General features: G+C 42.4%; 1 protein-coding gene across 1 annotated transcript; it reads left to right on the top strand.

The window, feature by feature from the left end:
• The first annotated feature begins 41,931 nt into the window (after positions 1-41,931).
• Positions 41,932-136,190, top strand: LOC127574966 (protein eyes shut homolog). Its single transcript, XM_052024535.1, has 5 exons — positions 41,932-42,009; positions 93,139-93,243; positions 102,036-102,169; positions 125,073-125,236; positions 136,122-136,190. The coding sequence occupies exons 1-5, from the start codon at positions 41,946-41,948 to the stop codon at positions 136,162-136,164; spliced, it is 510 nt and encodes a 169-aa protein (XP_051880495.1). The 5' UTR covers positions 41,932-41,945; the 3' UTR covers positions 136,165-136,190.
• Positions 136,191-144,179: the final 7,989 nt, after the last annotated feature.

The following is a 144,179-nucleotide window of genomic DNA, read 5'->3' as shown; positions in this document are numbered from 1 at the left end:
GATCTGAAAAGTCAGCTTGATTTCTCTTCTCAAAGATGCAGCCTGACCTGCTGAGTATTTCCAGCATTTTCTGTTTTTGTTTCATATATATTATTATTCCATATAATTTGGACTGTTGTAGGAAGCCACAGCAGATGAGGGTAAAAATTGGCCAACCTATGCCATGGTGAAGAGCAGGAGAGTGACCCTTTATACCCAGGGCCCTAACACTAAAAGCATTTATTCAATTCACCCATCACAACACAACTGTTTCCATCATTACACTCATGCACTGTGTCAGGCTGTACAGCCCGATCACAAACTCACTAGCAATCTCTACTTATTATGAATAGCATAGAACATAGAATAGAACAGCACGGAACAGGCCCTTCGGCCCACAATGTCAGTGCTGACCACGATGCCAAATGAAACTAATCCGATCTGCCTGCACGCGATCCATATCCCTTCATTTCCTTCTCGGTCACATGTCTGTCTAAATGCATCTTCAATGCTGCTGTCATGTTGCTTCCATCACCACCGCTGGCAGTGTATCCCAGGCACCCACTACTTCCTGTGTAAAAAAAACTTAACCCGCACATTCCACTTAAACTTTCCCCCCTCACCTTAAACCTATGCCCTCCAGTATGAGACATTTCTACCCTGGGAAAAAGACTCTATCTACCCTATCTCATCACTTGATAAACTTCCATCAGGTCACCTTTCAGCTTGTAGCAATCATACACTTCATTACATGTTCAAGTTTTACTGTCATTTCAACCCTCACACCCCAACCTACAGCTTTCACACACTACCAGATAACCAGCTGTGAAAGCACATCGTGCACATCATTTCTCTCTTTCATGTAGAAAATAGATTCAAACTGGGGAATACCATGCCCAGTAGCTTGGAGGAGATTTCTCTCGCCATTACTGGGGAATCATCACAGATCATTCAGGCTGTGCAGCTGTGCTTAAACCTAATCCACCTTCTCACATCTCATTTGTTTCCTTCTCAAAGAACATCTACTGCTTTGCACAGCGTGAATGGTATAAGCAGGCATTTCTCACTTCTCCTGCCCCTCATCATGACTCTTGTCCTGTCAGATGGCCAAGAAACCTAGAGTAGCAAACAATCTGCTGGGGGAACTCAGCAGGTCAAGCAGCATCTGTGGGGAGGGAAAGGAATTGTCGATGTTTTGGGTCAAAAACTTGCATCAGGACCACGTTGGCCAACAATGCAGTCCTGATGCAGGGTCGGTATATCCTTCCGCCCCGCCCCCCCCACAGATGCTGCCTGACCTGCTGAGTTCCTCCAGCAGATTGTTGCTCCAGATTCCAGCATCTGCACCTCTTGTGTTGGCCAAGAAACCTATCTGCCCCGGCTCAGGTAGTCGAGCCTCACGAGAGTCATTACTCATTCTAACACTTGCAGTTGCTCAGATATTGACACTCTGTGTACTGCAGAGGGTAGATTAAATGAGGGCTGTCTGGTGGTGAGTCACTGGCCATATGGCCTGGTGCCAGAACAGAGGAAAAGGACAGTCTTCCTGGAAGACAAGGTCATTTCAAAGTTCTGCTCCAGAAGTCTCAGAGTAAGATCTACAGAAGAAGGCTAATAGGCTCAAACATACATGGAGTCATAGAGTTCTACAGCATGGAAACAGGGCCTTCAGCCCAACTCGTCCATGCCAACCAGGGTGCCTTCATAAGCTAGTCCCATTTGCCTGCATTTGGCCCATGTCCCTCTGAACCTTTTCTAATGATGTACCTGTCAAAATGTCTTTTAAATGCTGTAAGTGTACCCACCTCTGCCACTTTCCAGCAGTTTGTTCCATAAACCCACCAACCTCCATGCGAAAAATGGTCCCCTTTAAATTTTTACCCTCTCACGTTATACTTATGCCCTTTAAATTTAGACTCCTCTACCCTGGGAAAAAGACTGTGTCCATCTACCTCATCTACACCCCTCATAATTTTATGAACCTCTTTAAGGTTGCCCCTCAGCCTCCTTTGCTCCAGGGAAAAAAGTCCCAGCCTATCCAGTCTCTCCTTATATCTAAAGATCTCCAGTCCAGTCAACATCCTTGTGAATTTGGAGACACAAGAGATTGCAGATGCTGGAATCTGGAGCAACAAACAACATCAAGAATCTTAGGCCATCAGAAGGACTGCCTGAAAGTCTGCAGAAAATGTCAAGGAACCTGGAGGAGTCCGGCTTGTATCTTACACATGGCTCTTTTTAATAGCCAGCACCCATGAATTTACACTAGAACTTTGTTCATTCAAGAAGACGAGGCAATCCTGAAAAGAAGAATTATGTCTCTGCCTTTTCACATTCATGAAAATGTGGTCTCCAAGAACTGGATATTCTTTAAATTTCCCACAAAATTTGTAAGACTCAGGTGTTTTCGGGTTAACGCTATATGAGTTTCTTTGGCTTGGGGAAAGCTGATCTTGGAGTGTTTAAAGCTGTTGCCAGAACTCTGGAAGAAAAGGTCATTCCTTATTGATTGTGCTTTAACACGAAGAGTGAATTTCACAGGCTGAGTACATCATATTGCCTAAAATATAAAGTGTGTTCTGTGCTAATGATTGTAGATGAATTTTTAGTCAACAATACCATGATTGGAAGCAAATAGTGAAAGATACTTTCTTGTAACTTATTACAAATTTGCGTAGTGGTATGGAAGCACACATCATGCTGAAACTGCCAGGGTTCCATGACTCTGTAGGAAATCAGAACCCCTCTAAATTATTCCAGAATCAAATGAAATAATAAACTACTGGATGGAGGACAGTATATCACCTGGTGGGCTTAGATTGCAGACTCTTGATGAATTGCATTGAATTATTCAGAATTTACAGCACCAGAACAGACTATTGGGTCCAGCTGCTCTGTCACTGTGTTGAAGCACTCCATGACCTTCCTCGATGTCACTTCATCCAACATTCTCCAGCTCATTTCTCCTTCATGTTCTTTGTTCTAAAGGCATGGATGCTATCAATTTGAATCCCTCCCCAAGGCAGAAAGTTCCATATTACAGCCACTCTCTGACTAAAGGTTTCTATTGCATTCCTGACTGGATTTATTATTATCTTACATTTCCTGAACAGATTTGGCCTTCCCCACAAGTGAAAATATATTCTCACCATCTTCTGCATCAAACCCCTTCCTAACTTACACAAACCTCTTGAGTTACCAATCAACCTTTTTTTTTCTTTTGAAATGAGCCACCAGTCTCCTGACAATTGCAAATACTCAGTCCAGATATAATAGCTGTAAATCTTTTGTGCACCTTCTCTGGTGAATGATCAGCTCACTGTAATCAGAAGTTAGGCATTGTCTTATTAGTAACAGGTGACTAAATCTCAATTTCATTATCGGCTGCTTTAAAAATTACAGATTGTCACCGGCATCTTTAGTCTGCAGCACCTAATGCAAAATAAATGAAAGAATATTTTTATTGGGTAAGGTTGAGTAAGCCCATTAGTCTGCATCAAATAGCCCGGGGAAAATTGTTGCTCTCACCAATAAAAATGGCAATGAGTTGCTTCAGTAATTGCATTCTATGTTATGTATATGAGTCATTTAGTAACAGTCAAACATCTTTCCACATGGTCTCAAGCATTCACAAACATCTCAGCAGCAGAGGTTACCTTGAGCATTGTGATCTTGGCTGATCTTAAAAAGGAGAGCACTCTCTAACAGGCAGCCTTTTCATGTATCAATAAACTTTGCCACAGTGAGTTAAGGAGCAGCATTCTGACAACTGACATTTACTCGTCCACTGCCATGAAGGAAGGTGGTGTTTTTTGGAGGTAATTCATCCCAGCCCCAGGACAGCACAGCAGGATTTCCTTAGGACAGTGTCCTTGGCCCAACCACATTCAGTTGCTTCCTCAATGTCCTTAAGTGGTATTGGTTTATTATTTTGACTGTTACTAAATGACTCATATACATGGAATGCAATTACTGAAGCAACTCATTGCCATTTTTATTGGTGAAAGCAACAATTTTCCCTGGGCTATTTGATGCAGACTAATGGACTTACTCAACCTTACCCATCGGTGGGAAGGTTCACTGATGATTCCACCATGTTTAATTCATTCATAAGTTCACAGCAATTGAAGCAGTCTCTGCTTGCAAGCAGCAAGATCTAGACAACATTGATGCATGTGGCAAGTAACATTCACACTAAAAAAAGTATCAGACAATGATCATGTCCAACAAGAGAGATTCCTGCCATCAATTTATTGGGGGTCAGCACTGACCTGAATCTCAACTGGACCAGCCCCTCCAGCCCCACCCAAAGGTGATGAAATGTTGATGTTTCTGGTACAAAAGAGCAGGTAACTTTTTAAAGATGTATGAGTACTCACAGAACCCGTGAAAAATGTGAACTTATCCACTAAATTCACAAACTCCCATGCACTCCACAAGAGGACACTAGATTTCATTAGTGTAGGATTGCGGCAGGTATTTTTGGGTCCACATGGTTTAGTCCTTTTCATCATAGACTGGATCCTGTCCCTATTGGTGTAACAGGCAATCTGCTGGAGGAACTCAGTGGGTCGAGCAACATCTGTGGGAGGAAAGGAATTGTCGCTGTTTTGGGTTGAAACCCTGCATCCAGTCCTGATGCAGGATTTCAACCCAAAATGTGGACAATTCCTTTCCTCCTACAGATGCTGTTTGATGCACTGAGTTCCTCCAGTAGACTGCTTGCTGCCCCAGATTCCAGCATCTGCAGTCTCTTGTGCCTTTTTCTGCTGGTGTATCATATCAGAATCAGAATCAGGTTTATTATCACTGACATATGTCATGAAATTTATTGTTTTGTGACAGCAGTATAGTGCAAGACATAAAGACATAAAAATTATTATAAGTTACAAAAATAAATAAATGGTACAAAAAAGGAATAATGAGGTAGTATTCATGGGTTCATGGACTGTTCAGAAATCTGATGGTGGAGGGGAAAAAGCTGTTTCTGAAATGTTGAGTGTGGGTCTTCAGGCTCATGTACTTCCTCCCTGATGGTAGTAATGTGAAGAGGACATGTCCCAGATGGTGAGGGTCCTTAATGATGGATGCCGCCTTCTTGAGGCACTGCCTCTTGAAGATGTCCTCGATGACGGGGAGGGTTGTGCCTGTGATGTTTGCCCCATCTGCTACCTTGCTTTTTGTAGTCTAGGTGGAAACCATTTTTCTTTAAAGTTCTTAAAACTTATGTCAACAAGTTATTTTAGAAATTTATAACTGAAGCAGACCATTCAGGCAAAGACATCTATATTGGTATTGCACTTATATGAGTGTCCTTCCACCTTGCTTCATCCCACACTGTCAGCATAACCTTCAATTCCTTTTCTCACTCGTGTACTTAACTAAGCTCTCCTCAATATACCACTCATCCTTCTGTGAGAGAATATATACTAAACTAAAGATATTTCTTATTCCATGTATTAGTTTATAATTTATTTTTATGCTTGCAGTTTGGTCTTCCCCACAAGTATAAGCAGATGCTCCTTGAAGGAGATGCCTCAATGCTCTGAGAAACCCAATCAATCTGGCTCATCAGCTTTGACCCAGAATTTGTTGGCAGTGACAAGCACTGCCAACTCCATCACCACCCCAACATGCCCCTCGCTCTCTCTTAATCTTCCCATTAAATTCCTCCTTATCTTAAATTCCTCAATGAAGTTAACCCCAACCTGCCTGCACAGTGGAGCACCTTCCAGATTTAATTGCAACACATAGCAAGGCCAGAATGAGCCTTGCCTTTGTTGGTGCTTTGAAAGAAGGTGAAGCCAGTACCTCCAATCTCAAACCTCAACTGGCTGTCAAAACTATTACAATAAAGGGTGTTTCTGAATGTCACTGTTGTTCAGAAATACTTAAAAAAAACTTGTCACACTGTTAAAAGTAGAAGTCATTAAACTTTTTTTTTAGAAAAAGACTATCTAAACAGAAAAACAAATATTCCTCAATCAACTCAATTCAAAAATAATGTGTGTCATGTGTGCCATGTAACCTTGTTACAACCTCCCTTGTAACTCTTTGTCTCCACTGAAGTGAATGCAGTCACTGAACCTGCTCCAGGTCTCACTTGGCAGAGTTTGGTAGCCAGATTCACCAGTGTATCTGCTGGGGAATTGCAAGAAAGTGATGCTCGGAGTGCATGAGGAACCTGCCATGATGCACAGTCAGGATGTTGTTGCAAAGCACCTCTTAGGAAATTTGGAACATTAGCATTCACACATGCTTATACAGACTCCCAGTCTTCCTGGCAGACGCATGGGAAAATGGAGCAGTTCTACCGGGAAATGAGAACATTTCTTAGGGTTCAGTGGTTGCAAGGCAATTGGAATTCTGAGATCACAATAAGGCATCGTATGCAAGTTCTTTGTTTCCATGCGACCACTGTAACCTTTCATTACGGTCCAAGATGGCTGGCTCATTTTCTTACCAGCTGATCCACCTGAAACTGTATTTTCTCCATATTCTCTCCGTAGAACTACTACTTTAAGGGGGAAAAATATTAATCTAATTTCAAACAGGAGGTTTGTTAGTTTTGAAGGCCCTTCCCCTTTTTACTTCATGTTTCTTCCTCTTATTTTGAAGACATGGATCATTCTTAACAATTAATGAATTGAAGAATTGAATTTTTGCTGATTGCTTTGAGTTGCATCTGGTGTAACTTTCAATCCATGATGGATGGACAAGCAAAAGATTGAGGCCATGAAGCCACCTGCTGGCCCACCAAGACTATAAATCTATCACAAGATTATTAAGGTTCAGTGTAGGCTCAGAAGCTCAAGAATAGTTCGGGTTATGGAGAAAGAACAAAAGGACCCAAAACCTAAAAATGGACATGCTACCTTAAAAGATAGAGGCTGTTGGAAATACCCAGCAGGTCAGGAAAATTAGGGGATAGAGAAACAGAGTCCATGTTTCAGGTTGATGAACTTTCATCAAAGCTAAGTGATTCTCTCTTCCCACTTGCTGTCTGACCTGCTGAGCGTTGTTTTATTTCAGATTTACAGCATCTGCAGTTTTTTCTTTACTTTTCAAGTAGAATTGCCACTGTTCTGCAATTTTCTATTAAAATAAATTATTAAATAATGCTATGATTAGCATATCCTGCTTATTTTTTTTCCCTATTTGACCAATATGACATGTACAACAGAAAGGTTATTTTACCTTTTCATAGATGATATCAGACATTTTCTTTTTTAGTGTGCCAGCTCGAAAACATGATAACTATAAATTTTAAGCAAAGTCTCTGATTTGGTTTGATATTATGCTTTCTGTTACCATTACGGGGTAGAATGGAATTTGTGTTTTATCCTAATATGTTTAATCAATATAAATATCACACATATGTAACAAAATTTTAAGATAAGATAAGATATCTTTATTAGTCACATGTACATCGAAACACACAGTGAAATACATCTTTTGTGTAGAGCGTTCTGGAGGCAGCCCGCAAGCGTCACCACGCTTCCAGTGCCAACATAGCATGCCCACAACTTCCTAACCCATACGTCTTTAGCATGTGGGAGGAAACCAGAGCACCCGGAGGAAACCCACGCAGACATGGGGAGAATGTACAAACTCCTTACAGACAGCGGCTGGAATTGAAACCGGGTCGCTGGCGCTGTAATAACGTTACACTAACCACTACACTACCGTGCCTGCCTTTGAAATTTTCCTTTGAAAACAACTGTTTTTTGTTTTTTTTCCCAAATGACCAAATTCTTATACAGATCACCTTTCCATTTCCAGTTAATATGAAATGAATTGCCTCACTGAAAAATATGAGTTTTCTTTTACCTTCCATTTCTTAATACCTACTAGAGCGACAAGCAGGTGTTATCTCCTGTAAAGCTTTTAAACCAGTGGATGTTTTATTTAAAAAAAATTTAGCAGACAAAAAAATCTCTAAAATGGAAGGTCTCGAGGTTGTGTTCCACACATTAGTTCCTTGGATGTCTTAACCCTGTGAAACACAATTTTGGAAAGGTCAACTGATCAACATTTCCTGTCTCTCATGTTTACGTACTTAGTATTCAGGTGGCAGAGGTTCATCATAAATTTCAGTGAAGGTCAGGCTCTGGAAGAAAATTCAAGCTATCTTTCAATTTCAAATCAACAGCAAGTTAAAACATAATATAAGGCACAGACAGAGTTTTTTCATTCATATTTTGGGATCTGGAAATCACTGGTAAGTCCAGCAGTCATAGCCTATCCTGAAATGCCCTTGAGAAGGTGGTGGTGAACTGCCTCCCCGTTGCAGAAGGTGCTCCCACAATACTGTTGGGGTCAGAGTTCCTGGATTTAGATGCATTGATGAAGATGGACTGGGATGTATTTCAAAGTCAGGATGTTGTGCAACTTGAGGGAAGTCGACTGGCGGTGGTGTACCCATGCATCTGCTGCCCTTGCACTTCCTGCTGAAGGAGGCTGTGGGATGGGGAGGAGCTGTTAAGAGTAGCCTGGGCAGGTAACTGCATTGTTTCTTGGGGATGGCATGTACAGCAACCACTGTGCACTGGTAATGGAGGAATTAATGTTTAGGGCAGTAGGTAGGATGCCAATAGAGCACATTGCTCTGTCCCGGATGATGTTAAGCACCTTAAGAATTGCAGACATATGGTGTTTGAAATATTCATTCCCATTTCATGTAGTGGGGTTTTTTTTTGGCTCTATGTACAGGAAAATATATTTTCCCCAAAATGGAATGTAGATGCAATAGTTTCTCAGGTGAATTACACCATTCCAGAAATTTAACGGAGTAAACCAGTCAAATTGTGCTTGTGCAGATCAGCCTTTTCCTGCATTGGACACGGATATAATGCCATAATTCCCTATACAAAGATCTTCAGCAGCACTGGCAGGGAAACTTAGTCTGTGTGTGGAGTGAATTGGGGAAGGGCCATGAGCTTGGGTGGAGGGCGGAGCTCGCTGCTAGTGTGGAGAATGCGGTTCTAAAGAGGGCAGGGAAAGCAAATTACTTGAAAGGGGACCTATCCAAGTTAGATTCCCTGACCTCGTCTGGGACTTATGCAGGGGTATCCCTCTAGGTGATGCAGAAACGAATATCACAGGTGTGTTAGATCCCTGTTTCTGCATCAACAAGCTGCAGATTGCAATACATGGACGGAGTACACGTGTTGGATGCCACTGCACATGTCTGCGATAGTGTCTCCATGAGGTATCAGGCCTCCCAATATATATTGTTTAATTGTGGATCTGTTCACATTCATCAGATTCCCACTTCCTCCTCCTTGCTCACTGTCTTCCTTTTCCTCTAAAGAAAGAAAGACTTGCATTTATCTGGTGCACAAAGTTAGGCTACCTCAAAGATCTTTACAGTCAACGGAATACTTCTGTTCCATCATTTTTGCACAGCAGGATCCCACAAAGTGCAATAGGATTATAACCTAAATTTTTGTGATGATGATTGAGAAATTAATTCTGATAATTTCACTGGGCAGAACGCCTCCACTCTTTTTAGAACATTGTCATGCAATGTTTATATCAACCAGAATGGGTGTCAGGAACATTAACAATTTATTCAAAGGTAAAACTTACAAAATATGGTGCTAATGCTTAGTAATGTGTTAGGAGTTTCATTCTGGTCTTCGCAGTGAAACTTAAAGTCGAACGTTCTGTCTCAGAGGCTACACAGTGAGTACGATATACCTGAATTATGTTGTTTGAATTAACACATAGGTTTGGCACAGTCAGCTTCATCCGGCCTTCTTGTTTCTGCAGTTTGAATGTTGACAGGCTTGGGGCTGTCACAGCTGAGACTAGTCTGACTTCACCCTAACAGGATTTCTGCAATAGGAGTTTATCTGATCCCAATCAATAATAGAAATGACAATAGATTTTTCTTCTTTCTGGTCCAGGAGGTGTTACCCACATGTGATTAGACCACCAAGCAAGGACCTTCCTAATTCAACTCGCTCAAGAAACCATTGGTATAATCCTTTTTGTGTCTTGGCTGTAAAATACACAGGGCAAATTTCCAGTTCCAAAACTGGGAAATTAGTACATGATTGGACACACCCAGGAGCAAACTTGGGTCCAAGTGAGGTGAACATGAAATACATTGTATTCAAATTTCCTAACCTTTTGTGATTGGTCACCATTTCTTATGCTCTAACATTTTTTTGTTTATGGCAATGTCTTCACTTCCATGCTAACCATAAGATGTTCTGTAAGAACACATTTAGCCCAGAATTCCAGATGTAGTCAGAAGCAATAAATGTTCTGGTATTTGTGAATTTTTTAAAACATTGTTTTCACTCATCTGTACTGAGACCTGCTCTGCATATGCTGCTTCTTTGAATTTTAACACATCACAATGAGCTACACTAAAAATTGAAGACCATAAATAATTGCAAGTTCTTTAACATGCTTTGGCTGTGGCACGCAAATGTTGGTTAACTAGCTTGATGGTTACCCTTTTTTCAGGCCCTCTTTGTTTTCACTGATTACTGCTGGTTCATGTTCAAACATGTGATGATGAGATTGAGAATGTTAGTGCAGAGTGCAATTTAAATGGAGTGCAATTTGAAACAGTTTGACAGAATTGGGAGCAGCACACATAGATGCTGCCTGACCTACTGAGTTCTTCCAGCTTTGTGTGTTGCTTCACATTCCAACATCTGCCGTCTCTTGTGTCTCTTGACAGAGTGGAGAACCTGGTACAAAATGGGAAGGGGGTGTTTTCTGCCTCTAATACTTGTGGTGGTTTGTATCAGCTCCCACAAATTATTATTTCAATTTTTTCTAGTGTACAGTGAAAAATTTGTGTGTCCTTTTATTTAAAAAAAAGTTTTACAGAAAGCTGAAAGGTCGATATTAGTAATACAAATTCACAGGGGCATGCACAGGAAAGAACAAGTGCTGACATGGCCACTCCCAATAACCATCTAAATAAAGGATAGTGGCTTCACAGCATTAAGGACATGCATGCATGTCCTTCTGAAAGACTGCAGATTGGAAATCTTACACCTTCACCTGTAGATTAACTTTTAATGGATGTATTATCCAGTTAAAAAAAACAACTAAATATCATGTGAATAGAAACTTCAATTATTTGAACTTATAAAACAAGATTTGATCAGATGGCAGGGGATGAGGAGCTCAGCTCTCATTTATCAAAGATAGATATCAGACAAATTGTCCCAAATCATCCTCCCTTAACTCGCACTGACAACAATGGTATCACCTGGACCAACTTTGGTCACCACAGATATTCCCTTTGGTTCATCTATCCCACCCCCTCTCTGTGACTTAAAGCACACTTGTTTTGTAACTTTTCCAATTCTGATGAAAGGTCATCAATCTTAAACATTAACTCTCCCTCTCCATAGATGCTACCTGATCTGCTGAGTGTCGCTAATATTCCTTTCTTTATTTCAGGTTTCTGGCGTCAACTGGGACAGTTGTCCTGGTGGACTGAATAACTCAAGAGATGTGGGAACAGTCAAGTGAGGAGAAATTTAGAAAATTAAAGAGAACTGACAAACTGATAGCAGAGTACAGCAAAATGGGTATTAATAAGTATTGTGTGAAAGGAAGGAAAAAATGAGTCAGTGTGGAGAAATGGGCAGTAGTCAAAATCAAGAGATCTTCATCTAACTGCTCAAAGCATTTGGAACAGTATAGATAAATTAGTTGCATATATAGAGATGAATGGGTTTGATGTAATTGAGAATGTATTTGGCTCAAAAGATGCAGAAGTAGATCAGTTTGGTGGATATAAGGAACAGATAATATTTGTGAGTGACTGATATTGGATGCTTAACAGTAGCTAGTCTGTTGAACAGACTGTCAATTAAAAAATCATGGGAGCTTGTAGCAACGTTAATGCAATAAATATGGGATACTTTAATCTTCATATAGGTTGGGAAAACCAAGTTGGCAAAGGTAGCCTTAAGGATGAGTTCACAGATTACATTCTATTCAGTTTCTTTGAACAATATTTTATGGACTCAAATAAAAACAGGCTCTATTAGATTTTGTTGTTTGCAATGAAGCAGGGATAATTAGGAATCTCTTCATAAATAATACTCTGAGGAAGAGTTATCATAATATCACAGAACCTCATGTTCAGTTTGAGAGTGACAAACAAGTTCAATACCAGAATTTAAACAAAGGCAATTTTCTGGGCATGAAATGAGAGTTGGCTAAAGAAGAATGGGAAATTAGATTAAGTGACATGGCTGTACATAAACAGTGGCAGACATTTCAATAAATATTTAATTATTTACGTTGAGAAGTATAGACTCCAGAGGGAAACTTATCCATCCAAGGATCAGTGAAATTGTTACTGATAGCGTCAAATTTAAAGAGAAGACTTACATTATTGTAAAGGGTTGAAGTAGCCCTGAGTATTGGCAACATTTTAGAAACCAGTAAAGGAATAACTAAAAAAAATGAAAAAGAGAAAAGAAATGTGAAAGCAGATGTAAGAATTTTTTCAAGTACGTTGAGTGTACCAAGGAGAAAGACACGGGATAGTGAAAACAGGGAGGTGGATACTGATATTCCAGAACATGTTGATATCAAGAAGGAGGAAGCATTGGGTCTTTTGAAGAACATTAAAGCAAATAATTCCCCAGGACCATATGGGATTTACCCCCGGTTATTGAGAGAAGCGAGAGAGGAGATTGCTGGGGCCTTGACAGAGATCTTTGTATCCTCTTTAGCCACTGGTGAGGTCCCAGAGGACTGGGGAATAGCCAACATTGTTCCTTTGTTTAGGAAGGTCAACAGGAACAAACCAGGGGAGTGAGCCTTACATAAGTGGTAGGGAAATTATTGGAGAAGATTTACTCACATCTGAAAAAGCATGGATATATTAGTCATGGCTTTGTGAGGGGGAGGTCATTACTTACAAACTTGATTGATTTTTTTGAGGAGGTGTGTAGATGATTGATGAGGGTATGTTGCCTACATGGTAAAGCATTCAACAAGGTCCCTCACTGTAGGCTGATCCAGAAGATTAAGGCACATGGGATCAACAAAAAACTTGGTAGATTGGATTCACAATTAGCTTGTTCTTAGAAGATAGACGGTAGTGATGGAGGGGTGTTTTTCTGACTGGGGGGGGGTCTGTGATCAGTGGTGTTCTGCAGGGATCAGTGCTGTGACCTCTGTTGTTTGTGATATATATGGGACAAAAATATTGTTGGGCTGATTTGACAACATGGAAATTGCTAAGTTGTGGATAGTGAGGCAGATTGTCAAAGGATACAGCAGGATATAGATCAGTTGGAAATATGGGTGGAGAAATGGCAGAAGGAGTTTAATCTGGGCAAGTGTGAGGTGCTGCACTTTGGGAGATCAAATGTAAAAGGAAAGTATATATAAAATGACAGGACACTTAGAAACATTGATGTACGGAGGGATGTTGGGGTGGAAGTCTGCAAAGCCCTGAAATTGGTAATACAAATAGAGAGAGCGTGCACACGGCATGCTTGCCTTCATCAGTCAGGGCACTGAGTATAAATTTTGGGAAGTCATGTTGAAACTGTATAAAACTTTGGTTAGGCCACATTTGGAGTGTTGTGTGAAGTTCTTGTTGCCACATTACAAGAGGTATGTGGAGGCTTTGGAGAGAGTGCAAAAGAGGTTCACCGGGATGTTGCCTGGATTAGAGAGATTTAGCTATAAGGAGAGGGTGGACAAACTTATATTGCTTGCTTTCAAGCACAGGAGGCTGAGGTGTGACCTGATAGAAGGATATAAAATTACAAGAGGTCTCTTGCCCAGGGTGGAAATGACAAACACTAGAGGGCATAGCTTTAAGGTGAGGTGGGGAAGTATGAAGAAGGCAAGTTTGCTGTACTGTTCTGTGAGTGTAGCAAAGATAACCATTGATCTATGGTAATAATGGTGAATAAGGAACTTGCAGCAACACTAAACAAATATTTTTTTTATCTTCACAACAGAAATCAGAATCAGAATGAATATCACTGACATATGACATGAAATTTGTTGCCTTGCAGCAGCAGCACAGTACAGAAATAAACATCTATAAATTACAAAAATAAGTAAATAGTGCAAAAAAAAGGAATAACGAAGTAGTTTTCGAGGATTCATGGATTGTTCAGAAATCTGATGGCAGAGAGGAAGAAGCTGTTCCTGAATCATTGACTTTGGGTCTTCAAGCTTCTGTACCTCCTCCCTGATGGTAGTAAGGAGAAGAGGGCATGTCCTGGATGGTGAGGGTCCTTAATGATGGTTGCCACCTTCCTGAGACACCGTATCATGGAGATAGCCTCGATGCCGGGGAGGGTTGTGCCCGTGATGGAGCTGGCTGAGTCTATCGCCCTCTGCAGCCTCTTGCGACCCTGTGCATTGGAGCCTCCATACCAGGCGGTGATGCAACCACTCAGAATGCTCTCCGCTGTACTACTATAGAAATTTGTAAGAGTCTTTGGTGACATACCATATCTCCTCAAACTCCTAACGAAGTAGAGCTGCTGCCATGCCTTCTTCGTGATTGCATCAATGTCACTGAAAGCAAAACAAAAATTGTATGTAATCAAGAGACAAAAGATAGTGAGGAACTTAAAAGAATTTAAATAATTGTGCAAGAAAGTCATGATAAATCTTTCAAAAACACTGGTTCAGCCACAACTGGAGTATTGTGTCCAGTTCTGGGGTGACACACTTCAGGAAAGAAGGGAAAACTTTTGAGAAGGTGCAGAAAATATTTACCAAAATGACTCTAAGGGTGAAGTGCTTTCAGGTATGTGTATAGACTGGAGAAGATGGCCTATTCTCTTTAGAACAGAGGAGTTTTCAGGAAGATCTGACAGAGGCATTTAAGTTCTGAAGGGTATAGACAAAGTAGCTCAAGAGAAATTGTCCCCAGTGGTGGAAAAAAGGGTGAAAAGAATGAAGGGATTTGCAAACAAAGAAGTGATGAGTTTTTTTTTAAACACTGTGAATTGTTAAGGTTAGGTCTGCTTGCCAGGGGTAGTAATGGAGGCCAATTCAATTGCAATATTCAAAAGAGAGCTGGGATAAACATCTGAAAGGAAAGGATTTGCAGGGCTCTGTGATGAGGGCAGAGAAGTGGGACTGGCACTGTCTAGATTTTTGCTACTTAGAGCCACTGCACACTAGACAGGCTGAATGACTTCTTTCCCCGCAGTAACCATTTTGCAATTCTGTGAACTAATGGGACTAAGGAATGCTAAATCCTTTGGACCTGATGGTTTACATCATAGGGTTGTTGAAGAGGTATCCTGAGAGATAATGATGCAGTGGTTGTGACTTTCCAAATTCCCTAGATAGTGGAAATGCCCCAGTGGTTTGGTAAACAGCAGATTTATTGTCACTATTCAAGATAGAATAGAGAGGGAAACTCTAGTTAGCTCAACATCTGTTGTCATGAAAATGTTGGAATCCAATATTAATGACAAAGCACTCAGGAACACATGCTTTAGCAGAGTCAACATGGTTTATGAAAGGAAAATCAATTTCAGCAAACTTATTAGAGCTCTTTGAGGATTTGGCTAGCAGGATGTAGCTTGTGGATGTAGTGAATTTGGATTTCCAAAAGACATTGAATAGGATCTTGCATGTAAGATTAAGAGATTTTCAGAAGAGTAAATGCTTCAGTGACATTCTCAAAGTGTACCTGGGAAAAATGTGACATCCTCAGTGACTCATTGAAATTCCTAGTCTGTGACTATTTAAACTCGAGAAGAAACTTTCAGGGCAGATGCAGTTGGAAGCACATGGAGACCATTTGCAGACCACTGAGTGGGTGCAAAACATCTAAAATAACCCAAGTCATCTGAACCTCCAAGCACTACCAGTCTTACCTATACCAGGGTCTGTAGATCCCACATCAGTCTCTTCAGCTCCCATGCTCTTCGGAACCCCATAACGGGACTGGAAGCAAAACTGCTTGTCTCTGAGGGACTGTCTGAGAACAAGGGAACGACTGAGGGAGCAGTCCAGTGTTGAAGGTGCTGTCATCCAGAACAAATATTAAACTGCTTTCCTTTTCACCGGATGTAAAAAAGTCCCACACTACTGTTTCAATGAAGGATGGGAGAGCTCTCCATTATGTAATTGAAGGACACTTACCCTTCTACTATTACCAATTGTACCCTCCCCAGCACGCCTTCCAAAGTACAAACTTCATGACTCCCAATTGTTCAATACATTATGCTCTTTGAAAGAGCTATCTAATTAGTCCCTCTCCCTTGCTCTTTCACCACTGGCCTGTAATTTTCTCCTCCTCAAGTATATAATTAATTGAATGTACTTCCTTTCAGGCAGTGCATTACTGATCATAACAACTCTCAATGAATTATATAGACCTTTATTAAATGTGAGTTATGACAAATCTTTGATCTCTATGAGCATCAACAGGAAGGTGGATATTTAATTAGAGCTTGCTTTTGGTCTTCTCAGTTTCACATGACACCGTAAAAGACTGATTTGTGGGGACGAACCCGGTTCCTGTAAAAGGGGAAATGTCCTGGCAGAAGAGATTAAGATTATTGGGCCTGTATTCTCCTGGAGTTCTGAAAAAAAAATGAGAATAGTCTCTGGGAGAATCTTGTCCCTTATGGGGAGACTAGAAATGAAATTCATAACCACAGAATGTGGATGTTGGCCTTCTAGATATAAGACGAAATTTTCTTCATTCACAGGGTTTTAACTCTTCAAAAATTCTCTACCTCAGAGGGCTATAGATGCTTGATTGCAACATAGAGATCGCTGGTTATTGAGGAAATCAGAGTATGGGGATAGTGGTGGATCTGGAGCTGAATGATCAGTGAGTGATGGACAATGCTCAAAGTTCCACATGTTCTAGTCTCACTTCTATTCCTTTTGTTCTTATGTAGCCCTAAAGCATCACCACAAGGCACCTGAAAATGTTGACTAAATTCTTCATGATCAAAGTTGCAGTTGCTTATGATAATCAGTGAAAGCATTATTTGCTCATGTAAGAGGAGAGGTAACATACCATTGATATGTTAATTCTTGCAATAAGTGTGTTTATTGTATTTATCTATTTCTTTGGACCTGAATGCAGAACAACTCTTCTCCCTTCCTTTTGTATTGTCAGGTGAAACTGATTTGTTAAAAATGTCAGAAACATCATACAGACTGCCTTCTGGAAATTGTTCTTAAGGAAATGATAGCTGATATTACATTGACAACAGTACCTCAAATCTAACAATGACTAAGCTTTCATTTTCTGCTCCTAAACTAGCTGTGATGCTGTCTTTTAAAGGCCCCCATTGTGAGGAGGTGATGAGGAACTGTGATTCACTGCCATGTCTCAACGGAGGAGTGTGTCGGAACACAATGCCAGGATATATCTGCAATTGCCCAGCTGGTTTCATTGGACACAACTGTGAGATCAATATGGATGAGTGCTCTTCTGAACCTTGCCTGCATGGAGGTGCATGCCTTGATGGAATAGATGTAAGTGTGGTTCATTTTGCAATGGAAAAAGAAAAAAAAAACAATTTAAATATTTATGTTAATCCAGGGTCTCCTGAGCCTTTGCCACTGTCATGGTTCCTCTCCTCTCCTCCAACCACCTTCATTTTCAGCTCATCCAAGGCCTTCTGCCTTTGATTTAAATTTGCAATGTCTTACTCTGCCATCATTTCCTGTCCTCACAGAATCATAATGCAAGCAGCACGGCAGGAGGCCAATTCATTCATCCCCTCCTCCCCCGCACCTGCCTATCACTATCTCTTAACTGCACCTACCTATCACCACCTTGTGCCCACCCTGCCTCCCCTCTTTTGTCCACCTATCACTGCTCTGCTCTTCCCTCCTATATATTGGGCTTCCCCTTTTCCTATCTTCAGTCCTGAAGAACGGCCCTGACCCAAAACGTTGATCGCCTGCTTTTCTCCACGGATGCTGCCTGGCCTGCTGAGTTCCTCCAGCATCATCGTGTTTTTCATCTAGATTCCAGCATCTGCAGTCCTTTGTTTCTCATTCATCATACCTGTGTGAAATAGCCATTCAGACAGTCCAACTCCTACACTGTTTCTCCTTAGCTCTGCAAGTATTTCCCCTTTTGTTCCTGGTAACTGAGATTGATTCCTGACCCACAGCACATTCAAGAATTTGCTGCATTTGCAGAGAGACATTTTACATGGTCTGCAAAAGCTTCTGAATCATTGCTCTTGCAATGTTGCCTTCTATTCACAAGCACAAAAACATCACCTCTCACACAGCAATTCTTAGTAATTAACCGGGGAAAGAAAAATCAATTTTGCGTCTGGTTGACATTCTAAAGTGCTCCTAGTAGTATGCTGCACCAAACCTTGGGATATAAAATGTTCATTGAATACATATCCGCAGGCTCATTTTATTCGGTAGTTTGATTAGATCCATCGAGCTTTCACCATTAGATAATCTTTAAGGATCACTCATCTAGTGTGGTGATATAATCTCATGTTAACCTCAGGTTTAAAGCACAGTGGAATTGTGCAAGTTAAACATTCAGGTGGCTATTACTGAAATATTTTATTTTCTCTTCTGCATGTTCTTTATTCCTTTCCAGAATTTTACATGTATCTGCACTGCTCAGTATGCTGGAGACCTGTGCGAGAATGTGGTTGGACCATGTGATTCTTGTTTGAACAATGGGTGCTGCGTCTACACAGAGACAGGTTATTACTGCAGGTACTCAGCATTTGTGCATTTGCAGTGGAACTTTCCAACTGTAACATCAATATTAAAGAATTGTGCTTGAGAGAGAAGCTAAGAAATGATGAACCTGTTATTCTGATGTTTGTTATGAAGTTCATTATTGGAATCTACAATTTAGGGTAGAATGACTGGGCATCCAATGTTGAGCAGATTAGACTGAACAAGACTGGGTTTGTAAATAAAACCAGCTGAGTGTTCTGAGACAATAACTAAAGAAGAAAACATGAGCATGCCTATGGATGCAATTGATATGATTTTTCAAAATGCATTTAATAAAGTTCCACCTGTGAGATAAATAGTTAAAATTAAAGCTCATTAAATTGAACACAAATCATTAATTTAGTTTGGGGAATTTTTGGAGAGTAGGCAAAATTGATAGGCACTCAAATGAAAAGTAACTGAGTAGTCATGTCCCATAAGAACCTTGTGCGAGTGCCTGTCTATGTTTATTGATGATAGATAACATAATAGAGAGCCATAGATCCAGTTTTCCATCTGATGGTGTAGTAAGCAATGTGGAGGGAAGCACAAAATTTCAAAGAGGCTTTGATAAATTAAATGAGTGGACAAACCCATGGTCGATCGATTCAACTTAGGTTAAGCATGAAGTCATTTGTTTAGAACCAAAAAAACACACGTTTTAAATGATGAAAAGCTCAACATTTGTGGACAGTCTTAATATGCTGATCACTAAAATGTATCACTATAATTGACAAGATATCATTGATATGATAGGCCCCGGTTAGGATGATATAACTGTGTGGCAAAAGCTGAATTCCTGATAAACAGATATGATTTCAACTATCTCTTATGGGTGCTAGTCTGTTATTGAAACCAATTAGGTGCCCAACTAGAGCAAGAAAATGAACATGCTTTACTGCCAGTCAAAAAATGGATAATGATGGATCAGCCAATTATCTTTACCCATTCTTTATGGTAAAGGACTGTATAATATAGACTCTCATAATCTAATTCACCTTGTCCAGAGAACCAGCGGATATTGTTGAAGTGGAATAAATTCAAAACTAAACTGCAGAAATAATATTTCAGTGAGTAATTGATCAATCTATATGAAAGATCCCTTGGGAGATAGAGATAGCAGTTAGTATTGATTCACTCCAAATGTAAATTCATCAATTTTGTCTTGTAATGAAGTCTTTATGATACAGTGTATTAGGATGTGAGATGTGACATAAAGTAATGTTCTGCTGGGAAATGCAGTATACTTTGATCGTATAGTTCACAAAGCTCCCCTTGCATTGGCTTTTCCTTGTTTTACCTTTGAGTTTGTTGTAGGCTACTTGATAGGCATTAATTGGCATGTTTGGTCAACAGCTAAATTACTTTATCATGCAACTGGATGGGGGCAGGTGAACTAAATGGAGCTTACTCTTTTTGAATCCAATAGTTCCTTTGTCACTCATGGAAAATAGGCAACAAAGTTCATGTCACTTATTTTACACCCACCAATAAAAGTTAAGATTATCCCAAGAAAATCTATCTTCATCACGTCCTTTTTTCCCTCATCTACTTTCAAAATGTTCATTTAAGTAAAAAAGGCCCTGGCCATCCATAAACATATTGCGGCTGATTTTGAAAGAGAGGAAGGAGGCTATTTCCCGTCTCCTGGACAATATTTTATCCTTAAACCAATGTCAAAAAACTGATTAATTGGTTATTATTACCTTTCAGTTGGTGGGAGATTGTTGTGTCCAAATTAATTGCTCTGTTTCCTACATTACCACAGCAACAACACTTTGGAATTACTTTATTGAGTACAAATCATTGTACCTTGTGCAAAGCTGTTTTCTACTTCCAGATGAACTAGAATACAAATATGACCCCAGCCTCTCTTCTACCGCAGACATCTCTTTAAGTTGCCCTTCTCTCTCACCTCCACCATCCCTCCAACAGCAATTGCAAGTTTTGACTAAGAATGAGACCAAATGGTCAGCTGTATCTGTAGATTTTTCTACCTTCCTAGCTTGACAAACTTACCTTCTAAAGCTCCCCCATTCTCTTCCTAAAATCTACTGCTTTCTCGTTTCTTTCTTGTTTCCCACATGTCCTTTCCAACTCATGATGTTTATGAGACCTGCCTCCCGTTCCCCTGCACCTATTCCAACAAGTTCATCCCCAATTTCCTTTCCCGGCCTCATGTTGGTTAATGTTGGAAGTGATTCTCTTTTGTCAGGCAGGGTCCTCATCATCAATCTTACCCTCAGGGTTAACCAGCTGTTTCCACTCCATCCTCACAAATTGCCATCATGTCACTGTTTTCTCTTCAATGTCCTTAAACATGAAGCCCACCAAGTATATGTTCTTCTTTCCCAGTACTCCCAATTTGAAAACTTCCAGTCAGATTTCCCCCATTGTCATGTCTTTGAATTTCCTCTTATCAAAGTACTGACATCCTCTGTGATTTTGATAAAGGTTATCTATTTTTGCTCAGCCTTCTCAACCTGTCTGCAGTCTTTGACACAGTTGATCATAACACCCTGCTTCAACTCCTCTCTACTCTTATCTGCAGGACAACTGCACTCAGCAATCTTATCTGTCCAGAGGATCACTGGTAATGGCAGCTCTTCTGGTTGTGCTGTTTCATCTAGTCCATCACAAGGATCTATTCCTGGCTGCATTTTATTTTCCATCTAAAGGCTATCCCTTAACAGTCATCTGAGAACATAGCAACAATTTCCATTTGCACGTCAATGACTTCTAGCTGTATCTCACTACCATCACTTGACTTTTTCACACTCTTCCAACTGGCTGATGGTTGTTCTAACCTTTGGAATTGAAAGAAGAGAAATATCCGGTGACTAAATATTGGTATTGGTTTACTATTGTCACTTGTACCGAGGTACAGTGAAAAACTTGTCTTGCATACTGTTTGTACAGATCAATTCATTACACAGTCCATTGAGGTAGTACAGGGTAAAAACAATAACAGAATACAGAGTACAGTATCACAGCTACAGTAAAGTACATTGTAGGTAGACAACAAGGTGCAAGGTCATAACAAGGTAGATTGTGAGTCAAGAGTCCATCTCATCATACAAGGGAACCGTTCAATAGTCTTCACAGTGGGATAGAAGCTGTCTTTGAGCCTGGTGGTATATGCCATCAGGCTGCTTTATCTTCTGCCTGATGGGAGAGGGGAGAAGAGAGAATGACCCAGGTGGGTGAGGTCTTTGATAATGCTGGCTACTTTACCAAGGCAGTGAGAGGTATAGACAGAGTCCATGGAGGGGAGGCTGGTTTCCGTGATGCGCTGGACTATGTCCACAACTCTCTGCAGTTTCTTGCAGTCCCGGGCAGAGCAGTTGCTATGCCAAGCCGTGATGCATCCAGATAGGATGTTTTCTATGGTGCATCGATGAAAGTTGGTGAGTGTCAAAGGGGACATACCAAGTTTCTTTAGCCTCCTGAGGAAGTAGAGGTGCTGGTGAGCTTTCTTGGCTGTGGCATCTATGTGGTTGGACCAGGACAGGCTGTTGGTGATGTGCACTCCAAGGAACTTGTAGGTCTCAACCCTCTCGACCTCTGCACCATTGATATAGACAGGTGTATGTACACTTCCCCCCTTTTTGAAGTCAATGACCAGCTCTTTTGTTTTGCTGATATTGAGGGGAAGGTTATCATGATACCATGTCACTAAGCTCTCTATCTCCTTCCTGTACTTCAATTCATCATTATTTGAGATATGGCCTACTACTGCTACTAAATATTTAGAATACTGAAGCAATGCTTCTCAGTCCCTGTAACAAACTCATTCCCTAGTCATTAACGCTATCCTTCACCTTGCGAGTCTTCTGAATATACGAGTTGATATCTTACATGATGCAGGTGTAAACTTTGGAATACATATATACACCCTCAATAAGGTCACCAACTTCCACAGTGGAACTCAGTTCTGCCCCTACATCAACTCATTTGCTGCTGAAACCCTCGTCTATGCCATCCCTTCCTCTGGATTTGACTACTGCACTGCTGTCTGGTCAGCTTCTCTCATTCTACAGGCTGTAAACTAGAGGTCATCCAAGAAGTCTTATGGCTGTTCTTAGATTTTGACATCAGCATTTAGTCAAAGAGAATCGAAAAAAAAATTCTGTAAAGGAAGCTGGTTGTCATTTGAAGTTCTGTTATGAGGTGATCTGAAACAACAACCACTAGTACAACTGATTTACTCAGTGCCTTTGACATAACACAGTGTTCCAATGTGCTGCACAAGGATATTATGAAACACAATTTGCCATTTAATTGCATGAGAAGAAATAAACAAATGATTGGAAGCTCAGTCATAGAGGTTTTTAAGAAACTGCTTGAAAGAGGGAGAAAGAGGTGGAAAGGTGGAACATTGCAGAGTGCAAATTCTGGAGCTTAGTGCCTTGGCAACGGTCTCCAATGGAGTGATTACTTATGTGGGTGATCTCAAGCACAAAATTGGTGGTGCATGGAGAGGTCTAGGGATTGAGGAGATTCTGGACAGAAGGGGGAGAGAGACCATGGAGCGATTTGAGTGGAAATTTTAAATTTAAAGCTTTGCCGTACAGAAAGCCTATCACTGGTCAGTACATATGGAGACTTTGGGTAAACTGGACTTGGTGCAAATTTGGACACAGGCATCAGAGTATTGGACCCTTTGCTCACTTTGATTCAATAATCATTAATAATCATTAATAGCCAAACCTACTCAAAATCTCTAAATCTCTGCTTCAAGATTTTCACAATGCACTCTGTACTAACTCAATGTAACTGCAATGTGTAATGAATTGACCTGTACGATCGGTATGTAAGACAAGTTTTTCACCGTACCTCGGTACAAGTGACAATAATAAACCAATACCAATACCAATTGACCTAGTCTTGGTACAGACACCTCATGAATGTGCCTGCTATATTCAGTAGCTAATCTCCATTTCCTTAATACAGAATAAGGTACTTTGGTTTGACCAAAGCAGCTGCATGGGTCAGTTTGACAATAACCATTTGTGAAATGCAGCTAATAGCAACTGTCTGCAGTAATGTGAACCTGACACTTGAGGAAGATGAGGAAAGGTAATTTACTCTGTGCACCAGGTGTAGCAAATCAGTGAACGTGCTCCAAAAGCAGCAGATGGAGAAGTTTCTGCTAGCAATGAAATAAGTGAACAGATTGATAATATTTCAGGTCGAAGAGCCTTCGTCAGAACTGGCGAAAGCTCTCCTGCTCACCTTTAAAATGATGCTGTGGGTTGTTCTCGCCATCCACCTCTAGAATCGGTCTGGATTGTTGTGCTGAAAGCACTGCTTTGAGCCTGAAACCCACAACTTATGGATTCAAAGGAGTTCAAAATGAACTGTTTCTGGATCAATTTGCTGATAAAAGCATTCCCAACTTCAAGGTAGCTGACAAAGTCCCAAACTTCCTCAGGCTGAACCTGAAACTAATCTGTTTTAATTTATTGACTATATTCACAATGCTCAACAGTAAAAGCCCCAACAATCACCTCACGGAGTTCTGAGAGAGGGTCCCTGACTCGAAATGTTAAATGGTTTCTCTTTCCACAGATGCTGCTTGACTGGTTGAGTTCTTCCAGCATTTCTGTTTTTTTTTAGATTCCAGTTTTATTTATTTTCCAAGATGAAGTCAGGCGGTAGAGCTGGAGAGATGTGAAACATTGATGAGTCTAATGACACTGCAAGCAATCAGTCATGAGGACAGAGAGAAAGCCTTGCAGGGAAGTTGCTGTCTGACACTGTTGGACATTTCTGAAAGCTGCTAGTTTGGCACGTATCACTGGGGAACAGAGGAAATGGTTGGCAGCTATGTGGTCAGGCTGAAGACATTGGTAAAATGATGCAATTTCCAGACCTTTTTACATCAGCCATTGAGGGATCAGTTAGTGTGTGGACTGGCAGATGAGAAAGTTCAGGAGAAACTACTTAATGTGGTGAACCTGACATTCAAGGGAGTGTATAGAATGGACACCTGCAGAGAAATTGCAGAATTCCCATTCGTGAGCCCAAATGGACCCACAGTGTCAGTGATGGCAGTGTGGTCTTCTTCTTCATGACCAAATGACATGGAAACCACATGGAAAATAACAGGTCACATGGGCACAGAAGGTAGGAAGCCTTGCCATGAATGTTCTGACAGCCACCTGGTTCTCCGACAATCCATTCAAGGTAGCCTGATGCTGCAGTTGTCACAGGGTAAGGTATATTGCATGGGGGTATAAGTCCCAATAAAGATGGTGGTTACAATAGCACTCAGAGCAAGGGGTAAGTTTGTGGAACAGTCCAGCTGGGGTTTCATACATACAGTAGACTCAGCCAATGAAACGTTGGAAATAAAAGGTTAATAGCATGTGTTGCATGCCTCAGGGAAGTAATATCATATTGTTGATTAAGGAAGTACCTGTAAATTTGTGCATTGATACTGCAGAAAGTTGGTCTGGAATAGGCCAAGATGTGAGTCTGAAATAATTCCACCATTTTCCATTGAGGTGGAGCAAACTGGTGTGGGCACACATACAGGAGGGACCCTCTGAGTTATTGAGAAAGTGAAATGTCGCATCTCTGTTCTTTTGAAAGGATCACAGGACGACAGTAATAACACTTCAAAAACAACTTCTCGAATGTGAAGAATTCTGGGATGCTTCGAGATTGTGAAAGACATTACATAAGATGCAACCTTTTTAAAATTTGTGATTAATTAAAAGTTTTGTGATGGATTAAAGAAATTTAGCATCTGTTCATGTTTGCATGAAGTGCATGTGTGGTGGAATAGATGTACCATAGGAAGAACAGCCAGGACTGATAATCTTCTGGCCCTTGCCTCCTCCCTCTATGTCTGGTGTACTAATAATTTGGTCTCTTCACAGATGCTTGCCAGGATTTAATGGAAGAAACTGTGAGGAGCTGATTGACAGCTGCAAATTCTTTAACATCAGCTGCTTTCATTCAGGACAGTGTTTGAACTTAATTGATGGATTTGCCGTAAGTGATTCTAAATCATTTGATAACATGTTAGTAAATCATTTGGCAAAGAATGTACAAGAAAACTGTTTGTCCAAATATGTTGTTATGTCTGAAATCTTTTGTGCATGATTTTTATTATTTTTCTGGGAGTGAATTAAATATCAAGATTAGGTTGATCTCACATTATTGAAAAAGAATTGTTAAAAGTGGATTTCCTCACTGCTTCAGTTGCTAAATACTCCAAGGAGGTTTCAGATGTCAAACCAGACTTATACACCCAGATCTCATAACTATCATTTGGTCAGTGCTGGAAGCCTGCCGTTGTGAAACAATTTGTAACTCCTCGGTTAAATGTTACACGTGAACTTATGAACCAGCTCAACCTTGCAGAGTCATCCCTTTCACGTCACTGGAGTGTACAATAGCCCAGCATGGTGGGCAAAAGTAGCAGCACCTTCCAAACACCTGCCTGCCCGTCCAGTCAGACGCTTCTGACCCATCTGTGGAAGAGTCTGTGGTTCTCACAGTGGTCTCATTAATCACCACAGAACACAAGAAATTGAAGTGGAAACAAGTCATTCTCAATCCTGAGGGACTGATGAAGAAGAAGAAGTAGAAGAAGGCTTGAACATTGAAAGGACTGGTAGTGTTTGTGGCATAGTAACCCAGCAGGTAACAAAACAGGGCTGGAGAGAATTGGAATGTAGTTTGGGGGAGAATGTGTACAGAATCCTGGAATGTCCAGTTTGTTGGAACACCAAGCAATTTGGGTTGCAAAGCATTGCGTTGGTGTGAATGATGGTAATTTCCCACGCAGTGAATCTGTAGCTTTCTCCAAGTGTTTCACACAGTAATTTCAAAATCAATGAAAATGATTATGGACCACTTCCTACATACAGTTAAACAATGCAATTTATAAAATTATGGCAACTTTAATATTGTACAATGTTCCAAGGCAATTCACAAGAGGGTCTTAAAACTAAATCTGGACTCCAAGCTACGTAAGGAGACCAAAAATTTGATTAGAGTTATGCTTTAAGGAGTTCTTCTTGAAGGTGAGCGGTAATGAGGTTCAGGTGAGCATCTTCAGAGCCCAGGGAATTTTCTCCACAACCACAAATAGCTGAGGAATTAAAATCAGGGCTGATTAAGTGGTTAGAATTGGAGGGGCACAAACATTTCAGAAGATTGTAGAGACAGAAGAGATGTGCACTTTCTTTGACAGTAGTGTCCTCTCCTTTTGCAATTAGGATTTTGGATGATTTATAGGGTCTCATTGGCAAGTCAGCAGAATAGTTAGTGCAGGTGTGGAAGATGAATTTAAATTCAGATTTCTGCTTTTCTGTTTTTTTCATACTACTACCTTCCAAAAATCCAATGAATCAATAGTAAATTTAACTGTTCATTTGTATGTGACAATGATTCATGTTTTTAAATCCATTTCATTGTTGGAATTTGAGCTATTTTTACAGATCTGACATTGCACCTGGTAGTTTGATGACATTCAACTGAAACTATGTAGTTTCACTGAGAAAATAACATCTCTGAGAAAATATTCTGAAGGCATCCCATATGAATGATAATAATTTGGTTCCTGGTATATACTTAAACTTCACTTCAGTGGAGACTAAAGAACATAAGGCATAGAAGCAGAAGTAGGCCATTTAACTTCTTGTGCCTGCCCTGGCATTCATTGACATCATGGCTGACTTTTTTTAACCTCAGCCCCATTTTCTTTCCCTCACCCCATATCCCTCAATTCCCTTAATATATAAAAATCTATTGGTCTCTAACTTGTGTATAATCAGTGGAAGAGGCTCTACAGCCTTCCAGAGTAAGAATTCCAAAGATTCACTTCCATCTGTTGAAGAAATTTCTTCTCATTTCTGTCCTGAATGGCCAACCCCTTATTTTGAGACAGTGACCCATTGTTCTAGACATCCCAGCGAAATTTCGATTTCTGTCAAGCCAACGTGGTCAGAATTTTGTGCGTTATAAATTAGATCACTTCTTATTCTTTTCAACTCAAAAGACGAGAGGCCTAATCTGCTTTATCAATCCATATATGACAAACTTGCCATCCCAAGAATGAATGTCATGAACCTTCACCATATTCTCTCCATCACAGCTCAATCCTCCCTTAGGTAGGGAGATGAGACCTGTACATGATATTCCAGATGCGATCTTATCAGGGCTCTCTGTAATTGGAGCAATACCCTTGTACTTAAACCTGTTGGAATGAAGACCAAAATGTTGCTTGCCTTCCTAGTTGTTTGTTGAAACTGCACATTAATTTGCAGTAAGGACACCCAGGTCTTGCTGAATACCAACACATCTCACTCTCTTACCATTTAAAAGAATGAGTAAACAATGGAATATTACCCAGACAATTGAACACACAAAGCTGACATATTGTGGCCACAATATCAGAATGTTCAATAAAATTGAATGAAAAATTGCAGTCTGGTCAGAAACTCATGGATCCTCCAGGATTGTACCACATAAGTGAGCCTGACATTTTAGTATATTACATAAGAAAGAAGTCATTGTCAGGGGATTGCTCTGTGTTCCAAGAGAAGAGATGGTCTATTCTTTGATTGATATATTAACATCACCTATTCTCCAGCTATAGTAGTATTTAATTGTCTTGTAATGCATTTTAAATGATTGTCTGATGCATGCTCTTGTAACTGTCAGTACATTCCATTAACCCTATGGGTGAAACCATTTGCCCACCATCCAACTCATTTTAACCTGTGCTTGAAGGTGTTTGAGACCTCCACCGGAGCAGACAGCTTTTTCAATTTCTTTAATTTTACAAACTGCAATCAAAGCATCCAATATTTTTTTTCTTTCTGAAAAAAGTAAGTCCATCTTTGTTCTGTGTTCCTGTTGCTCCATGGCCTAATCTATCAGGAAACCATAACAGGATGTCATGGATTCATTCCCATAACTTTCCATTCATTGATATTCATACATGCCATTGCCACTGTGCCATCCAACCAATTTAGCCAATAATGCTGGAACATCTATCCATATCATGAAGAATTCAATGTGATCAAAATAAAATAATGCCAAATAAAAAAAGAAAATGCTGCAGGTGTGATGAACGATCTCCATCTGGAACAGTACAGCACAGGCCCTTTGGCCCACCATATCTGTACTAATCATGATGCCAATCTAATTAATCCCATCTGCCTGCACAAGGTCTATTCCCTGTCTGTTCATGTGTCTGTCCAAACACCTCTTAAACGTTGCTATAATATCTGCTTCTACCACCTCCCTTGGCAGCGTGTTCCAGACAGTTATCATTCTCTGTGTAAAAAAAAATTGCCTCACAAATCTCCTTTATTCATTAGTTTCTATTTTAGGAGCTCCACTCCCTTTTGCACTTACCAAATTAAGTAAACATATGATTAACCCAATTGTTAAACATACAATACAAATATGGTTTCAATTTCGTGAATGTTTTGGATTGAATAAATTTAACTTGTCAAGTCCCATTCGATCTAATTTTTTCTTCATCCATCCAGAGTTGACTCAGCTTTTTCCATATGGAAAAGGAAGGGAATCGTGTGTTTTCGTGATTTATTCATTGATAACTGTTTTTCATCTTTTGAACAACTGTCTAACAAATACAATTTGTCTAGATCACACTTTTTTGATATTTGCAGATTAGAAATTTTTTAAAAGCTACTATACCCTCTTTTCCGACACCTTACAAAACTGAAATTACGGAAAAAATTTTAGGTCTTAATCCTTATCAGAAGAGCTCGATAGCAATTATCTATGATTTAATTATGAGAATACGTATAGAATCACTGGACAAAATTAAGAATGAATGGGAAAATGAACTACAGACATCTTTACCTACAGAGACATGGAAGAAAATTCTTCATTTAGTTAATATGTCTTCAATGTGTGCCAGACACTCTTTGATACAGTTTAAGGTAGTCCACAGGACCCATATGTCAAAAGATATCACCATATAAATCCTGTACGTGACAGATGTAAATTGAATGTGGCTTCTTTGACACATATGTTTTGGTCCTGTCCTCTTTTGGAAAAGTATTGGAAAGACATTTTTAACATTATCTCAACTGTATTGAATATTGATTTACAACCTCACCCTATCACTGCAACTTTTGGATTACCAAGGATAGACTCTGGCCATTTATCTGCTTCTGCTTACCGTATGATTGCCTTTGTTACAAATCTCCTTTAAATCCCTCCCCCTTCCCCCCTCCACCTTAAAGCTATGCCCTCTATTATTTGACAATTCTACCTTGGGAATAAGTCTCTTGACTGTCTAACCTATCTATGCCGCTCATAATTTTATATACTTCTATCAGGTCACCCCCTCCGTTTTCGGCGCTCCAGAGAAAACAATCCTAGTTTGTCCAATCTTTCCTTATATCCAATACTTTTCAGTTCAGGCAACATCCTGATGAACCTCTTCTGCGCCCTTTCCAAAGCCTCCACATCCTTCCTTTAATGCGGCAACCAGAACTGCACACAATACTCCAAATGTGCCCCAACTAAAGTTTTATACAGCTGCAACATGACTTACCAACTTTTATACTCAATGCCCCAAACAATGAAAGCAAGCGTGCCGTACTCCTTCTTTACCATCCTATCTACTTGTGTTGCCACTTTCAGGGAGATATGGATATATGCCCCAATGTCCTTCTGTACATCAATGCTCCGAATGGTCTTCCCATTTACTATATGCTTTCCTCTTGCATTTGACCTCCAAAAATGCAACATCTCACACTTGTGCAGATTAAATTCCATCAGTCATTTCTCCACCAATGTTTCCAACTGATCTATACCCTGCTGTATCATTTGACAACCTTCCTCACTATCCACAGCTCAACCAATTTTCGTGTTGTCTAATCAGCCCACCTACATTTTGTCCCAAACGTTTATATCTTTTACATATCCCTAACAACAGAGGTCCCAGCACTGATCCCTGCAGAACACCACTGGTCACAGATCCCGAGTCAGAGAAACACCCCTCCACCACTACCACCTGTCTTCTATGAACGAGCCAATTTTGCATCCAACTTACCATCACACATGACTTAATCTTCTGGACCAGCCTACTATGAGGAACCTTGTCAAATGCTTTACTAAAGTCTATGTAGACAACATCCACTGCCCTATCCACGTCAATCATCTTCGACACTTCCTCAAAATACTCAATCAAATTTGTGGGATAGGACCTCCCCCGTACAAAGTTTCTGAACCTTGCTATCCTTATCTTCCATGCTCACAGGAACATACTAGCCTTTCAACAACTCCCACATCTCAGATATGGATTTATCCCCATACAGCCACTTCCAATCTATTCCCTCCAGTTTGTGCCTAATTGTATCACAATTAGCCCTCCCCCAATTCACCCAAGGACCAGTCTTACTCATATCCATATCTATTTTAAAACTTACAGAATTATGATCGCTCTTTCCAAAATGCTCCCCCACTGAAACTTTGATCACCAGACATATTTCACAGTTCAAGATCTAGTACAGCCTTTTTCCCAGTTGGATGATCTACATATTGTTCGAAGAAACCTTCCTGGATGCATCTGAACGATTTTGCCCTAAGTTCCTGAAACATTATCTTTGTTTCTCTCTTAAGATATCTTAATTAGTCACATGTACATCAAAGCACACAGTGAAATGCATCTTTTGCGTAGCGTGTTCTGTGAGCAGCCCGCAAGTGTCGCCACGCTTCTGGCGCCAACATGGCATGCCCACAACTTCCTAACCCATACGTCTTTGGAATGTGGGAGGAAACTGGAGCACCGGGAGGAAACCCATGTAGACACACGGAGAACATACAAACACCTTACAGATAGCAGTGAAATTGATCTCAGGTCACTGGTGCTGTAATAGCGTTACACTAACTACTACACTACCGTGCCTTCATAGATGCTGCCTGACCTGATGAATATTTCAGTCGTTTTTCTGTTATGTAAACCCAGAATTACTTGCCTCTTCTGTAACAGATCGACATTAAGCTGACAAAATGAGAATTTCCTCCCACCCCAACTTTGACAGCAACCTTCTTTGACAGCTGCACGTGCACATCCTACTTTAAAATTACACTTGTCCATCCAGGAAATTCACATCAGTATTTCCATAGATTTATCCATTCTAATTCCCATCTCTACTCCTTAACAATCAAGAGTAAATATATGGGGTATCACAATTTAACAGATATTAGAATCTGCACCAACAATTTTCCATCTGATATCCAGACAGTCAAGACTGTGGGCTGGGAGGATTAATACGTAACAATAACAATGCAGACTATCTTAATTCATTTCTGTCATTGTAATTATTTTGGATGTATTAATTTTTACATACTTGGACAAGAAGGGAGATGAATTAATTTGGGTACAAGCTTATTGACAAGTCAGTCCTTGCCTCAGATCTGATTGCAAGCCAGTTCAGAATGGAGGGAAATGTGCAATCTTCTCTGTGGATTGGTCTTGTGATACCTTTTAACTTATATTGGCCACTGAGGCCTATTTCCAAGCTTAAAATTCACCTTCAAAACAATTCAAATCTACAGAGATCTTGTTAAAGGAAATTTTTCTCCTTTATAACATTTTATGATGATGGTGATTGCTTTACATTAGGGATTTTCAGCTGTCAGTATAACTCATACAGCAGGGACTGTACTAATTCACTGCAGGAAACTTAGTTAGTTGAGGTTATATCTTTATACCAGTTGTTGGATGAGCTTATTTCAATAGCTCTGGTATGCTTAGACCAATCCCATTTTTTTCCCTCTGATCAGGGAAGAATTTTTTTCACACTGACCTGAGAGAATGTCCGGGGTGGGTGGGGTCTTTGGTTATGTTGGCTGCTTTGTCGAGACAGTGAGAAGTGTAGACAGAGAGGAAGCTGGCTTCCGTGATGTGCTGAGCTGTGTCCACCATTCTCTGCAGTTTCTTGTGGTCTCAGACAGAGCAGTTGCAATACCAAGCTGTGGTGCATCTGGATAGGATGCTTTCTATGGAGCATCTATAAAAATTGGTGATGGTCAAAGGCAACATGCCAAATTTCTGAAACCCTGATGTAACTAAGACTTACTCAACTGTTCTGAAATGGGGTGGGAAGTTGAACAATCTCTCTTCTCCCACCTTCTATCAGGCAGAAGATACAAAGGTCTGAAAGCACGTACCACCAGGCTCAAGGACAGCTTTTATCCCACTGCTATAAGACTACTGAATGGTCCCCTAGTATGATAACATGGACTTTTGACCTCACAATCTACATCCTTATGGCCTTGCACCTTATTGTCTACCTGCACTGCACTTCCTCTGTAACTGTAACCTTTATTATGCATTCTGTTATTGTTTTCCCTGGTAATAGCTCAGTGCAATGTTGTAATGAAATGATCTGTATGGATGGTATGCAAAACAAAATTTTTCGTTGAACCTCAGTACATATGACAGTAATGAACCAATTTATCAATTTTATATGCTCCAATCTTGATTTCCCCAAGCCCAACATCTTTTGCTCTGTTCCTCTATGACTCCTGACAGCACAATCTCAATATATAACAGAGCAAGTATGGGCCAGCTCTGCTATACAGTAGGATTGTGGCTAAGTTTATTGTACCTCAGCACCACTTTCCTTTCGAAACCCCTTATGCATTGATTCCCTTAAAACAATCTATCAATCTCTATCCTGAATATATTTGATGCCGAAGCCTCCACAGCCCACTTTGTAGAGAATTTTAAAGTTTCACCTTTGTTTGGTTGAAGAAATGTCTTCTGATCTCTGCCCTAAGTGTCCACACCTTATTGTAAGACTGTGATCCCTAGTTCTAGACAGCAAACACGTGGGAAACATCATTCCTGCATCCACTCTGTCAAGGATTTTGTTGGAAGGCCAACACTTCCTCCTTCATTCCATTTGGTGTGCATTCACTGAACAGAAGAACAGGGGAATATGCCTGAGTATTTGTTGGGGAATTATGGGCCAGTTTAATATGCTTGCCATTATCTGTAGATGTGAAGTGGTAACTATGAACTGTAAGATCCTGAATGATTTGCAGCTCTCTGCCATTAGCTTCACACTGCAGGCCATTCACTGGGTTATGAACACCCCACTTCTGGACACCTCCTACATGTGAATGAGTTCCCATAATATTATTAAATTCAAAAGTCTGATGTGCATGCATACATTCGTTCCTACAAACAGCACAACTAATTTCCTCTCTCTCTCCACTTCCAGTAATTGTTCTTTCTTAACAGTCTTATGTGCTTTTGATGCCATTCTTTGCAATGCTGTGGAGGTACAGTTATCATATCAAATAATTTTATATATTTTCTAACTTGTGGTGCTGAGGTACAATAAAACTTATGGACGTCTGTAAAAATGGAACCCGTTAATTACCTGGGGACAACCTGTAATGGTAGCATGCCTGTGATTGAGTTTCATGCTGTTGCTTTATTTGTATATTACTTGGCCACAGAAAGTGTGGCCTAGAAATCCTTCTGTGCCCACAGGGATGTGATAATCCATTGTTACCCTGTGCACCAATGCCTTCCTTGGTCATGGACCCAATGGTTAAAATGGATGCTGCTTGCTCTTGTGCCTTGCACACTTTCCTGCAAGGGAAGGGTCTGAAGGAAGAGGCTTGAGGTCAAAGGATCAAGAACAAAGACCGGAAGGATGAACTGAAAATCATGAGATGTGAGTGGCTATAAAGTGGTGTGGGAACTGGTAAATAAATTAAAGGGAACCTTCCTGAATCAGATTTTCATTGCTCCTCTGGGATTTGCTCAGGGAAGGTTCCTTTAAATCATGCTGCTGTAGAGATAGCTGTTCTGTTAAAGCTTGTTATTCTAGGAATGCTTTTTCATTAGAAAGAATTCTAAAAATAGGAATTCTAAGAATGACAACATGATGGCTAAAACTAATTCTGTTCATTAGTATTACCTTAGATACTTCCTTTCATGCACTGAATCAAGTAACCCCACCACATTCCAAGATGGTCATTGGGAATTGCTTGGTCAAATTTCCAAAGTGACACAATTTGACCTGCAAGTGATCAAAAGGGATCACAAACCTGTTCAACTTGGGAGAAAAGAAAGCTTCATACACATTTGATGTGTCTGAATTTCTCAGCGTGTAACTCACTGCAGAAAGTAGGAGCTTCCCCTGAGCAAGATAGGGAGCTTTTAGTAATAAGGTGGACACTTCTGCAAAACCTCTCAGTTTCTGGGCAGAAAAAGAATTATATAGACTGTGGCAATTCATTCGTACATAGAGTAAATTTGAAGAGATTTTTTAAAATTGAAGTGCTCCATTTAATTTTGTTATTACTCCCCTCCCTCTTAATTACTCTCCTTATCTTCAGTTTTGTTCCAACCCCCTGATGACCCCATAATCTGATTGTACCTTAAATCTCTTTGTTTCTCCTTCTATGCTGGATTTACCTTTAATTCACCCTATTACCTCCTTTGTCAGTTTCTCCGTATTTAAATGCCATTGGCTAATTTCCACGTTCCCAGTTATCCCATTACCCCCATTCCACAATCATAAACTCACACTTCCAGCAATGTGCACTGCAAAATCATTTTGAATTGAAGGATGAGATACAAGCACTGGTTAATGGGCTGCACCATGAGACAACCCATGCATTAAATTCTAGTTCATCTCGGTGGCATTTCTTCCTTTGCTTAGTCTTTTTTCAGTCCTTCCAAAAGAAAATCAATTATCTGAAAATTACCAACGTGTTCCCCATCTATTGTGGTGGAAAGCATCTGCTTCCTATAATGTCATTGCAAAATTTTGACATTTGTAGCTAAATGTCATATTGGCTTCCAATAAGTATATATGTTATGAATATTAGCCCATAGTCACAAGGCAGTTCACACCATTTGTTTGCATAAAGACTGTTAGATTTAACCAGTTCTCTGCAAGTCTGCTCAGTGTACAGAGAAATGCAGTTTTTTTTTCATTTAGACCCTCACACCTGTTCCACTGAGGTTACAGCTGAACCTTGACCTCAATGCCACTTTCCTGTATTGACATCATATCCTTTATTTTCTTAAATATCCAATTGTCTATAGTTTGCTGCCTTGAATATACCCAGCAACACTGAGTGTCTGGATGGAGAATTCCAAAGATTCACTGTCCTGTGAGTGAAGACCTTTTGTTGCATCTCAGTCTTAATTTAGGACTGTGATTCCTGCTTCTAGTCGAGGAAAAACTCATCCTTGTCACTCCCAAGAAAAGTCCTGTGAAAGTTTTGCTTGTATCAATGAGATTATCTTCTCAACTCCAGAGAGAATAGGCCTAGGCTGTTTAGCCTCACCTCATAGAACAAACATCCCCTCCCCAGAATCCTATTGGCAAATCTAAAATAAATATGTACTGAAATGGCAATGTCCTTTCATATAGATTGCACAGATTCCTGAAGAGGGAATTATTATTACCGCAGTAGAACCTGCTCCCAGGTTGGGAATGAGGCAGGTGGTGGATGTCAACACACAGTTAGTGCAGTGTGCAGAATTACAAAGCACAAAACCAGCCCATTCATTCTAACTGGCCCATCTCTGTATAGTCCTTGTGAGCCTTCTCCAAACCTATTCATTTCAGCATTTCAGTATACCTCTTCTTCTCTCTCTCTCATATACTTATCAAGCTCTCCTTTAAATGCATGCATGCATGCCATTCGTCTCAGCTCTTCTTTGTGAAAGCAAGCTCCACATTCTCACCACTGGATATTGACTCATTATTTGACTGAGCATTGCCTGTCATTTTTGGTCCTTGGGTTTGGACTCATTCACAAATGTAAATATCTTCTCTACATCTATATATTGAATTCCATCATAACCTTAAGGGCCCCCACCAGTTTACCCCTCAGTCATCTCTTTTTGAAAGAAAAGAGCTTTTCGATACTTGATGTGGACATGTCCAATGTTGTCAGGGTGCTCATAGTGACAAATTTTCTCACTGGTAACCCTCTCCTGAAAAAGCGTGCTTCTAAAAAGAAAAAGAAACATGTAGTCTTCCTAATTTGAGTTATGACATAATCCCTAATAGAGATGGGAGTTCAGCTTTTAGCTTTGTGTTATTTTCTCAGTTCTTAGGGTAAATACATGTAGGCTGTAGGCCAAACTATTCTGTTTTAACAACATTAATAGCTGTGAAGTTTACCATTGAGATATCTCAGTATCAGCATTTATTTCAAGATTGCCTGGTCTTAGTGCACCCATTGCTGTTTGCTGCCTTACATTAAAATAGCATTGAGTAATGATGCTAGAATTGGATCTTCAAATTGGGAAGAGGAAGGGAAAAAGGTTAAAAGCTATTTGTAATTTGTTTATGTACAGACAGCAACTTCTACAAAGAACTATTGTTTTCTTTTGCATCTACTGGGTACTTTTTGCCCAGCCTATTGGCTGTTAAGCCCATTAAGCGAGATGACATCAAATGAGTAGATCAGTTTTCGATGAAGAGGGTTAGCCTAAAAGTAGTCCTTCTGCTCCTAATGTCAGAGTAAAGTACTCCCAGGTTAGATGCGGTATTAATAATCTGGAACCAATTGACTTAATTCATACTTTACATCAACACAATTCATCTCCTGAACCTGTGGGCAAGTTTCAACTCAGACACTATTTATCCTTGCTGTCTGTCTCATGAGACTGCCAATTACAGCTGAATTGTGAGCAGTTTGGTTCTGAAAGGTCAGAAGTTCCTTCCCCACTGTGTTAGCAGTCTCTAGGTGACATAATTTCAAAGTCCAAAGCACGGAGTATGGTCTAGTGGAAGGGTAATGAGACACAATTAAGTATAGTAACAGGGGGTTCCAACTTAGTAGGAAATAATGGCATGACCCCCATGCATCTGCCAACCAATATAAATGTGACTACAGTTGATGAATTAAGCAAAGCCAACTAAAAAAGAAGTCAGAAGTGTTCAGAAGAGAATCCCAGTACAAAAAAAAGATATTTTTAGAAGTGCCAAGTGAACAAAGAAAATCACTATTGACTTATTTGCTCAGCTGCTGCTTGATTTTAAAATCTATTTCATTTTTGAAATCGTCTTAGATTATCAGGGATTTACTTCATATAACATCTTGTATGAAGACAAAGCAAAGATTGAATTTAACTCAGTTGTTCTATTGTACTGCTGAGCGCTCTGTTCATGTCACAAATACTTTTTTTGCTTAACTCCTTTTAGTTCTATTTTAGCTTCCTTCTAATGAGAAACCATGTGAGTTGTGTTGACATAGTGGTTAAAGTAGAAGTGTGAGTGTATGTTGGTTGTGGCTGTGCTAATGTCTGAATAAGTGGAACTTTTCCCTATTCCCGGCTGATATTCATTACCTAAATAAGTTTGCAAATGCATCCCTGATATACCTCTTGACTTAAATCAAGGCCTGTCAATCTGCTCTGACTTTAGTGGGATCAGTTAAATGCTGAATTTGTCTATAGATTGACTAAATTTGCCATATTTCTGATTTTAAACAGAGGCTAAAAAGTAAATCAACCCTTTTCTGATTGTTTCTTTCTGTTTGAAATTGGAGTCTGTGCTTGGAATGAATGTCCACAGACCTGTAAAATGAAGCAGGGCAGGTTGATAGTGTGGTTAAATAGGCATGCAGGATGCTTCCTTTTATTAGCTGAGGCATAAAACAACAGCAAGGAGATTATGCTAAAACTGTGTACAATACTTGTTGGGCCACCGCTGGAATATTGTGTACCATTGTACTCACCATGTGACAGTACAGATGTGATTGCACTGAAGAGGGTACAGAAAGGAGTTGGGACTGAAAACTTTACACAGAGGTAAAAATTGGACAATCTGGGGCTCTTTTCTTTCAATGAGAGGAGCCTGAGGGAAAGTTTAATTGAAGTATATAAAATTAGGAGATGACCCAGAATGAGTAAGTAAGAGGACCTATTTCCCTAGTTGTCAAAAATCATGTGGACATAAATTTAAAGTACTCTAATTAGTGGAAGGATTACAGGGGGAGATGAGGAAAGATATTTCCAACTGAGGGTGATAGAGATCCAGAACTCACTGTCTTAAAGAGTGGTAGAAATCCTGACTACATTTAAATATTGCTTGGATTTGTACTTGAAAGGATGTGATCTGAAGGGCTATGGGCAGGATACTAGAAGGTAGTATTAGGCTGGAGAGACATTTCTTGAAAGGCATGGGCACAGTTGGGGCTAAGTGGTCTACCTCTTAGTTTCATATGATTCTATGGTGCACATCGTGCAAGTAATGGGCCAAGTGGTGCCAGTTGGTTTGGAAATGCCTGCATTCAGTCATTCACACCAAAGTACATTCTGGACATAGACAGAGCCACTGTCAATCTGGAGCTGCCGGAATGAAGGGATTCCCTGGCTTTATGCTTGGGAATTACCACTTGGATCTCAAGCCAGGTCAGGCCTGGCATAAGATCAGAGTCCACGCTGAAAGTCAGACATATTTTAAGAACTCTGAAGTTCCTTGTCAGCTTTGACAGCAGACAGAGCTCTGGTGCCAGCTTTGCCCCCTTTCAGTGTTTGCCAGCAGGGTTCCAGGAGTGGGAGCTCTGCACTATGCTGTCTGAGACCTCACTGCATCTTTCCAGATGCCTCCAGGATCCAGAGGCCCAAAAGGTTACATCTCCACCAGGGTACCAGAGGAGTACGGGCAAAGAAAGAGTGCAGGGGCTGATGTGGTCCAGGTTCAATGATCTTATCCCATGATCACTTGATGCAGAACTTCATGAGAGGTCACCCACTTGCTGGTGATGAGATGGTCACTTGCACAGAGCTGCATCCTTCTTGAATCCTTCCATTTACTTCTGCTCCTACTTGACAACTTGATCCTGCCCTCATGGCATCCAGATTTTCCTCATTCTTCTTTCAGTCCTTGTACTTTCATTTCTCACATGTGCTCTCCTTGCTGAGTGATTTGCTGGTCAGAGCTTGCTGCGCAGTCACTATGTTTCAAAAACATTTCAATTGCCATGAAGTGTTTAGTGGTGTCCTGAGGAGTTAATGAGCACCTGATAAATGCAAGTGTTCTTCCTTTAATAGTGCTTGCAAGCCAGAGTCACAAGCACAAGCTTGGAGCATGCAAAGGAAATCGGGGAGTCCAAAGTCAGGGCATAATGCGGAGGAGTTGTGGGTGGGAGAGGCCTTGACATAGGGGTAAGGGTTGTGGCTCAGAAGCCAGTTTGAGCCAGGGCACAGCTGCCAGGAATGGATGATACATCAGAGGAAATGTGGTCACCAGTCATGGATGGGGATAGTGTAGTCATGGGATGGTGATCATAGGTCACTAGCAGGGGTTGATGGACTGTCAGGTCATGGGCTTGTAACTATCAGTTACAGGTGGGACTCAGTGATTGGGGGTTTGGATTGGTGATTGGGGTATGATCAGTTATTGGAGGGGGGTGTTATCAGATTAGGTTGGGTGAAGGCTGTAGCCATGGTGGGAGTGCAGGTTGTCACTGGTGTTGTAAGGCAAGTATGTAAAATTCTTCACTAGAGTTCCTGATATTGGCCTGTCTTGGAGCACAGGATTACTGTGGTTGCCTCTCTTATCCAAGCATATGAATTAATGAGGAAGAACATTTCAGTTAGCTTTGCACAGAGATGGCACTAACTTGAAGGACCAAGTAGACTTCTTGTTTGCTGATGATACTCTGCATTTATTGATCAACATGATGAAATGATTAACATTTGCCCATTCTGCTTCAACGTGGGATTTAATCCAAGACTGAGAGTGCCATTAGAGGTCTCATTCCCTCTTACTCTGCATCTCCCATCCTACCTTATTCTTATTGATTGTAACTTTACATGTGGAATTGACCCTGGCAACATATGTCTTGGCCCAGATGACGTCTATACACAGCCAGAATCCAATGTGACAACAGGTGATTATCACCCAGGAGGAGCTAATTTAATTGCATTTGCAATGATTACAAGTTTTTGACTGCTACAGTAAAACACATTTCTGTTTTGCACAGCCAAATTCAACCTCTCAGCTGGAACCTGAAGGTTGTGTTTCAAGTTGTAATGGTCAAATTTAAAAACTAAATCCTGACCAGCTAACTACTAAGGGAGATATGGACTGTATTGTGCCATATTTTAGAGGAACAGTTATGTTAAGATCCAGCCTTCCTTCACAGATGGAAGCAAACAATTTCCTGCACTTTTATCAATAAGAGCAGGAGAGGTGTCCCTGGCATCTTGGCTAATATTTACGCCTCAGGAAAAGTCACCAATGCAGAACCACATTACTATCTTCCTTACTTATCAGATTCCAGCATCTGCAGTCACTTATATCTTCACTTATCACCTTCAGCCTCTATCTCTACCTCCACCCTCCCCTCCTTCTGCTTTTTCTTTCTCTCCCCTTATCTATCGCTCCCTGTCACCCACTAGATGCTGTCTCCCAATTCCACTCCTCCCCCTCCCCCTCCCCCACCTGGCTCCATCTGGAATTGGAATTGGTTTATTATTGTCACATGTACCAAGGTACAATGAAAAACTTGTCTTGCATACTGTTCATACAGATCAATTCATTACACAGTGCTTTGAGGTAGTACAAGGTAAAACAATAACAGAATGCAGAATGTCGTGTCACAGCTACAGAGAAAGTGGAGTACAGGTAGACAATAAGGTGCAAGGTCATAACAAGGTAGATTGTGGGCCAAGAGTCCACCTTATCGTACCAGGGCACCGATAGAAGCTGTCTTTGAGCCCATCTGCCTCCTCATCTGGTTCCACCTATAAACTGTGAGTCTCTGCCTCATCCCTCCATGCTCTTGACACAAAACATCCTTTTGCCTGCACAGATGCTGCTTGACCTACTGAATTCCTCCAAAAGTTTGTTCTTTTTTCGCTCCAGCTTACAGCATCTGTAGTCTCGTGTCTCCACATTATTACCTTGTGGTTTGTTCGATCTTGTATACACATTGGTTTTCACATTTCTGATGCTGCAGTGTTTCAGAAAACCAAAGATGCTTTAATACTAGTAAAGTTCTTTCAGACATTGTACAAGACACTATGCAGATATTAGAATTATGAACAGAAGTTTATACATGTACTTTAAAATGTTGGAGCAAATTAAGAGGAATTATCAATTGTGCATGGAATTAAGGGTTTTTCACATGTGCCCGAAGTGTAAATATATTTCCTCTTTCTGCAGTGCCTCTGCGTCTCAGGGTGGACAGGGAGATTGTGCCAGCTTGTGGAAAATGCCTGCTTAATCTATCCGAGTCGCTGCCAGAATGGAGCCACATGCATGGACATCAGTGAATCCAATGAATCTCCGCAGTATGAGTGCAGGTGCCCCCCAGGTTACTCAGGTAAGCTGAAGTAAGAGTGGGAAAAGGCAGTGTAATTTCAAGTGAATCTCAACCATCTCAAGCACCTTTCTTTTGATTTTAGAAGTCCAAGCATCATTTTTATTAATTCAAGGAATTAATTTGTTAGGAATCCACAGCAGGTAGAAACAGAAAAAAATAAATGTTAGTAGGAGTTGCCAGAAAACTTGAATCAGTGTTTCTCATCCAAGTGAAAGAGTGCAGTTCTTGAATAATTGTTTGATGAAAGCAACTTCTGTGATCATAATCAACACTCAGGCACATTGACCTATTTAAAGTTGTGTCTCTTTTTTCAGAAGTATTTCTTGAGAGTGTCACCCACTCAATACATGAATGCAATTGGGAATTTCTGGCAATTACTATATCATCCATAGCCCTTATACGGCACCTTTACATTGTCAGACATTGCTGAGCGCTTCACTGAGGTGTTTTCAGCAAAGCAAAATGCTAAGCTACATAAGGAATTATCAGGACAGGTTCAACAGGCAGATTTTAAGGAGTTTCTCTAAGGAAGGAGAGGTCAGGAGGACTTCTGTGGTTCAGTGAGGGGATTCCAAATTTTAGAGCTTTACCAGCTGAAGGCATAGTCACCATTGGAAGAGCAGTGGCCATGATCAAGAACTGGAGCAGTGCAGAGTTCTTGGATGAGCACAAGGAAAGGGTGGGACATGGAAGAAATTGAAAACAAAAGGTTGGAAAACACTCGAGCTGAATTATCACTGGAGGGAAGCTGATATTGGTCAGTAACCTCTGAAGTGCCACTTCTAAAGTTAAAGGAAACAAGCTCTTCATCCCACTGCATCCATACCAACCATCACTCCTGTATCCCAGTTTCTTTTGTAATGAAGGCTGGAGTAGCAACCATCCATACACAGGCATAAAGACCTTTGTTGGGGTGTATCTTTTTAAGACTAGATTTTCTTCGTAAGTAACCGTCTCTATCCACTTACATCGTGTAGACTGTGTACGCACTAACACAGAGAAGATATTTTCATATGAACTGTCCAGACCTGGAGAGCATCAACATAAAGTAGCCTCTGATAAATCCAATAAGCAGTTCAGGAGAAGTTTCTTTATTCATAAAGAAGAACGAATATAGAACTTAATTCCACATGGTAGGGTTGAGCTGAACAGCATAAAGGCATTTTTGGGGAAATTAAATACAAAAGATGAGGGACAAAGGAATAGGTTATACCTAGAGGGTTCGATGAAGTTGGGTGAGAGGAATATCATGTGGATTTTAACTGCTGGCACAGGTCATTTGTGGTGACTAAGCTGGTTCTGTGCTGTGTACTCTGTGCTAGCCTGCATGGCAATCACACTTCAGAGTAGGCTATACTAACAAGCTTTATAAGATAGAGATACAAGAGACTGCAGATGCTGGAATCTGGAGCAGCAAACAATCTGCTAGAGGAACCCAGCAGGTCATGCAGCATCTGTGGGAGGAAAGGAAGGAAATGCTGACATTTCGTTGAGTCTGATGCAGGATTACAACCTGAAATGTCGATAATTCCTTTCCTCCCACAGGAGCTACATGACCCGCTGAGTTCCTCCAGCAGATTGTTTAGAGCTTTATAAGATTCTGTCCTGCAGTACTATTCACTGAGCAGAGTGGGGATTATCAGTGTCGTGGAGGGTTTTGTGTATATGGTGGTTGTGCATGTCTGGAACATCACAGTGGTGCTGCAGGTAGTGCTGCTGTCTCACAGCTCCAGCAGCCCGGGTTCGATTCTGACATCCAGCACTGTCTGTGTGGAGTTTGCACCTTTTTCCCTGTGATTATGTAGTTTGCTCCCACAGTCCAAAGACGTGTGAGTTATTAGATTATTTGGCACCTATAAATTGTCCCTCATATGAGAGGGTAATACCCCAGGCAGCTGTTCATGGGCATGTATGAGAGAGTAGGCTACTGGAAAGTAAGTGGGGGTTGATGAGATGGCTCTGAGAACTGCCAAAAGACTCCATGGGCAGGATAGCAGCCTCCTATGTTGTTAGCAAACATATGGGTTCATAGAACTTCAGAGTGCAGCCATTAGCAGATTTAATGAGTGGATAAACTGAATAAATTAAGACCTACCACTTAGAGAAAGAAATAATAAGGAAATGCAGGGAGGAATTCTGTAAAATAGTTGGAAGGCAGGAAGACTGAAGTAGGTGAAGTAAATGCAATTTAATAGTCATGAAATAGGTTAAAAATATTATTAAGTTTCAGCTGCCAGAATATATTATGGAGCCTGTCATTCTAGTGCCAGAGGCTGATTAGCCCTCATTCCCTGAAATTATTTTTACATTAGCAGGCCATTGTTAACAGAAAAATGAATTATTCTTCAGACAACTTTAACACTAAATGCCTTGTGAAAAATTTAGGGAGTATCATTCCTTGCACTTTTTTAAAAACTCCCTTTCTTGGGACGTGAACCAGCTCCAGCAGCCAAGTGGATTTTGATCCAGTATAGTACAAGGACTTACAGTGAATTGGGAGCAGCATTTGTTCTGCTGTCTCACAGCTCCAGGGAGCCATCTTCAATCCTGACCTTGGGTCTCATCTGTGTGGAGTTTGGGCATTCTCTCTGTGGCTGCGTGGGTTACCTCTGGCTGCACTGATATCTTTCCACATCCCAGAAATATGCAAAAGACTGAAAGTTTAACAGCAACAGTTCCCTTATAATTTCTGGGCAAGTTATTTCCGATTTTATTTTTCAAGTTCTCAATTATCCACATTTTTCAGTCCCCTCCCCCCTTCCCCACAACAACACCCCACATCACATCCGATCTGGTATTTCCGATCATTTGTTTTCCTCCTTGCAAATATTATTAATAAAACACACTGCTGCTGTACTTGACACTGTTGTACAATGTAACCCATTGGTGATAAATCACAGCAAGCACATTGTAAGTGCAGTCCATAAAATCCAGTCTCCTGTGCTTTTCTTTCATGTGATAAGGGAGGTTTCTGCAGAATCAGATATATATGCAGCTCAGATTTCAGTTCAGGCTCTCCTGTAAACCCGTCGCTGCTCAGCAAACTGAATAAGCTGCACTGCCACATTAAGTATCCTTTGAAAAACAATTTTCGACTTGCACACTGGACATTATGGTGAATGTTATTAGCAGTTCTTTTCCTTCTTTATCAAATTCTGCATGAATCACATGCCTAAGTAAGTAACTTTAGAAACTGCATTCAGAACACAGGTATCTCTCCAAAATTCCATTTCCTCACGACCTGTGTCACTGCCTCTGGCCATTTGTCCCTGTTGCTTCTATTCTTGCTTTTGTTTCTTTCTCAGGAACCCATAGTAGCAAGTTGATGCATTAGTGCCCAAGGTTTTATCTTCCCATAGGTAAGCTTCTGGGAACCCATTACATGGGTCGTAACTCTATTTATGTCTGTTATTCCCTCAACTAATACTTCTGGGAAAAAGCCTTTGCTCTGTGTATTCCCTGTTAGGTCTATTGTCAGGAATATTCCAAGTATGCTCAGGTTCTGCTTCCAAACTTTAAAGCCATGCTTTTCACTTGAGTGGACTCCACCAGTCAAAGTCTTCTACTCTGTGGGCTTTCTTGATTGATGCCAGCTCCTGTTCACCCATCACCTTTACCCTCACTGACTTTCATTGGCTCCAATTCCAGCCGCGCCATGGTTTTAAAATTCTCACTCTGTTCTACCAACAGGTTCTGGAAGTGAAATGCTGGTTGTTTCTCTTTTCCCAGGTACTGTACTACCTGGACTTGCAGAGTATTTCTGTCATTTTCTGTTTTTATTTAATATTCTCACTCTTGTTTTCAAATCCTTCCATTTTTCACATCTCCCTTCCTCATCCAGCTTCATAATCCTCCATGAATTTAACACTACTCTCCCATATTTCAGAAATTATGTGTGCCACATTGACTGCTTTCTCTCCAGCAGCCGAGACCCAGAGTTCTGCAATTCCTTCCCAAAACCACAGCACCTCTTCACCTCTCTCTTCTTTAACACCTCTTTCTTAACCTGTTCCTTAACACCAACACCTTTGTCCATGATTTGGTCACCAATCTTACTACTTCATTTTTTGGCTCTATGTCATTTTTTTTTGATTGTGCTTGTGCGAAGTGCGTCAGGGTTATCAACATTAAAGGCCTCATTTAAACACAAGCTATTCTTGTGATATTTCAGCACTTCACCGGGCTAATATCTGCTGCAATGAATGCTAGTTGCTTATTTGGCTGACTTAAGGTTGCAACTCTGGTTGAACCTATTCCTGAAGGTTTTGTTAAATTACCTACTACCTCCCATTGCTCACCCACAAATGGACAATACATGATTGTTAAGTAAACTTTTATTGGCAAGTCCTTAAGCTATATAACTAATAGTCAAAGAAAGTGAAACACTATTTCCTAATGGCTCCTACAATGTTTCTCTGGAGTTTATCTGCTGCACTATCTGGGAGTTTGATCTGTGGAAGTCTAAAAGCCACTCAATCTAAAGACGACATATAATCTGCTTGTATCCCACCTACTTCATCTTCTGAGGGTGTGATGCATATGTTCATTGTGTATATGTTATTCCCCAAGACTCACATACCCTGAGTGCAGCAGTTGTCTTTTGTCTGCTGGATGGGTGTGGGTCGAAGGTAGCAACTGCAGCAAAACAAAAACAAGGGGAACTGTAGTCAGCAGACAGTATTTCAGGTATGCACTCTAATTCAAAACTGCTGTTTACTTCCAGGTCTTTCAGATCCTGATCATGTTTCAGTTTTCCACTTTCTGCAGGATTTTGCATTTAACTGTTATTATTGAGTTGGCATGAAAACTGTGGATGGCTGCATCTCCATTAGCATTCAAATAGCCCATCCCTCCAACACTATCACCCAAAAGGTCTTCAACCTGAAATTTTAACTCTGTTTCTCAAAGATGCTACTTGTCCTACTGAGTGTTCACAACATTTTCTGTTTTTATTTCAGATTTTCAGCATCTGCAGTTTTTGTTTTATTTTCATCTACTGTTGAATTCATGGCCACTTCTCTTCCAGGAATGCTCACCTTGAAGAAATCCTTCTCCTTTCTCTGATGGGATTTCCATCTGTCTCTATTGCCTTGTTGACAAGGTGTCTGCAACTTGAAATGTTAAATACTTTTTTTTTGCTTTCCACAGATGCTACTTGTCCTGCTGTGTGTTTCCAACTTTTTCTGTCTTTATTTCAGATTTCCAGTATCTGCAGTGTTTTTTTAAATTTACAGCAATCTCCTCTTGCCTTGGTAGGGTTGGAATGAGTTCACCCAAAGGGTCAGGGAGCTGAGTCCACATTGGTATTTGTAGGTTCAATGCATTTTTGTAGCCCTGATGATCAATCCCTTGGAAGGAGGCATGGGCCGCAAATATGGAGGAGGCACATTCATGGTGTGAAGAGCTCAAGATACCCTCTGTCAGACCAATAGGGACAGTCTATAATTTATGGCTGCTGTAGCGGTTGTTACCGCGGAATAAAACAAGACTCTACTCAGAGGATTGCCAAACAGAACTGGTTTATTTTCCCGCCTTGCGCGGGCCCTTTAAGGGAGAATGTTCCCGCCCAAAACTACAGGTAATGACATAAGTCCTACATCATCAGGACTTTCCCGCGCGCGGGTTCTCCCCGTCGCTCGGAAAGACGAGGCCCGCCGCCATCTTGGGCCTCGTCGCTCCGACGCAGCTCAACCCGACTGCCGAGCCGGTTCGCCCGACTAGACGGTGAGTCGCCACACAACCCCCCCCCAGAACCGGCGATACAGTCCCCAAGGTCCGTGGGCTGTGCCAGCTGCCGCTTAGGGGGGCGGCCTCTGCGTCGCGGCGTGGCAACCTCGACAGGCTGTTGCAGATCCAAATGGGCCGGTTTGAGGCGGTCCGCCGTGAAAACCTGTTCCCTGCCTCCAATCTCCAAAATAAAAGTGGATCCGTTATTCCGTATGACTCGGAACGGTCCCTCGTATGGTCGTTGCAATGGCCCCCGAGGTGTGCCCCTGCGAATGAAAACAAACTTACAGTCCCGTAGTTCCTTGGCCTGGCAGGATGGGGCTTGACCGTGCCGTGAGGTGGGAATCGGGGCCAAGTCGCCAATCTTCTCGCGCAGTCTTTGTAGGACTGCTGGGGGTTGTTCCCCTTGGTCCCGAAGGGCAGGTATGAAATCCCCGGGGACAACTAGTGGCGCCCCGTATACAAGCTCAGCTGACGAAGTGCGGAGGTCTTCTTTGGGGACAGTGCGTATGCCGAGCAGGACCCAAGACAGCTCGTCAACCCAGTTAGGACCCTTCAGGCGGGCCACCAAGGCCGATTTCAGATGGCGGTGAAAACGTTCCACCAACCCGTTTGATTGAGGATGGTAGGCCGTGGTGGTGTGCAGCTGTGTCCCTAGCAGGTTCGCTAATGCAGCCCAGAGACTGGAAGTGAATTGGGTGCCTCTGTCTGAAGTGATGTGGGCCGGAACGCCAAAACGTGATACTCAAGTTGTGAGCAGCGCCCGGGCGCAGGAATCAGTGGTGATGTCAGTCAGGGGGGTTGCCTCTGGCCACCTCGTGAACCGGTCCACGATGGTAAGGAGGTACCGGGCCCCTCTTGAAACCGGTAGAGGGCCCACGAGGTCGACGTGTATGTGGTCGAACCTCCTACGGGTAGGCTCGAACTGCTGTGGTGGGACCTTGGTGTGTCGCTGGATTTTTGACGTCTGGCAGTGCGGACAAGTCCTGGCCCACTCACTGACCTGTTTGCGCAGGCCATGCCAGACAAACTTGCTGGTGACCAGTCGGACAGTAGATCTGATGGACGGGTGCGCCAACCCATGTACCGAGTCAAAAACGCGTCTCCGCCAGGCTGCAGGGACTATAGGGCGGGGCTGACCAGTCGCAACGTCGCAAAGTAGGGTCCGCTGACCTGGACCAACCAAGAAATCTCGGAGCTGCAGACCCGAGACTGCGGTTCTGTAGCTGGGCAGTTCGTCGTCGGCTTGCTGTGCGTCAGCTAGGGCTGTGTAGTGGACACCCAAGGATAGGTTGTGGATGGTTGGTCTGGAAAGTGCATCAGCAACGACATTATCCTTTCCGGAGACATGTTGGATGTCAGTTGTGAACTCGGAAATGTAGGATAAATGTCTCTGCTGACGAGCTGACCAGGGATCGGAGACTTTGGAGACGGCAAAGGACAGAGGCTTATGATCGGTGAAAGCGGTGAAAGGCCTGCCTTCTAGAAAGTATCGGAAATGCCGGACCGCCAGATACAGCGCTAGAAGTTCCGATCAAAAGCGCTGTACTTCAGTTCGGGCGGTCTAAGGTGCTTGCTGAAAAATGCCAAGGGTTGCCAGCGGCCTTCGAGTAGCTGTTCCAGTACCCAACCCACCGCGGTGTTGGACGCGTCTACCGTGAGGGCAGTCGGGACGTCAGTCCTGGGGTGTACCAGCATCGTGGCGTCTGCCAGGGCGTCTTTGGCCTTAACGAAAGCAGCCACAGCCTCGTCAGTCCAGGTGATGTCCTTGCCCTTACCAGCCAGCAGCGAGAACAGAGGGCGCATGATACGGGCTGCAGCAGGGATGGAACGATGGTAAAAGTTGACCATCCCAAGGAATTCCTGTAGGCCTTTGACTGTGTCGGGGCGGGCAAAATGGCGGATAGCATCCACCTTGGCGGGTAGGGGTGTTGCCCCGTCGCTGGTGATTTTGTGGCCGAGGAAATCGATAGAGTCAAGTCCGAATTGGCACTTGGACGGGTTGATTGTGAGGCCGAAATCGCAGAGGCGGGAATACAGCTGGCGGAGGTGGGAAAGGTGTTCCTGGCGGTTACGGCTGGCGATCAGTATGTCGTCCAAGTAAATGAACACCAAGTCCAGGTCTCGGCCTACCGCGTCCATCAGCCGCTGGAAGGTCTGCGCGGCGTTCTTAAGGCCGAACGGCATCTGAAGGAATTCGAACAGGCCGAATGGGGTGATAATCGCAGTTTTGGGGACGTCATCTGGATGGACCGGGATTTGGTGGTATCCCCTAACAAGGTCCACTTTGGAAAAGATGCGGGCCCCGTGTAAGTTCGCTGCGAAGTCCTGGATGTGAGGGATGGGATAGCGGTCCGGGGTGGTGGCGTCATTCAGCCTGCGGTAGTCACCGCAGGGCCTCCACCCTCCGGTGGCTTTGGGGACCATGTGCAGGGGGGAGGCCCAGGGGCTGTCTGACCTGCGAACAATCCCCAGCTCCTCCATGTGACGGAACTCTTCCTTTGCCAGGCGGAGCTTGTCTGGAGGTAATCGTCGTGCTCGGGCATGAAGGGGTGGCCCTGTGGTAATGATGTGGTGTCGTACCCCGTGTGTGGGCCTAGAGTTTGTAAACGAAGGTGCCAAAATCGATGGGAATTCGGCTAGGAGCTTGGCGAAATCGTTGTCAGAAAGGGAAATGGAGTCCAGGCGCGGGGCTGGTGGGCCGATTTCTCCCAGGGGATAGGTCCGGAGAGTGCTAGAGTGGACTAACAGCTTCCTTCGCAGGTCGACTAACAGGTTGTGGGCCCGAAGGAAATCGGCTCCTAGGAGTGGTCGGGCGACGGTGGCAAGGATAAAGGTCCAGGTAAAACGGCTGCCGCCAAAGTGTAATTGAAGCGTACGGGTGCCGAAAGACCGTATCGTTGTACCGTTGGCGGCATTGAGTAGAGGACCTGGTGGCCTGTCACGAGTGTGTCGGGGGCAAAATACTGACCTCCGCTCCAGTATCAACGAGGAAACGCCGTCCAGATTTCTTGTCCTGAACGAAGAGGAGGCTCTGTCGGTGGCCAGCCGCCGTAGCCATCAGCGGCGGCTGTCCCTGGCGTTTCCCTGAAACTTGCAGGGTGGGCGGCATCGACGGGCCTCCGCACCCCACCTCTGATGGTAGAAGCACGGCTGGTCACCCGTGTCGTCATCTGCGTTCCTGGGGCGTGGTTGCTCGGTTGCTGGGGCCGGGCGAGGCGGGCGTTGGGCTCGCGGCCTGGTGATTTGACTGACGGACGAACCGCTCTCGTGCTTGGCCCTCCACAGAACATCTGCCTGGGCGGCCACCTCACGGGGGTTGCTGAAGTCGGCGTCAGCTAACAACAAGTGGATGTCATCGGGGAGCTGTTTGAGGAAGGCCTGTTCGAACATCAGGCATGGCTTGTGACCCTCGGCCAATGCCAGCATCTCATTCATTAGGGCGGATGGGGATCTGTCCCCCAGGCCATCCAGATGAAGCAGGCGGGCGGCGCGCTCACGACGGGAGAGGCCGAAGGTCCGGATCAAAAGGTCTTTGAAAGCCGGGTACTTATCTTCCTCCGGAGGCGACTGGATGAAGTCTCCAACCTGGGCGGCTGTCTCCTGGTCCAGAGAGCTAACCACATGGTAGTACTTCGTGGAGTCGGAGGTGATCTGTCGAAGGTGGAATTGCGCTTCGGCCTGGTCAAACCAGACGCTGGGCCGAATTGTCCAAAAGGTGGGCAGCTTGAGAGCCACTGCGTTGGCTGCTGCGCTGTCGTTCATTTCGCGGGTCCAAAAGCCGTTTGGACCGTCGGGGTCACCAATGTAGCAGTTGCTACCGCGGAATAAAACAAGACTCTACTCGGAGGATTGCCAAACAGAACTGGTTTATTTTCCCGCCTTGCGCGGGCCCTTTAAGGGAGAATGTTCCCACCCAAAACAACCGGTAATGACGTAAGTCCTACGTCATCAGGACTTTCCTGCGCGCAGGTTCTCCCCGTCGCTCGGAAAGACGAGGCCCGCCGACATCTTGGGCCTCGTCGCTCTGACGCCGCGCGACCCGACTGCCGAGCCGGTTCGCCCGACTAGACGGTGAGTCGCCACACTGCAGTCCAAAATCAGGAGCTGGAAAGCAGCCAAGTGCAATGATCATCCTCCTACCCCTTCAGAGAGAAACATAGCTGTTTACCCTTCAGTTAAAGATTTATCTCCATGACTGCTATGAGCATTCTCTTTATTTCATGAATCTATTCATTTTAAAAGTATATGGGTGATAAGAAAAAGAACATGGCTGACACTCAGAAATAATTTGAAGAGGGATGGTTTGATATGGGTATAGGTTCTCTGCAGTGAAGAGGACAGGGAAATTGGTGAGCTACTCTTTCCAGGAGTTGATAGCCTTGATAGTGTTTGTAGCCTTGGCTTCAGTGGGAGATAATTAGCAAAAGTACCAGTAATGGCAACAAGCTGAAATTGTTTAAAACAATGAGTTGATGTGATCTGAAATGTCCAACCCATAAAGGTGATGGGATGTTCAATAATAACTTTCAAAAGTGCCTTGGACATACATTTGAAAATTTCCAGAATTATGGGGAGTGAGGTCGGTCTATCTAATTGGTTATCTCTTTTAGAGAACTGGGATCAGTAGGAAGGACTGAAAGGCCTTCTTCTAGGCTGGATGAATGACCTGCTTCTAGGCAAGTCTGACCACAGGATCAGCCAAACAGACACCTAGTAAAATGACCCTGGTATGAAGGGTTAGAATACATGTAATGCAGTGTATCAGTACTGTATACAAAATAACTTTTAAAAAAGTGCAAATTTAAATCACACTTTTTAAAAAGAACTACAGCCAACCATTTTTAACTATGTATAGTATTTAGAAGATATGCCTTCTATTTCACACTGGGTATCACTGTAACTGGCTTGTACTCTGTAGTTATGCCATCACATCCTTTAGACCATTTTCACTCATAAAAAAAGCACATATTTTTTAAGTGTTTGTAAAATTGCCACAAAAAGCAGCGTAGAGTCCCACAGTTTTAATTACAACATTTCCTGAATGCATCATAAAACTGGAAGGCAGTGCTAGCGCATTGTTGGAGAAAGGGAATGAGGGTGCTGTTCAATTCCCTCAGATGATTTAGTAAACTGTTACTTCCAGCCTTTTCACTTTTAAAAGGCCACTTTCTCTTTCATGTGCATTTAGAATATAAGGTCTTGGATAACACTGAGATCCTTTAGGAACACTTTTTTTTACAAAAAGAAAATATATTAGCATCATTCCTATGATAATTAAACACGTTATTCAAAGTTTCATTTCTTTTAATGGATGAGGATTTCCTAAAGGCACAGCCAGCTTTTATATTCCATAAACTATGCACCTTAACACTCTGCATAGTGTACTGCACAATTTTTTTTCAAATTAGAATTGAAAGTGCTCTCCATTATATTAGGGGCATACAGGCAATGGTAATTAGCATGCTAAAGTAGCTACAAGTTGCTGGCAGCATAGATTTTTAGTTCTTTTATCTGTAGTTTGCCGTGAACATCTGCCACAAGCATCGAGAGTCATACTGTTTCCTAAACTGCTACTGCTTATGCAAGTGGTTGGGGAATGAGAAAGAAAACATGGAGACTATGTTCATTAAAGAGCTTCAGTCAGTTGCTCCTTACAAGGGAATGAAATTATCTGATGTATAAAGTAAATATTCTGCAATTGATTCTCGTCCTGTTTGTTTAGTTATGCCCCTAAGTCATGCTTTTCACCAGGTTGAATGTGCATTCTTTTTGGGCATATACATTAACAACAAAAAGCTGTATATGGGTCTCGACGAGGAGGTCTTGCAAAAAGTCAGAGCAGGTATAATAGGTCAGATTCGTGCTCTGTGCTGTGGCATGGTGAGTCTATGTTGGCTGGACTATTTATTCAGGTAGTTTAGCCCTGCCCATTCAGTATATGGAGATCTATAACAATATCCTGAGTCAGAGGTACTGGGAACATTGATGCTTGGGCATTGTGACTTCCTGAAGCACATTGTTCTGACTTTGCAGTTTGAAATGTGGTAAATATTTTAACAGTTCCTGGTTCACAGCACACGACATGCATGCAGTACACAGGGATTCAAGTGGAAGAATGTCACGTCTTAACAGCATTCTAGGGGCTGCTGGCTGCCCTTTAAAAATAAGCTGGCTCCAAATTGGAAGCATTAAGATACTGATGTTGTCTTAGAGGTACTACAAGAAGGGAAGACATTTGCAACACTTCCACAGTTTCTGTAAACACTTCTGTAAAAACTTGACTCTGGCATTTAAAGTCACAATGGTTGCCATTGATCTACTTCCCAAAAGCTCAGATTTTGTCTGCACACATTATTAGAATGTTTGCTATTCAGCTTAAGAAATTTGGCAGGCTGCCCACTCAGGGAAACTACAAAGGGTATGAATGCATGTGCGCACCAGTCTGGATTCATGTATAGCCTTTCATTTGAAGGCCACTGTGGAGATTGGCAACCCACTTGTGTGTAATGTGGCATGGCCGTCTGACCAAATTACACGCTGTCATGGGGAACATGCCAAGGCAGTGCAAAATGCATGAGACTCAGCAGGGAAAATCCCTTTTGACAACCTTGCTGGTTTAATTCCCTGATCAGTCAAGGCACCCAACCTTTTGCTTAAGCATGTCAATAATCATCTATACCAAGTGGTGCAAAGCACTGTCTGATATTTCAGCTTGAGGCTGAGGTGCCTCAAAGGAATGGACGGCCATGACTATAGTGTGTGGTCTTCTTAACTCTTAAAAATAATGGACAAATCATGGGAGAGGTTTAATTTTGTAACTGCGTTTGGAGCTCAGTTACCCATTCATGGAATTGAACTCCATTCTATTTATGGAGGCAGTATAGATTTTGGAAACAAATTCACGCCATTGACAATGTCATGCACTTTCAGGGTTCCAGCCACTTGTCCAGGGAAAAATAAAAGATTTGTATTTATGTAGCATGTTGCATGACTTCAGGGGGTCTTAAAAGTATTTTGCAGCCAATGAGATACTTTTAAAGTATGACTTCAGTTGAAGTGCAGGAAACAAGGCAACTATATGAGCAAAGGAGGATCCACAGATAATAATGTGATAAATGGCTGGATGAAATGTTTTATTAATGTTGCTTAGGAATGAATATTTGCCAGGACATCAGGAAAAACCCATCTACTTTGTCTTGTATTTACATTTTCCATACTTCATATTTTTAAAATAAGATATCTTTATTAGTCACATGTACATCGAAACACACAGTGAAATGCATCTTTTGCGTAGAGTGTTCTGGGGGCAGCCCGCAAGTGTCGCCACGCTTCCGGCACCAACATAGCATGCCCACAACTTCCTAACCCATATGTCTTTGGAATGTGGGAGGAAACCAGAGTACCCAGAGGAAACCCACGCAGACACAGGGAGAACGTACAAACTCCTTACAGACAGCAGCTGGAATTGAACCCAGGTCACTGGCACTGTAAAGTGTTACCCTAACCACAACACTACCGTGCCTGCCTGCCTACACTACTTACAACATAGGAGGCCATTCAGCCAATCAAGTTGCTGCCAGGTCTCAGAGTGATCCTATCAAACCCATTCCCCCTTTTAGTTCCCTTTAGTCTTTTCTCTGTCATGCCTAATAATACTCCCCTGCTTCCCTTTCTGCCCACTTACAACAGATGGTAATCTACAGTGGGCCAATTAACCTACCAACCAGCGTGGGCTTTAGCAGGTGGAGGAAACTGGAGAATCCCGGGGGGGGGGGGAAACCAATGCAATCATGGGGACAATGTGCAAACTCCACACAGACAACACTGGAGGTAAGGTTGAACCAGGGCAACCGGAGCTGTGAAGCAGAAGCACTACCTTCTGTGCCACTGTGCCACTTCTTTGGAATATTACTATTGGATATTTACAGTATATCCATTGGAGAAGGAAGACGCATCCTCCATTGAATATCTCATTGCAGATATTATTCACTGCAGGGCTTTGGTACTGCACTGGAGCATCCACAGGCTGGAATCTCAATTTTCTGACTCAGAGGTGAAAATGCTTCAGACTGAAGCTGACCTTTTTACATGCAGTTGAACAATGCCTGTTGTATTGTTCATTCATTTTCCCTCAGAAGAGATAGATGGATGAATTAATTGACTGGCAAACAAATAATAGAACACTATAACTTGTTTTTATAGATTTAATATTTTAAAATGTCCACAGGTGCTTCACAAGAGAACAATTCCTACCATGCCAATGTCAGAGCAATGGCAAATGGAGTTTAATCCTGATATGTAGGTGGTGATGCACTTTGGGAGAACTAATAAGGTTAGGGCACAAACAATAAATGATAGGGCCCTGGGGAGTACTGAGGAACAAAGGCACCTTGGTGAACAAGTCCAAGGATCCCTGAAGGTGACACCATGGACAGATAAGATCATGGAGATATTTCCCTTCATTAGCAGAGACATTAGTTACGAAAAAAGGGAGGTTATGGCTTGGGCCACAGCTGGAGTACCGTGTGCATTTCTGGTCACCACAGTAAGAGGAACAGCATGAATGCAGTGGAGAGGGAGCTGAGGGGAATCACCAGAATATTACCTGGGATGAAGTATTTCAGTTGGATGGGCTGTGTTTGTTTTCCTTGGAGTGGAGGAAGCTGAAGATGGACCTGCATGAGGTGGTACAAAATTATGAGTGGTATAGTAAGGGTAAATAGGAAGAAACTTTTCCTGATAGTAGAAGTGTCTAAAACTAGAGAGCGTAGGTTGAAGGTAAGGGGCAGGAGTTTTAGAGGGGATTCAAGGAAGACATTTTCAGCCAGAGGACACTTGCAGTCTGGAATATACTGCCTGAGGGTGTAGTGGAGGCAGAGACTCACAACATTGAAGAAGTATTTAAGTGAGCACGTGAAATGCCAAGGCATAAAAGCATATAGATCAGGTACTGATAAATGGAACCAGTGTAGATGGGTGCTTGATATTTGGCATGAACATGATAGGCCAAAGTGGTAAGAGAACAATGAGGAAAGAGCAAGATGGGGAGACAGAGTTTTGGGCCTTTTTTGATGGCAGCCTTGCAGTTGAGGTGCTTGTAGAACTGGAAAATGTTATGGAAATAGTGAGTGGGAAAGGAACAAAGTAATTTGAAAACAATTATGAGAACTTTAAAATTTGAGATTTTACTGGTCCACCAACAAATTTAGGGTTCAAAAGGTTTTGGATGAATGGTACTTTGTGCAAGCGAAAATAGAGGCAGCAGAGTTTAAATGACTCCAATTTATGTTACATGGAAGAAGAAGGACAGCCAGAAGATCATTGAAGTAGATAAGTCGGGAGCTAAGAGGCACTTGAGTGAAGGCTTCAGCTGCAACACGAGTTGATGCAGTTTGACAATGTTGTACATGCACCTGTCTACAACCAGTGGTACTGAGATTGAGAGGGTGGAGAGCTTCAAGTCCTGAGGAGTGAACATCACCAATAGCCTGTCCTGGTCCAACCACGTAGACGCTATGGCCAAGAAAGCTTACCAGTGCCTCTACTTCCTCAGGAGGCTGAAGAAGTTTGGCATGCCACTTTGACACTCACCAACTTTTATCGTTGCACCATAGAAAGCATCCATCTGGATGCGACATGCTTGGTATGGCAACTGCTCTGCCCAGGACTGCAAGAACTGCAAAGAGTTGTGGACACAGCCCAACACATCACGAAAACCAGCCTCCCCTCCATGGACTCTGTCTATACCTCTTGCTGCCTTGGTGAAGCAGCCAGCATAATCACAGACCCCACCCACCTGGGTCATTCTCTCTTCTCCCCTCTCTCATTCGGCAGAAGATACAGGAGCCTTAGGGCAATACCACCAGGCTCGAGGACAGCTTCTATCCCACAGTGATAAGACTATTGAACAGTTCCCTTTTACGATGAAATGGACTCTTGACCTCACAATCTACCTTGTTATGACTTTGCACCTTATTGTCTACCTGCAATGCACTTTGCTGTAGCTGTGACACTTTACTCAGTATTTTGTTATTGTTTTTACCCTGTACTACCTCAATGCACTGTGTAATGAATTGATCTGTATGATCAGTATACAAGACAAATTTTTCACTGTACCTCGGTACAAGTGACAATAATAAACCAATACCAATGTTGCAGAGATGGAAGCAGCAGAATCAGTGATGAAACCTGAACACCAGCTTGCTAAGGATCTGTTTCACCCTCAGGGTGGGGGTTACCCAGAAGGGGGCTGAAATAAGTGGCTGGAAACAGAGTTTGTGCTGGGGATCAAGGACAATGGCTTTGATTTTTACAGTATATAAATTTCTGCTGGATGTTGGTTTGCAGTCTGACAAAAGAAGGTGAGTGCAGGATTGAGTGAGCTGGTAGGAAGGAAGGATTAAGTGCCATCTGTGTACCTAATGACATTTCTGTGCAAAGAAAATCTGTGTAATGTAACTGAGTGTTGCAGTTGGCAGATACCACTTGCTGTTGCATGGGAGACAAGATTTGTCAGTTTTCGATAAGCTATTACAGTCACAATCACTAAATGACTGAGCAAAGACCTTGTGGAAGTGGCAGAAAGGTTGTTGGGATATGTACAGTTCTGCAATGGCCTTCCATATGCCCTCTTAGGTGGGCATAGAGGACCTCATGTATGAATTCAAAGTCGAGTAGGTGAGTTGTCTGTTTGCCCTGACTTATGTTGGCTCCCAGTTCACCGATTCCTCAGCTTAAAAGTTTCATCCCTGTGTTTGAACCCCTCCTAGCACTGGACCCTTCTGAATAATATTTCTTTCTCAATCAACATTGGGAAAATGGTTTATCTGTAGCTGTTTATGGGATCTTGTATCATTGCATCATTATAACAATGACTACACTTCAAAGGGACCTACGTGGCTGTTATAATGACTTGGGATGTCCTGGGTTTGTGAAATCCATTATGTTAAGCCAACCCTTTCTTTCATTGTTAGTTACATTCTCCATGTTTGGGCATCTTTCAAGGTGACCAGGACACATATACACAGTTAAAGGAGCTCCTCCTAAATGGTCCCGGAAGATGTGTTGTCTGGTTTATCTCCTTTGGTTCTCTTCCTCTTCCTCCTCCAGAACCTCAAGTGCAGCTGGAGGTTGAGAGTGACAGATGTGAGTGTCTGCTGATAATCTGTCCATGGTGAGCTGGGAACCTTGTGTCTATTTAATGTTCTCCACCACAGCATTCTGGTGATCCCTGAAGAGCAATGGTCATTATATTTTACTCTCCTGTTGAACAAGTGAATATTAGAAAAACAAACCCACTGTTGAAGTGCTTTGTGTCAATGTTAGAGCAGTTTGAGACCATTTAAGACGAGCTCCAGGTAGAATTTATGTACGCCTTCCTTTTCCAAATATATTCTTCCTCCCTGACCGCTCCCAGATTTCCTGTCAGAGGCTGTTTGCTATTTGAACCATGGGATGATGGCATCCTTGGAGAAAGAAATAAGAAGAAGCAGCTGGAGCCACTTGTGCAAGCACAGTGAGCTGTTTTATACTGCTTATCTACACTACTCCGTTTTTGGGTAATTAGAGCTTAAACATACGGAAATCTGCAGCTTACCATTTTGCAGCTAATGAAAAGCTTACTAACCTGTTCTTTAGCAGAATGAAAAAGTTAATGGGTGGACAATCAATTATATTCCTGCCATGTTTTCTGAAGTGCTGCTGCTTGTAACGTAATGCAGCATGTCCCATACAGTTATCAATCCTGTTTTCCCTAAACTATGTTGGTAACAGTTCACCAGCTTCTCAAGCTTAAAGTTATCATCCCTGTGTTTGAACCCCTTCTGGTAGGGGTGCCTTCTCTCCATTATATCCTCTTTTCACCCTGTAACCCTCTGAGAACCATGTGTTCTTCCAATTCTGGTCATTTGTCCATCCCCCATTTCCATCCCTACTGGCTTCCACAAAGAAATCTGGAAGTTTGAGTTATTCATATGCTGTGGAGATCTTACTCCAAAGCGAACGTGGCTTTGCTTTGATGGTTGCTTATTTCTGAAAAAAAAATGATCAGCCTGGTTTCCTGTTGACTATGGAATTGGTGGAGTCTGGAAAGTAACTCAGATGAACACTTGAAACTGCACATGACTAGCCTGGATCTGCTAGCTTAAGCATAGAGGAGTGCACACCAACTCAATCCATGCACCCTGAACAGAGCAGGATTGGTGCACAGGGTAAGGCCAGAATTGGCAGAACTCATGGTTCTCAGAGGGCTGTAGGGCTGAAATAAGATATAAAGGAGGGTAGGGGCCAGTGCTAGGAGGGGTTCAAACACTGGTGTGATAATTTTAAGCTTGAGAGGTTGGTGAACTGGGAGCCAACGTAGGTCAGGGCAGACAGGACAGATGGCTGTACCAGACTGGGTGCATTAAGTGAGATGTGGGTTGATTAGGTTGGGGGGCTGGCTAGTGCTTATGTTCCTTGTCCTTGCCTCCATTTAGTCACTAGATTTTTACCTGATTGCTGGGGAACCTAACCAGCTTGGGTGAAATCAGGCTGCCACACTTACTAATATATTTTAATTACCAATCTCCTTCCTGGAAGGAGGCTAGATGTCTGCACCCTGTCCTGTCTCTGTTAAATCTGGAAGTGGGCAGTTTGGGGCTGATTTGAAATAGTTCTATCAGAATCAGGTTTATTATCACTGACGTATGTTGTGAAATTTGTTGCTTTGCAGCAGCAGTACAGCGCAAGACATAAAGACGTAAAAATTACTAACAAAAATAAATAAATAATACAAAAGAGAAATAACGAGGTAGTGTACCATATTTCAAATAGCGATGAGTCGGAGTACAGGAAGGAGATAGAGAGCTTAGGTGAATAGTGTCATGACAACAACTTTTCCCTCAATGTCAACAAAACAAAAGAGCTGGTCATTGACTTCAGGAAAGGGGGCGGTGTACATGCATCTGTCTACATCAATGGTGCTGAGGTCGAGAGGGTTGAGAGCTTTAAGTTCCTGGGAGTGAACATCACCAACAGCCTGTCCTGGTCAAATCACGTAGATGCCACGGCCAAGAAAGCTCACCAGCGCCTCTACTTCCTCAGGAGGCTAAAGAAATTTGGTTTGTCCCCTTTGACTCTCACCAACTTTTACTGATGTACCATAGAAAGCATCCTATCTGGATGTATCACGGCTTGGTATGGCAACTGCTCTGCCCAGGACAGCAAGAAGCTGCAGAGAGTTGTGGACACAGCCCAAGCGCATCACGGACTCCAGCCTCCCCTCCTTGGACTCTGTCTTTACCTCTCGTTGTCTTGGTGTAGCAGCAGGCATAATCAAAGACCCCACCCACCCAGGACATTCTCTCTTCTCTCATCTTCCATCGGGTAGAAGATACAGGTGCCTGAGGGCACATACCACCAGACTTAAGGACAGCTTCTACCCCACTGTGATAAGACTATTGAACGGTTCCCTTATACAATGAGATGGACTATGACCTCACGCTACCTGTTGTGACCTTGCACCTTATTGCACTGCACTTTCTCTGTAGCTGTGCACTTTACTCTGTACTGTTACTGTTTTTACCTGTACTACCTCAACGCACTCTGTACTACCTCAATGTAACTGCACTGTGTAATGAATTGACCTGTACAATCGGTTTGTAAGACAAGCTTTTCACTGTACCTTGGTACAAGTGACAATAATAAACCAATACCAATACCATTCAGAAATCCGATGGCGGAGGGGAAGAAGCTGTTCCTGAAATGTTGAGTGTGGGTCTTCAGGCTCCTGTACCTCCTCCCCGATGATAGTAATGTGAAAAGGCCATGAGGGTCCTTAATGATGGATGCTGCTTCTTCAGGCACAGCCTTTTTGAAGATGTCCTCGAGGGAGTTGAAACATTTAGCTTACCCCATTCATCTGTTTGGGTGGGGTTAAAATCCAGCCCAAAATCCTTGTTTGTTCTGACAAAGGTTTTCAACCTGAAGCAGTAACTCTGTTTCTCTTCTCACAGCTGTGGCCTGACCTGCTGAGTATTTCCAGCAACTTCTGTTTTTGTTTCAGATGTGCGGCATCTGCAGTTTTTTGATTTTCACTCTTCTTGTTAGTTGCTCATGCAGACCAATCATACCACATGATTAATCAGGGTCAAATTGTTTGTGAAAAGTTGCCTTTTACCTACCAAGCAGTAACCTGAAAGATAAAATTCCATTTTAAATAGAGACAATAGATACAACCGGATGCCTATAAGGAGCTAATCTAACTGAAGTGCTCAGATGGCATGACTAATTAGAAAAGCAGGTGACTAAGCTATTTAGAACCAGCATATGAACCATGAGATTACAGCTTTCAACTCATTGTTCGTTTTACTCTGTGTATGCTTTCCTTTTCATGCTTTGCTTCTCAAACTTTTATTTTCGAATCAGTTTTCAGCCAGGCATTAGCAATTGACTTTGCCAGATATGGGGAAATAAAAACACTGGGGATTGCATTATCTTTTTGATCAGCCCAACACCAGACCTGACATTTAAGTAAGGATGTGAAACCATAAGCCACACGTGGCATCTTGTCTCCACATCAACTCTGAAGAGGCCTTTTCATATTTGCTTACGTGTTGAGCAGATTTTTTTTTCCTGCAGGCTAGGAGATCAGCATGAGGCAAATGGTTGGGGTAAATCAGAATAGGCGCAAATTGACTTCCACTTTGTACATGTGACTGGACGTGCAAGTGACACATTGCATGAACATTTAAGAACAATCAGGATTCTTTGTCCTGATGCAGGGTCTCAGCCTGAAATGTCAACAATTCCTTTCCCCTCACAGATACTGCTCAACCCACTGAGTTCCTCAGCAGATTGTTTGTTGCTCCAGATTCAGCATCTGTAGTCTCTCGTGTCTGCAGGCCTCCTTGTTTCTTGTTTTGGAATGGATAGCCTCTTCTAATCTCAACATCTACCTCCCACCATCAGCATTGGGACCCACACCTCAACTACCATAAGGCAGGCCCTGATCAGGCTCCCTCCCCAACTGACCATGCCTTCTTCTGCAATAACGTCAGTTCCTCCAGCCCTCTACCAACCTCCTCCTTGCTTCAATCTAGCCCTGCAAGAAACCTTGCCCACAAGCCTAACTCATCCACATCCACAGTCAAGAGCTCCATCTGGGTTTTTACCATGTTTCACATCTTTCTCACTCCTCTATCTGCTCTCAAGGGCTTTGTCCAGACGACCTCCAGCCCCTTCAATCCTGGTGCCTACCGGTGTTAACCCAACCTAATGCAACCCTGCAGTGAAATCCTTGAATCAGTTTGGAAACTCATTCTCCTGATTTCTCTGATCTTGCTGCCACAGAAATCACCGACTGCCTGAAATCTAGGCCATTCTGACCCACAACCGGGTCATGTCCTTCCCTACACATTGAGTATAAGTTGCAGCATCCGCAACTACTAATTCATACTCTTTCACTGCATCCGACCTCCAAGAGCGCACCAAGGATTTTCTTGTCATGAGTTACAGGGGAATTATCAATCAGCATTAAAACCATCTCCCACACAATACCCTTTACTTATTTCACTTATTCCATATTAATTAGGTGCTGCTGAAGCTCTTCCTGACATTTCCTGCTGAGCTGGGTCCTGTGAAATTCAGTTTGATTGCCAATAATGTCTAACTGGTTTTTTTGGTCGTATAGAACATGGAACATTACAGCACAGTACAGGCCCTTCAGCCCACGATGTTGTGCCGACATTTAATCCTGCTCTAAGATCTATCCAACCCTTCCCTCCCACATAGCCCTCCATTTTTCTATCATCCATGTGCCTGTCTAAGAGTCTCTTAAATGTCCCTAATGTATCTAGCTCTACCACCTCTGCCGGCAGTGCGTTCCATGCACCCACCACTCTCTGTGTAAAAAAACTTGCCGCTGACATCCCACCTATACCTTCTTCCAATCATCTTAACATTACGCCCCCTCGTGTTTGCCATTTTCACCTTGGGAAAAAGTCTCTGACTGTCCACTCGATCTATGCCTCTTATCATCTTGTACACCTCTATCAAGTCACCTCTCATCCTCATTCGCTCCAAAGATAAAATCCCTAGCTCGCTCAAGCTATCCTCATAAGACATGCTCTTCAATCCAGGCTGCATCCTGGTAAACCTCCTCTGCACCCTCTCTAAAGCTTCCACATCCTTCTTATTATAAGGTGACCAGAACAGAAAACATTACACCAAGTGTGGTCTAACCAGAGTTTTATAGAGCTGCAACATTACCTTGCGGCTCTTCAAATCAATACCCCGACTAATGAAGGCCAACACACCATGCGCCATCTTAACAACCCTATCAACCTGCACGGCAAGCTTGAGGGATCTAAGGATGTGGACCCCAAAATCCTTCTGTTCCTCCACACTGCTAAGAGTCCTGCCATTAACCTTGTATTCTGCCTTCAGATTTGATCTTCCAAAGTGAATCACTTCACACATCTGTGTTGAACACAATCTGCCACTTCTCAGCCCAGCCTACTTACTACCCCACCCTTCCACATCCTCATCCAAGTCATTTATAAAAATCACAAAGAGCAGGGGTCCCAGAACAGATCCCTGCGGAACACCACTGGTCACCGACCTCCAGGCAGAATACTCTCCATCTGTCGCCACCCTCTGTCTTCTATGGGTGAGTCATTTCTGAATCCACACAGCCAAGTTTCCCTGGACCCCATGCTTTACTAAAATCCATGTACACCACATCCACTGCTCTACCTTCATCAATGTGCTTTGTCACATCCTCAAAGAAGTCAATCAGGCTTGTAAGGCACAACCTGCCCCCCACAAAGCTATGCTGACTGTCCCTAATCAGCCTATGCTTCTCCAAATGTGCATAAATCCTGTCTCTAAGAATCTTCTCCAGTAATTTGCCCACCATTTAAGTAAGACTCACTGGTTTATAATTCCCAGGATTGTCCCTACTGCCTTTTTTAAATAAAGGAACAACATTTGCCACTCTCCAATCATCTGGCACTACTCCTGTGGCCAGTGAGGACGCAAAGATTATTGTCAAAGGCACAGCAATCTTTTCCATCACTTCCTATAATAACCTTGGATATATCCCATCCGGCCCCAGTGTCTTATCTATCCTAATGTTTTTCAAAAGTTCCAGCACATCCTCTTTCCTCACGTCGACATGCCCTAGCATATCAGCCTGTCGTACGCCATCCTCACAAATGTCAAGGTCTCTCTGTTTGGTGAAATACTGAAGCAAAGTATTCATTGAGCACCTCCCCTACCTCTTCCAACTCCAGGCATGTTTCCTCTTTTATCCCAGATCGGTCCTATCCTCACTCGAGTCATCCTCCTATTCTTCACATACGTGTAGAACACCTTGGGGTTTTTCTTAATCCTACTCGCCAAGGCCTTCTCATGCCCCCTTCTAGCTCTCCTAAGTCTATTCTTATGCTCCCTTCTGGCTACCTTGTAACTCTCCAGAGCCCTGTCTGATCCTTGCTTTCTAAACCTTGGGCAAGCTTCTTTCTTCCTCTTGACAAGATAGTCTACATCTCTTGTCAAGCATTGTTCCTTCACTCTATCATCTTTATCCTGCCTCAATGGGACAAACCTATCCAGAACCCCATGTAAGTACTCCCTAAACAACCTCCACATCTTGGTTGTGCACTTCCCCAAGAACATCTGTTCCCAATTTATGCTCCCAAGTTCCTGCCTAATAGCCCCTCCTCCAATTAAATACTTTCCTATATCATCTGCTCCTATCCCTCTCCAAGGCTATGGTAAAGGTCAAGGAGGTATGGTCACTGTGTCCATAATGCTCTCCTGTCCCACCGAGAGATCTGAAACCTGATCAGGCTCATTGCCTAGTACCAGGTCTAGTATGGCCTCTCGTCTAGTCGGTCTGTCCACATACTGTGTCAGGAATCCTTCCTGGATACACCTAACAAACTCTGCCCCATCTATCCTCTTTACACTAAGGAGGTGCCAATCAATATTAGGAAAGTAGAAATCACCCATGACAACAACCCTGCTATTTTTGCACCTCTCCAAAATCTGCCTCCAAATCTGCTCCTCGGTGTCTCTGCTGCTATTGGTGGGGGGGTGGTGTCTGTAGAACACTCCCAGTTGAGTGATCGCTCCCTTCCTGTTTCTGACTTCCACCCACATTGACTCAGTGGACGATCCCTCCAGGACATCCTCCCTTTCTACAGCTGTGATACTGTCCCTGATCAGCAAAGCCACTCCCCCACCTCTTTTACCTCCATCCCTGTCCCTTTTGAAACATCTAAACCCTGGAATATCCAGCAGCCATTCCTGCCCTTGTGACAGCCAAGTCTCTGTCATGGCCACAACATTGTAGTTCCAGGTACTTACCCATGCTCTAAGTTCATCACCATTGCTCCTGACACTTCTCACATTAAAGTAGACACACTTCAGCCCATCCAACTGACTGCAATTTTACCCTTTCAACTGCCTATCCTTCCTCACAGTCTTTTTACACGCTGCATCTACTTGTACACTAAATCCACCAACCTCTGACTTATCACTCAGGTTCCCATCCCTCTGCCAAACAAGTTTAAACCCTCCCCAACAGTTCTAGCAAACCTGCCCGTAAGAATATTGGTCCCCCTCCAGTTCAGGTGTAACCCATCCCTTTTGTACAGGTTGTACCTTCCCCAGAAGAGATCCCAATGATCAACAAATCTGAAACCTTGCCCCCTACACCAATTCCTCAGCCACGCATTCATCTGCCAAATCAACCTATTTTTACCCTCACTGGCGCGTGGCACAGGCAGCAATCCAGAGCAACCCAATGAATTTCTCCTGCCCAGGACCTTCTTGGGTTACATTTTGTGTCTGACATTCTCTTTCTACAGGAGCCAAGGGTTTTTCTCTTTGCTTTTGCCCGAGATAAAGTGTGGATAATATTGCCATTGGCTGTGGCCCAAAGCCGGCTCCAAAGTAATGGCTATGTTTTCTCATCTAATTTGATGTGACACTCATGATTGCTGCAGAACAAGAGGATACAGTGGAAATAAAAGCCTTGAAGCTAAGATCTGCCAACAAAAGCTAAACAGACAAAAAGAACACAGTGAGCAGTTTTGGTAGCAATAGGTGATGTCGCTATCATCGGCAGGTTGCGAGCTACCTCACGCATGCACAATAAAAAAAATAGCAGGAGTGATTGAAGGTTCTATTTATTTGACTAGCAGTAAGACATCAGCTCAGTAATTAAGGGGCATTGTCTTGATCCAGAAGCTTTTGTGCATGCCTCAGTGAGGATTAAATTACCCCAGAGTAGCAATTACAAAAGAACAGGCTTTTTGGCAGCACTGCCAGTGTTTAGTTTTGATAAAATGCTTTGTCAAATATATTCTTATGAAAAAGGATTCTAAGTATAAATATTGCAGCCTTATTGTATACTATTCTCATATGAAGGCAAGACTGTTTGCTCTGCAGTATCACTAGCAAACAGCACACAAGGGAGATGGCCCAGTGAATCACAGAGCTGGAGATAAGAGTCAAAAGCTGACGAGCCACTCTTGAATAGATGAGAAAGAAAATCCAGTGACTTTCTTTGTGGGCATGTGCCCAATTGGACCTGTTTCTGATTTTTGCTGAGTCTAGACTATCCCATACCAGGTAACCACAGCTGGTGTTTCTGTTTCAAACCTTGCTTTACTGGACCTTAGCTTAGTGACATGGTGTCATGACAACAACCTTACCCTTAATGTCAGCAAAAGAAAAGAGCTGGTCATTGACTTCAGGAAGGGGTTCAGTGCACATGCATCCGTCTACATTAATGGTGATGAGGTCGAGAGGGTTGAGAGCTTCAAGTTCCTAGGAGTGAACATCACCAATAGCCTGTCCTGGTCCAACCACATAGACACCATGGCCAAGAAAGCTCACCAGTGCTTCTACTTCCTCAGGAGACCAAAGAAATTTAGCATGTCCCCTTTGACACTCACCAACTTTTACTGAACCATTGAAAGTATTGTAAGTATCTGATCTGGATGCATCACAGCTTGGTATGGCAACTGTTCTTCCCAGGACCACAAGAAACTGCAGAGAGTTGTGGACACAGCCCAGCACATCATGGAAACCAGCCTTCCATCCATGGACTCTGTCTATACTTCTCATTGCCTTGGTAAAGCAGCCAGCATGATCAAAGACCCCACCCATTTGGGACATTTCTCTTCTCCCTTCTTCCATTAGGCAGAAGATACAAAAGCATGAAAGCACATACCACTAGGCTGAAGGACAGCTTCTATCCTGCTGTTATAAGACTATTGAATGGTTCCCTTATACAATAAAATGGACTCTTGACCTCACAATCCACCTTGTTATGACCTTGCACCTTATTGTCTACTTGCACTGCACTTTCTCTGTAGCTGTAACACTTTACTCTGTATTCTGTTATTGGTTTTACCCTGTACTAGCTCAATGCACTGTGTAATGAATTTATCTGTACGAACGGTATGCAAGACAAGTTTTTCACTGTACCTCAGTAGAAATGACAATAATAAACCAAAACACCTCTGAGGCAGAATTCTGTGGGGTTAAGAATCTATATCAGGATGAACACAATAGTTTTCCATTCCCAGTGCTGCACCGAGGGTGCACTGTGACTGCATTAGAAAAGGTTCTTTATAATTGCATTACTCTTTATTTTCTTTTAATGTCATGCTTTCTTACAACTTTAGAATCTTGTAAAAAATGAAAAAAAAAAATAAAACCCATCCCCACTGCAATTCTTCTATCTTGTATGCAAGAATGATGTGAAATGAGTTATGAAATATTCTATTTTGTGTTCCATGATTGTATTTTCAGCATTTTTCATTTGGCATGCATGAATGAGTTTGGAATTGTACTTGACTGTGTCAGTGAGATTCAGTTGGTGACATGCTCAGCTCTGAGTCAGAAGGTTATAATTTCAAATCTGACTGCAGAGGTTTAAGCATGAAAATCTTGGCTGACACTCCAGTGTGGTATTGAGAGGGTGATGCACAGTTGGAAGTGCATGCAATCTGTCCCCAGGTAATGAACAGCTTCCATTTTTACAGACGTCCATAAGTCGATTTTGTCTGTAAGTTGGAAAGTACACAAAAATCACTTGATATGGTAACACTACCTCCACAGTGTTGTAATGAATAGCACCAAAAGCACATAAGACTGATAAGAAAGAACAATGACTTTAAGTAGAGTGAAAGAGAAGAAACTAGTTCTACCATTCATTGGAACGAACATATATCTGTGCATCGGACTTTTGAATTTAATAAGGTTATGGGAGCTTGTTTGTATATAAGGATGTCCATAAGTTGGGTGTTCGTAACCCAGGAATGGCCTGTACTCATGCATAATTATTAGTCTGTGACAAGTTTTTTCATGCTGTCCCCCCTATTAGTATTGTTTCATGTGACTAATTGTGACCAGTACTGCAACAGTGTTTGGGAACAGAAAGTTCTGGAAGGAGATTATTGGAAAGAAAGCAACTGGAAGGAAGACAGCTGGCTTTGTATATACATGCATGAATTCGATACTTGATAATTTAAATTACTGACCACTTCCAGTCTCTTCGAGAGTAAATAAGAGAGAAACTGAGACAGATTTCAAAGCAAGAGTACTGGAACACCATTCTTTGGATGAGATGTTAAACTGAGACCTTTTTTTTCTGTTGGCTGGTGGTGAACTGTCTTACGATACTATTTTGCATAAGAGCAGGGAAGTTGTCCCCTGTGTCTTGGCCAATATTCATCCCTCACCCAAATTATCTGGCCATTGTCACATTTTTCTCAGAGACTATGCTTAAAAAAGCACTTCATTTGGTTTAAAGTACTATGGGATGTACTGAAAAGTGCTTTGCAAATGCAGATCTTTTTCTTTCTTTGAGATTAACATGACACCAGCAAAACACTGGCATATTTTCAGGCCTAATTTCTGGGAAACTCTAGGCCACCTAATCGTTAATATAAACAGGCTGAAAATCCCATCATTACCTTTTGGTGGCATTGTTAGAATGTTGTGGACCACCCGATGCTTATTGGTGAAAGCTACATGAAGATTGAAAACCTCACTGGCGAGATTCCCTGGAGAGTATTGTTGAATTACCCTGTGTAAGGCCATACCGAAGCTGATCATTAGTTGCAGCCCAGTGTTCCCAACTGATGTGTTGCAAGTTCTCTCAGCAGCTGGCGTTTAACATTACAGGTGCAATCTCTGCAGCCAGCTCCTAAGAGGGATAATCACATTACCAGCAATGGTCTTCCAGAAGCTCAATAACTGGATGCTCCAATGATGTGAGTGGGTAGGAGTGTGCTGTCAGGGGGCCAGAAGGATCTGCACAGGTTGCCAAAGAACAGTGCTCACAGGCAGCATGGGAAGCCATATAGAACAGACAACAGTACAGCACAGGATCAGGACCTTTGGCTCACAACGTTGTGCCGAACTAATTAAGCTAATGACACTTAGTCCCTTATGAATATAGACCATTCAGGACTTCAGCCAAGCATTTCCAGCGCAAAGCTGTTTGGACACACATGAGCACAATGATGAATCTCTGGACCTTGGGAAGCTGGCACTGCAACCAACTCTCTTGCTCCTGTGGGCCAGAGGCAAAGTAGATGAAGTCTTCTTTCCTTGAAGATGGATTCCCCAATGGAGCAATGAGCAACATATTGCGAAATGTGGCTGAGATTAGCAGCAGCACTGGCTTGTCTGATCCTGAGTCTGAGAAGCTAAGAGTGACCATGAACCTGATCTCCACAAGGCAGAATAAGATAGATATAGGGCATTGGAGACGGCTCAGAGAAAATTCACAAGGTGATACCAGAAATTCAAGGGTATCGATGGCAGAAAAGCATGAACAGATTAGGTCTCTTTTCACTTGGGAAAAGAAAGCTTGGATGACTTAATAGAGGTCTTTAAAATTATGAACGATTTTGATAAAAGGATACAGAGAGAATGTTGCCACTTATGGGGAAGAACATAATTAGAGGCCATCAGAAGATGGATAGAAGATAGTTGTAAGAAATCCAAGAGGGAATTCAGGAGAAACTTCACCCAAAGAGTGTTGAGAATGTGGAACTTGCTATCGCAGCAGAGTGGTTTAGAATAGTATGGAAACGTTTAAGGGATTTTAGACAAACCTAAGGGAGGAGGGAGTAGGGGGTCAAGCTGATAGATTTAGATGAAGAAAGACAGAAGAAAGTGGAGCATGAATGCTGGTGTGGACTTGTTGAGCTGAATGGCTGTTCTTGTACTTCTGTATAACTTATGTAGTGGCCAAAATACTGTATTCCATTATTTTGGGATGCAGAATTATAATAGAATCACTGGTGCCTACATAAGATACCTGTACATATGAGGCAGGGAGGAGTTTTACAAAATGTGTGTTCCCTTGGGATAAAATATATGTGCTTAAGCGTGTGCTGTGGCTGAGTATTAGCACTGTTGGATCTGAGTCAGAATTTCTGGTTTGTTGTTCCACCATGGAGATTTGAGCACATAATCTGGAATAACCACTCTGTGTGGTCCTGAGGTAGCACTACACTGCTGGAAGTCATAACGCCATAGATAGATACAACATGAAAACAGACCCTTTGGCCGACTGACTCTGCACTATCCATCAATCACCCAAGTCCTGTCTTTTATCTTAGACTTCACATCATGCCCTGGTGCCTCCGATGGTCCTAAAGGTTACCACATCATGATTTGAGAATGGCAGGGCTCACTTTCTGGACCCACTACTAACATCATGAGTGAATGTGTAATCCCCGTACTTTCATAGTGCTGTTTCCCGCAGACTACAGTGTATAATTTGACTGTTGTATTTCTGACATTGCAGCATAAGTACACTTGAAAAAGTACTTCATTGGCTGTAAAACACTTTGGGACAACCTGAGGTCATCAAAGGTGTTACATTTATGTAAATCTTTTTTTCCCTCAGTGTGCACTCAAGGATGTAAAGAAGCGATGAAGTTGTGACATGTTTAATATCATGCAGAAGCTCAAAGCATATATGCTGAATAAAATCATAACTGCTGTTATGGCTGGTGACATTTACAGGTGTATAATTTTGAATCTTGTGTTATCCATTATTGTCATTGGTACTGGGGTAATAGAAAAAAGAATTATGTCCGCCCTTTCTGGCTGCATTCCAATAGAAATATTTCTTATTTCCTCCATGGTTCCCTAACATCTGTAATAAAACAAGATGAATTATCAGTCGCAGTTATATCATTGTAAATACTTCAGGAGTTAATTTTTTAACTACAGTTAATGTTACTCAATAAATCCAACATCTGGCTAAATCGTATGTTTTTCTTAAATAAAGAAGATAAAATGAATTAATGCAGATGAAGAAATTAGTAACCACTACAGGAAGGAATAATGTTAGATAAAAAGTTATGGTTAACAGACAATGGGCTGGAACTTACTGATTTGTAGCCATAGAGAACTGGCTAACTGCAGTGCATTTAGTAGCTCATTCTAGACTCCCAGGCCTTGGTATTTGCAATGCAGATGTCAGGAACAGGCTGAACATCAGATGCTGGCACCCAGACCTCCCACTCCAACAGGGGACTCAGCAATGACTCCATGCTGGTCATTGCTGTGACTCCATATAGGCTGACAGATGTGGTGAGGCTCCATTCGTTGAATGGAGTCATTGACCTTGACTTGTGCTGGGAAGTGGTTTGGGTTTTTTTATTCATTCATTTATTTGATGTTTTAATTATGTTCCAGCACTTAAAGGGGTCTAAGTATTTTTTTAATTTGTCAGAAGCCATCGGGCAGGGTCTCAAAATCCTCCATCACCTTAACCTCCGCAGCACCCCTCCCAGTCACCAGTCTTCAAGATAAACTGGATGATAACATCACCAGTCACTCTGCATCCAACCTACTGCCTCTGTGGGATTTGCAGGAAAACTGGCATCCTGTATCAATGTTTGATGGAATAGACAACTTTCCTAAGTCTTAGACAATACTGCCCTTTTCTCAACTAATATTCAAATTCATTTAACCAATCTATTGGAACGCACAAATATTTTCAGTTTCATATTTACATGGACTTACTTTCAGTTTACAGCAGAGAAACTGGCCATTTGGCCCAAATTTTGGTGTTATGCTCCAAAGGAGCCACCATTTAATTCTATCAGCATGCCTTTGTACTTGTCTCCTGCACATGTTTGTTTTGTTTTCTCTTAAACACCTGGTAATTTAGTAACAAACTATACTTCACTTTTTTTTAAACTTACTGGTTAGTAAATAACTCCTAAACTCTTAAGTTCCAACAGGGTTTGATTTTAACCAATTTGCTGGAAGCTCAACAATTAACATTCATACATTTAAATAGAGCCAGTGGTTAATTAACAATTAATTTATGGGTTGGACTTAACAGTTACCAGAGTAATCATGGATCTTCCAACTCCCAGGTCTTTACATGATGTATGTAGCATGTGATTTTATTCTTCTACACAATTTGTTTATCTGTGAGGTTGCATTCTGTTCAATCTTGTTGACTGATGCTGTTTTTCCTGGAGTCAGGACTTTTGTAATGATATATGACCATGGTAACATCAAACTGAAAACAATAGATGCTCATATGTGAAAGAACTTGAATTTCAAAAACACATTTCATATTTAAAGCTCTTGGACAGGTACAAAAAAGCAATCAGAAGGCTAATAGAATGCTGTCCTTTTCTCTCGTGGCCAAGAGTGCAAAGGGGTACAAGTTATGCTTCAGTGTATAGAGGTGTGGTTAGCTTCCATCTGAAATACTTCAGATGCCACATCTCAGGGAGGATATAATGGCCTTGGAGGATTGCATTCACTGGAGTAATATCAAAATTTAGAGGAATAAATTAGGAGAATCATACTTTATTGTATTCACATGAATTCAGAAGATTGCATGGTGATTTATTCCCTATTTATTATGGCACTGAAGGAAGCCATTCAGTTCATCTGGTCCATGCTGGCTTCCATCAGTCCCATTCCCCCTTCCTTATTTACGGCATGGTAGTGCAGCGGTTAGCGTAACGCTATTACAGCACTAGCGACCCGGGTTCAATTCCGGCTGGTGTCTGTAAGGAGTTTGTACGTTCTCCCCATGTTTGCGTGGGTTTCCTCTGGATGCTCTGGTTTCCTCCAACATTCCAAAGATGTACGGGTTAGGAAGTTGTGGGCACGCTATGTTGGTGCCAGAAGCATGGCGACACTTGTGGGCTGCCCCCAGAACAGTCTACGCAAAAAATGCATTTCACTGTGTGTTTCGATGTATATGTGACTGATCAAAATATCTTATTTTCCTGTACTCTCTCTGACATGCCCATAAATTTGCCATTCACCTACACTAAGGGGTCATTTACAGGAGTTAATTAATCCGCCAGCACATCTTTGAGACTGGGGCATTTGAGAAAACCTATGCGTTCATGGGATGGGTGTACAAACTCCACATGGAATGCACCCGAGATCAGGTCCCTGGAGCTATGAGGCAAAGGCAGCAGTACTAACTGCTGTGCCACAGTATGGCTTGGTCTACCCGAAGATTGAACGGAATTCAACTTAATGGATAAACAAAAGCTTGCAAGGGAATAAAATCACATGTTTACATACAACATGTGAAGAACTTAGAAATGGAAGATCTGTGATTAGTCAAGTGACATGAACAAATTTATATTACTTAACCACCGGTTGTGCTTAAATGTACAAAAATCAACTGGAACACTTGAAAATTGCAACAAAGATAACCACCTCATTGACTGAATGCTGCACTGTCAGAAGCGCCATCTTTGAGACAAGACAGTAAACTAAGACTCCTCCCCATCAGGTGGACTTGAAAGATCCCAGAACATTACTTCAAAGAAGAACAAAGGTGTTTCCCCTAAGAGTTCTGGCCATATCACAACCAAACATAACTAAAACATTATTTAGTAATTATCTTACTGCTGATTCAGGGATCTATTTGATGAAGACAATGCAATTATTCTGTTCTTCTGCAACATTGGGGAGGTGTGAACATTCTTCCTCGACCACTCTAATCCTGAATAAAGCTGAATCCAGTGGTAACTTCCTGCTGCTGTTAATGATAAGGCCTTGCTCTGTTTTATGTTTACCTATTATATCACAGAAGGCATTGCAAACATAATTTGCAGGTTATAAATTGTTTTAGTCCTTAGAGTCATACAGCATGGAAACAGGCCCTTTGGCCCAACTGGTCCATGCCAACCAAGATGCCCTATCCAAGCTAGTCCCATTTGCCGGCACTTGGCCCTTCTAAACCTTTCCAATCCATGTACCTGTCCAACTTTCTTTTAAAAGTTGTATTGTACCTGTCTCAACCACTTCCTTTGGCAGCTCATTCCACATGGATACCACCCTTTGTGCAAAAAAGTTCCCCTCATGCTCCTCTTGCTTTAAACCTATCCCCTCTAGTTCTTGATACCCCAACTCTAGGAAAAAGACTGAGTGCATTCACCCTATCTATGCCCCTCATGATCTTGTGCACCTCCATAAGATAAGGTATTTATTTATTAGTCACATGTGCATTGAAACACACAGTGAAATGCATCATTTTGTATTACTGAGAATGCGCTAGAGGCAGCCCGCAAGTGTCGCCACTCTCTTCCAGCGTCAACATAGGATGCCCACAGCTCCTAACCTGTATGCCTTTGGAATGTGGGAGGAAACCGGAACACCCAGAGGAAACCCACACAGACACGGGGCGAACGTACAAACTCCTTACAGACAGCGGCAGAATTGAACCCGGGCCGCCGGCGCTGTAACAGCATTATGCTAACCGCTACTCTACCGTGCCACTCGGAATAAAGTCCTAGCCTGGACTCTAAGGAATAAAGTCCTAGCCTGTCCAACCTCTCCCTATAACTCAGTCTCTCAAGTTCTGGCAGCATCCTTGTAAATCTTTTCTGCACTCTTTCCAGTTTAATAACATATTTCCTATAGCAGGGCAACCAAAACTGAACACAATACTCCAAGTGAGACCTTCATAGAAACATAATAACAGGGACTGACCATTCTACACATTGAGTCTATTCCACCATTCCATACTATCATGGGTGATCTGCCCACTAGCTCCTCTTTCCCTGGTTACTATTGACCTTAAGTTTTGAAAGCTTCCCTCATATCCATGATCCTTTGTGGGGAGAGATTCCACAATTCTACTGCCCTTTAAATTAAAAAGCAATTGTTTTTCCTGCTTTTACTCCCAAAGGGGCAGCAAGCTTCCGTGATCCGCTTCCTCAACCAACACTATTGAAGCAAACTATCTATCCACAGCTCCATTGTGCTCCTGAAAGCATTTTTCTGGAGAGCGTGCTTTGTTTTTTGTTTCTCTAGAGAACAGTTATGGTCAAGAATTTTGCATGATGGAGGAATGTCCATTGCAATGTGTGTGGTTTAAAACTTCAGAGCTTCCAATTTGCAGTGTTAGTAGAACATAGAACATTACAGCACAGTACAGGGCCTTTGGCCCACAATATTGTGCCGACCTATATAAACCTACTCCATGATCAATCTCACCCTTCCCTCCTACACAGCCCATAACCCTCCATTTTTCTTACATCCATCTACCTATCTAAGAGTCTTTTAAATGCCCCTATTGTATCAGCCTCTACCACCACCCCTGGCCCTGCGTTCCAGGCACCCACCACTCTCTGTATAAAAATCCTACCTCTGATGTTTCCTCTAAACTTTCCTCCACTCACCTTAAATAGATGTCCTCTGGTATTGGTCATTGCTGCCTTGTGAAAAAGGTGCTGGCTGTCCCCTCTATCTGTGCCTCTCATAATCTTATACACCTCTATCAAGTTACCTCTCATCCTCTGTTGATCCAAAGGGAAAAGCCCGAGCTTGCTCAATCTTTCCTCATAAGGCATGTTCTCTAATCCAGGCAGCGTCCTGGTAAATATTCTCTGCACCCTCTCTAAAGCTTCCACATCCTTCCTATAATGAGGTCACCAGAACTGAACACAGTACTCTTTTAAGTATGGTGTCACCAGATTTTTATAGAGCTGCAACATTACTTTAGGCTCTTGAACTCAATCCCCCTGACTAATGAAGGCCAGCACACCATTCGCCTTCTTAACCACCCTATCAACTTGCATGGCAGCTTTGAGGGATCAATAGACTTGGACCCAAAAATCCCTCTGTTCCTCCACGAAGAATCCTGCCATTCACGTTCTACTCTGCCTTCAAGTTCGTTCTTCCAAAGTGTATCATTTCACACTTTCCTGGATTGAACTCCGTCTACCACTTCTCTGCCCGACTCTGCATCCTGTCTATATCCCATTGTAATCTACGACAACCTTCCACACTATCCAACACACCTCCAACCTTCATGTCATCTGCAAACTTACTAACCCATACCTCCACTTCCTCATCCAAGTCATTTATAAAAATCACAAAGAGCAAGGATCCTAGAACAGAACCCTGCAGAACACCACTAATTTCCGACCTCCAGGCAGAATACGCACCATCTACAACCACCCTCTGCTTTCTGTGGGCAAGCCAATTCTGAATCCACACAGCCAAGTTTCCGTGGTTCCCATGCATCATGACTTTCTGGATGAGCCAGCCATGGGGAACCTTGTCAAGCACCTTACTAAAGTCCATTTACACCACATCCACCACTCTACCTACATCAATTTGTTTTGTCACCTTCTCGAAAAACGACCTGCCTTCACAAAGCCATGCTGACTGTCAAAAAAATTAGACTATGCTTCTGCAAATGCTCATAAATCCTGTTTCTAACAATCCTCTCCAATAGTTTGCCCACCACTGACGTAAGACTCACTGGTCTATAATTCCCAGGATTATCCCTATTACCTTCCTTGAATAATGGGACAATACTTGCCACACACCAATCCTCTGCTACCACTCCTGTGGCAAGGGAGGACGCAAAGGTCATCGTCAAAGCCCCAGTAATCTCTTCCCTCACATCTCATATAACCTGGGGTATATCCCGTATGGCCTTGGGGACTTATCTATCCTAATATTTTTCAGAAGCTCCAACACTACCTCTTCCTTAACCTCAAAATGCTCCAGCACATTGGCCTTTTCTACACTGACCTCACATTTGTCAAAGTCCCTCTCCCTGGTGAACACTGAACCAAAGTGTTCATTAAGGACCTCCTCTACCTCCTCCGCCTCCAGGCACATATTTCACCCTTTATCCCTGAGCAGTCCTACCCTCACTCTGGTCATTCCTCCTGTTCTTCATGTACCTGCAGAACCCCTTGGGGTTTTCCTTAATCCTACTTGCCAAGGCCTTCTTATGTCCCTCTAGCCTCATAATAAAACAGCCAATCACAACCATTACAAAAGAAGCAGTGAAATGCTGCCTGAATTGAGCATCAATGGATGAATGAGAGGCCAAGCGAAAGAGGAATGTAAATGTGGAACTTACTCTGCTGTGGAGCAATTAACATGAACCTTACCAGAACAGTTCTCACAGAATCAGCTAATGTAAAAATCTTGTAAAACATGTGCAAAACATAGACATTGGTTTTGTGAATCTGAATAGTTGGATAGACTTCTTAGGTCAAGTCTTCCTGATAATGATGAGAATTTTATCAGAGTTGGCTTGCCCATGTGTTTGTAATGATTCATCTGCACTGAGGCAAGAAGCATTTAAGATAGTTAGTAGTGTCACGAACCAGCAACAAAAGAAACACACTGAGCATGATTTAGTGTTAAAAACTATTTTATTAATCACTACTTATGATAATACGTAAAATAAAAGTAAAATGTTAGTATGTTAGAATTCAAAAATGTTAAACCTCGAACGTTAACCCCAAAACTAAACTCTTCGTGTGTGTGTGTGACAAAGTCCAAAACTCCCAGTTCCTGAATGGTTCTTAAAGTTCAGTTCCGCAAGCATAAGGTGAAACATGAGCAAGGGCTTCTTCAACAACCACCGTTGTCTGAAGATAAGATGTAGATGTAGAAAAACATAGAGAGAGTACATACGAAATCCAAATGTTCCACGATGGAACCCAAACGACACTTCAGTGTTTACTCGGTAGTGACTTCCTCACCCCGAAAAGCATCCGAACCGTGGTCGTCCACACACAAATACCTGTTTCCTTCTACAGGTCAGCAACAAAGTGAACTCCACCGGATTACTTCCAACTTCCATACATGGATTTCAGTGGCAAACACAGTTATTGTTTCTCATCCATCGATAGAGAAAACAAGCAGGCTGGTGTCTCTCTCCCTTCTCTCTCTCTCCTTCTTCTTCTTCTAACCTCTTCAACAACGTCATTACGTCCTTTATCTTCTATTGATGTAAGCACGCCCCACACACACATACACACACACTCTCTATCTTAAAGGGACTTTCACTGAGTCCGTAACACCTCCCACCTAAAAAAAATTTTTCCCAAGAAAAATGTAACCGCGCATACAGTTAGTAATGTTAATAATTATCATGCTACACAACTACAGACTATCGGATTAGTACAGATACATGTTTCCCATTTAACATCGGGAAAGACAATCAGCAATCACATTATCTTTGCCTTTAATGTGAGTTATCATGAGATCAAACTCTTGCAAAATTAAACTCCAGTTTAACAGCCTTCTGTTCTTGTTTTTGACTCGGCTCAGAAACACCAATGGGTTATGATCTGTATACACAGTCAATGGTTTCTGAGCGGTGCAAACATATACACTGAAATGTTGCAAGGCTAAAACAAGCGACAGTAATTCTTTCTCTATGGTGGAATGGGAAACATGTATCTGTACTAATCTGATAGTCTGTAGTTGTGTAGCATGATAATTATTAACATTACTAACTGTATGCGCGGTTAAATTTTTCTTGGGAAAAATTTAAAAATCTGTTCCCAGATGTTCCAAACAGAACATCGATAATTACCCATGATGTTGATGTTGGGGATGCAAAACCAATCAAAACACCAGATAGACGCAAGAAAACACAACTCTGTCATGTAAATATGCTAAAACCTTATTATGAGGACTTAAAGGGACTTTCACTGAGTCCGTAACAGTAGTTTGTCCAGTCTGTTCATTAAAAATCCCAGAAAGCAAAAGACAAATTATACGAGTTGTGTTACGCTGGACCAGGTGGTGTATCAGAAGAGCAGGATATTGGAGATTATAGACAGCAAAACTTCCTGGATTGGATGTCTCAATCCTGAATACCTTTGGCTCAGGCTCAGTGAATTGGAGTCTATCTAAAGGGAACCTACAAGGTAGAGAATAAGCATCTAGAGAAACCAATCCCATCCAATAGGGACAATGTGCTGTTGCCTGCAAGAATAAGGAGGAGAACTGTTGACAGGACAGCCAGAATGATGATCATGGTGTTTGGAGCAGGAGGCTATCTCAAGTGGAATGGCAGAGAGAAGTATAATGAGATTGTTGCAGAGGATTTCTTTGTAAGCATCCTTTGTAAGGACCCCAATAGATAGGTTGCCTTGCTGGTGCCAGGATAAAGGACATTTTGTACCTGCTAGAATGATTTTAGAGAGAAAGATGAAAGGAGAAGATCCAGTTGTTGTGAACCAATAATGTAGGAGAGCATAGCCAAGAAGTCCTTCTTAGAGCTACCAAGAGATATGATCTATGTACCTGAGCCACACACAAACATACAACAACATGGCAGAATAGTTTGGTGATGACATGGCTAAAGCATGGTATGGGAAGGTAGCCTTTAACTTCATGGTACACTTGCACCACATCTGGAATGGACAGGAAATATATACTTGGGCAGCACCAGAGTTCAAACAGAAAGGATAACAAAAACTGGTCATAGCAAATAGCATGGATTGGGTGTGATGAAAAAGGTAGTATTGGTAAAAATGCTAAAGCAAGTCACAGAGAGGAGACTGAGATAGAGAATATGTGAGCAAACCATTGCTTAGAATGGATTAGAGTAAATGGTCCCAGTTGTTTACACAAATGTTCAGAATATAAGGAACAGAATGAATGAATTGCATTTACAAATTCAACCAGAAGGCTTTGACATGGCAGCCATTACTGAAACATGGATGCAAGAATATTAGGACTGGGTACCAAGCACAGTCAACAGGAGGTGGAGTATCTTGAGTGATAAAGAATGATATTACATCTTAGTCTTTATGAATGGAATTAAAAATAGAGGGGGATTTTATTCTCTATTAGAAGTTTATATAGACACCTTAGGTGACAGAATGCATAACTGCAAAGATTAGACAAGCATTTGAAAAAGGAATAGTGGCCTTAAAGGAAAGTTTAATTTTGCTGCATGTTGGGATAAGCAGACTTGTTCATGTCTGAAAGCGAGTGACTTTCTGGAGGGCTGTTTATGATAATTTTCTGGCCAACAACCGACAGGGGATTAAGCTGGATAAAAGAAGGGAGATCAAAATGCAACCACTCAGCAGTCACAACATTTCACTATCTTAGGCTAATCCAACACTGAACCATGATCAGAGCAACAGCCCAAGCTGAAGAATTCAGACGAATTAGCCTATGTACTTCCTTTGAAATTGCAACGTTGCCTCAAACCAAAGACATTTCTGGCATTTTGCAGATTGAGAGGTCTGCAGCAGAGAGTGGCATAAATGTTTTTGCAGCGTTTGTGCTTTAAACTCAGGAAAAAGCACACAACCCTTCCAGAACCTGGAAGATTTTCCTTCCACCAACTTCTTTCTAAGGAAATTCAGTTTGGATCAGTTATTGTGATATTCTCCCTGCTGAGCTTTCTCTCCTGTACTCCAAACAGGGCAACACTCAGATGGTCAAGCAAAGATTCACTTCAGCTCATTTAGTACTATGATTTATCTAACTCATTTCATGCCCCATTGTGCATTGCAGAACACCATCTGAAAACAAAAACCCTGCAAATGAAGGTAGCTTTAGGACAAGTAAGGTTTTAAGAAGGTTTTAAAGGAGGAGATGGAGCTAAGGGAGACAGAGACATACAGGGAGAGAATTCTAGAGTGTTGGGTTAAGCCAGCTGAAAGCAGAGCCACTAATAATAATTCTACTTACGCTTCAATATTTCAGCAGTGTCTGGATGATGAACTGATAGTGCATGTTCTTGCTGTTCAAAATGTGTTGATATGAAAATATTCCCTTGCCACTATTTAACCGTGTACAAAACAGTCTTTTTCATCACCATGTAATTAGGCTGCTAGGATTTGTTTCATAAACACAACAATTAACATTTTGCAAATTGTTGGAAATGCAAATTGATAATGGTGCAACAGTGTCAATGTTGCACCTGGGACTTCATGCACATTGTGGCTACACCTGAAGATCTCAGGAGTAAAATTAACAGTGGTGTGTGTTTCTTGGGGAATTCAGGCTACAAGCAGCCTACATGAAGAGCAGGACATTTCTTTATTGTTGTAGCTGATGGTCTAGAAATCTCTTGAGATGTGTGTCTCGCACTGAGCAACCTCATCAAACAGTGGAAATGTGAATTGATGTTGGTACAGCAGCATCAATGTTGCACCTGGAGCCTCACAACATGCTCAATGCTCTCACTTTTTAATCCACAGAGAAAAGGGTTGTGAATGAAATAGAACAAAGCAGGGGAAAAGGAGAGAAGATGGAATAGAGACAAGGAAGACTAAAGTACTAGCCAACGTTTCAAACTGATTTGATTTCTGAACCCATGAACACTACCTCGTTATTCCTCTTCTGCATTATTTATTTATTTTTGTGACTTATGGTAATTTTTATGTCTTTGTGCCTTGCACTGTACTGCTACCGCAAAACAAAAAATTTCACGACATACGTAAGTAATAAAAAACCTGATTCTGATTCTGATTACTTCTTGCAAGGGTTAGCTATCCATGTAATGATCCACTCACTAGCAAGGAGTCTGCGGTGAGCTGAATTACAAATTTATGCACATGCATCAGGTGCAATTTTGGAATCAATTAGGTAACGGTAACAGCCACAAATTGCACACTGGAGGAAGAAGGACAGAAAATAACAAATTCCCAAAAGCAACGAGGTTAAAATACTGTCTGTATTTATTCTGCTTTTGGGAATTGTGGTATCAGTTCTTGAGAAGTTAAGGAGGGAATGGTAGTATAGTTGGTGATTTGTATCAATATTCTGAATCATATACTTGTTGTGAGAAAGGTTCTTTTGGATCTTAAAGATAGAGATCTGGACACACAGTCTTTGTACTTCAAAAAGGAGAATTTTTATTTACAAGACAGACGCAGGAACAGAATAGAAAGGAACAAATGCACTCTCACATACTCTCAAGCAGGAGGTCGCGAATGTGGAGGGAATTGCAACAGGGGGTGCACACACACACACACACACACACACACACACACACACACACACACACACACACACACACACACACACACACACACACACAAAATAACTGGTTACAAATGATCAGAGAATAAACAATACAATGTTTGAACACCCTGATATTCTGGACAAACATTGGCTCTTTGGTCTCGGGAGTCCTTAACTAACTGCCCTGAAGTAGTGCATGTCTTACCTCAACATCCTCGGAGACAGAGAGAGAGAAAACCAAACATGCAGCACTGTTATACTCCTGGGGGGACTGAGTGGCCAGCAAGGACAAAGGTGCTTGAACGGGCCAGTGGTATGTGTGCCCAGGAACAAAGGTGCTCGCAAAGACCAATCCGAGTGGTCCAGCAAGGACAAAGGTGTTTACCTAGTGGGGTGGAGCCAAACCTTGATTGACAGTGGTGTCGCTTTCGGCCATGTGCTCAATGGTGTCATCCCAGCCAGAGGGGTCAGTGTTGTCAGTGTTGTCACGGTCACATGACGGCCATGACCTTTTACACTACAATACTGCAACGCAAAGTTACTTCTTGAAATAAATTTGCCTAATTAAGCCTTGTAAATGAATTTGCGTCCTGTAAATAATTGCCTTCTGTCACTAATCGGAGTATGATTGACACAATTGTGACAAAAAGATGGCCAAGACAGACAAAAAGTTGGAAACATGTTAAGGAATAATTCTTTCTCTGCTGGACTGAGTCTCCACAATTTCAATTGTTGTCTTTCTGGGCCTTTTTTTGGGAAAGGTTAAGTCAGGCTATGAATCACATTGTTAACAGGGCAATAACAACATAAATTGCCAAACCTAAATGAGTCATAGAGTCAGAGATACAGCATGGAAACAGGCCCTTCAGCCCACCAGGTCTGCACTGACCATCAACCACCCATTTACAATAATCCTACAATAATTCAATTTTTTATTCTCCCCACATTCTCGTCAACTCACCCTCAGATTCTACTACTCACCTACACACTAGGGGTATTGTACAGCGGCCAGTCAACCTACCAACCAGCATGTCCTTTGGATGTGGGAGGAAACCAGAGGACAGGGAGATGAACCACAGTCACATGGAGAATGTGCAAACTCCACACAGAGTGCACCGAGGTCAGGTTTGAACCTGGGTCTCTAGCACTGTGAGGCAGCAGCTCCACGAGCTGCACCACTGTGTCACCATGGGGCAGTAAAATTGATAAGATCTTTGACGTCCATCTGGGGGAGCTATCTTGATGCCACATTTTATCCCAAAGATAACGAAAGCACTTCTTCAGTACACCACTGGAATTTGGATTCAAGTTTTTGAAGCAGGATTTGAACTATATCCTCCAGACTTCTAGATGCATGTGCTGCCATCTGAGATGTTATTGGCATAACCTTGCAAACCCACTCATGCTAATTCACCTGCTGCAGGGCTGGCTCACCCAGGAACAAGGGCACAAGAAACTGGGAGCAAGAGTGGCCACCTGACCCCTCAATCCTCTGTCCACCAATCAACACGATCATGCTGATGTGTCCCAGGTCTCAACTCCTCTTCTGTGCCAGTCCCAAATTATCCTCAATTTCCCAATCTTTCAAAAATTCACCTCTCTCCTCTTTAAATACCTGCCTCTACAATCCAGAGATTCACCCCCCCGTGAGAAAAAAATTCCTCTGCACCATAGTTTTAAATGACCCCGCTCTTGTAACTAAGTTGTCTTGTTCAAGAGTCTCCCATTAGCAAAGGAAGATTGTTAAGAACACATCATTAATGATCTTTTTTTCCAGGGAGTGGGCCAATGGGGAGAAATAAGGGTGCTCACTTGCCCCATTATAGCAGTCCAAAATAAAAGAGTGAAACATAAGCTGCCTAACAGTGAATTTAAAGACAACACCAGAGCCACTTCTTTCTCTTTATAGGCTCGAAGGGCAGGTGTGAACATGCTGTCCATTTGTCTCCTCTGAGCTCATGATTTTCACTAGATGAGTGTCCTCGATCTCTATCCTTCTGACGGTCCGAGCCCCCTGAGGAACATTGCACCTTGTATTGTGCAAAATGAATAAGTCAGGTGTTTTTTTTAAGTTTCTGGCATGAGAAGATAAATAATGAGGGGAAGTCTGCACATGAACAGAAATTAAGCCCAAATAATGCTGATAGCTGGATAATAGTTCCAAGCCAAGCACGAAAAAGCCAGAGACATTACAACATCAAGGGCAATTTCCATTGTTAATGTCACTACATTTCTCCTGGTTGAAACATTCCTTTAGTTAGCAAGGAAGAAAGACTGAATGTACTAATGCTGTTGTGTTATGTTAGAATTTCATATTTGAATCGTTTTCATTTCATGTGGCAAAGCAATTTTATGGTTGAAGCAAAAATGAAACATAAAAAATGATAATTGACTTAACTCTAAGGACAGAGAAAAAAATGAGTTATAATACAAATTGGAGCCTTCTTCATACTGGAAAGGATTGACAACCATTGAAAGCTGGAGGTGCTGCTTTAATTAACTCAAAGCTGCACATTCTGAATAAAATACCATGTGAAGTGTTTATGTCCATGAGTTGAATAGATAAATCTTAATCACATTGTTGGTTAATTTAGTTGCAAATCTCCATGAAAAGCTCTTGCTGTACATGCAAAAACCTGCCTCTTCAAAGGGCAATTCTCCAAGTTCTGAAGGACTGAAGCAACAGAGGCATTTTTCACTGACTTTCATCCAGGATACATTTTAAATTAATCTCTACCAGTAGAGATTAATAAACATAAGAAATCAAAGCCATTCAGCCCCTAGAGTTTGCTTTGCCACTCAGTGTGATCACGGCTGCTCTGATCGTGGTTTTGAATGACACTTTATAGCCCAATCCTCTTGACTCTTCATTCCCCTACAGATCTGCTACCTTGACTCTAAGTAAACTCAGTGCTCGGCATCCATATCTCATATGTAAAAGGAAGCAACAGTAGGTCATCCAGATGAAAAACACGATGATGCTGGAGGAACTAGTAGGTCATCCATCCCTTCAAACCTGCTCTGCCATTCATTAAGATCATGTCCAACCTTAGCTACCATGGCACCTTTGTTCTGCTCTGTTCCCTCATCCTTTGAGTTCCTCAATCTCCAGAAACGTATCGATCTGCATTTTGAAAGAACACAACAATTAATCCTCCATGGGTTCTCTGTGGGACAGAGGGTTCCATAGATATTGAAACCCAGGACAAGAAATTCCTCATCATTTCATTCTTAAGTGATTGATCTGTTATCCTGAGAATCTGTCCCCATTTCAGCTTCTCAGCATCTGTCTCAAAATCATATATGTCTGCATGAGAGAGTATAACTTACTAGGTTCAGTCTCCCCTCATTATTTAGCCTCTCATCCCAGAAACTTAGAAAACGCCTGACTGATCCATATGAAATAAATACAGAAAGATGCAGGAGATTGAGGAGAATGTGAAAGGAGAAAAATAGAGAGGTTAATACTGTGGGTGAAGGCATTTCTTGGGCATTAGTAGGTCACTTGCTTGATTAGGTAACCCAGGCTGACATTTGCAGTAGAGAGGTCATCCTTCAGATGAGACCTTTAACCAAGGCCCCACTTGTTTGAAGGGTTAGAGGTCCCATAGCAATGTTAGAAAAAGATTGGACATGTTCTCACTGGTATTCTGGCTAACATTTATCTCTCAACCATGAGCACAGCTTAATTGGGTTTTATTGTATTTTGTGACATCTTGCAAAGCAAACTTGGCCACTGCACTTAATCGATTAGGGCAAAGCCCTTAAGTTCAAAGGAAGATCTGACATCACGAAAGGTGTTGCTTGAATACAATTTCTTTCCTTTAAGAAATGCTGTCAACATGAACTGAGCATGGAGATGCAGGGCATACACCTGCTACTTGGTCCTCACCAGGAACCTATCCCAAAGCAGTGCGCTGCTGGAATTCTGAAGTGGGTAATTATCCTTTAAGCAGTGAAGGGTGAGAGAGTTCTGGGCCTTAAGGGTGTTGAAGGTTATGGCAAATTACTTTCCTTCCATTTCACATATTCCATTTAACAAGCCTTTTACTCGGCCACAATAGGAGCCATGCAAGCTGGCAACAGCTGTGGCATCCTTGACATTATAAGATGGGCATGTTACTCGGCAATCCTCGATTGCACCCCATTCGGTCTGCAAAACACATCTAGTATGTTCCTAGCACTCAGCAATCAGAAACGGACCACACGTTTCAACTGGTTTATACCAGCAGTTACGTCCCTCCCCTTTTTATCTCGTTCTATCAGCACTTCCTAATACTCCTCACTCCCATTAAGCTCTCCTTCAATATATCTGTTCCATTTGCTCAAGCATTCCATGATGTAGAGGCTTCCACATTCTCACCACTCGAGTGAAGATGTTTCTCCTGAATTCCTTATAGGATTTATCAGTGATGTACATGTGCACCTCATCCAGCTTAAATTGAGATTGATCTGCCTCTGTCTCTATATTATCTCTGTATTGCAGTCGGGTCTTGATTCCACCCCCATGAACTACAGGTTTCTGCATGAGGCAAGCATTGACAGTAAACTACCTTTCAGATACTTATGGATTTTTTTTAAAATTCCACTCAGAACATTCAATTGTGTATTCCTGATTTTTTTTTATTCCAGTGCAAGTAAAGTGAGAATTAGTCATGCTGCAACGGGACTTTCCTTTGAACAAACTGGAATAGTAATCAATCTATATAAAGAGGGCACTATGCTATTGGAACCAACCAAAGGCGTAAATGTTAGATATATCAGGGGTCCCAAGGCGAGGTCATGGATGTCTTAATTAAGAGATACTGCAAAAGTCAGAGGCGAGAAAGTCTATTCAACCCGTTAGAATTCTAGAGAGAGCTTAACGTCATACAGGATCACATTACAACAGTAGCTACTCTTCAAATGTGCTTGATTTACTTTAAAACACCTTGGGATTCTGAGATTCTGCAAGTCTTTTTTTAAATGAAGCTAGATTGTGTGAAGAAAAAAATTAATGATGTCAGTCACTACAACTCTGAACCTGGCTTCCCAAATTTATCTCTATAAAATTTACGTAAGAACACAGTTGGCAAGCCAGGCACAAATTCCATGCATCATTGGGTTGATTTTCCGAATGAAGTTTTGGTTCAAAATCAACCATTCAAGCTAAAATACATTCATATAGTCATGAATATAAAATCTTTTATGAACCAGTGTATAATTGTCTATTAATTTTCCTCAAGTTGAAAAGTAAATGTAAAGGATAAATTTAAGAGTGGTAATTTGGTCCAGTTTCGTTATGTGCAGCTAGAAATGGGCTTATCACCAAGCCTATGTATTTATAATCGGAATGTCCATACATTACCTGTGAGTCACCCAAATGTAAGTATTTGATAATGTCTGAAAAAGCATGCATAACCTTTTATTAGTAAGATTTTCATAAATGTAATACAGTAGAAGATATTTCCAGCCTGAATACCACGGGACTGAGCAGTATTTTGAATGCAGATTTATTTCCATTGTAGATCTGTATACCCAATGTAATTTTTAAATGTTATTTGTGCGTTATGTTTTATTAGGAAATTAATACTACAAATTGATATAAAACTTTTAAAAGGTACTTGTATTTTTATTTATGTATTTACAAATAATACATAAATAATATATAATACATTTGCAAATAAATCTTACAGAGTCACTTGCTTTATGAAATTTGGTGATTGGATGTTCTTGGATAACGAGTATTAGGATTGTAGACCATTGACAGTGTTTTAAAATATTTTTCGAAGGTGCCTGTTAGTTTTCTTGAAGGAAATGAAAGGCTTAATTTTAAGAGTCACTTAGGCCCAGGACCAATTGACATAACCTTGTGTTTGATTTGATTGTGGTGACACCAAATTTCACACTTGGGGTTTGCAACAGTTTAGCAAGTTGTGCCCATGAGAACTGATCAAAGAATCCACCACATTATGTTTAATTTAGAATGATAATCTGGCTTTATCTTTTACTATAGCCCAAACAATCTTGAGATAATCAATGAGATGCTCCCTATTCTGGTGGAAGAATGAGTGGAATGGGATTGCTCTGAGAGCTGACAAAGACTTGATGGGCTGAATAACCACCTGTTCTATGAGGAATATGAATATGAGTTAAGAATCCAAAGCAATCCAGCCATTCTTTATATCTCTGATCCCTAACAAAGGTCATCAGCCTGCAGATAAGAAGGGCACACTGACAATGTGGCAGATCGAGTCCAAGCAGGTGAGCATGAGGGTCCGTGACCAGGAACTGGTTGGTGGCTCATGCCAGTTTTTATGCCACAGGATTACCCATGTTATGTCCTGCCATTGGAGTCTTAATCAGGCAATGGCACCCCTTTAAACAAGTATTTTTTCAGGGGTTTGATCCTTTTAAGCAATCAAAAGAAGTTTTGAAAGAATTATGCTATCCAGTTATCAGTCAGTATTCTTTTTCTTGCAGAGTGAAATCTATTTGAGAAGAAAACGTATTTAGCCAGCAAACAAAGTCTAAATATTGACAAACTTTTTTTATTGATTCATTTTTCAAGTTCTGGGCATTGCTGAGGGCAGTACTTGTTGCCCATCTCTAAATGCCTATCACTAATGTGGTAGTAAGCCACATTCTTGAACCATTGCAGTCTCTCTGAAGGTGTTCTTGGGCAGAAAGTTGTAGGATTTAGACCCACTGATAACAAAGAACCAGCGATATATTTCCTAGTCAATATAGTGTGTCACTTGGAAGGGATCATGCAGATGGTGGTGTTCCATGTAATTGCTGTCCTTGTCCTTCCTGGCGGTTGATGCCACAGGTTTGGGAGATGCTGTCACTGTAGCCACAGTGAGTAATTGCAGTGCACTGGCTGCAGTGTGCACTTGTCGTGGAGGAAAAGGATGTTGAGGATGGTTGACGGGATGCCAGTCAAGCAGCTGCTTTGTCCTGGAAGGCATCAAGCTTCTTGAGGGTTGTTGGAGCTGCACGCATCCAGACAAATGGAGAACATTCCCTCACACTCCTGAATTGTAGAATGACTTTGGGGTGCCCGGGGGTGAGCCACTTTCCACGGGATACCCAGCCTTTGACCTTCTCTTGTAGCAACTGTATTTTAAGTTGAGCTTTTGGCCTTTGGTGACCTCCAGAATGGTAGGGGACTCAATGATAGTAATGCAATTAAATGTCAAGGCTCTCTCTTAATATAAATGTTCATGGCCTGGCACTATTGTGATGCCTGTCTGTTCAGGCATGACTATCAGCCATGCCTGACTGACTGCTGCAGTTGGGGGTTGCCACCTGCTTCAAAAGGGCATCAATCATACTGGTGCCCAAGAAGAGCAGGGTGAGCTGCCTCAATGACTATCGCCCAGTAGCACTCACATCTATTGTGATGAGGTGCTTTGAGAGGTTGGTCATGGCTAGAATTAACTCCTGCCTGAGCAAGGACCTGGACGAGCTGCCATTTGCCTACCGCCACAACAGATCTACAACAGGCACAATCTCACTGGCTCTCCACTTGGCTTTGGAGCATTTAGACCACAGCAAAACATACATCAGGCTGCTGTTTACCGATTACAGCTCAGCGTTCAACACAATCATCCCTCTGTACTAATCAACAAGCTTCAAATTCTGTGCCTCTGTACCTCCTTCTGCAACTGGATCCTTAACTTCCTTATCGGGAGACCATAGTCAGTGCGGATCGGTAGTAACATCTCCTCTTCTCTGGCAATCAACACAGGTGCACCTCAAGGATGCATGCTTAGCCCACTGCTCTATTCTCTCTACACTCATGACTGTGTGGCTAAGCACAGCTCAAATGCCATCTATAAATTCACTGATGACACTTGTTGTTGGCAGAATCTCAGATGGCGATGAGGAGGTGTGTAGGAGTGAGATAGATCGGCTGGTTTGAGTGGTTGTCGCAACAACAACCTCATACTCAGTGTCAGCAAGACCAAGGAATTGATTGTGGACTTCAGGAAGGGGAAGTCGGGAGAACACACACCAGTCCTCATTGAGGGGTCATTGGTGGAAAGGGTGAGCAGCTTCACAGTTCCTGGGCATCAAACATCTCAGAGGATCTATCTTGGGCCCAACATGTTGATGCAATCATGAAGAAGGCACGTCAGTGGCTCTCTTTCATTAGGAGTTTGAGGAGATTTGGTACATCACCAAAGACTGTTACAAATTTCTACAGTTGTACAGTGGAAAGCATTCTCACTGATTGCATCACCGCCTGGTATGGAGGCTCCAATATTCAGGATCAAAAGAGGCTGCAGATGGTTGTAGACTCACGGGCACAACCCTCCCTGCCATTGAGGACATCTTCAAGAGGCAGTGCCTCAAGAAGGCAGCATTCATCATGAAGGACCTTCGCCACCCGGGACATGCCCTCTTCACGTTACTACCATCGGGGAGAGGTACAGAAAGCCTGAAGACCCACACTCAATGTTTCAGGAACAGCTTCTTCCCCTCTGCCATCAGATTTCTGGATGGTCCATGAACCCATGAACACTACCTCATTATTCCTCTTTAGCACTATTTATTTATTTTCGTAACTTATAGTATTTTTATGTCTTTATGTCTTGCACTGTACGCTGCCTCAAAACAACAGATTTCACGATATATGTCAGTGATAATAAACCTGATTCTGATTCTAACTGTTGTCAAGGTCTTGCTGCTGAAGGCACGGATAGCTTCGTTTGCTGACGAGTAGAATGGAATTGAACATAATGCAGTCATTAGGGAAGTTTACCACTTCAGACCTGATGATGGGAGGAAGGTTATTGTTGAAGCAGCTGAAGATGGTTGGGCCAAGGACGCTGCTCTGAGAAACCCCTGCAGTGACGCACTGGACTTAGGATGATTGACCTCTGACAACCAGAACCAGCTTCCTTTGTGTGAGGTGTGGCTCCAGCTATTGTAGTGTTTTCCCTTTGATGCGCATTGCCTTCACTTTTACCAAGGGTCCTTAATGCCGCACTCTGTCAAATACTGTCAAGGGCAGACACTCTACCTTCAGCTCTGGAATTCAGTACTTTGGTCAGTGAATTGGTGAGCAGGTTGTTGGAGAGTAGGTGCTGCTTAAGCTTGTACTGTTCCTGGGGCATAAGGTTATGCTGGTGACTTTCTGTTTGTTTCATTCTCAGTTTCAGTTGTGTGTCAGTCATTGTTTCCCAGACAAAAGTCCACTTCACCTCTTGAGGTGGTTCCACCATTTAGATCTGTAATCTGTACCTTAACTCTTCACCTTTCTTGGCTCTGTAGACCTTCATGACCAGACCTAATATCTAACTCTATTTTGAAATCTTCAGTTGATGTCCCATCCCACCACAACAGTTTTTCGGGGAAGCAATTTGTAGGTTTTCCATCATGATTTCATGTTCAGAAGTGGTTCATGGCATTAGTCCCATTCTGATCTGTCTGATCAACCTCCTTCTTGATATCTCTACTCTGCATGCTACCGCACAGGGGACTTCACCAGTCATGACAAAAGGCATCATTATAACTGTGCTGGTGATTGCAACTTGAGCAATTAGTACAGATGTTACAGTAGCTGGTAATAATTTGTTGTTTAAAATCTGTAGCTGTGTCCAGGGGTCTTGTTTGCCTGTTCTACAGCAGGTCTGTGTATACCATCTAGTGAAGAACTTCCCTCAGCTAATTTTACCAGAGAGGTTAACTAATCATTCGTTTATTGACAAAACCTTTTTTGTGAATGGCAGTTCAATTTAAGTACTTAGCTACTAATTAAAATCCAAAAATAATGAGTTCTATAAACCATTTTGTGTTGTTTCAACATGATCATCTTGGAGTACAATGACTGTTGATACTTGAGTACAGATGGATGAACCAGTCCTTCTTCTGTGGAATAAATTCTAAATTGATTATTATCTTTATTTGTACTTATTTGCAGAAGAAAATAACATGGATATCATGTTTTCCTTAGTCCCCAAAGTCAGCCCAAAACACCTTTATGTCTGTTCATTATTAATCAGTGCACCACACCAAAACTCATTTGAGTGATTAGAGTGCATGTTATAATAAATTGCTTGGCTATTGTGGTGCAAAATAAACAAAGACAGCAGTAATGAACATTTCACTTGAAACTCATCTTAATTGCTCTTCTCAAATTACCAGGGGCTCATTGTGAGACAGAAGTTGATGAATGCTCTTCAAACCCATGCAAGCATGGAAGCATCTGCAATGATTATGTTGGATATTATAATTGCAACTGTCCCATTGGTAAGTTGGACCAGTTTTTGTTTTCACCAAAGTATTACAAGTTAACTTATGAGAACAGGTTGTGAACGTTAACTTGTATATCCTTGATTCAGAATATTAAGGAGTGATCCAATTGAGGTATTTAAGACGTTTGCAGCAGTTCTGGAGGAAGCAAAGAAAACTGTTTCCATTGGCAGGGGTGTCCAAAATGAAGGTTCTGTTCAGATACAGAGTCACAGAGTAATATAGCATGGAAATGGGCCCTTGTGCTCTCATTAATTTTTCTCCCTGCAGATAGGAGCATATAACTGAAGCTGATATTCCTGAGGAAGTCACACAATCAATTGAATGAGATGTTAAACTGGGTGCCTGATTGCCTTTTATTTCATTTTTAATTACATTCCAGTGTTCTTTGGGAAGAGATGTCCAGATTCCAATAGCACAGAAAAAGGACCTTCAGCCCAACTTGCCCATGCCGACCAAGATGCCTATCTAAGCTGGTCCCATTTGCCTGCATTTGCCCAGATCCATGTCCAATCCACGTACCTGTCCAAGTGTCTTTTAAATGTTGTTGTTGCACCTGCCTCAACCACTTCCTCTGGTAGCTTTTTCCATATACCCACCACCGTCTGCATGAAGAAGTTGCTCCTCAGGTCCCTTTTAAATCTTTTCCCTCTCACCTTAAACCAATGCCCTCAAGTTTTTGATTCCCTTTCCTTGAGAAAAAGACTGTATGCATTCACCCAATCTATGCCCCTCATGATTTTATATAAGTCTATAAGGTCACCCCTCAGTCTCCTACACTTAAAGGAATAAAGTCCTAGCCTGCCCAACCTCTCCCTATAACTCACCTATAACTCAGGCCCTTAAGTCCTGTCAAAATTCTCATAAATCTTATTGTATTACTGAATCTCTCATGGATGGTTTTGTCACACGGAATACTCCCAAACTTTCCTGGTTCTCTCTCATCCTGAAAACATCTTAAAGCCTCAGCTCATCTAAAAATCTCATATTCTTAGAAACAGCTGTGCCATATATTCAGTCATGACAGGAAGCACTTCCTGGAATCTAGAACTCTCTTCCCAAAGAACACTCGAATTTAATTAAAAATTCAAAATGGAGATAAAGTGCAATCAGGCACCCAGTTTAATATCTCATTCAACTGATTGCACTACTTCCTCAGCACTGCACTGGAATATCAGCAAGTTATGTGTTCCTATCTGCAGGGAGACTAACTAATGAGAGCAGAAGGCCCTGAATGAGGGTGGTGAGGAGATTTAATAGAATGGTACCTGGAATGAGACTTGAATACACAACCTTCTAACCTAGAATTTGGAACCAGACCTGATGCGCTATCCATTGCCAAATGTTCAAAATTAAGATGGAATTTCACTGAAAGATGAATTACTGTCAGTGTAATGTGGGGCGTTATACCTGTCTTTCTTCTCAGAGCAGGAAGATTCGGTAACATTTTTTGTTTCATGCATTTTCTCTGGAATTGGTTTCTTTGGCAGATGAAAGCTCCCTGCCAACCTGTTTGTGAAAGATTTTCCAGCAGGAGGGTAGACTGGCATAATTCCCAGTTCTGGCTGTCAAACCCAAAATCCCCAAAGCAATTTAAAAACAATGTCATGAATGCTCGGGTCTGACTGTGAGGTGTGGGTGATAGGTTTCCGGCAGGGTGTTGCAAGCTAATAATAGTTCTATTTCCTCCAATCTAGTGTACTTCATTCAATGCTCACAATGTGGTCTCCTCTACACTGGGGAATTCAAATACAGTTTGGGTGACTGCTTTGCAGGAGGCTTTTATGTAATCTGTAAGAGCAGTTGTAAGTGACTTTAGTTCTCTGGCCTACTCCCACTCTGACCCTTTGGCCTCATAGTTCGGTGTAAGGCCTTTGATCTTTGGCCTCTCACACTGTTCCAACAAACCTCAATGTAAGCTCATGAAACAGCACCTCAATTTCTGACTCGATATACCACAGTCCTCAGGATTCAACACACAATTCAATTGTTTTGGGAAATCAGGTATTCCAGCCTCTGTATTTCACATTTGCTTTTTTTCTCTCTCTCCCTCACTCCTCTTCTGGTAGTTTCAGATATCAATTGTCTCCTTTTGTTATTCCCAAGCCTTTGCCATTCTCCTTCAGCAGGCATCACCACCACTCAATTTTCCCTGTCTCCACCCTATCCCAGATCTTTCCTTTTGTTCTCTCTGCCCCTTCCCCACCTTCCATTGCAACTCAAACCTTTCTTTACCCTTGACTGTTCTCAGTTTAAATGAAAAATTTCTGATGTAAAATGTAAACTCCACAGGGTGAATCTGTCTTGAAGTTTGTGGGTTTTTTTTGTGTTAGATCTCCAGCATTTGGAGCATTTTACTTTAGGATAACAGTTATGATCTGTTTTCACTGGGGAGGTTGGAGAATAACTTGTCCCAATTACATGAAAATAGCATCATTGTGGTCAAAGAATTTTCTTTCCCATCCGAAGTTCACCACATTTTGGCTTTCTGGTATTTAGTCCTTTGAAGTTTACCATTCCCTCCTTGTGCTAATTGTCCGAAACTTCAGTACTTTAGAATTTCCGGCATATTCAGCTTAATCCTATCTGAAGCTCATCCATGTCCTCACTGGGGCTGAGTCCCATTTATCTATCACCTCTATCTTCAATGACCTAAATGGTATCTTCAAATTTAAAATTTCTGTCCTTATATTTAAGTCCTCACATGATCTTGACTTTCCCATCCTTTCCACTCATCCAGTCTCACAACCTATACAACCTTTAACTCCAGTATATTAACCCTTTTCCTGAGGCCTACAGTCAGTGACCACGACTTCAGCAGCCTCAGTCCCACGCTCTTAGAACACCCTTCCCAGACCCCTCCTCCTCTCTACTTTAATGTCTCTTTCTTTAATACCTCCCATAAAATGTCATCCCATTGATGGAACTGGTGGAATCTTCTCAAACGTCGCTCTCTCATCGTAGCATCCATTTTCCCTACCTTCCTGCGAAACACCACTGGGTAGCTTTCAAATGTCGAAAGCCCTGACATAATTGCAAGTTGTGGGAAAGATTAAGGATGTTCACCTACATGAATTTGAAAGTTACTTGCATACGAAGACACTTTACAAAGCTGTGTTTTCATCATTGCATTCTAGTTACTTTGCTAATCACAGGGAACCTGTTTGGCTCTTTTATGAGCATCAAAAGGTAACAGAAATTGAATTACAATCCATATTTCCCCACAGAGCATCTTATATCATCAAAATGCAAACCAGAATGATTTAGAATTTTATAATGTAAATGGTAGCCTATGCGATCTTTGCAACACTGCCAAGAAACCAGAATCAAATGGCACTGGAAGGAATGCTGCAATGGCAGTGGTAAAAAAAGTTTCATACTTGTAACAGAATGGGAACTGCAAGGTGCACAGGAAGGCATCATACTTTAATCGCTTTCTTGAAAGGAATGCAAGCCTAGTCTTTGCAGCCTGTCCTCGTAATTCTATCCTTTAGCCACAGCCTCATTTTAATGTACCTGTGCAGTCTTTCCCAGGTTAATAGTTCCTTCATGAGGTGCAGTGTACAATAACTAAATGTGATTAACCAGAGCTTGATACAGCAGTGTTATTTCTACCCCTTCATATTCCAGTCCTCTTGTGATTCAGGCCACTATCAATTTGGCAGTTTAGTTATTTTGTTTGTGCCCCATGACCAGAAACAATTGGCAGCTTGCAGCTCTGAAGACAATATTGTTTTGTATCGATATTTTGGATACCATTTATTGGCATTCAATACTAATCACTAGAAGATAGGTGAGGAGGGTTTTGCAAGGTTGAGTGGGCTGGGAGCAGCTTTGCCATGTCTGAATTCAGTGCCCATTATGATGCTGGATCTGCCCTGTTTTATTCTTTCTCTGTTTCAGCATTTTGGTAATATTCTTGAATGTTTTTGTTCTATCTCACCTTAGAGGGCATTTAAGGGTCATGGCTTGAGTGGTTTTGGTCAATGCTGACTGCCAAATGGGTTACTCTGCAATGGTAGTGGTGTCGAATATCACGGGTAGGTGATTAGACTCTCTGTTGGCTGTTGTCTGGCAATTGAGTGACGCAAATGTCACTTGTAACTTGTCAGCCTATGCCTGAATGTTGTCTGTGTCTTGCTGCTTGCAGGCATGGACTGCTTCACTTGCAGAGGTGTTGTGAATATAACAGAACATTTTGCAATCATCAGTCAATATCACCACTTCTGACCTTGTGATGGAAAGAAAATCATTGATGAAGCAGCTGAAGATCATTGGGCCTAGGACATGCCCTGATGCAATGATGTCCTGGGGCTGGGACAAATGACCTCCAATACTCACAACCATTTTCTTCTGTGAACGTGCAACTCCAACTCCCTTTGATGCTCACTGCCTTCAATTTTATCCAGGGCTTCATGGTGCCAAATTTGGTTCAACGCTGCCATGGTATAAAGGGCCTCCACTCTTGCTCATCTCTAGAACTGAGTCCTTGTTTGGACCAAGGTTGTGATGAGGTCTGTAGTAGAGCACTCCTGGCGAAGCCCTAACTGGGCATAAGTAGGCAGGTTATTGCTGCTTGATAGCACTGTTGACAATGCTTTTCATCACTTCGCTGATGACTGAGAGTGGTGCTTGTTTTCTGAATATGTTCAGAATGATCTGATCAAAGTCTTTAAAATGCTGAAAGGATTCAATAGTTCTTATCAGGACTCATAGGAAAAGAGTGTAATTGAGATAGGAGAAAGTCTCTAACTTGTAAATATCGGAAAATATGAGTTTTTGGTAAACTATATTTGGCTGACAATTGTTCAAACGAAGAAAGATTTCCTCCAACAAACAGATCCTGAAAACAAGTAATACCTGATTTGTCCCACTCGTTAAACACTACATCAGTCATAGAAGGTTTAAAAAAACAATTAGAAAAAATGGACTAGACAAAGAAAATCTTGGTAAGCCAAAATATTTTCTAAATTGTAACCAAATCCTCAAAGCATGTTTAACTACTAAATTATCAGTTAGTTTACTTAATGATAAAGGAAGTGAAGAGCCAAGCAAAGAAATAATAGAAATTTTTTTAACAGAGTTAGCTTCCAAAGAAACCCCTACTGGACAGGCCTCATGATTAATGTAATGTAGCCAAAGCATAAGATTTTGTATATTGATTGCCCAGTAATAGAGCCTAAAATTAGGTAAGGCTAAACCTCCATTCTTTTTAACCTTCTGAAAGTGAGCTTTATTTAATCTAGGATGTTTATTTAATCTAGGATGTAATTTTTAATTTGGAGCCTTTTTATGATGGCTCAATATCTAATATTTATGACAGGTTATTAGGAATGAGTAAGGCTCCTTTAGATAAAATTAAAAATGCTTGGGAATAAGACTTGCAGATTTCAATTTCTGAGGAAACTTGGAATGAAATTTTTAAACTGGTCAATGCTTCATTATTATGTGCCCGTCACTCTCTCCTTCAATTTAAAGTGGTCCATAGAGCTCACTTGTCTAAAGACAAGCTATCCCGTTTTTATCTGGATATATCTCCTTATTGTGATAAATGCAATAACAGAGAGGCTTCTTTAATTCATGTGTTTTGGACATGTCAGAGTCTTAAAAAATATTGGACAGAGGTGTTTCAGACTTTTTCTGTGCTCTTTAAGATAAATTTTAAACTTAATCCTTTGACTGCATTATTTGGGATTGTAGGAGAAAAAGACATTACTTTGGAGGCTTCTGATCTACACATTCTGGCTTTTATTTCTCTTATAGCCAGAAGGGCAGTGTTGCTTAAATGGAAGGAAGTCACTCCGCCTACTCATGCTCAATGGTTACGGGATGTTATTTCATACCTAAATTTAGAGAAGATCCATTGTTCAATTTCTGAATCTAACTTAGACTTTCAAAAGCTGTGGGAACCTTTTTTGAACTATTTTCAAAACCTTTGATCTGGTAGCTAAAGTACAGATGTTGGCTGATATTGTTATGTATCCAGGATTTTTCCTTGTCATTTTTTTTATTAAAGAGCTCCGGTCCTGGTAGTGGGTTTAGGGTTTTTTTCAATAATAAAATTATTCCAATTTATTTGTTATTAATTAGTTACCATGTGTGATTATTAATCTAGAGTATTGTGACTTCAAGTGTGATTTAACACAATGCATTTTGTAGTACTTTTTCTTCTTTTTGATTCATGTACTCTGTACTTTCTTTGTGGAATTAATAAAATATTGTAAAAGAAATGATTCAATAGAATTGAAGCAGATAAACAATTTTCTCTGATGGAACAACCAAGAATGCAGCAACGGAATCAGATTCAGAATTATTATTGACAGAACCTCAACATTAAAGCTGGGTCATTTAGGAGGTAAATCAGGAAGCAGATTTTCACACAAAACGCAGCAAACATCTGGAACTTACTCCCCTAAAAGTCTGTCGAGTGCAATTATGTTAAGGCTGAGGGATAGTGAAGAAAATGTAAGCCATGGTCTCAGTGAATTGTGGAACAGGGTGGGAAGACTGAAATGCCTCCTCCTATTCCTATTGGAGGGGAATTCACCACCTTAGGTGGGTCATGTTGAAATATCTTTGTCTAGTGGGTGCAACTGCAGCATTAAATCTTCAGATTGTGGCATGCCACAACATTGGGTGCGCTGGACTAAATGCTCGTTCCCTTCATTACAGGAATACTTGTGTGCAACAGGAGTAATGACCTGTGTGCATGGCAGGAAGGAGAATATATAATGCTGGTAATCCACAGGGATGATAGAAAGTAAAAAGGTGTTCTCAGACATCTTATTAGGAGGCTGCAGTGATTTTCTTAAAAAACTGGGGCAATGCAGAATGCATGAAAGAAAACTGACAGAATACGTGAGCATCCTCTGGAGGCTTGCAGCCGGTTTTCATCAAATGAGCAATTTTGTAAGGCATTGTATAAGTGGCTTTTGTGGGCTAATGAAGTGTGATATCTCAGTTTAGATCAGTGTCCTTGTTTACAAAATCCTCTTACATTTTGCCTGCTTACTTCTCAGATCACACCAGGGGAAAAAAAAACACACAAGAAGTCCTCAGGCACCACAGTGGCACAGCTATTAGGGTACTTCCTCACAACTCCAGTGATCTGGGTTCAGTCTTGACCTCTGGTGCTGTCTGTGTGGAGATGGCACATTCTCCCATTGATCCATTGATCAAGTCAGTTTCCTCTGGTGCTACAGGTCTTCCAGTTTCCTCCTACATCCCAAAAAAAGTGCTGTTTATAGATAGATTGGCAGCTTTTCCCTTGGTCTGTAGGTGAGTGGCAGAATCTGGGGGGGGCGGGTAGCTGATGGAAATGTAGGGAGAATAAAATAAGTTAGAGTAGGATTTGTGTAAGAATAAGGGCTTGAGCATTGATGGGCTGAAGGGCAATCAGTCCACATATAACAGGAGAGGATTCTGTTTATTTTTTTCAGTGTTCTAGTACTGTGATATAGAGATGACATTCTGGGAATGTTGGCATTGTGGTTAAATTACTTCACCAATAATCTAGAGGTTTAAAACACATGAGTTCAAATTCTCCCATGATAGCTGGGGAATTTAAATTCAGTTAATTAAATATTTTTCCATTTTTTTAGAAGCTAGTTTTTGTAATGGTGAGCATGAAATGATTGGATTGTTGTGAAATCCATCTTATTCCCTAATGTCCGTCTGCTGTTCTTACCTAGTCCAGCCTGTACGTGACTCTAGACCCACAGCAACACAGATGACTTCTCGCTGTCCTCTGAAAATGCTAAGCAAACTACTTTCTTGTATTTCTACCAAAGCACAATCTGGCTCACTGCCTGCACTATTCCCATAACAACGCTTGCTTGTGGCATTCCCACTGGTCCAAAAGCTCTCTGTGTGACTCACAGCCACAGCTCTCCTGGGCGGTGAGCAAAGTCAAGGCCTCAGGGAGAAGATCACAAGGGCCTGTTCCCAAATTGCCCCGCTGGCCTTCTGGCAGTTGACTGCTGACATCCCAAAGCCTTTCCACCATCTGCAGGGCATGTGCCTGGAGTATGATGGAATACTCTCCATTTGCTTGGGTTAGTTTAAGTCCAACAGCTCTCTCAACATCATTGAGGCAGAAGCAGCCAGGACAAAACTCCATACAGATAGCACTTGAGGACACGATCCAACCTTGGGCTCTGCCACTGTGAGGATGCTGGGTTTGATCACCAACATTAATTACTAGACATACAAATCTCTAAAGGGTCCAGGAGTATATTTTGAGCATCACAGAAACATAGGCAGAGGACTGTATTCCAATGGGGCTTTATTCAGATGGCTTATTTGTATCTGAATGTGACATCTACCTTTGTCCCATAACCTTGTAGTGCTCAGTCCTAATATAAGCTGTCACTCTCAGTTTTGAAATGTTTAATTGACTCCAGACTAAAACAGCTTTTGGGGGGAGGAAGTTCCAAATTTTTATTATGCTTCATGTTAAGAAATTGCATTGGAAATCACTCAGGCGTTCCCCAAACAAATATTCAGGAACTGTCACAGCCATCTCCCTGATTTATTTGGAAGGAACAATACCCTGGGCACAGTCTGTCACTCAGATTTGTCAGGGAAACAAAAAAAAACACAGCAATGTGTAAACACAGTCACGATCTATTCAAATGTCAGCAAAGGTTAAATTTTGCATGAGTTTTAACATTGATTTGTAAAATGATGTAATTAATCTCTATCGAGTGTATTAAGTCCTGGTTACTGGTGTTGAACTCTCCATAGTGAATTGCCTACCCCCTTGTATCTTGCTATTTAATTTCTTGCAGGATTTGAAGGGAAGAATTGTGAAGTAGATTCAAATGCATGTACAGTACTTAATGCCACCTGCCCAAGTGGTTTGCAATGTGTGGATCGTCCAATCGGCTTGGAGTACATGTGCCTCACTCCATGTTCTGAAAATGTAAGTACAATTGGCCTCATAATTCCAGTGAGATTAAAAGAGATGAAGGCAGTAGTAATATGTAATCAATTATAGACCAGAAGATATGTGGAGCTTAGCAAGATGGGAACACTTCCTGGATATTCATGGGTAAAAGTAGAATTACAAACATAGATATTAAGGGAAGGAAGGGATATTAGATTAGACTAGATTTGATTTGTTCATTATTATATACAACAGGATGTAGGGAAATTCCTTGTTCGCATGAAGCTCACAGTATAAATAGTGTACATGGTAATAATAAATACAACAATGAAAACAGCGATGAGCGCAAAAACAATGGGATGGTGCAAAGTATAGTAGTGCAAACTGAAGTAGTGCAAAAAGAAATGCTAAAGCGACAATAAAGGAAGAGGTAGAATTAAGGGTTTGAGAATGTGGCAACACTATCGGGAGGGGGATGTGAAAGAGGTGATTGGTTCAGAAGTTTGATAGCAATGGGGAAGAAGCTGTTTTTGAGGGGTTAATGCAGAAAATTATCACCGAGGTAAAACATCGGCTGTGACCATATTGAAGGGTGGAGCAAGCATGAGAATTCTCCACAACTTCTGCCATCTCCAACAGATCATTCTCCACAACTTCCGCCATCTCCAACGAGATCCCACTACTAGGCACATATTCCCCCCCCCCTCCCCTTTCTGCCTTCCACAGGGATCACTCTCACTGTGGCTTCCTTGTCCCCTCGTCCCTCCTCACCGATCCCCCTCCAGGCACTTAACCCTGCTACCGCACTAAATGTGACACCTGACCCTACACCTCCTCCCTCACCACCATTTAACACCCCAACCAGTCCTTCCAGGTGAGGCAGTCCTTTACATATGGATCCTCCGGTGTCACTTATCGCATCCGGTGCTCCCAGTGCGGCCTCCTCTACATCATTGAGACCCGATGCAGATTGGAGGATCGCTTCATCAAGCACCTTCACTCTGTCCACCTTAACAGCTGGGATCTCCCAGTGGCCAGTCATTTTAATTCCACTTACCATTCCCACATTGACATATCTGTCAACGGCCTCCCCCACTGCCAAGTTGAGGCTGGACGCAGATTAGAGGAACAGCACCTCATATTCCGTTTTGGTAGTCTCCAACCTGATAGCTTCAACATTAATTTCTCTAACTTCTGGTGACCACTCCCCTCTGCCCCCCTTTGTTTTCCCTTGTCCCTCTGACCGCATTACCCCTTCTCTTTCCCCTCCCCCATCCTCACGACCTGCCCATCACCCACACCTTCCTCCCTCTGGTTCCCCACCTCCTTCCCTTTATTCCATGGTCTTCTGTCCTCTCTTCTCAGATTCCATCTTATTCAGCCCCTTGCCTCTTCCACCTATCACCTCCCAGCTTCTTGGATCATTCCCACATCCTCCCCTTCCCCACCTACCTACATTCCCCCCGCCCCACCTCACCTGGATTCATCTATCATCTGCCAGATCATGCTCCTTCCCCCTCCCCCCACCCTTTTATTCTGGCTTCTGCCCTTTTTCTTTCCAGTCCTGATGAAGGGTCTCAGGCTGAAACATCGATTGTTCATTTCCCTCCATAGATGCTTCCTGACCTGCTAACTTCCTCCAGCATTTTTTGTGTGTTGCTCCAGATTTCCAGCATCTGCAGCCTTTCTTGTGTCTCCAAGGTTGGATATCAATTCTGCAGTAAATGAGGACCTAAGGCAGAGCTTTAAGAAAAGATTGATTGGTTCAACAACCCAAACTTCTGAGTCATTGGAGAGCCTGTTGGAAAGGTTATGTGTTATGACTGTGGGCAAAAGCAATCCACCTCCAAACTGGCTGAGGGTTGATGCAAAATCTGGAAACCATTCTGTTGACTGTGGAGAGGCAGTAAATTCCATTTTGCCAATTATGTGACATACAAAAAAAAGAACTGAACACTTTTCTCTTCAGGATTAACTCATAGTTTTTCACTTCAAGAACTCATACTGAGAAAAGAGATAAGTCATGCCCAAAGACAAAAGAAATGATTGCCACTTTTGTTGGCTTGAAGTAATTCGGGCTGTGTGTATTTGAAAAGAAAATTGCAGTAGAATGGTATCATAAATCCTGAAAGTCATTTTGAAAAGTAATCCAATTAACAGACTTGTAAGATTACAGAAAATGATATTCAGTCCTCAAATCATGATGGTTATGTTATCTGAGAGAGGGCAAAGAGCTGTTTCCTGCTGATATGATGAATAAAATGTTTTAATCACAAATAGCCAAAGTAATTGACAGTATTGATAGCTTTTTCTCATTTAAGAAGCTTAACCAGAAGCACTGACAATCCACAGTTAACCACAAAAATTGGCAACATGTATTATAATACAAAGATTGACAATAGATACGTGATCACAATGATTGACAATGCACACTTGACCACAACAATTAACAACAAGAGAACACATCAGTCGTCATATATTCAGAAACAAATGACATAAAAATTGGCACAACTCTATAATAGTCCTATTCTGGAGAGGAAAGTTGAAGGTTGAACAGACCTTTGAGGTACGCAAAAATGTAAAATAGAAAGGAATGGAAGTTATATAAAAAATGGTTTGAAATAGATAATTGCCACCACAGATTGTATTGACTTGTAACGTTCTTCATCACATAGGATAGACAAATATTCAAGGAAGATCGACGTGTTAATTCGCTCCATCAGTAAGAACTGAAGTAAAGGTTGCACAAGCCATGTAGACACCCAGAGCTGTCTCCAAACTGCTCGGAGAAGTGTTTTACTGTCTTGTAATGAGCAAGGGTAAAGAGACATGCATCTCAGATCATGATGTAACCCAGAAGTTTTTAGCTACAAAGAACTACCACTGACACCAGAATCTGTGGATGTTATAGCTGATCTGGATGGTTTCAATATTAATCTATTTTTAGCAATTTTGAAGGAAAAACGGGTATCAATATTGTCATAATTTATGTCAATGGCGAAATACTGCTAGTACTCAGGTAGCTGATCAGAAATGATTAATCAATTAAGAATAATGTTTGTAGTACTGCTTTCGCAAAGTTCAACTCTGTAAGCTAGTTTTTGGGCTCTGAATATGCAAAGCCAGTTCCAATATGGCAACAAGTGACTTCGTACAAGTACTTGGTTCAAGGCACCCTGGGCACCACATTAACAGGAACAACAAAGCATGATCAATTAATACATTCTCGAAATATGCTATGTTTGCAGATTATGGAGCCAGCAAATGTGCAATGCCAACTTGACTTCTGCATTTCAAACTGAAGCCCTGTGCATTAGCTAGTATGGTCTCTTCAACTCACTCAGCTGAACATGTTCAGTGATGGGAAAAACCAGTGCTCTTTCCCACAGGCTGTTTTCCACAAGGATTGGGCATTTTCGGGGATACAGTAAAATTACCAAAGTTCTCAGGGAGTGATGTGCTAGGTGCTGTAAGATTTTGTTGTGACTTCAAGGTTTCTGCATAAAATAGCTTACTTAGAGATGGGTACATTTGTAGGCATTCCCTTGGTGTTCATTATGACTGGAAGAATGAGCAGAGGTCATGCAGACCTCATCTCGCTCAAGGTGGTATCTGAGCCATATTTCTGCCTTGTCCTTCAAGTTAATCTCAAAATTGCACAGAACAACAGTATCTAAGGTTGTGGCTGATATTCCTTAATCTAAAGCCATTGTGCCCCATAGCTTCTCCATCATGTGACCAAGTGGCGGTTCTTGTCTATTTGAAAGAGGAAAGTCATTAAGGTAAGGTCACAGTGGGGGAAGTAGGAAGTTGGGAAGTGCAGTCTCCCACTGTATGCAGTGTGGGTTGAGGGGAAAGTGTGACGTGAGAAGGAGGATCAGATATGGATCACAGAGCATGAATTGTAGTTCAGTAATGATAAGCCATGTTGACCCTGCAGGTGTACACTGATGCAACGGCACCTGCTCTGGACTGGATAGCAGTTGCTGTTCATTGTACACCACAATGTCTTGCAACAGAGATGAAAGTGCTTGTGTTTAGGCGATGTGCCAGTGATGGTTGAATGCTGCGAGATGTGGCCATGACGCTTGCTGCAGTGTAAGTGTGTGATGTTGTGGTGTCTCAAAGAATGTTGGGAGGGAGTCTTGTGTGATGGAGTTTGTTGGCAGTCGGTGGCACAGACTATTGGGTTATGGTGCTGTTGATGCCGTTGATGGGATATAGCATTTGAACTTACATTCACTGATCTTAAATATCCATGTGACAAAGAAGATTAGGTAAGAGGATATGATAATCTTCCACGCTATGAGTCACTGGGCACAAACTCATGAAAAGTCAGTCCATAGATAATGAATATTATCTCATCAGTGGGTGCAAGATTATACAACTGCACCAGTCACAAACTGGTCAGCTGAATTTCTTGCTGCATTGCCTCTAGATTAGTGGAACATATGGGTTAACGCATTCTCTACCAATTAGTAAGATTGTAACTGTTCTGACTAACCTTAACTCTGTATTCCCATCTGTCCACAGTACCCTTTCAACCCCTTGCTTATCAAGTATCTATCCTCCTCTCCCATTCCAAGGTTCTGCTTCTGAGGTTGCAAAATGCTGTTTCCACTGCCCTTTAAGAAAGAAAGTTCGAAACACCCACCAAGAGAAAAAAAAACTCACCTCATATCTATCTTAAATAGGTGACTATTGTTTTACTCTATTGTTACTAGCTGTATCTCTCCACGATGTAGCCAGTGGTAAGTAGATTAGAACATAGAAACATAGAAAAACTACAGCACAATTCAGGCCCTTCGGCCCACAAAGCTGTGCCAAACATGTCCCTACCCTAGAAATTACTAGGCTTACCCATAGATAGAGCACAGAAAAACTACAATAGAACATCGAAAACATTCTGACAAGACCACATGAAAACTGGTGAGGAAGATGATAGACTGAATGCACCAAGGGACCTGACAATTATAGCTTAGTGGGTAGGCTAACTGAATAGTTGTGATGAGGCTGTCAACAGGAACAAGTTAACTGACTGGACAGGGACATGTGGCTGTCAGGATGGGTCAGCTGACTGAGCAAGAATGCTATGTGCATGACAGTTTGGAGTCTCTATCATTCATTTCCCATAACAAATACAACTAAAACCCACTGTTACTGAGATTTAAAGCATCACACAGCACAGTCTTGTTCAACTATGCAGGACAGTGTGCCTCAGAGTCTACATTCTGGTCATGGAGTCCACTGGAATTCCAACCTGTTGCACGACCTTAATTAAATAAAACAATTCAGTTAAAGTCAATATAAATGAGTAACTAATACACAGTGCCAAACATTGCTGGTGCAAGGCATCTTGTGATACGCCAAGTTAGGTTTATAACTTCATGTTTAGTTTCCAATGTTTTGTGCCCACCAAACTGCTGGAATTTTGAGTGAGGGTAAATAGGACATCTGGAAAAAAATATAAAAGTAGAGAAGAAAGAATGGATTAGGAGTGAGGGGAAATATACTGAGAGAAGTGTTTTTTTCTAATTTAAAATTATGTTTTTAAATTTTGTCAGAACTATTCCTAAACTGAATGAATCAAATTCAGAATAAAATTCCTTACTTTTTGGCAAAAAGTCATTGACAGTCCATAACAATTATAACCATGCTTAAGGGTTGGTTGTGAGGGAAATAACAGGAGCATGAGATTCCCCAACAATCACTAAGCACATTAAGAACATGCACTTATCTGTGCATGCATGAAGTAAGTTCGTAATTAACATGTCCCTCCAAAAATGGTCAAATTTAAATTTCTCTGCATGCACCTGGTGCTGTGCCATGCAAAATGTGAAGCTGACTTGTTTAGGTAAATAACTACTCTTGTTCATCATGACGACAGAGGTCAGTTGCACACTTACTTATTGACTTAACTTTCTGTGGTAAGTTTAATGACAAAATTAATGTGAAACATGTTAATCCTCATGAAAATCATAGGAAGGTTATCTGCATTGTTGCACATCTATATGTGATGGTTCATGATTCAAGAAGATTTCTTTCACGCCCAATGCTGCTGGTAGATTTGTGAATTAATAATAGTCTGCATGTTTCCGATGCTGTCATTCTTGAGCAAAATTTGGCATAATATTCTTCTTCAAGGATGAAGTACAACAGGTGCTATGGAGAAGATTATTCCTGTCAGCCATCAGCACAATGAAAAGGAATGTAATACACACGGGACATTAGCAGGGATGATGTGCTGTATAAGCCTTCCCAAATGGTGGCTTGCAGATAATTTTTGTGACCTAAATCTGTTTGAGTCATTGAAAGAACCAGCTTTGTGTTTCATTCCCCGTCACAAATAGCATCTTGATATATGAATAATTGATGACAAGATCTTGTGAACTATATTATGTAGTGTTTTAAAAATAGAACCTAACTTTTCAAAACAAATAGTAATGACTTCCGAACTCATAATCTCCCCCACCTAGAAGGGTAAGAGCAGAGGCACAAGAAGAACTACAATGTCATTCCTTCATTGTTGCTGGGTTAAATCCTTGGAATACCCTAGCTAAGGGCACAGTAGGAGTTCTTTTACCACTTGGACTGGAGCAGTTCAAGAAGGTAGCTCAGCACCAGCATCCCAAGAGCAATTAGGTATGGGTGATAAATGCTCACCTTTCCAGCAATGCACATATCTCACAACTGATTTACACAGTCTCAGCCACGTTATTGCTATGAACTGAATAGAAATTGGACATTTTTCTGGAATGGCAAAGGAAATGAGAACAAATGTTACCCCAGCTTCTAATTGGAAAGTTATGGAACAAGTTAATTCCAAAGATCAGAAGGACTTGGAATAAGCTAATTTAAAGGAGGTACAACATGTTCATTACAAGGACATGAAGCATGCAAATAAAAAGGATTCAAAACATTATTATTCAAAGGAAATTTAATGTAATTTATTCACAGGGTAGGGGCTTTATTGGCAAGGCCAGCATTTGTTCCCATCCCTAATTGCCCTTGAGAAGGTAATGATGCGCCATCGCCTTGAAACATAGCAGTCATTCTGGTTAAGGTGCTCCCATAATGTTGTATGAGAGTGAGTTCTGGGATTAAAACCCATTGATGATATATATCCAGGATTATATGCAATTTAGAGATGAAATTTGTGATGGCAGTGATGTCATTATCCGTCTGTTTTTCTTGGAGATAAAGGAAGGTGCTGCTGGAATAGGCTTAGCTGAGTAAATGGAAGTGCGCTTTGTCGATGGTACACACTGCAGCCACTGTGTATCACTGCTGGAGTGAATGAATGTTTAGAAAGGTGAATAGGATACCATTCAAGTGGGCTGTTTTATTCTGGATAGTGTTGACTTTCTTGAGTATTGTTGGAGTTGTATTCTTCTAGCAAATAGAGAGAATATCTCAACACTTTTGACTTGTGCCTTGTAGGTGGTGAAAAGGCTTTGATGTGTTAAGAGGTGAGTCATGAGCTAACCTCTGACCTGCTTCTATAGTTGCCATATTTATGTGGCTGGTCCACCTGAGTTTCTCTTCAGTGGTAATCCCCAGGATATTGATAGTGAGGGACTCAGCAAGGTCATAGGCAGTTGGACTCTCTCTTATTGGAGATGGTCATTGCCTCCACTTGCATGGTGCAGATGATACCAGCTAGTTATTAGCCCATGCCTGAATATGGTCCACTTCTTGCTGTTTGAAGCATGGACTGTTTCATTGTATGAAGTTTTGGAGTGAGATTGAATATTGAGAAACATCTCTGCTTCTGAATTTACAAAGGAAGGAAGGTCATTGAAGGAAGGTGGTTAAGCCTAGGACACTGCCCTGAGGAACATCTGCATTGATGTCCTGGGCTGGGATGATCGACCTCCAACAACCACAACCAAATCTCCCTTATGCGAGGTATGACTCCAACCATTGGAGTCATTTCCCCTTGATGCATTTTCCTTTGAGACACACTCAGTGAAGTTTTGTCTTGATGTCAGTGACAGTTATTCTTTCCACATCTTTGGATTTCAACTGTTTAGTCCACGTTTAGACCAAGTCTGTGATGAAGCCCGTTCCTTGCAAAACACAAACTGGGCTTTAGTGAGCAGGTCATTGGTGAGTAATCAAATATGTCTTGGTAAAGTTAATTATAAGGGTGAGGAACATTTTAATGTCTCAGAATACTTATCCTTTCTCGCAGTCATGAAGCATTGTTAGGAAATTGAAAAGAATGGTAGAAGTGCAAATGGGGGAAAAGGTATAAAGAACTACAAACTGAAGCTATTGTTTTTAAGTTTGGAATATTTGAGGAGCTTACTAAATTAGCAAGCTGATAAATAATGGGTGGAATGCAGCCCTCGATAATAAGTACAGTACATTATTTATAGATGACTTCACCAAGCATTGAGAACCAGAAGGCACAGATTTCTGGCAAAACATAGTCATCTGGAATGCAATGCCTGAAAGGTGGTGGAAACAGTTTCAATGCTACCTTTGTATTGTGGCGACTCACCGTCTAGTCGGGCGAACCGGCTCAGCAGTCGGGTCGCGCGGGGTCGGAGCGACGAGGCCCAAGATGGCGGCGGGCCTCGTCTTTCCGAGCGACGGGGAGAACCAGCGCGCGGGAAAGTCCTGATGACGTAGGACTTACGTCATTGCCGGTTGTTTTGAGCGGGAACATTCTCCCTTAAAGGGCCCGCGCAAGGCAGGAAAAAAAACGAGTTCTGGTTGGCAATCCTCCGAGTAGAGTCTTGTTTTATTCCGCGGTAGCAACCGCTACATTGGTGACCCCGACGGTCCAAACGGCTTTTGGACCCGCGAAATGGACGACAGCGCAGCAGCCAACGCAGTGGCCCTCAAGCTGCCCACCTTTTGGACACTTCGGCCCAGTGTCTGGTTTGACCAGGCCAAAGCGCAATTCCACCTTCGGCAGATCACCTCCGACTCCACGAAGTACTACCATGTGGTTAGCTCTCTGGACCAGGAGACAGCCGCCCAGGTTGGAAACTTCATCCAGTTGCCTCCGGAGGAAGATAAGTACCCGGCTTTCAAAGACCTTTTGATCCGGACCTTCGGCCTCTCCCGTCGTGAGCGCGCCGCCCGCCTGCTTCATCTGGATGGCCTGGGCCCAGATCCCCATCCGCCCTAATGAATGAGATGCTGGCATTGGCCGAGGGTCACAAGCCATGCCTGATGTTCGAACAGGCCTTCCTCGAGCAGCTCCCCGATGACATCCACTTGTTGTTAGCTGACGCCGACTTCAGCAACCCCCGTGAGGTGGCCGCCCAGGCAGATGTCCTGTGGAGGGCCAAGCGCGAGAGCGGTTCGTCCGTCAGTCAAATCACCAGGCCGTGAGCCCAACGCCCGCCTCGCCCGGCCCCAGCAACCGTGCAGCCACGCCCCAGGAACGCAGATGACGACACGGGTGACCAGCTGTGCTTCTACCATCAGAGGTGGGGTGCGGAGGCCCGTGGATGCCGCCCACCCTGCAAGTTTCAGGGAAACGCCAGGGCCAGCCGCCGCTGATGGCTACGGCGGCTGGCCGCCGACAGAGCCTCCTCTTCGTTCAGGACAAGAAATCTGGACGGCATTTCCTCGTTGATACTGGAGCGGAGGTCAGTATTTTGCCCCCGACAGGCCACGACACTCGTGACAGGCCACCAGGTCCTCTACTCAATGCCGCCAACGGTACAACGATACGGTCTTTCGGCACCCGTACGCTTCAATTACACTTTGGCGGCAGCCGTTTTACCTGGACCTTTACCCTTGCCACCGTCGCCCGACCACTCCTAGGAGCCGATTTCCTTCGGGCCCACAACCTGTTAGTCGACCTGCGAAGGAAGCTGTTAGTCCACTCTAGCACTCTCCGGACCTATCCCCTGGGAGAAATCAGCCCACCAGCCCCGCGCCTGGACTCCATTTCCCTTTCTGGCGACGATTTCGCCAAGCTCCTAGCCGAATTCCCATCGATTTTGGCACCTTCATTTACAAATTCTAGGCCCATACACGGGGTACGACACCACATCATTACCACAGGGCCACCCCTTCATGCCCGAGCACGACGATTACCTCCAGACAAGCTCCGCCTGGCAAAGGAAGAGTTCCGTCACATGGAGGAGCTGGGGATTGTTCGCAGGTCAGACAGCCCCTGGGCCTCCCCCCTGCACATGGTCCCCAAAGCCACCGGAGGGTGGAGGCCCTGTGGCGACTACCGCAGGCTGAATGACGCCACCACCCCAGACCGCTATCCCATCCCTCACATCCAGGACTTTGCAGCGAACTTACACGGGGCCCGCATCTTTTCCAAAGTGGACCTCGTTAGGGGATACCACCAAATCCCGGTCCATCCAGATGACGTCCCCAAAACTGCGATTATCACCCCATTCGGCCTGTTCGAATTCCTTCAGATGCCGTTCGGCCTTAAGAACGCCGCGCAGACCTTCCAGCGGCTGATGGACGCGGTAGGCCGAGACCTGGACTTGGTGTTCATTTACTTGGACGACATACTGATCGCCAGCCGTAACCGCCAGGAACACCTTTCCCACCTCCGCCAGCTGTATTCCCGCCTCTGCGATTTCGGCCTCACGATCAACCCGTCCAAGTGCCAATTCGGACTTGACTCTATCGATTTCCTCGGCCACAGAATCACCAGCGACGGGGCAACACTCCTACCCGCCAAGGTGGATGCTATCCGCCATTTTGCCCGCCCCGACACAGTCAAAGGCCTACAGGAATTCCTTGGGATGGTCAACTTTTACCATCGTTTCATCCCTGCATCAGCCCGTATCATGCGCCCTCTGTTCTCGCTGCTGGCTGGTAAGGGCAAGGACATCACCTGGACTGACGAGGCTGCGGCTGCTTTCCTTAAGGCCAAAGACGCCCTGGCAGATGCCACGATGCTGGTGCACCCCAGGACTGACGTCCCGACTGCCCTCACGGTAGACGTGTCCAACACCGCGGTAGGTGGGGTACTGGAACAGCTACTCGAAGGCCGCTGGCAACCCTTGGCATTTTTCAGCAAGCACCTTAGACCGCCCGAACTGAAGTACAGCGCTTTTGATCGGGAACTTCTAGCGCTGTATCTGGCGGTCCGGCATTTCCGATACTTTCTAGAAGGCAGGCCTTTCACCGCTTTCACCGATCATAAGCCTCTGTCCTTTGCCTTCTCCAAAGTCTCCGATCCCTGGTCAGCTCGTCAGCAGAGACATTTATCCTACATTTCCGAGTTCACAACTGACATCCAACATGTCTCCGGAAAGGATAATGTCGTTGCTGATGCACTTTCCAGACCAACCATCCACAACCTATCCTTGGGTGTCGACTACACGGCCCTAGCTGACGCACAGCAAGCCGACGACGAACTGCCCAGCTACAGAACCGCAGTCTCGGGTCTGCAGCTCCGAGATTTCTTGGTTGGTCCAGGTCAGCGGACCCTACTTTGCGACGTTGCGACTGGTCAGCCCCGCCCTATAGTCCCTGCAGCCTGGCGGAGACGCGTTTTTGACTCGGTACATGGGTTGGCGCACCCGTCCATCAGATCTACTGTCCGACTGCTCGCCAGCAAGTTTGTCTGGCATGGCCTGCGCAAACAGGTCAGTGAGTGGGCCAGGACTTGTCCGCACTGCCAGACGTCAAAAATCCAGCGACACACCAAGGTCCCACCACAGCAGTTCGAGCCTACCCGTAGGAGGTTCGACCATATACACGTCGACCTTGTGGGCCCTCTGCCGGTTTCAAGAGGAGCCCGGTACCTCCTTACCATCGTGGACCGGTTCACGAGGTGGCCTGAGGCAACCCCCCTGACTGACATCACAACTGATTCCTGCGCCCGGGCGCTGCTCACAACTTGGGTCTCACGTTTTGGCGTTCCGGCCCACATCACTTCAGACAGAGGCACCCAATTCACTTCCAGTCTCTGGGCTGCATTAGCGAACCTGCTCGGGACGCAGCTACACACCACCACGGCCTACCATCCTCAATCCAACGGGTTGGTGGAACGTTTTCACCGCCATCTGCAATCGGCCTTGATGGCTCGCCTGAAGGGTCCTAACTGGGTTGACGAGCTGCCTTGGGTCCTGCTCGGCATACGCACTGCCCCCAAAGAAGACCTCCGCACTTCGTCAGCTGAGCTTGTATACGGGGCGCCACTAGTTGTCCCCGGGGATTTCATACCTGCCCTTCGGGACCAAGGGGAACAACCCCCAGCAGTCCTACAAAGACTGCGCGAGAAGCTTGGCGCCTTGGCCCTGATTCCCACCTCACGGCACGGTCAAGCCCCATCCTGCCAGCCCAAGGAACTACGGGACTGTAAGTTTGTTTTCGTTCGCAGGGGCACACCTCGGGCGCCATTGCAATGACCATATGAGGGACCGTTCCGAGTCATACGGAATAACGGATCCACTTTTATTTTGGACATTGGAGGCAGGGAACAGGTTTTCACGGCGGACCGCCTCAAACCGGCCCATTTGGATCCGCAACAGCCTGTTGAGGTTGCCACGCCGCGACGCAGAGGCCGCCCCCCTAAGCGGCAGCTGGCACAGCCCACGGACCTTGGGGACTGTCTCGCCGGTTCTGGGGGAGGGGGGTTGTGTGGCGACTCACCGTCCAGTCGGGCGAACCGGCTCGGTAGTCGGGTCGCGCGGCGTCGGAGCGACGAGGCCCAAGATGGCGGCGGGCCTCGTCTTTCCGAGCGACGGGGAGAACCCGCGCGCGGAAAAGTCCTGATGACGTAGGACTTACGTTATTGCCGGTTGTTTTGGGCGGGAACATTCTCCCTTAAAGGGCCCGCGCAAGGCGGGAAAAAAAACGAGTTCTGTTTGGCAATCCTCCGAGTAGAGTCTTGTTTTATTCCGCGGTAGCAACCGCTACAGTATGATAATTTTATTCTGGAGAGATGACCTATATTTTGAAATAGAGAACACCATTCCCCCTCCCACATTTCCAACCTACCACGTCCTAATATTGTCATGCTACCCACTCTGTATGCCACAGACTTCTGAGATGCAGAGTAATTTGGGCGTCCCATTTCGTGATTCTCAGAAGGCTTGCATGCAGGTTCAGCAAGTACTCAGGAAATCTTACAGAAGGTTACTGTTTATTGCCAGGGGAATTGAATACAAAAGTAAGAAGATTATTCCTCAGCTATATAGGGCATTGGTGACATCGGAGTACAGTGTAGCATTGGTCTCCTTATTTAAGGAAGGATGTTAATGTGTAGAAAGCAGTTCAGAGAAAGTATACTCGGCAAGTATCTAGAATGGGCAAGGTTAGACAGGCTAGGCTTTTATCTTTTGGACTTTAAAAGTAACTGAGAAAAATGAGAAAGGCAATGCAGTAGATGAAGTTTATATGGACTTCAGTAAGGATTTTGATGAGGTCCCACATGGTAGGCTGGTCTGGAAGGTTAAGGCACAAGAAATCTGAGGCATGTTGGCAAACTGGATTCAAAATTGATTTGGTGGTAGGAAGCAGAGGGTCATGGTGGATGGGTGTTTTTCTGACTGTCAGTCTGTTGTCAGTGATGTACCACATGGAACAGTGCTGGGAACTTTGTTTGTAATATATATATATAAATGACTTGGATGAGAATGTAGGTGGTCTGATTAGTAAGTTTGCAGACAACATGAAAATTGGCAGAGTGATAGATAGCAAAGAAGGTTGTTGAAGCATACAGTGGGATCTAGATCAGCTGGAAAGCTGGGTGGAGTGGTAACAGGTGGATTTCATCCAGACAAGTGTGAAGTAATGCATTTTGGAAAGTTGAATTCTGAATGGACATGCAGAGTAAATGGCAGGGTCCTTAGGAGTGTTGATGGACTTGGGGGTGCAAGTGCATACTGTAACTTGCTAAAGGTGAGAACACAGATGGATAGGGTAGTGAAGAATGCATTTGGTATGCCTCGTTTTCATAGGCCAAAGAATTGAGTATAAGAGTTGGGACATCATGTTGCAGCTGTACAAAACATTGGTTAGACCGCACTATTGTACACAGTCTATATCTTTTGGTAGCCTCTGCCACGGTTTCCCTTCATTTACTAAATCAAAACTATCTGTGACTTTGAACCCATCTTAACTTTCTGTGATGCAAAGAGAGCAATCCCTTCTCTCCAATATCTCTGCATTTTTTAAGTCCCTCATCACGGATTCCATTGTGGTAAATCTCTTCTGCATCTGCCTGACAGCATCTTCTGCTTTTATTTTAGCATACTTATCTTGCTTTTGTGATCCATTATTCAATCAATAAATAAAGCATTCTTTAATAAATAATTATGCCCTTGATACCTAACTTCAAGGATCAGTGCTGGGGCCTCAAGTGTTCATGATTTAAGATGAGTTAAGATATCTTTATTAGTCACATGTGCATCGAAACACACAGTGAAATACATCTTTTGCATAGAGTGTTCTGAGGGCAGCCCACAAGTGTTGCCACGCTTCCGGCACTAACATAGCATGCCCACAACTTCCTAACCTGTACATCTTTGGAATGTGGGAGGAAACTGAAGCACCCGGAGGAAGTCCACGCTGACACAGGGAGAATGTACAAACTCCTTGCAGACAGAGGCTGGAATTGAACCCGGGTCGCTGGCACTGTAATAGCGTTACACTAACCGCTACACTACCGTGCCTGCCGTTCTACAGTGATTTGGATGAGGAGATCAAATATAAGAATTCAAGTTGGTTGATGATTCAAAGCTGGATGGCTGTGTGGGCTGTGAGAAGGATGCAGAAAGACTACAGGGGGAATGTAGACAGGTTAAATGAAAGGGCAGTGTCATGGCAAAAGGAATATAATGTGGAAAAGTGTGAGGTTATTTACCTCGACAGAAAACTAAAATGTTGAGTATTTTCAAATGATGAAAAATTGAAAGGTGTAGGTGTTCAGAGGGACCTGGGTGTCCTGGTATATGAATGACAGAAAGTTAACATACAGGCACAACAAGCAGTGAGGAAGGTCTCGTTCTAATTAGAGAGGGACCTGGTGAGACTACTTACATGCAGCTTTGGTCTCCCTACTTCTCAGGAGAGGTTAAGTAGACTGGAACTGCACTTGCTTGATTATGAAGAATGTGAGGTGATCTCTCTGAAAAGAATAAAATTCTTACAGAGTAGATGCAGAGTTAATGACTGGGTTGTTGAGAACCAGAGGTCTCAATCTCAAAAATCAAGGGTCAGCTATTCAGGGCAAAAGTGAGAAGACATTTCTTCGCCCAGAGGGTGGTGAATCTTTGCACTCCTCTCTGCAATCAAGCTGTGGAGGCTCAGTCATTAAGTTTATTCAAGACTGGGATTGATAGATTTTCAGATATTAAGGGAATATGGAGATATAAGATTCATGCAGAAAAGTGGTGTTGAGGTAAAAGATCAGCTATGACCTTATTGAATGGAAGAACAGGCAAGAGAGACCGACTGACCAACTTCTGCTTCTGTTTTTCCATGTTGGTCTCTCCTGAATATAAATTATTCACTAAGCTTTGCAAATTAGATTTCTTAATGAAAGAATATTCTCGAATTTTGGGGTCTTACTTTCATGGTTTTCATTGTAATAATGGTCTTCTTATAAAAAATCAAATTATTTAGCAAAAGTGACCTGATGATTTGAGTGACTAATCTTTATCATGGTAAGAGCAATCATTAGAAAGGAAGTGAGACGTTCTGTTATGCTCTCCCCAGCTGGTGGTTCTGAAGGTCCCTTGAAGAGTTCTGAGGGGACTGGTTCAGAAGGTTAAGGCACGTGGGATCCAAGGTGAGCTGGTTAATTAGATCCAAAATTAGCTTGGTGATAGGAGGCAGGGATAAATGGTGGAGGGATGCTTCTTGGATTGGAAGTTTGTGATTGGTGATGTACCACAAGGACCAGTGCTTGTATCTTTGCTGTTTGAAATATGTATCAATGACTTGGATGTGAATGTGGGAGGGATGATTAGTAACTTTGCAGATGACACAAAAACTGGTGGTGTTGTGGATAGCAAAGAAGTTTGTCTAAGGCTACTGCAGGATAGAGATCAGGTGGAAAGTTGGGCAGAGCATTAGCAGATGGAATTTAATTCTGATAAGTACGAGATGATGCATTTTGGGAAGTTAAATAGGGGTAGGACATATACAGTAAATACTACATCACTGTTAATAAACATAGAGATAGGAGTCCAAGTCTATAATTCCCTGAAAGTGAAAACCCAGGTAGATAGGGTAGTGGAGAGGGGATATAGCATGCTTGCCTTCATAGGTCAGGGCATAGAATATAAGAGAGACAAAGGACTGCAGATGCTGGAATCTAGATGAAAAACACAATGATGCTGGAGGAACCCAGCAAGCTAGGCAGCATCCATGGAGAAAAGCAGGCGGTCAACATTTCGGGTCAGGACCCTTCTTCAGGAATATAAAAGTTGGGATGTTATGTTGCAACTTTACAAAACACTGCTTAGGCTGCACTTGGAATATTGTGTGCAGTTCTGGTCACTGTACTGCAGGAAGAATATGATTGTGGTTGAGAGAGTGCAGAGGAGATTCACCAGGATGTTGCTTGGATTGGAGGACTTTATGGGGAGAGGTTGGATAGGCTTGGCTAGATAGCCTGGAGAGAAGGAGGCTGAGGGGTGATCTGATACATGTATATAAGATTATGAGAGGGATAGATAGGGTCGATACTCAAAATCTTTTTCCCATGGTAGGGGTATCAAAAACAAGAGGGCATAGGTTTAAGGTGAGAGGAAGGAGTTTTAAAGGGGATCTGAGGCTAAGATTTTTTTATGCAGAGTGTGGTTGATATCTGGGACATGCTGTCAGAGAAAGTGGTGGAATCAGTACGGTTGCTACCTAAGAGGCATTTAGACAGAGCATAGAAGGATACGGTTCGAATGCAGGCAAATGGGATCAATGTAGATGGGCAAAAAGGTCAGCATGGACATGGTGGGCCAAAGGGCCTGTTTCTACACTGTACAACTTGATGAATCTATGACCCTGTGATGTACAGTCAGATTGTCAACATCATCTCAACAGTCAGCAAAGTGCTGAAGTAAATGGGTTAAGATGATTTTAAATATTTCTTATATTTTCCACGTAAGTTGTATCAATGCATTTAGCTCAATGGTCAGATATGGGAAAATGAACTGATGTGTTTCTCTATTATTCAGTGTTACTACAATAATTTATTCATCTGGTTTAGTCATAAGTATTGTGTAGGCCACTCAAAATTGGGTTTGCAAGTATAAATGCAGACAAATGGCAATTCTATTTCTGTTATGTCCCTGGGGCTTAGGAACCTGGAGCTGACCTTGAGATGCTTCTAATTGGCTTCACCACCTAGCCATTATTGTTGAATGCTTTTCATTCACATCATGATCATGCAGATAGAAGAAACTGGCCTGTGCTTCATTTGGGTTTGATTTATGTTGATGAGTTACATGGGAGTCACTCAGGCTGGCTGGTACAATGGTTATAGTGTGCAATATTTCTGAGCCAAGTCCCAGCTCCAACTGTTATCACCACATTGTTAGCACAGAATAAGCTACAAGTGGTTGGATGGATTAGCTGGTCACCTGTATAAATGAACATGGTGCAATCCACGGAAGGAAAAGTGTGGTTTGGAAATATTGGTGGCGCTTTTGGGGCTAGAAGCATCGGTCTCTTTCCACGTGACTTCACCAAAGAACTTGGTCATCTCGTTCAACAGAGGAGGGGGCTGCTGCCATACTTTGCTGGTGAGAAAAAAGATGGAAACATGAACAAGTAGGATGCCCTGACTCCACAGAATCTACTACCCCAATTCTGTAATGGCCCAGCTCTTCAATGTTTCCAAGCCCCTGAATCCCCTAAGGCTAATTGGACCTGACATTCTGAAGACCAGATGCTCTCTTTCCTCGAGCTTCCAATCCTCCTTTCTCTGAGGGCTCAGTTCTCCTATTGCCCAAGGTTTTGCTTCTCCCATTCCCTGATCCCCCCCTGATCCTCCCATTTCTCAAGCCCTGAGCATCTCATTCGCCGGTCCTGATTCTCCCCGAACCCCAATATCCCATTCTCCACAGTCCCAATCCTCCCATTCCCTATGACCCCAATCCTCCCATTCTCTGAAATCCCAATCCTCCTTTTCTCTGAGGCTCCTCAGACTCTGATCCTCCCATTCCCTGAAGCTCCAGTCTTCTCATTCCCCAAGAATTGATTCCCTTTCCCTGAAGTCCCTACCTTCCTTTTCCCCAAGATCCCCACCCACTAGTGTCACACTGTATATCTATAAACCGACCCTTGAAGTTGCAAAAAGTGATCACGGTAATGTTCAAGATGGGGATTGATTTGATAAAAGCGTGGAGCTGGTGATGAGGGTGGGTGGGGTAATGATCAAAGGGTTAATGAAGCAGTGATGTGGATGGTTGAAGGTAATGGTCAAGGGGTTAATGAGGCAGTGATGTGGGTGGTTGGGGTAATGGTCAAGGGGTTAATGAGGCAATAATGTGGTGGTTAGGGTAATTAATGGTCAAGGGGTTAACGAGGCGGTGATGGATATTGAGGCAATGGTTCAAAACAAAGGAGATTTGGGGAGCTGATGTTTTGATCTTTCAATGTGGTATCAGGTCAACCTCTGTATTGTAGCCCTACAGCAGAACAGCAAGTACTTATGGAGTATTGAGGAACAGAGGGACCTTGGTGTACAAATCCAAAGATCCCCGAAGGTGGCAACGCAGATAGAAAACATGGTTCAGAAGGCCTGTGGGATACTGGCCTTCATTAGGTGGGGCATTGAATACAAGAGCAGGGAGATAATGCTCCAATTTTATATAACATTGGTCATGCATCAGCTGGAGTACTGTGTGCTGTTTTGGTCACCACAATATAGGAAGGGTGTGATAGTGCCGGAGAGGGTGCAGAGGAGATTCAGCAGGATGTGACCTGGGATGGATCGTTTCAGTTATGAGGAGAGCCCGGAGAGACTCAGTTTGTTTTCCGTGGAGTGGAGGAGGTTAAGAGGAGACATGATTGAGGTATTAATTATGAGGAGTACAGAGATGGTAGACAGCAGGAAACTTTCCCCATATCAGAAGTAGGTAAAGCTGGAGGAAACAGACTTGGGGTAAGAGGTAAAAGATTTAGAGGTAATTTGAGGGAGACCTTTTTCACCCAAAGAATGATGAATACCTAGAATCCACTGCCAGAGAGAGAGAGAGAGAGATGAACACTAAGTCACTGACAGATTTAGGAAGTATCTAGATGGTCACTTAAATTGCCTAGGCATAGAAGACTATGGACCAAGTGCTGGAAGATGGGATTAATATGGATGGGTACCCACTGGTTGGCATGGATGTGGTGGGCCAAATGGCCTGTTTTTATGCTGTATGACTCCATAACTCCATAACCCTAACTTTGCTTATTGGTTCATGTAGGCATGTGTAAGTAACTTTATTGATAGGAATATTAGTCAGGCATGATTTATTTGGTGTACTGTTCAATATTGGAATCTTCTTCCCTCTCACATGAATGAAATGTTATCTGGTTCACGTCATTGTTTTCTCTTGATCGGATACAATGCTCCAACATTGGTGGAAGCAGTATTTTTCTGAATTTTTACCATGATTTCCTTGCTCTTATACTCTCTTGTCTCTTCTTTTAAAGCTCAGGTTTAAAGTTACATTTAATTGTCTAATTTGTCTGTAAAGACTATTTAAGCTTCTGTTAGGATTCATTGTGATAAGGAGAACCAGGTCAGTACAGCAGAGTATTCATTCATGCACTCGGGTCATTGGAGGCAGATACTGATTTCATTACAGGTTTTGAAATATGTATTATTGCCATACGCAAGAGAAAAATAAAACTTGATGGTGTTCAGTCTGTTGTGCAATGCCGTGACTAATGGAGAAGCCATCCAGTGAGGATAAGAAGTAGAAAACTACTTACTGTTATGTGGGCATTGGTTAATAGTTTGCAAATGTGCACAATAAAAAGAGTTCACTCTCTGAAAGCTTACAAGTTTTTAGATGAACTCAGATCACAAAACTGAACAGATAATAAAGCATATTAAAGTATTACTTGTTTTTGAGATTTAAGCATCGTTTGGCAAAGCATTTTTTATCAGGCATCCCTTATTGGTGGGGATTCTGTGTAGTGATGTACAGACAAATGTTAGCAATCTACAGCTAGTTTTTCATATGCTCCTGCGGGGGTGGGGGAGGGGTATGGGGGTGTTTGGATAGATCTCATTTCTGTGGGCTATTCTAGATCATGTCATGCAGAAGGAAGAATTTCAGTCCAGCCTCGCAATGACAGCTCCATGAAAGAGTTTTCAATTATTCTATTTCTCCCTGCTTTTCCCCCCAAGCCTATTTTCCCTTCCTTTTCAAATGTATATCCAGTTCCCATTGAAAGGTTTGACTGAATCACTTTGCAACACTCTAGACCTTGTACTGGGAAAAGAGCATGGTCAGGTGATTGGAGTTTCAGTGCAAGAGCATTTTGGGAACAGTGATCATACATTGGTAAGTTTTCAGATAGTTATGAATAAGGAAAAGACTGGACCTTGGGGGAAAGTGCTAAATTGGGGAAAGGTTAATATCAATAGTATTAGGCAGGATCTGAAGAAAGCAGATGAGGAGTGGTTGTTATTGGGTAAGTCCACATCTGACATCATTTAAGGACCAGCTGGTCAAAATTCAGGACCAACATGTTCCCGTGGGGAAGAAAGACAAGGATGGCAAGGTTGGGGAACCTTGGATGACGAGAGGTGTTGAAAATTCAGTCAAAAAGCAAAAGAAGCATATGTAAGATTTAGGAAGCTGAAATTGGATAGGGCCCTTGAGGAATATGAAGGAAATAGGAAAGAAACAGGGAATCAGTAGGGCTGAAAGGGGCCATGAAATGCCCTTGGCAAATAAGATTAAGGAAAATTCCAAGGCATTTTATACATACATTAAAAACAAGAGGGTAACTAGGGAGAGGGTAAGACACTCAAGGGCAAGGAGGGAATTTGTGCCTGGAGCCAGAGGAAGTGGGTGAGGTACTGAATGTGTACTTTGCATCGGTATTCACCAAGGAGAAGGACATGGAGGATAGTGAGATCAGGAAGGATATGCTGATATTGCTGGGCATCTTGATATCAAGAAGGAGGTAGTGTTGGATCTCTTGAAGAACGTTAAGGTGGGTAAGTCCCTAGGGCCTTCTGGGAACCATCTCAGGTTATTGAGAGAGGCAAAAAAAGGAGGTTTTGGGGCCTACAGATGAGGTCCCAAAAGCTGTTTCTTTGTTTAAGATGTGCAACAGGGACAAATCAGGAAAGTGGTAGGGAAACGATTGTCTGGCCTAAGTTTTCTTTTTCCTTTATCGGGCACCAAGCTGAATACCAATTGCCTCTTCCATAGTTTGGCAGAAGACCAAATTTGCCCTCAGTGTCTTAAGAACAAATGATAAAAGCAGGAGAAGGCCATTCAGCCCCTCATGTCTGCTTTACCATTCAGGAAGATTTTCACTGATCTACTTTGGCAACACTTTCCTGCTCTAACCCCATATCCCTTAATATGCTCAAATCTAATCATCTCTGAATTGAATTCCTCAATTTCCAAAATTGTTAGGGATTGTCTGAGATTTTGTTGGGGAAGTTTTGTAAATGGAAAAGACTGAATGAAATGCATTGTAGGTGTTTTGGCACAACATACTCGAGAGTGGTGCACAATTGCTTTAACAAAAAGCAGCTTTGTAAATCAAACCCACAAACCCCAAGAATGAATAGCATCATTGTGAAAATTTGTAAATCCCATGTTCAGAAACTGAAGAATGATTGAACCTTTGCAGACCTGTTGGGTGGACTGTTCCAAAGATTCACTGTCCATTGATGAAGAAAATGTCTCACCTTTACACTGAATGGCTGACCCCTTGTTTTGAGACTGTGACTCCAGTTTGAGACACCCTAGCAAAGGGAAACATCAACTCCACATCTTTGCTCAGCCTGCTTCATTGCTCTCAATTGACAAATCCTCCTCCCCAGTAATCAGTCTGGTAGCCCCCTCCATGTAGCTATGTGCAAATGATGGTTTCTGTTTCCTGAGTGTTAGTGTATCTGTTGTCAGGATGGGTGGAACTGGGTGTATCTGCAACAGAAATAAATGTGAAGGCTTTTGGTATCTCAAAGAATGGTGTCAACTCTCCAGAACTTCTCTCAAAAATAAAAATTAGTGGATGGAGATGCCCTAATGTATTTTGTGCCTGTACTGGTTAAGGGGGGGTGGACAACACACCCTGGCCATGGCTAGCACGATGATGTTGGAGGAACTCAGCAGTTTCACGTTGACCACCTGCTTTCCTCCATGGATGCTGCCTGGCCTGCTGAGTTCGTCCAGCATCATTGTATTTTTCATTTAGATTCCAGCATCCGCAGTCCTTTCTCTCTCTGGCCATGGCTAACGTTGCTGTGCATGGTGACAAATATCTTCTGCTGTCTTAAGTATGTTGCTATTCAGCTGTCATTGGATGGACTCTGTTTACTTCTCGCAAGAGATTATTATTTTGAAAAGAAGAAAGGGAGAAGGCAGGGCCTATTTGCACCATTTCCTGTTGGCATTTAAGATATAAAATATGATCTTCTGGTTAGTAGTTTGTTGTTTCCTCTGAATTAAGATGATATTTCTGAAGGGCAACATATTGATTTGTTGATTCAAATTCACTCTGTGAATTGTCTCCTGAGCTAAATGAGAAACTATTTCCTTGCCTGATAACCTACATTGCTCATCATTTTTATCATTTCAGCTCTTCATCTCATGGTACATGTGGCATAAGTAAGTGGCTGACTGAAGATAACCAATACCCAGGACCGTGCATTGCTTTTACTGTTACTCAGATCAGTTTTAACATGCCATCAGATTATGAAATAACTAAAATGTAATGCATAATCATGTCCACAACTTTTACTTGTCTATTTTTTGTCCTCCTCTTCTCCCCACCCTCCACTGCCCCCACCTGGTGATATTTATAGCCATGTGCAAATGGTGGTCTCTGTTTCCTGAGTGAGGACATGCAGAGACATTGCATCTGTGCACCTGGATGGATGGGAAACAGTTGTACCCTGAACAGGAATGAATGTGAAGACCACTGGTGTCAAAATGGAGCCAGTTGTGAAGATGGATTCAATGCCTACAGGTACCAGCAAATGTTCTCTTCAGACCCAATGTGCTCATAGTTTGCAGCATCTTTCTTTAATCTTTTGATGTTCTATTCATAAATTATTTTTAACTTAACTTACATTTTCTTCTCTTTGAGACATTTGGCTATGTTTGAAACATTGATGTTACCAAGAAAAATTGCCAGTGCAACAGCAAATATTAACGATTAAACAAACTGATACCACAGCCATAACGTTTAAACTGAGAGAAAAGATTGTATCTAGGTTTGTAATCCTTTGTGTTGAGAAGATTAAGTGATGGGTTAATTGAGTTGTTTAAGGTGATTGAAATATTTAAGATGGTATTTAGATTTCCTCTGGTGGGGATGTCAAGAACTAAGTAATGTTGGAAGCACTTCTCCATAAAAAGAAATCTGAAAAAAAACTTCCTCATCCAAAAAGCTTCTGTGCCCAAGGCTCACTTGAAAATTTCATGACTCATATTTTTAGATTTTCATAAGCCAAAGAATTACAAATTGCAAAACCAGGTTATGTGGACAGAGTTAAGATACAAATTGGGCATCGTCTAATTGAATGGCCAACGAAGCTTGAGGGACTGACCGATCTAATTCTGTTCCTATATTTGTAAAGCAGCAATATTGAACCTCATCCTTTCACCGTTGGGTAATGTGTAACTGTAATTACTCTTTAGTAATGAGGAGTGGGAATCCTGATTCTTCTCAGGCAGTCATTTGGGAATCATCAACAAGTTACTTCCACTCTGGTTTTGTGAGCTCTGAGGTGGCCAATGAGGTCAATGTGGGAACTGCAGACTCTTCCACAAATGATAAGATTTCTTTATTAGTCACATGTACATTGAAACACACAGTGAAATGCACCTTTGCGTAGAGTGTTCTGGGGGCAGCCCGCAAGTGCCGCCACGCTTCTGGCGCCAACATAGCATGCCCACAACTTCCTGACCCGTACGTCTTTGGAATGTGGGAGGAAACCGGAGCACCCAGAGGAAATCCACGCAGTCATGGGGAGAACGTACAAACTCTTACAGACAGCGGCAAGAATTGAACACAGGTTGCTCATGCTGTAATAGTGTTACGCTAACTGCGACACTACTGTCCCTGCCCCACACTACCGATAAACCAAGCAGGGTGTGTGAATAGTTTGTGAGTGGTGTGCTCCTTCAGACAATTCCACAGGGCTTTCGTGTCCTGATTCACGGACTTGAGATTCTCAATACCATATCGAATGCTCCTTCTCCACTTTGAGCAGTCATGGCCAAAGGTTCCCAGTAGTTGGTAGGAATGTTGCATTTCTTCAAAGAGGCTTTGAGCACAACCTTGAGTCTTTTCATTTCTCTGCCTGGCAATCATTGACAGAGCTTGGAATAGAACCTCTGTTTTGGGAATCTGTGGAGTCAGGCATACAAGTGACATGACCTGCCCAACAAGAGTGACTGAGTGTAACTAGAGTTTCAATAGTGGGGATGTTGGCCTGCAAGAAGACCCTGATGTTCATTCACTTTTCCTCCCAGTCAATTTGGGGGATTTTGCACAGACAGCATGGTGGGATTTTTCCATTGCCTTGAGAATCCTGCTCAAGATAGTTCGATCCCAGAAGCACATAGGAGGGGATTACAGCTGTAGATTATGTTTTGTGCCAGCTCTGAGGTCTTGATCTTCAAACCCCATTTTCCTTCATCAACTAAAGGCTGTGCTGCCAATTTGAAGGTGATGGTGATTTTCATCATTAATGTCTGCCTTCGCCGACTAGTTTCTTCTGATACAAAAGCAGCGTTTCACATTGTCGAGGGTCCCACTGTGAACCTTTATTGTCAGGAGGACAGTGCAGTGCAGCAGGGGCAGGTTGGCTGAAGACAGTCTTGGAGAGGTTGAATAGAGGGCTCATGTTCTTGTATCCTTCAGTGAAAGTGCTACACTGGAGCTCGGCCTCTGAGCTTGTGCAAATGCAAACATTATCTGTATACTGGAGCTCAACTACTGAAGTTTGGGTAATCATAGTTCTGGACTCTAGTTAACATAGATTGAACAACTTTCCATTAGTTCTGATTATTCCCTTCCTGACATACAGTATGTACACCCATTTATGTTGTCTGCTGTTGCTGCTTCTGAAGAGTTCAGCTCACTGGCAAAGCCCAGAGTGATGTTCAGGAGTTTCTTCACCAATATTGTATCCATTCTACACTAAGTACAAAAAACCTAGCCTTTGGAAGAGCTAGATGTAATGTAGCAATTATTATTTGACCCATGGATAAACATGTTCCTCTTTGTTATTTTAAGGGAATTTTAACTACTCTAAATAGACTTTAATTTATGTGGAATTTGTAAATTAAATGGCCAAATGTTGTGTATTCATCGAAGAACAATCAAAGCCTGTACTCCAGCAATATGTGCTCCCAAGAAGATATGAATCATTCATGGAAGTACATGAAATCTATTGGACGGGAATAGAATCATTTGGCCCAACTGGATAATTCTGGTGTTCATACTCCACTTGAGCCCAGCCACCCCAACTCAGACCCACCACTGTAATTACCACTTCCTTTCTTGCCCTCTACTCCAAATCTCTCTGTATCTTTTGTGATGCTTTCAAGCCTTGCTTTTGATGAATAATTATTCATCTCCTCTCAGTTTCTCAGTCTCTGCCTAAAGAACATCCTTCCACTATTGTGGGCAGCTTTGTGTTAATCTTGGTGTTTGCTTTAACCTATTTAATCTACCAGCAATATACAACAGAATCGGAAGGCCCATACAGTGGTTTGCTCTGACCCCTTGACCCATGCTGTTTTCTCCATGGATGCATGTAGAGAGAAAGATGGACAAAGACCTATTTGTCCTGGATCTCCAATGCCGGCAGAATTTTCATTGTGCCTTTTAATAGGGGGCAACAAGTGAGCCAGGGATTACCATGGGTGCTGGGACTGGGCAGATCTTTAAGCCTTGTACTTCTGGGGTGGCAGTGTGGTGCAGCAAGTAGAACTGTTGCCTCACTACTCCAGCAACCTCCGATGCTGTCTGTGTGGAGTTTGCGTGTTCTCCCTGTGACCACATGGGTTTCCTCTGGCTCCTCTATTTCCTCCCACATCACAAAGATGTGCCGGTAAGTTAATTAGCCACTGTAAATTGTCCATGGTGTGCAGGTGAGTGGTATAGTCTAGGGGCTGTTGATGGGAATGTGGGGAGAATAAAATGGAATCAGTGTAGGTTTCGTGCAATTGGGTGCTTGATGGTTGGTGCAGACTTGGTGGCCTGTGTTGGCCAAAATCAGGAGACCAGAGGCTAGGCTGGGGTCTGATCTCTGGACAACCATAGCCAGGGTTCTGAGTATATTTCCGACTCACCGGGTTCACTGGGAAAATTATTATATTGCCATGTAATATGTGAAAAAAACAGAAGTGAAATAAAAGTATGTCTGGGTAGTAATAGGAGTAACATCCAACAGTCTGGAAAAATCTGGTACAACTAAAGTCCTAAGGGTGCCAGATTATCGGTGTTTTACTTTAGTAGCATTGGAGACAGTCCAGAGGAAATTCAATAGGCCAATTCCTGGGCTAAGAGGATTATTCTATCATGAAAGGACAAAAAAATTGGATCTATCCAAGGAGTAGAAGGCTAAGTACCAAATACTGGTAAATGGGATTAGTATAGATGGGTATTTGATGGTCGGTATGGACAGGTTGGTCTGAAGGGCCTGTTTCTGTGCAGAATTATTGAATGACTCTATGTTCTTTGGAGATTGGAAGAATGGGGAGTGGTCTTATTGAAACATATGAGATCATATGGGGCCAAAACATGTTAGATATTGAGATGTTTTCACTTGTGGGAGAATCGCAAATGAAGAGACATAGAGACAAGATAGGATAAGCTATCTTTATTAGTCACATGTACATTGAAACACACAGTGAAATGCATCTTTTGCATAGAGTGTTCTAGGGGCAGCCCGCAAGTGTCGCCACGCTTCTGGCGCCAACATAGCATGGGCCACAACTTCCTAACTTGTACGTATTTGGAATGTGGGAGGAAACCAGAGCACCCAGAGGAAACCCATGCAGACACGGGGAGAACGTACAAACTCCTTACAGACAGTGGCCGGAATTGAACCCGTGTCGCTGGCGCTGAAATAGCGTTATGCTAACTGCTACAAGGGGGCAGTTACTTAAAACCAAGGTGTGTGGAAATTTCTTTTTGCAGAGAGTGGTGAAACTCTGAAATTCTTTTTCCCAGGGGATTGTGGACTCTAGATATTGGAGGTGTTTGAAGTGGAGGTAGATACATTTTTCAAAGATTGGGGAATGGTGGCTGTGGAGAACATGCACAAAAGAGAGGCTGAGGTCTGGAACAGGTCAGCCATGATCGTATTGAATGGTAGGGCAGGTTTGAGTGACCCTATAACCTACTCTTACTCTTATTTTCTGGTGTTCTTGTGCACAACTGTTTTCTACCTGGGTCAATTCAATGTTTCAGGAACTCTCGCAGAGCATTTACTTTTCCTTCTACCTTTTCTTCTACCTATTAAGATGGTTCCTTTCCTTTTATTTTTCATATCTGACAGTCAGTCTTCTCTCCGCATAAATACTTATTTTGTGCTTGTTTTGCATGTTGTTTTAAGTATCATTGAAAATAACTCAAAAGAGGGTACTAAAACATTAAGGAGACTTCAGGAATGGCTTAATCACTATGATATTGAACCCAAACAATTGCCATCCATAATTCTCCTTTAAATTTTTGCTCAAACCATATCCAAAACAATTTTTGACTCGTGGGGGAAAAAAGCACCATTGTGTGTCCTAGCAACCACAGCACCACTTAACTCACCTGCAAGTTAAGATTTAAATGTTAACTTTGTAAGAAGAGATAATTTAACAATAAAGTTCAAGGACCATTTTTTCACTTGAAAATACAATTCAGGCAATAAATGATTCTAATAAATGATTGATGTTGCTTTAATCATTGGTGGAAAATATAGAATTCTGTGCCAGGTGAAGTGTTTGAAGCAGATAGTATTGATGTGTTTTATAGAAGGCAATTAGTGTTCAAGGGAAAAGGCAATAGAGGGGACATCATCAACACAGGGATTGCTGTGGCTTACTGCCACCTTCTTGAGGTGAAATGGACAATAAACTCTGTCCTTGACATTAGCACCTATGTCCCAGAAGCAAGTTGAGAAGAGGAGGTTGCGACAATAACTTTACTTACAGTTTATCCCCACGCTATCCCCAGTTTTATCCAATCAGAGACATCCCTCGTCCCCCACCCTCCCTACAGCTTAATGATCTTCTTTCCTCTGATTTCTTTTTGCTCCAGGTTCCAGCATCTGCATCTTCTTGTGTCTCTGTCTCTCTTCTTTCTCTGTTTCCTAATTCTAACAAAAGGTCTTTGACCTGAAACATTAACTCTACTTCTCTTCCCACAGATGCTGCCTGGCCTGCCAAATATTTCCAGCCTTTTCTGATTTTATTTTAGATTTCCAGCATCTGCAGTTTTTATTTTATTTTCACTTACAAGAAGAGTTAATTGCTGTGGGAGGAGGTTTGTAAGGAGTAGAAACATTGGTATTGACAAGTGGGGCCAAAGGGGTGGTTTCTTTTGTGAATTTGATGTAATTTTATGCAGCACCCAAGAGATTAATCCAAGGAGTACACTTGTTTTCCAATTTCTGCCTGTGCAGTCTGCCATGGACTGGCTGGCCTTGCAAACATGTTAAATAATTATTCTACATGATACATTATTTGCAAAGCAGTCAATTACTAATGCAATTGACAACCACAATTGAGATAATTATTATCTCTTTTAAATATTTAATAACTGTGTTTATGATGAAAGGTTAACCAGCTCACATGAATGTTCATCAAATTCTTTCTTTAAGAATCGCAAGCTAGTAGCATTAAAATTAAATGTGGCAGTAAATCAAATCAAAGGGCCTTGAGCTCCAGGTTTTTGCATTAAATATCTATGTGAATGGGATTCTAGGGTGAATGGTTTACATTTCTAAATATGTAAAATTCTGCAGTCCAGCAACAAACTTGCTGTTCAACTGTAAGCTGTGATGATTAACATCGTGTACAACTGATGCAAAACACAATAGCAGCATCAACATCAATGATGCTTCATTCAATATATCCATTGCCCTAGATGAATGTATTCTACTTTAAATGTATTTTTTATTATGTGGAATAATTTAGCACAGGACCAAAAGATAGGTATTGATTATGCTGGGGAAAATTCTGCAGTCATTGTTGCAGTTGCTTTGGTATTTGGCTTCTACCCCACTGTGATAAGACTATTGAACGGTTCCCTTATAAGATGAGATGGACTATGACCTCACGATCTACCTTGTTGTGACCTTGCACCTTATTGCACAGCACTTTCTCTGTAGCTGTGACACTGTTACTGTTTTTACCTGTACTACCTTAATGCACTCTGTACTAACCTAATGTAACTGCACTGTGTAATGAATTGACCTGTACGATCGGTATGCAAGACAAGGTTTTCACTGTACCTCGGTACAAGTGACAATAATAAACCAATACCAATACCAAACTCAGGCATTTAGTTAACTGAAATTTGGAGTCTTCCTGGCTTTGGAACCAATTTTGCACTACTTCCCTTCTGTTACTGCCACCCTTCCTTCTTGAAATGACTTATGGATTCTGCTGTACTTCACAGAGACACAGGAGACTGCAGATGCTGGAATCTGGAACAACACATGAGTGCTAAGGAACTCAGTGGGTCAGGCAGCATCTATGGGGGGAAATAGACTGTCGACATTTTGGGTCGAGACCCTTCAGTCCATATGAAGTGTCTTGACCCGAAATGTCGATCGTCCATTTCCCTCCATAGATGCTGCCTGACCCATTGAGTTCCTCCAGTGCTTTTCATGTGCTGCTCTACTTCACTTTTTGTTTGTTTGTGTATATCAGTGCTCTCAGTGGCTTGTAAGGGCTGCCCTGTGATAAGAACTACTTGTTCTAGCCCTCCATTAACATGCCAGTAGTTTATCAGGAATAATTCTACAGGTACAAATGGACGTCATGCCAGTTCTCTGATCCTGCCAGTATCTTGGACAATTGGCCAGCACTGAAGAATGATGCATAGAAAACCTTAACCTCAAATAAGCATGGTGCAGATTATGGCTGCAGAATCATCAGATTGCAGGAGCTGACAAGTTCTCTCATTGTGGTTACAAACTAGATGGACAATCATCCCCCACCCTCATCAACATTTCATCCTTGAGAGCTGGCATGTATGGATTGTAGCCTGAGTGGGTTATACTAGTACATTCAATCACTCTTCACTCTTGCCACCATTACAATAACGATTGTATTATCATTTCATGTTGATACTGAGGTTTGCTTGCAAAACTGAAGGCCACTGCTAAATAGCTTTGAAGATATTACATTGTAGATTTTGCACCTTATCTTACTGGAATGGGATATCTTGCAGCATTGGAGTTTATCAATCTGACACCTTAGAACTTCTATATAAACAAAATATTTTAGATCCAAGGTAGTGTTTTACTTTATTACCTATCTGCTGTGTCCCTTGTGTGTAATACCTGTTCTTCCAGTATCATGGCTGGCATTATCCCTCAACCAACATCAGTAAAACACATCTCCTGGTCACTTATCTCTGCTTTTTGCGGCAGTTGCTGATGACAATTTAGATCACAGATGTGTTACAACACCAGAGGAAGACGTTCAGACAGTCAAGTCTTTGCTGAGTTTCCTATCCCTGCTCTTCCTCCATGGGTCTGAAATTCTCTTTCGAAAACACTGATCAATTCTGTTTCGACCATCTTTACTGCTAATCAATTCCAGATCCTAAATTATAAATTACATTGCCACACTAACTGCCTTACAAAAATAAAATTCTGAATTGTACCTGGGAACTTTAAATGCTCCTTTTTGTTTCAGATTTCTAGCATCTGCATGTTTTTTTCTCTTTTTGTTCATTTCTTTATTTGCCCAACAAGAGGATAAATCTCACGCAAGTGAGTGAAAGTTCATGGAAATTCATAAGCAGGAGGCACAGTGATGCAGCAGGTAGTCCTGCTACCTTCCAGCTCCACCGGCGCAGGTCCAATCCTGACTAGGCGTACTGCCTGTGTGGAATTTGCACATTCTCCTTGTGACCATGTGGGTTTCCTCTGGGTAGTCCAGTTTTCTCCCACATCCCAAAAAGTACTGGTAGGTTAATTGGCAACTATAAATTACTTGTAATGTCCTTGGGTGGCAGTAGAATCTGGGGTGGAGTTGATGATCATGTGAAAGAGAATAAGTTACAGGGAAGTAAGTAGGAGAATGAGATTTAAGGGATTGCCCTGAGAGCCAGCCTAGACTCGATGGGCCAAATGGCAATGTTATTAAGAAATATGAAATTAAGTACTGATTCCATACATATTTTTGATGTAGCATCCCCCTTGTATTGTCCTTATTCTGACTGTGCCAAGCAGCAGCTGTTTGATGCAAGTCAAGTCTCTTATGGTTCCAGACATCAGACTCCAGATGTTATAATCTGTTGTTGATGCCACTGTTGCTGCTTTTATGCCGGAGTGCGAATCCCTTTAGAAGGTCACAGTTTAGCAGTTTATAATCATTAGGCACTTGTCATCAATGCTTGTAGCTCTGCTGCAAAGGCAGCTACTAAAAGTTAAGTGCAGTGTTGAAAAGCACTCACACGTTCCAAGCATATAAATGGCTGAAAATTGCTATCGTTGGTGTGAACTAGAAAGGATTTTGGAAAGTGAATGGACATGTCTTTTATTAAAACTATATGACAGTTGTAATGAATTCTGAAAATGTTATGCTGTTTTCATCTGCCACAGCCTTTGAAAAGTGACAATATCAGTAGAATGGTCGAAGTTTGTAATAAACTTTACAAATTTTCTTCTGAATTATTCCACTTTTGAATTTGTCATATGGAAACAGGGCCATCAACTGAAAATCTCAGAACTGAAATTAATAGATTTTTGTTAGTTGTTTAATGGCTAATGAGTTATTTATGGACCGTAGCCGGAGATTAAGGAAAAATCCAGATCAACCCCAATCTAATTAATTGGCAAAAGAACTGAATAGCCTATTCTTTGTTCCTGTATAACTTAATTACAATCCACATTGGAAATGCATTTAATTTTCTTTAAAACATGTCAAAACATAGGTACTTGAAGATAAAGAACCCATAAGATTAAGAGCAAAAAGTGGGCCTGTACACGTAAGTGTGTGTGTCTATTAAGGAGCCAGCACAACATAATAGGCTAAATATCCTTCATCTGTACTGTAAAATTTCTATTATTCAATGAATCCCCTCTTGAATTCTTCGTCACGGAGAAATAAACATGTGTTGCAGGTATTGGACTAAGATGACATTTAAGCAATTTTCAAGGTAATTAAATATTAGCATAGCCACAAGCAAAAGGGAAGAACATTTTCTGGTCAGTCTTGCATCGATGGAGTTTTCATTTGGTAATTAAGATTATAAAGATAGTTCACCCCAGGATCTATTACTTTTGCATGATTAAGGTTGACTTTGAAAATGCTAGAAACCCTCAATAGGTCAGTCAGCATCTATGGAGAGAACAGATCAGTTGTTTTATTTTTAGCACTTCATCAAAACTGCGAAAAATTGAAAAATGAACTGGGAACTTTTGTGATCTCCATGCCACCCCTGGAATTGAAAAAATACATTTCAGAGTTGAGTTTGTGGGCCGAAGTATTTCGGCATTGTGAGCCGAAGGGCCTGTATTGTGCTGTACTTTCTATGATTGAGTAGACATGCCTCCTTTAACGTTACATTGTGGAAATACTTCTAGAGCTGTGTGAACTCATCAACCAATGTTGGGGTTCACAATCACTCTCACCCATTTAGCTTTTTATCTCATACACCTACAGGACAAATCAAGGTAGGATGTGTACCGTAAATGGTAGGGCACTGAGGAGTGCAGAGGAACAAAGGGATCTGGGAGTTCAGATACATAATTCCATGAAAGTGGCGTCACAGGTAGACAGGGTTGTAAAGAAGGCTTTTGGCATTCTGGCATTCATAAATCAAAGTATTGAGTATAGGAGTTGGGATGTAATGGTGAGGTTGTATAAGACATTGGTGAGGCCAAATTTGGAGTATTGTGTGCAGTTCTGGTCACCTAACTTTAGGGAGGATATTTGTAAGATTGAAAGAGCGCAGAGGAGATTTACTAGAATGTTGCCGGGTCTTCAGGAGTTGAGTTACAGGGAAAGATTGAACAGGTTAGGACTTTATTCCTTGGAGCGCAGAAGAATGAGGGGAAATTTGATAGAGGTTTACAAAATTATGAGGGGTATAGACAGAGTTAATGTGAGTAGACTCCACCTAGATTAGGAGAGATAAATACGAGAGGACATGGCTTTAGGGTGAAAGGGGAAAGGTTTAGGGGGAACATTAGGGGGATCTTCTTCACTCAAAGAGTGGTGGGAGTATGGAACGGGCTGCCATTTGATGCAGTAAATGCGGGCTCACTCTTGAGTTTTAGGAATAAATTGGATAGATACATAGACGGGAGAGGTCTGGAGGGTTATGGACTGGGTGCAGGTAAATGGGACTAGCGGAATAACGTTTCGGCACAGACTAGAAGGGCTGAATGGCCTGTTTTCTGTGCTGTATTGTTCTATGGTTCTATGGAAGGGGCATTGCACTGAAATAAACATCATTGCTGCTAGCCAGATACCCATTAATATGAGCTGATATTCAAGAAACGGTCCATATATCAGTTCACATCTTTGCTCTTGTATTGATTGATTTCACACAATAAAAGCAAAAGTTTTTTTTGCAGTCATTTGCATCCAGAAATAGAGGCTGTTGTGTTGGATATAGTTTTTGTATGATTTTATCTTTTGTTCCCACTGTTCAATTCCAGGAAGCACGTGATGACCTGCTCAAATGTCTCAAGCGGCTGTTAATCCTGAGGTTGCTGTAACAATGTCAGCAGGAATGGTACAAGAGATCAGCAGAGTTTTAAACCCAGACTCACCAGCCAGACTACTCCATCGAAAGGACAACCACTCCTGACTTGCCATAGAGTCATAGATACAGCCAGGAAATGGGCCCTTCAGCCCATCATGTCCATATGGACTATTAACCATCTATCCTACCTTAATCCCACTTTCTATTCCCCCCCACATTCTCCTTAACTCCTCTCAGATTCTACCACTCACCTAGTGGCAAAAGACAGTGGCCAGCGAACCCGCAAGTCTTTAGTATGTGAGATGAAACCGGACAACTTGGAGGAAACCCATGTGGCCATGAGGAGAACATTCAAACTCCACTTAGATTATACCAGAGGTCAGAATTGAACCCCAGTCTCTGGAGCTATGAAGCAGCAGCTCTACATGACTCGCCCCTACATGACAGCATTCTTCCCTTCTTCTGCAGCATGTTATTTTAGTTACTGAATGACCTTATATTTCCTTATGACATAGCAGGAGGCCATTTGGTCCAGGGTTAAAGGTGGAAACTGAACATCATGGTGATAGCTCCGGCTTCAGTGCCTTTGAGTCAGAAAGCCATAGGTTCAAGCCCCACACACCAGAGAGTTGAGTATGTAACCCCAGCTGATAGCTGGGCTTGACGACAAAGGAAACAGAAGTTAGATGTTGTTAGAGATGCATTCTTTTGAATCATATGCTAAATTGATGATCTGGCTTTTCTTTCAAGTGGTAGTATTTGAAAAGCCGATCTTCCAGTGTACAGCCCATTGGCTTCTCCTGAAGCAACATCACTACAAATAGAAAACCTGGTCATTGCCAGTTGTGGGATGTCACTGTGTATGTATGTGATATTGTTTGCCAAACAAAAAACTGCAAATGCTGGAAATCTGAAATAAAAACATAAAACGCTGGAGATACCTTCGTCTGATGAAAGGTCATCAACTTGAAAAATTAATTCTGTTTCTCTCTTCACAGAAGCTTCCTGGCCTGCTGAGTATTTGTAGCATTTTCTTTTTTCCATTCTATATAATTGCAAAGCAGGTTGCTAAAACTTTCCAGGAAAACCTCAGGCAGCCCTTCAGCTTCTGATAACAGAAGCCATCTTGCTATCTGGTTGCTGTTTGCACCCATGCAAGACTTCCCTACAGACAGATATTGATGTTCAGAGACAGGAGTTCACCTGGCCGGAGTGTTATCCCACTCAGTACTGGCACAGATGTTTCAAAATGCCCTTAACAATGAGCTGCAGGATATTAGTGGGGCATTGACATAGAGCAATGTCAGCTCTGCAGACTGACAGGAGAGGGGGAGAAGACAGAGCAGCACACAACGTTTCTGCACTCAGAAAAAGCCTGATGAAAAATTGCTTTCCACTGATCTGAGCTGATTTTGCATTTTAACAGCAGGCGGGACAATTTGTTCAATTTATTTTACCATCCATTGCACATATCACACTAGATACTGAAAAATCAATTACTCTGTCACTTACTTGTTTGTGCAGTGTTAAAATGTTTTACATCAATGACAAAGTTCTTCATTCTGAAGAATTCGGTAGTGTCTGTGGGTAATGCAGAAAAATATACTGCCATCTCTTTCTCATACATTCAGTAATAGGATTGTAAAGGGGAATGTATTCATTACACAGGAAACAAAAGTTTTGACAGTGGCCAATCCAAACCTGACTCGACCCTGGCCAATGCAAACTTGACCCATGCTCAGCCAATCTGAACTGAACTGAGCTTGACTATTCCAAACTGACTTGTCCCTGGTCAATCTGAACCTGGCCGAACTACAGCTAGTCTGAACCATATCTGAGCTTGAGGACTGATAATTAGTTTTGTGCCTGACCCGACCTGAACTAATTATTTGTAATCAGGTTTCACCAGGCTCGAGTTAGGGAGCCAAGCTCTGTTTGGATTTATTATCATTGTCTTAAATGTATAGCCCCCAGTTTTGGACTCCTCCACAAGTGAAAACCTGTTTATTATGCCTGCCCTTTCCAATCTCTTCAGTTTGAAAAGCTCCATCTGGCCACCGCTTGGCCATCTCTTTTTCTTGAGGGACCAACCTGATTAGTCTTAATTATAATTATAACCTCTTCATTCTGAGATGTAATTAATACCTTCTCAGGTCCCTCTGTATCCTTTTGATAATGTATCAATCGGAAATATCTACAATCGTTCAAGTATGGTCTAATATGGTAGCTACAGTGAGTGTGTACCTCATGTTTAATACATCATTTTTGAAGAGCTCTGGCTACCATATTATAAAAAAAGATATAGAAGCATTGGAGAAGGTGCAAAAGAGATTCATAGCGAACATCCCCACTTCTGACTATATGATAAGAGGAAGGCTATTGATGAAGAGGGGGAAATCCAATCTGACTAATCATAGCCCAGTCAGTCTACTCTCAGTCATCAGTAAAGGGATGAAAGGTTTCATCAATAACAGCACTTACTCTCCAATAACCTGCTCACCAATGCCCAGTTTGGATCCTGGCCTCAGACCTGAGTTCCAGAGAGTGATTCCCCTTGACATTGAGATTGGGCCCAGGACTCTGTTCGGAAGGACTCCTGCAGAGATGTCTGGTGCTGGGATGATTGATGTCCAGCCAGCAACATGACCATTTTCCTTTGTGCGAGATATGGCACTGACCATTGGACTCTTTTTTTAGGCAGGCACGGTGGTGCAGCGGTTAGCGTAACGCTATTACAGTGCCAGCGACCCGGGTTCAATTCCGGCTGCTGTCTGTAAGGAGTTTGTACGTTCTCCCCGTGTCTGCATGGGTTTCCTCCAGGTGCTCCGATTTCCTCCCACATTTCCAAAGACGTACGAATTAGGAAGTTGTGGCCATGCTACGTTGGTGCCGGAAGCGTGGCGACACTTGCGGGCTTCCCCCAGAACACTGTATGCAAAAAGATGTATTTCACTGTGTGTTTTGATGTACATGTGACTAATAAAGATATCTTTGAAACTTACTAGGGCTCCTTGATGTCACACTCAGTCAAATGTTGCTATGATGTCAAGAAGAGTCATTCTGAGACCTGAAGTCTGAGACCTGCAGTTGAGTGGGAAACAGGGCATTGGTTAGCAGGTTATTGAGAGTAAGTGCTGGTAATGATGAAACCCTTTGTCACTTTGCCGATGATTGAAAGTAAACTGATTGGGCAGTAAGTAGCCAGGTTGGATTGCTCCTGTTTTTTTTTGTGGACAGAGCATATGTGGACAATTTTCCACATTGTTGGACAGATGGAGTGTTGTAGTGGGACTGCACCATCTTGGCTAGAGGCTCAGCTAGTTCTGGAGTGCAGGTCTTCAGTACCACAGCTTGGATATTGTCAGATCTCATGACTTTTGACCCATTTCTCTCAATCCTTTCTTGATATCATGTGGAGTGAATCAAATTGGCTGGAGGCTGGCTTCTATGATAGTGGGATCTCAGGAGAAGCCAAAATATATCTTTCATTTATGGCTGAATGGGGTTGTGAGTGCTTCAGCCTTGAACTTGACTTTGACCTTGACACCATCATTGTCATTCCATTAACTCTTTAATTGTTCACCACCTTTCACCACTAGATGTGGCATGACTACAGAATTTTGATCAGATCCATTGGTTGTGAGATTGCTTTGCTCTGTCTATTACAGGCTGTCTTTGCTGTTTAGCACATATTGGTATTGGTTTATTATTGTCACTTGTACCGAGGTACAGTGAAAAACTTGTATACCGATTGTACAGGTCAATTCATTACACAGTGCAGTTACATTGGGTTAGTACAGAGTCCATCGAGGTAGTACAGGTAAAAACAATAACAGTACAGAGTAAAGTGTTACAGCTACACAGAAAGTGCAGGTAGACAATAAGGTGCAAGGTCACAACAAAGTAGATCATGAGGTCAGAGTCCATCTCATCACACAAGGGAACTATTCAATAGTCTTATCACAGTGGGATAGAAGCTATCCTTAAGCCTGTTGGTATGTGCCCTCAGGCTCCTGTATCTTCTGCCTGATGGAAGAGGAGAGAAGAGAGAATGACCCAGGGGTCTTTGATTATGCTGGCTAGTCCTGTGCTGCAATTTTGCCAGACAGGCATCTAATTTGTGGTAGGTCTGGTGCTTCTCCCAGCATGCCCTCTGCATCTGTCATTGAACCAGGGCTGATTTCCTGGATTGACAAACGTGACAGTGTGCAGGACATGTAAGGCTGTGAGGTAACAAATTATGGTGGTGCATAATGCTGCTGCTGCTGCTGAAGGTCTATGGTATCTCTTGGATGATCGATTTTGTGCTACCAAATCAGTTGTAAGTCTATCCCACTAAGCATAATTGCAATGCTAGACATAACAATGGAGGGTGTCCTTGGTGTGAAGGAGAACCTTTGTCTCCAGAAATACTGTGTTGTTGTCACATTTCACCCACACCGTCACTTCATAAAACAGCATAAGCCTCCTACATTAGGTTGCTTTAACACTCCCAAAGTGAAGTAGAAAAATGTTTAAGCCAGTACTTTTATGGCATGAATGGGAACTAGTGGACCACAATAAGGAGAGTTTACAAGTTCAAAGCCCCACCAGCATAACTTTTTCTAATGGAATTACTGAAGGAGCTCATATAGTTGCATCATACTTGAGCCCAACTGGTCTACTAAAACAACCATTCTACCCCACTTGACCTGGTCTTCATGAGACTCCATTTCCACATTATGCAGTTATTGCCCTCGGTGCAACCGATGATGAGCAACAATACTGCTTTGCCAGTGTTGCCCACATCCCTCATTTTTTTCTAAGAATGAAAGACCATTGAGAAGTTGGAGCATTTGACGTGCACCATTAAAACCAAGTACAGTTGGACATCAGCAAATTTTTCTGCAGTCAGCTGTCTGATGTTGGCTCCAGCTGAAGGACTGACCATGAATTTGAAGATGGATTCCTGCATTGTTGGTGAGTCAGCAATATCCTGTTCTTTAGAAGGAAACCATTGGGCAGAAGCAGATGTGTGGTATTTGATACCTTTGGAATTGGTGCCTTCACGCTGACAAACATTGATGTTCTTGTCTCCCATTTTGTGATTCTGCTGCTTGCATCACTACCAGTCGGCAGGCAGTTCCCTCCAGGGGTGAAAGAATTTCAGCTCTTTTCATCTGGTCCTGGTTTTTATTGGGCTCCTCCTCATGCTCCTCCTCAGCCAGCAGGCTAGCAGCATTGTGCAGGTCAGCATGTTCCTGAACTCTGGCCTGGAACACTCTGGAGGTGACATGTCGACGCAAGTGACCTCCCCCTCCATTGTGAATCCAGCACTTGAGTCCAGGGGTTGAGCTCAGTTGTACTGAACAGAGGAGCCAGGTACACTCAGCTCCCTAACTATACTGCAACTGTGGCCAGAAAAGGAAAATGAAGATGGGTTTCTTTTATCTGAATTAATATTAACATTTTTTGATTTAGTTATATTAGTTACTGATCTTTTAAATAAGTTTATTATTTTTATCTTTTTTTCAAAACAGTTTTTGACTTTTAAAATCTATTTCGAATGTTTTTGCATTTCTTTGATCATCGGACACATTTGGAAACAGATAAGGCTTTACACAGCTGACAATAGGCTGTCAGGATAGTCTAGGGCAGGGCCTCAGGATCGTGAGGCCTAGTTGTCACTCGCAGGACACTCTGCCTCATGGGACACCTGTAGCAGTGAGGCTTAGAGGACAATAGGAACCGAAGAGCAACTGTAAGGATTGCAGCTGGGTCAGGCACTCTCCAACTCACTCCAATTTTAGTGCAGTCCAGTAGGTACAGGTTGTGATATTTATTTTTCATGCAGTCCATCATGGTGTCATTTAGCTTCAAGAGCAATGAAGGACTATTTGCAAAATTACTGTTAATGAAAATAACAACAACATCAGTAAGTGTGCTGCATGCAGTGAATATGTGTGACTTGTTTAAATTGCCAATCTGTGTGGTCTCCCTGGGATGAAGACAAACAAAAGAAATCCAAACAGGCTGAAGAGAAATAACTTTAGAACCTGAAATGATGACAACAATTTGTATTTATAAAGCACCTTTAACATGATAAGATGGAATTTGACAAGGAACCTCTAAATTTTTATTTGGCTATGAACTTGGCCACCCCATTTCTTCAAAGCTTGTGAGCTTTCTTAGCTTAACCCCAGCACCACCTGAATTATTATCTATAATTCCGCCATCCTGTATACTCCCTATTTCCATTCTTACAATATTGGTGGCTGTACCATAAGTAAAATTTAAAGTGATCAACTACTTATTAGTCAGTCACCAATAATTTCTACTTGTAGTTTCTAAGATTCTACAGCTGAAGGACTTCGTCCTTACTTAAGGGCCTTCAAAGAGACCAGATATGGGTGTGTTAGTAGACATCATGCTTGGAGTATAGAACAACTGGGAGAGTCAGCAGAGGTTATGCAGAGCATGACAAATGATCAAGAGGAACACCAAGGGAAGAAGGGCACACCTGCAGGCTGGACCCCACCCCCCCACCCCCCAGGACGTTCAGGGGACAGTAAATGAGATGCCTGTGCTTTGGTAAGGACACTCTCTGACATCTGCCTGCTGCAGTTGCAACTGCAACCTTGGTGCAAGTTGAGGAGTTCACTGTCAGGAACTGTAAAGGTCACTGTGGCTGTGGTTTTATGTGTCAAGTGCTCTCCAGGCTGAAACTGGAGACATTGCCAACATCTTAGACCCTTAGTGGCAAGAAGAGAGACCTTGGGGTGCAAGTCCATGACTCATTGAAAATGGCTACACAGGTGGATAGGGTGGTTAAGAAGGCTTATGGAATGCTTGCATTTATTAATTGGGCTATTGAGTATAGGAGTCAATAAGTTATGATGCATCTCCATAGAACTCTGGTTAGGTCACACTTAGAGTATTGCGTGCAGTTCTGGTTACCTCACTATAGGAAGGTTGTTGAGGCTTTAGAGAGGGTGCAGAGGAGGTTTACCAGGATGCTGCCTGGATTAGAGGGCATGTGCTATCAGGAGAGCCTGGACAAACTTGGGTTCTTTTCTCTGGAGCAGCAGAGGCTGAGGGGTGAACTGTTGGAAGTGTATAAAATTATGAGGGGCATAGATAGGGTGGACAAGCAATATTTTTTCCCATTATTGTGCGATCCAATACCAGAGGGCATGCACTTAAGGTGAGAGGGGGTAGGTTCAGAACGGACGTGAAGGGTACGTTTTTTACTCAGAGAGTGGTGGATGCCTGGAATGCATTGCCTGATAGGGTGGTGGAGGCAGATTCATTGGCAGCTTTTAAGAGGGGCTTGTATGGGCACATGAATGAGAGGAAGATGGAGGGATATGGGCATTCTGTAGGTAGGAGGGAACAGCTATGTTGGCACAACATTGAGGGCTGAAGGGCCTGTTCTGTGCTGTACTGTTCTATGTTCTATCTCACAGTCTTTTGCATAAGGGAAGATACCAGCACTCTCCATGAAAAGAGAAATGACTCTGATCCTGTTTTGCCAGAGAGCAGTGAGTTGAGTGAACATGCACTCTGGAGGATTGCAAGATTCCTCTTAGTGTGAGGTGCCATTGATGCACGAACACTACTGTGGGGGTTTCAGTTGTCAACTGAGAGATGTACACAAATTAAGAATGTTTCAGTCCTTCATCAGCCAGCTTGGGTGCAATATGTGGATGGCAGAGTGGCGCTGCTAGTAGAACTGCTGCCTCACAGCTCCAGATGACCTGGGTTCAATCCTGACCTCCCTCCAAACAATGTGCTGGTTGGTAGGTTAATTGGCCCTAGTGTTTAAATGAGTATGTTGCAGCTATTCACCCTCAACAACAATAGTTGATAAGGCACAGAGAGAATCTATATTAACTGACAAGTACCTTTATTGCTTCAGTACAATAAACATGCAAGTCATACAAAACTAAATATCTGTGCGCACACCCACTAGGTTTCTCTGACCCTCCCTGAATAGTTAAAGAATAGAAAAGGTAATACCCGGGAATAGGTG

This window comes from Pristis pectinata, chromosome 10 (assembly GCF_009764475.1).
Source record: "Pristis pectinata isolate sPriPec2 chromosome 10, sPriPec2.1.pri, whole genome shotgun sequence".
Lineage (NCBI taxonomy): Eukaryota > Metazoa > Chordata > Chondrichthyes > Rhinopristiformes > Pristidae > Pristis > Pristis pectinata.
This window is presented reverse-complemented; position numbering and strand designations above follow the sequence as displayed.

Coding starts and splice junctions, on each gene's coding strand:
- LOC127574966 (XM_052024535.1), top strand. CDS start 41,946: ATGGACATCAGTGAATCCAATGAATCTCCGCAGTATGAGTGCAGGTGC. Junction 102,170..125,072: donor TCACTCCATGTTCTGAAAAT/GTAAGTACAATT, acceptor TGATATTTATAG/CCATGTGCAAATGGTGGTCT. Junction 125,237..136,121: donor GATGGATTCAATGCCTACAG/GTACCAGCAAAT, acceptor GTTCAATTCCAG/GAAGCACGTGATGACCTGCT.